Genomic DNA, 137358 nt, shown 5'->3' on the forward strand with positions numbered 1-137358 from the left:
CCCTTTTGAAAGCTTGGATGAGCATGGCTGGCAGTGGCTTGCAGCAAGGAAGCCTACAATAGTAGATGGTAAACCTATATTTTCAACATCCAAAACCAATCAGGTGGCAGAAAAGATATTCGATCTTTCTGAGCGTCAGAGGAAAGGAGAGCTCGTACCAAATAGGGATAAAGATGTGCTCAATTTGACCCTTGGGATGAAAGAGCATGGATGCGTCAGAGGGGTTTCCTCAAAGTTGACCATTAAGGATGGGTTCGAGAGGGATAGGGCTAGCTACAAGAGCCACTCCCATTACAAGGATGATCTAAGAGAGACGGCAGAGAAAGCACTAGAATCTAGTTTTAAGGACTTTTTGCTGGCAACACTTGCAGAGTAGTAATGAAGTGGTGAGGCCAATATACAGATGCCCATGGTCATGATGTCACATCCGCTATTGGGCCAAGCGAATACACCAATTTATGCTCCGAGTAGCATTGGCTCTACGATAGCACAACCATATCTGATAGATTCTATATGCATCAGTACTCCTTGCTCGTTGCACGTCCCGATTGGTAGAGCTGGCAAGACAAAGGAGGTTGCCAAAGGCCTTGCGATTCCAATTGGCGGTTTGTTTGAGGGAAAACCTATCCTACACCATTATGCATACGTAACAATGCTTGAAATTAATTCAAACTATGATGATCACAAGATAGACATTCCCACTGTGGAAGGTATCCATTGCCTTGGACAAAGTATCGGCAATACCATACTGTGGCATAAACGAGATATCATACTATCTTCAGTTCCTTCTGAGCATGCACTTGTGGACTCGACACTGCCGAGTCCAGCACCACCGGCTGCAGCATCAGAAGAACAACGGGTGGCCACACCACCGGATGCAGCATCAGAAGAACAACAGGTGGCCACACCACCGGCATCCCCGGCTGCAGCATCAGAGCCGGTGGATTGGCCGGAAGACCATCCACCACCTGCTCAAGCATCACCACAACAAAAACAGGTGGACCTACCAGAGGAGCCACAACAACAACAGGTGGACCCGCCAGAGGAGCCACAACAACAATAGGTGGACCCGCAATTAGTGCCTTGAGTCGTACGGCCTTACGAGAAGGAAGGATCAGACATTGCAGCAAGATAGCACGCGAGCAACAAAGCAGCCAAGATGACAAATAAGACGGCAGCCAAGATGGCAGACAAGACGCAAGACATCCAACAACCGAGATATTCCAAGCCCCGCACTGACACAACATACAATTTGGTTGTTGGAGTCGATGACATACCAGATTTATCGGATTGTCCTCAAAAATTTCAGTATGGAAAACCGTTACCAATCGCCGGGATTCCAGGTGAAATGCAAAGGATGCACAATTGGTACACGAGGGCATGTAGACTTGGGCTCAGAACCATATGGGTGCGGTACTCACTGGATGTGTTCGGACCTCCATTTAATGAAGATTTCAGCAAAATCTTCTTCGATTTTTGAGACATCCATGATATGTTCCACCTCTCAGAGCTAGAGTTACAGCTCGTCAGATTGTGGTGCATGTAAGTGCTTCATTGATGCTAATATCTTGTATATATGCTAAGGCCTACACATGTACTATGCATAACTAATTAATTGATGCAAAAAATGACGTGCATGTTGTAAAGGAGAAGGCTAGATATCTTGATCCTTATGCTATTTGCGAAGTTAGGCACAACTTCCCGAGCCAGTGTGGAGAGAGACAACCATGACAAGCTAGCTAAGTACAGGACAAAGAAGGACAAAAGGGTGAAACGAGTACGACAACATAAAAAAGCTATGAGGAGGGTTTCAACCTACATAGCATATATGATGCTTAAGTGGCAAGATAGGCCTTACATATGGGCGCCCTACAACTTCCAGTGAATCTAAATTTCTACCATTTGTTATAATATATACACTTGCTCCTTCATACCTGAAAAAACCTTATATAATATTTTTGCAGGGGTCACTGGATTGCTTTTATGATACAACTAAAGAATGGAGTTGTGATCATATTTGACTCATTGGATTATGACCAGAGTACTTACAAAGAATATTCATCCTACAAAAGTTAGTGAATTTCTTGTTGTGTACACTTACATTGTGCAAATTGCCCCCCCCCCAAAGATTACATATAAACTAACTTCTCATTTTTTTCAAAACAGGACTTACCAGCACTACATTACCAATGGAGGGATTCATAACCCTGAGACACCAAAAGAAACGGTTGTACGCAAAAACTTTCCATGCCACAAGCAACCATCTAGTTCTATACATTGCAGGTATTATGTGTGCGAACCCATCAGGCTGATCCCGAACGTGTAAGGGGCTACCTTTCATATATAGGGATGTGTATATATTCCCTCCGTATAAAAAAAGGAAGTCGTTTTGGACAGCGACACGGTCTCCAAAGCATTACTTTGACTCCTTATTTTTATAAAAATATTTATCCAAAAGTGATATATGTATATTTTTATGAAAGTATTTTTCAAGACAAATCTATTTATATGGTTTTCACATTTCCAAACTCAACAACTTAAAAGTTATTCATGATTTATATTCCCAATGTTTGATCCAAACCTTGTCCAAAACGACTTCCTTTTCCTATACGGAGGGAGTATGTACATTGCATTCTTTACCTATCTAACACTTGCTTAATTTTTCCATGGATTTTAATTGCAGATTAGGCCTCAACTACATGGTTCGCGTATGAGCAACAACTTCTAAATATAGGCGTTGATTTATGTCGTTTCATTTTGCGTGAAGCGGTAAACCCGATGAGTACCTATTATCACCCAGAACACGAATTAGCACAAAAAGATAAATACATTAGCCTCCATGAGTGGGAGAATCAAGAGTACCGCCAAAGCTAGCCTTCGTGAGTGGCAAAAAAATATGTAATTATGCACTCTAATGATGGATATATATGCTTCTAATTTCTTGCCTTCGTGAGTGGCAGAAAAACATATAATTGTGCACTCTAATGATGGATATATATATATATATATATATATATATATATGCTTCTAATTCCTTAATTTTGTATGCTTAAATTGAATTTATGTAACATATATTCTACGTCGATAACTATAGCTTCTTCAATTCGGCCGCACACTAGACTGTTAAAGTGAAATTAGCAGGAACTAAAAGTTTTAAAAACTGGTGGGAAACAGTTTCAGCAAATTCAAATTTCAATCGCTGAATTTTGGTGGGAACGACATTTCCAGAGGCGGGTGATGGCGTCATCCGCCCCTGAAGACACCATTACCAGGGGCGGGTGATGGCGTCAGCCGCCCCTGGAAACGGATCTATAGGGGGTGGGTCTTTTACCCACTCCTGCAAACAGCTATTTGTAGTTGCGAAAGCTAAGAGTGGGTGGTGCACATATTGTAGATGGTGGGGGTGTGAACTGCTCCCTCTATTCCAAATTGTAAGGTATTTTCTTTTTAGGTATATAATTTTTGCTATGCACCAAGACATATATTATATCTATATACATAGTAAAATTAATATATCTAGAAATGTCAAAACAGGGGTTATTATATAGAACCATTATAACGTACGGTACGCGGCCCAAATTCGAATTATGTGTTTTAAGGGCCACCTCGGCACTTTGCTGGTTCACGTGATTTGTTGGGAGCCCTCCTATACAACATGAGACCCGCGCTCTAGCCTGTCACACAATGCTCATGATGTATCTAAGGAATGTACTATATTCCTAGTATACAATAATAAAGAAGAAAAAATATGCTTAACTATCTGCTTGTCAACCCTCGTTATATTTGTATGGCATTAAATGCTTGCCAAAATATCACTTTTATTGCTGATTTACCCGTCACGATATATTCGTTTAGGCTCCTACCACTCGCTTCTATATAAGCAAGATCCTCCCCCTCCATTCTCCTCATCACCAAAGCAATCATTTCACTTCCATTCGTAGAATTCCATAGACTTGAAGCTAAGTTTGCTCGCTAGCAGGCTCTTGCTTCTTAAGCTAGCACGCTAAGCCAATGGCACGCAAGAAGGTGAACCTCCAGTGGATCTCCAACAACTCCACCCGGCGTGTGACGCACAAGAAACGCTGCCAGAGCTTGATGAAGAAGACGAGCGAGCTCACCACGCTCTGCGGTGTCAAGGCGTGCGTGGTGGCGTACGGGGAGGGCCAGGCCCAGCCGGAGGTGTGGCCCTCTCCATCGGAGGCCAGGCGTGTCCTGAAGAAGTTCAAGGCCATGCCGGAGATCGGCAGGTTCAAAAAGATGCAGAGCCAGGAGGATTTCCTCCAGGGCCGCATCTCCAAGCTCCGTGACCAGGTATGCAAGCTGGATCTCGAGAACCAGGAGCACGAGACCTCACGGCTCCTCCATGAGAGCATGGATGGGCGCCGTCCTGGCCTCGCCGGCACCGACATCGAGGAGCTTACCAACCTCAGGCAGATGGTGGAGACGAAGATGGCCAGAGTCAAAGAACTACTCCAAGAACAGGTGGTTAGGCATGGAGATTTCCCAAAGCATCCAGGCTCATCGTCCTCATCCCACCAGCTACAAGCTTCCTACACCGAGATGATGCACCAGGGCTGGCCCATCAACCTGGCCCCAGCCCAAGGGGAGGAGCTTGGTGACGTGGTTTGCAATGCCTTCGCTAGTACCAGCAAAGATTGGGCTGGGCCCAGTGGCAACGGAGGTGACATGACCCAGCCTTACAATCCGGGTTGTTGCTCAGGTTTCCCATGGGGACAGGATATTTTTTCTCCCATGGAGTGAGAAGGATGCTTCAGGCTTGGACCCCAACTGTTCAAGCATATGGCCAGTTCTATATATGTCTAGGTCATGTTATGGTTTTTGTTTTGTCCGGGCTGTGGCTAGTAAGGGTCATGTATCGTTGTCGTGTCATGTCTTAGAATTGCTCTTGGTCTAGTGCTCCGTTAGAGCATAGTGGTTTAAGTTGTACTTCATAGTGTGTTGCATGCTTAGCAATTTTGTGTTCAACAATGTGGATGTCTTAGCATGCATCCTTATATCCCTTTTGGTTAATTAGATCAATATTATTGCTGGCCAGCTCGTTTGTGTGGTGTTGCTTCTCCCTTTTGGTTAATTAGATCAATATTATTGCTGGCCAGCTCTTTTGTGTGGTGTTGCTTCTTTGCAATAATAATATCTAGGATAGATCACGAGTTTATATTGGAAATGTGTGATGTCCTGAAGAACTTCCGATGATGAGCACAATCTTTTCTGGTGCTGGCAAATCTGGCCTTCTATGATGAAAACCTCCATGACGAGAAGATAAAATGTCGTAGATAATGAAACATAAGTGACAATTTTACGGGTACGTCACAACAGACTAGGCTAAAAATTGTTGGCAGTTGCTTTGGGGATGATTTTTAGCTTTTTTGTCACAAAATGCACAATAATATGACAATTATTGACGCTTGCCATAAAAGTTAGTCATTTATAAATGATGTTGCCAACAAGATTAGTTACAAAATCTTTTGATCGGCTTTCTAAATTTAAGCTGTTAAGAAAGTTTGAGTTCCTTTTGTGCTTGCCTAGTTGATGGCCCAACAAATTTTAAGTTCCATGATTATCATTTGCTTGATGATTAACCACAGTATGCTGCCTAAATTGGTTTTATCATTGAGTCTACAAATCGATAGTGCAGGCTTGAAGCTATAGACTTACAAATATATTAAACGTCTTCATTCTTCAATGAGATATAGTTATCTAGCTATATAAGGCGTCTTATTAGTTATCTAGCTGTATAAGGGTTCGTACTAGGACTGCATGGGAATGGTCGTTACCGGAAAATTCAACTCATATATGTAACTGGACAAGGGTCGTACCTATAGCATTTTACTATAATCAACTGGCGCTGCGACATATGGGCTGGTGAGGATTTGAGTATTACGATTGAGAAGTTACAGTGACACTAAACGCACCCTTAATCACTAACTACTCCCTCCCTCCCAAATTGTATATCATTTTAACTTTTCTAAGTGCATAGATATTTGACTAATCAGCGCGGGCCAGCAACTCTTCCAGCCATCGATTTTTGACCAACCCTCTCCTTACCCCAAACTTTCCATTTCCAGAAAATTCTGATCCCGCAAAATTTCATTTTTGGAATAGCATAACTTATACATATAACTTCTACGCATAATTTTATATTAATATCTTTTTGTAAGATAACATTTTAGCACAACTTTAATACATGAAGAATTTATACGTACAATTTTCAACTTTAAATTTTTATTTTTAGAAAGTTATAACGTATACACATGATTTATATGTAAAGTTGTAACGTATACACACAATTTATACGTATAACTTTTTTCTAACAACTTATGTGATAAAATTTGTAACACATGCAGTTTCATGATATACACAACTTATACGCATAACGTTAATCGTAACTTTTATGAAAATGTTATTAAACAACTTATGCATATAATTTATACGCATAACAATATTTACTCAGTACAAATTGCATTGAAAAATAATTGAAAGGGAAAAAACGGAAAAGAGAAAAAAAACCGGACACTGGATACACACGGGGCGGCGGCAGCAGCTCGGTGGACCCTCGGCCGCTGGCTCACGAGTCAACTCAACATTACGACAAACATATATGAATATAAAAAATCAAAACAACCTACAATCTAAAACGGAGGGAGTAGACGAACACTTAGGGTAACAAGATGTTAAAGTTTAACACCCGTCACATCGGATGTTTGGATGCTAATTATGAGTATTAAACATAAGCTAATTATAAAACTAATTGCACAAATAGAGTCTAATTCGCAAGACGAATCTATTAAGCCTAATTAGTCCATGATTTGACAATGTGGTGCTACAGTAACCATTTGTTAATGATGGATTAATTAGGCTTATAGATTCGTCTCGCGAATTAGCACAGGGTTCTGCAATTAGTTTTATAATTAGCTCATGTTTAGTTCTTCTAATTAGTATCCGAACATCCGATTCTAATTAGTATCCGAACATCCGATATGACATTTAACACCTTGTATCAAACACCCCCTTAATCTAATCAATCACGATTCGCTAGATGCGAAAGGAAGATAAAATAGTCTTTGTTCTCGTAACCGTGTTCTGTTTCAATCGGCAAAACGCGCCCCAGAATGATGTACTTTCACTAGTAGCATTCACTTTACATTTAAGCAGCTTATATTTCAGTATTTTCGCTCGGCCTTTAGCTGAACTGAAAGATGCAGAGAAGCCAGGCAACATTTTCCCAGCAGAGGGCCCCTCCAAACCCATCAACCATTCCTACCCATCAGTGTCAGTTTGCACGATCTGTTCGTCCTGGAACACGCATACCCTCTGTGCAAACAAATCCTCAGAAAATTGAAAAACTGAATCAAGATTGCCAAAAATTAGTCTTCCCAACATCATTCTATGTATTCCTATCTCCTTTTGCTCCTCATTTTACTCTTCCCTTCAAACTTCCTAGACCCTCCTCTAGCCTTCCCTTTCTGCTTGAGTTTCACTTTGCTACCCCTCTCCTTCCCCTTGTCCAAGTCACTTGCTTTCCCGTCAGAGGCTTCGCCATCAGAGTCTCCAAAACCAGTGAGCTTCTCATACTCGTCTTCATCAATGTCTCCGCGCTTCAGCTTCTTCAAGAGCCGGTACTCGTGCGCCAGCTCATCCAGGTCCTCCTTTGTTTGGACTGACTGCCGCTGCTTGCCTGTCTTCTTTCGCTTTGGTTTCTCAGGCTTCTCCCGAGCTCTTCTCTTCTCTGGCTTTGGGTTCTGAGCTTCCTCTTCTGCTTTCCTTTTCAATGCCTTCTTGCGTTGCTTTTCTCGAACTTTATCCCTGCAAGTGAAGCACGATAATCAGGGCAACCCCAATGTGAAGTAGAACCAAATGGTACCATCTTTCAACTATAGGAAACAAAATGCTGATTCTCTTAGGCTCAGTGTATCAATGGAAATAAAACAGCCTCAATATTTACACTTGAAATCACAAAACACTGGTGCTGGATATTTTGAGATTTTCATTTTGTCAGGTACGAGTCTTATTTCACAGATTATCATTCAGACGTGAACATTCCGCAGATTATCACTCAAAGTATAGACATTCCACAGATCCAAAATTAGCACAACCATTGACCACACCTTTGGCAAATTAGCTGTTACTTAAAAAACAGGGTAGCTGAGAAGAATGCAGATCATGTTATGTTCTTGGATAGAGTTCTTACTTGTACTTGATTTGTGTAACATCAACATCATCAACAGGAATAAATCCTTCCAGTGAAAGAGAATGGTGCTTCACTTCTGGCATAAATGGGATCTGGAGTAAACCATACTCCATAGCTAGCTTTCCAATCTCAAGATCTTTCCATCTGAAAATGTAAGAGCAGTGGTGCTCCTTGTATGCTCGAATGAATGAAACGAACGCTCTAAGTCCTTTCTCCATGACATTGCGATCTTCGAGTGCAGCACTTCTAATCTACAACCCAAAGTGGTATATTGGTTATTAATCAGTAATTGCCCTCCTAAGCAGGGTAACCTTTCTATATGATCCCAGCATGGTATGACTGACATTTCAAGTGGTATCTAGACTCACAAACCTAAGATGCCTAATTTGTACAAGAAAAAACCCACCTGTGGCACAACATCTTCAGTGTTTGAGGGACACTCCCTTTCTGTAAGAGGAACACCTCGAAGCTTCAAGAACTCAACATAAGTATCCTCCTGCAGTGCGAAGTAGCCTTAAGTTCTTTTTACTCTAAATTAAGAATTCTACAGACAAGTGCATAGAAAAATAAATGCACCTACTGACTTCCACTTACAGAGTGAACAATAAAGAAAAAGCTCAACGCACAACAAAATACCTTTGGTAAGAGAAATACAATAGCATCTCCTTCTTGATCATACCGTGCAGTTCGGCCAGCTCTATGTATGAAAACGTTGGGATCTTGAGGTGGATCATACTGGATGAACAAATATGCACGTTTACTATCAGATGATGCCCAAACATGAAGATTCAGAATCGAGAAGAAAGAGTAGAAATAACCTGCACAATCAGATCAACACTTGGTATGTCAAGGCCCCTTGCTGCAACATCAGTGCAGACTAGAATACCACTTGAAAGAGCAGAAAATGACGCCAAAGCTTTCTCTCGAGGTCCCTACAGATTAGAAAATAAATGATGGAGGCAATCAGTATGAAAAAACAACATTGGGAAGTAAGTCATTTGACAGCATCCATACCAATATTAAATAGTACAATAACGAAACTAAAATGCTTTCCATAACCTGTTTCATCTTCCCATGGTAAGGAATTATTGGAGAACCTTTTAGTGAGTTAAGCAGTGGAAGAACCACAGCCCAGTAATCTACACAAGCACATGTTGCAAAATATCTGTATTCAAGTGGGATAGAAGAGTTCAAAAGTTAGCACACTGCTACACACACTACAACGAAGACAAGTGAGCATACATTCAGGTTCAACATGTACTTACACCATTATTTTCTTTCCACTATTCTGAACAAGGAAATCCACAAGCTGAGATGACTTCTTTGATGCTTCACACATCATATACTGAAAAAACAAGCTTATGATTTTGTAGGCAACAGTTATGAATCAAGAAAGACAAGGCATGATCATAATAAAAAACAAAGTGTATTATGAATAGCCATATATACAGTGTTGATGAAAACCATCCAGCTTTTTTTAACAAAAGTATCTTGCAATACCTCCAATCGAAGCCCCAATGGTGTTTTGGATGGACCAAGCTCTTGCTGACCGGCATCTTCGCTTGTCAGCTTCGTCTCTGTCTTAACCTCAACCCTCATAGGATTCCTCAACCCTGCTTTGGAAAGATCCGCAACAGCTTTTGTCTGGGTAGCTGAGAACAGCCCAGTCCTCCTAAGCTTCGGCAACTTTGAAAGTATGAAATTAATATGTTTCTGGAATCCCATATCCAAGAGCCTATCAGCCTCATCCAGGATCAAAATCTGCTTCCCAAGCCACAAAAACGAATGGAAACGGCATCAGCATCCCACAAAATGTTTAACAAATCATCTTAAAAAGAATCAAGCAAAAGCTTCCATCGTCTCTGAAACCACCTCAACATTCTTATAATCTAGAGTGCCTTCGCGTTGCATAATATCGAACAGCTTCCCAGGAGTGCCCACCAATATGTTCGCGCCCTCTTCCTCCAATCTCTTGAGCTCTGCATTGATGTTCAGCCCACCAACCAGGAGCATGGACGACACGCCCTTCAGTGTCGCGAAGAAGGGCTGTGCCACATTGCATATCTGCGATGATAATTCTCTTGTGGGAGAGACGATGACAGCAAGAACCTGCAATAAAAAAATCAATTGGTTTATTCATTAGAACTTTAGAAGTGAGTGAATGATGCAATTTGGCCGTTTGTGATTAAATAGCACAAGAACAGAGCAATGAAGGAAGGAAGCAGGGAGTTCAGGAGCTGTGAGGCGACCTCGTGGGACTTGGGCGGGGAGGAGCGGCGGCGGAGGATCTCGACGACGGGGACGATGAAGGCAAGGGTCTTCCCGGAGCCGGTGGCGGCGTCGACTGCGACGTCCTTGTGCGACAGCAGGTGGGGGATGGTCGCCGCCTGCACGGGCGTGCAACGCCGGAAGCCGCCGCGGTGTAGTGCCTCCACCACCTCCGCGGATAGCGCGGGTGACATCTCCGAGAACTTCTGGTCCGTCAGCGCGCCCCGCGCGGCGGCCGCCGCCGCCGGCGTGGATGTCGCCATGGGGAGCGCTGTGCTTTTAGGGTTCGGGCCGGTGGGGTTTAGGCGTTTCCTGCTCGCGCAAAACGAAGGGTCATAAGCGGCTCGGACATTAATACGTATCCCTCCTCCGAAGGCGTATTCCTGTCAAACGTAAAGGCGTAAATCCGAGGCCCTAGGCTGATAGCCTGATATGCAAGTTGCAGCTGACTTGACTGCATATTTTCATTCATATTAAACCCAATCTGGGAGGAAGTACATATATGCACAGCTACACACAATCACACAAACTGTGTTTCTCTTCAACTTCTTTACTTGCAGCATAACACACCATTGCAGAAAAAATAAATGAGTGAAAATGTCGGCGGATCAAGAACTCAAGATAGCTATTGATCATTCTTCACTTTGTTCAGCGGATGCAACAGCAACAGCAATGCCCGGCTCATTCCCTTTCTGTTCTTCTGCAACAGCAATGCCTTGCTCATTCACTTTCCGTTCTTCTATGACACCACCCTGAAATAGCACATATTCACATTATATAAAAGATGAAACGGCGTTGCTATTGTACCAAAAATTGAGTGCTTTTGTAGGTCTACCTCGTCTTCTGGGACCAATACTTTCTTCACTTTTGCGACAACAACTGTAATGTCATCCATCTTACCACCTACAGTAACAAAATTTGGGCACCAATGAGCTTACTGATCGTGCTATGTAGAATATAGAGCATGGCATCTTGCGAAGAGCTTATGCATGCCTATTAGTTTGGCTCCAAGTAGCTTCTTCCACCAGGGAACATCGAAACCCTGCATGTAAGCATCTGGAGTGAAACATGTTCCATCATTGATGATGTAAAGAATGGCATGTGGAAAAGTGTTTGTATCTCACCCTACTCCGGGCCTCCATTGAGTAGGGCGAATCAAATGTGACATCAACTGAATGCTTTCTTGCAAGCTCCGCCAATGCTTTTGCTGTAAAAGTTTAGGCAAAAGTTCAACATGGTTTTAGAAGGGCTGGAACATATGGTCTTTTTTCTTTTTTGAGACCAGCTGGAACATGTGGTCTGATGACCCCTGTTGTAGAAGCAAGAAATTTACCAGCTTCATCTACTCCTGGCGACTCAGAAATTATGGAAATAATCTCTTGATCAAAGATATTGTCAAAAAGTCCATCTGAACCACTCACAATCATATCACCATCCATGAGATTTACACTGCAAACCTGACAGACCAACAAACTTTACAAATCAGAAAGAAGAAATCTATACACTTGGATCGTTTATTTATATTTAATATATCTACTACAGTAGGGGCTTCCCTTACTGTTTTCGCTAAAAAACACCTGGATCATGTATGCACGAAGTGACTGTTGTCAATAAATCTGACAGTAACTAAGAGGTGTTCACACATACCAATAAAACAATCTTTACACACATTTAACAATTTTTATCATACACATCTTGAACTACAGTCACTACGTGCATATACGATCCAATATTGGGCCTTCCTAACATTACGTGAGTTTCCTAATATATTGGGCCTTCCTAATAGGTTTCATATACCAACTTGCCAGCTTTAAGCTTAAACTTTTACAGTCACGTATTATATTGCTAGTGCTTAAACATAATAAAGAAAAAATAATTGTAATTTAAAAAGACGGTGCATACCAGTGCATCCTGATATGTTTGACCAGCTGACTCGGAGCTTATCTGGTATGGACAGTCAAAGTAATGTTCTTGAGGGGATATAGAAAACATTACTTGGCCTAGTATGTCATTGAAGAAGACAAGAAACAAGTTAGAATCGGTACAGAATAGGTTAATTATACATTATATTACTCAAGGTCACCTTTACGAATAACTTTCAAACCACAATCTCCCACACTTGCAATTTTCAGAGTCCCAGTCTTCTCTAGCATGGCGATGATTCTATTACCATTGAAATGAATTGCAGATTTTTAAGTGTCATCCAGAACAAAGAGTTCCTGTAAGACAGTAACATATAAGTACATAACAACTGTAGAAACAATGCTTACACTGTTGCAGATCCAATAGAAGAAGTTGCAGCATGAGCTTTCATGAGAAGAGTCTGAGGATCACGATTGACCTGCAACTTCCATGTGATGTAAATTTGTTACGGGCACGTAGAGTAAACGAAATGGTGTAGATTAGTAGAACTGATGTTTAGCAAGGGATACCTCCTCGTCGTTGAGAAAATTAGAGCTGTTTCTCATGAGCTCTCGTGAAAACAGAGCTGGATTGACATCCTTTTCTGCCCATCTGTCAGTAGATAAGAGAATGACTAGCAGGATAAAAACCATGTGTTAATGCATATTAATGAAAGCAACATAACTTTATTGTAGGTGCTACAGACACTCAGATGTAGATGGGGGAAAAGCATTGCTTCAGTTCACTGCAGCACTTCTTTTGGGGAAGGAACAGTTAATTGCAGCAAAGATGGCGTACCCTGAAACACCATCTGCAATGGCAAATACTCCGCCAGCATCGCTATTGGCAAAGAAAGCATCTTCTCCACCACTTGCAGCCTTGGAAATATGGAAAACAAAATGAAAGATTGGCAAGCTCAATTGTTTTTTTTAAAAAAAAAGGATCAAGAAAAAGCAGACAATTCTATGATCAGCGAGCAACTTGAGTTATGTTCTTAAAATAAACAACTAACCTTTCTTGGGTGTGGGATTAGATGAGTACCAATAGACAGCACAGCTTCCAACCTACAATCACAGGTTCATATGCCTGGATAGTTGCTGGTAGATAAAATACACTACGAATAACTTGAGTCTCATAATTAGCTGCAGCAACAATCGCCCCGTTAGTTAACTGGAGCTAGCAACTTAATTTTGCACCTTGATGGCGGCAAGATTTGAGTGACTAGAACTAGAGGTCATCAGAGCAAATGCACAAAGATAAACCATCACCGGCATACAATACATATGAAGAAAAGTTCTGCTAAACACGAACATAGCGGTAGGGCCTGCAGGAAAGGTGCCTAAACTAGACGGGAATAAAAAACTGAATTGCAATCTCATAGTGTCATTACCTCGATTCCTGATACAACCATACTCACTAGCAGACACATTAGCTAAGATCGAAATTTTACCCAAGTTTCCAAGAACCGGGCGAATTCAAACATCTTTGAATTATCATGGTCTCGTGCAACAAAGAGGCAAAGAAAGGGCGTACTTGGCTGCGCGAACAGGGGAGAAGCGCGAGCGGCGGATTGGAGGATGAGGAGACGCAGGAGGGGCGAGGAAGCGAGGGGTCGAGAGGCGGGAAGCTGTGGAGGCCGCCATTGCAATCTCCTCGCTATGGTTGCTCGCGGCAAATGCGACGCGGTGGCGATGGTGGAGAGGGGTGGAGGCGGACAGGCCACATCAGCGGGCTGGCTGCCTGGCTGGCTGAGGCCTCTTGCTAGGCGGACAAGCTAGTGGTGTTTGGTTTCGGATTTCGGTATAAACATTTTAGATATCTTTCTTCAGTTTGGACCCTGTTTTGCTTAGTTTGCTGCAACCAAGGGATGCAATTAACATTTAACTTGTTCTAAGTATTAGCCTATTAGGCCATAAGATTTCATAAAGTTTTTCATGAGGGAGTCACGTGCATATGCAAATCTATCACGTGATATCTGATTTAACTCTAACGCGTATGCAAAATCATCATTGGATGTTCGTCAAAAACCACGATAGGATATGCGTAGAAATTAAGGTTAAATATTTTTTAGGCACGAGAGACTTAACATGACTGGTAAAAGGATTGAAGTTGAACTTTTTTCTATAAAAGTAAAAAAAAAGTTGATTCAAAAAAGTAAGTGTTGTTCTGTATAATCACCATGGTATAGCATGTAATCATTTTATTTAAGGTAGCATATGTCCTTAGATACTACTTCCTCCGTTCTAAATTGTAGGTTATTTTGATTTTCTAAGTTCATAGATATTAACATACACTATATCTAAGTATACCTAGAAAAACCAAAACAACCTATAATTTGAAACAGAGGAAGTAATACTGAATTAAAGTGTCATATTGTAAAATAGCATGACTATTCTAAAGGACTCATATTTTGGATTATGGAAGTAATCCGTCTTTGTTTTTATATATTGGTAATTATCAACATTATAAAAGTGTAAGAATTCAACCAGTTAACACTATATATTTCTTTTTCAAAGAACGCTATATACTTCTTCCTTTTAATGAAACATCAGTGAGGCAGCAGGGTCAAAAAAGTGACATGGCTACGTGCGAATCGAGCTCATGTCCAGACCAAACGGCGTCTCTGGCGGCTCCACTCCCACCTGTGCAACTCGGAACCCGTGCTTGGCGGAGATCGAAGCTGCCAAGCCGAGCACCGACTCCTGTGGTTTGTGTGACGAGGCGAGCAGCGGCTCCAGCTTCCTGCGTGCCGTGAAGCTCCACCGGCGTTCCGCACGACAAGGCGAGAAGTGGCTGCCGCAGCCTGCGCGCGACGCGAGCAACGACTTCGTGGCCCGCGCGTGCGAGGCTCCTGCATCCGGTGCGGCGACTCAAGGAGCCCGCAGGTGCGACTAGCATCCTGCGCGCTTGAGATGGACAATGGCTTCGATGGCGGACATCAGCTCCGGTGGTTTTCCCGTGGTAACCCACCCCTCCACCTGGGATATGATCGCTGGGAAAAGATAAGCTTATTTTCCTATCCCAATTTTCCCAATTCTCGTGTATTTCCCATCCCACCTTCCAAACACCAAACATGAGCTCCTTATTTCATGTATTAGTCTCTATTTTCCACGAGCCAAATGTGCTGGGTTATGAAGGGTTGGATTAGGGTTAGGGATATGAGAATCCAAACCCAATCCATTGTTTGGCTGAAGCGAGTTTGGGTTTGGATTTAGGTGGATCCCACGAGTTAAAAAATAAAGCACACGGGACGGCTCATTAACTTGCGTTCGGCTCCTCCACACAAACGTGCGTACGCGGCAGCGGGATGCTTGCGAAGCAAGCGCGGCTCCTGCGGCCATGCGTGCAGGGTGAGCACGCCGACAGCTCGATGCGTGCGAGGCGAGGGCAGCTTCGGCGCGGCGCCGCTCGCGTTTCCAGGTAGCCGCGCGACAACTCTTCGCATTCTGATCCTCCATCCCGTCTCCTCCCTCCGCTACGCTGCTCGCCTGATCGTGACCCTACCAAGCCGATGGCCTCCACCCTGCAGCAAGGCAGCAATGGAGTAGGCTCCAGTTTGTTTGCATCGGCTTCCATGGTGTCTAAATCAAATTCCGTTCTACCTAGATTCACGTTTTCTCTACTCAAATCAATCTCCCCCTTTGAAATCCACAATCAGCACGAATCGGGCTTTCGATTCTGCGCCCCCGCGATGGCCTTCAGGTCTAGCGGTCGGACGGCGTCTCATGCGGCACAAATATGCAAGGCAAGCAACGACTCCGGCGGCACGGCGGCCTGCGGGCGGACGGCGGGCTCGCACCACGAGCGGCACAGATCTGACAGCCCGCGCATCGCGGCGACTCCGACGGTCTGTGCACGAGGCGAGCGACGACTCTAGCAGCTCGCGTGTGCAAAGTGACGGCAGCTCCAACGGCCTGCATGGCGAGACGAGCGGCTGCTGCTGCGGTACGGTCTTCGTCGTCCCGCCTCCGAGAGGTATGGCGTCCACCCGCTGCCGCTATTTCTATATCCCACCCCTCTCATTGGGATAAGATCTCTAGGAAAAGGGATCCTTATTTCCCTATCCCAATCCATATTCATTTCCCTATCCTACCACCCAAACATAGGATGCAATCTATCCCACCCTCGTTTCCCTGTCCCAGCCCCTATTTCCCACCTCCCAAAGGCCACGTAAAAGTGAATTTCGGAGACCAAAACAGAGCGGTCAACGAAGAGAGAGTAACTTTAAGATTCGCGCTAGCACGATCAGCGGCCGCCCACCCAAAGAGTCAGGCCACGCCGTCTCTTGTCCCGGAGGCGAATTCCTCGAGCGACGCGGCGACTCCGATCACCACCGCTGCCCGCCGTCCTCCTCCGCTGCCGCCGGCGCCGGGGCTAGCACGCCGGGGAGCCATGTCGCGGTCCTTGAGCATGAGGGGGAGCATGAGGTCGCGCCGCGACCTGCCTCCTCCCGAGAAGGTGAGGGATCCCTCTCCCCGTTCATCCCCTTCCTTCCCTCACCACGCGCGCCTGGTGAACTCGTGCGTGGGTGAGCGCGTACGCATTTGTGCGAGCCCCCCCGTGTTTTTCGGGTGTGTGCGCGATGGGCGCGTTGGATCTCGGGGTACCAACTCCGGCTCCTCAGGGGGGTCGCCTATCATGGCCAATTTGTTGGAACTAGGGTTCAAGTGCTGGTTCGTGCTGAAGGCGTCCAATGCACGAGCGGCGTGGGCAAATTCGATAACATTGTTGAGTTTTGCTCGGTTGAGCCTAGTTGTTTACACAAGGGATACTGCACACTTTTCTCATTTCAAATTAAAAATGGAAGCAAGGAGTAATCCTGCATAAGACTCCAACGATGATGCTTTTACCACCAGATTGCCGTATCATAGTGAACTAGCAACCAACATTGGTGTTTTCCCTTTGCCGAGCTTGGCGTGATTTGTTGGAACAAAACCAAGCACAATTTTTACCTTGAACCAAAACTCTTTTATATAATTTCCTATCTAAACTCTGAAAGTTTCTTGGACATTTTGGTAGCTATAGAAAGCAATTGTTATCCGTTAAGACAGTAGCAGCATTTTTTGAAAAGTAATTCAATGATGTGAATATTCATTAGTGCTTGCCTGGCTTGTGGCTTGTGTGCTGCGACTTTAGAGTCTACTGCCTAAGGTTGGAAAGGGATTGGATTGACAATAAAACCTTGTCCCATCTACTCTATAAAGTATTTCCCCCGCACCTTTTTAGCGCTAGCTGTTATGCCAGCTTGTGCTTCTTTGGCAGCATTAAGTTGTATTTTGTGCACAGGTCCTGTAGAATTTTTACTCAATTAATAATGGTGAATCATGTGTCTCAGACAATTGAAAAGCTTGAGGCTATGGTGGATGGAGGAAATTTCTATGAAGCTCAACAAATGTACAAATCAACCAGTGCAAGGTACTACGCATACAATTTAACTTATTTTAAGGAGTGATGGGCTCCCTTTGATCCTCTTTTGCACCATTTCAACAAACTTATGCTTCAGTCTTTATTTAAAAATTTCTTATTGCATGATTGAAGCCAACCTTCCGCATGATTACATTACTTCATTTTGACTCCCTAAGCAAGAGCTGGTTGGTTTGTGATTAGCTTGGCTCTTATAAGGCGCTAATGTCAGGATGTACACATAGCACATTTCGAGTAAAATAAAGAACAATGTTTTTGCATGCATTTCTTAAGCCAAAAGAATATTATTTGAGGCTTGTAAGTTGCTAACAATATTCAACTGGGTGGGAAACAATGTCGATTCAAGGATCAAAAAGTACCTGATAGTTAGAAAAATAAATAACTGAATATTATGCTTAAATTTTACCAGAATCCGGTAGGGGAGAATGTTGTATCAAGGACCAAAATATACCATAAAACCATCATAGCTTGTCTTGGCACATCTTATGTAGGTATATTGCTGCTCAGAAGTATTCAGAAGCCTTGGACATCCTTCAGTCAGGCGCTTTGGTTCAATTGAAGCACGGGCAGGTTACTTTCTCCTTGCAATGCACAAGTGCAAGTTAATATATATTGCTCGCAGCTAATTGCATATATCAATTTATACCAAGATAATTCATTAATCATGTGAGTTTTCCTAATTTTTATCTAGGAATTACCCAACAGCACATTTTTCTTCAACATTCTTTCCATTGAGGGGCTGCACAACCAAAATAGTGAAAAAACAGCTTAAGCTAGGTTATGCATGCAGTTTCTTCCTCTGCAGCAAGCTAATATCTCATGTTTATTTTTCCTTCTTTTTTGCACTTTGGGAATAATTTATAAAACGAACTTTACAAAATTGCAATCCATCTCACTCTTTAACTGGAAACAGATGTTATAGTAGCAGGTAGCCATGCTATTGTCGATTGAGGTGCTTTAGATTTTCTAGAAAAATGGTACACAAATTTCACTCTTATCTGTTGATGTACTCACGGCAATCTGAATTGGCATTTGACCCAATTCTTGGTAGAAGCAGCGCTGCAGTAGCATGTAGAACTTTGAAATCCTTCCATTTTTATACTTATTGGTAAACGATCTCAATGTGTTTATATTATTATTAACCACTTCAGGTTACTTGTGGTGGTGAACTTGCTGTCCTCTTTGTTGACACCCTTGTCGCAGGAGAGCTTCCATATAGTGAAGAAACTTTTGGTCAGTTTTTTTTCTTTTAAGGCAGTACAGGACATAAGTTACTTTAATTGATCATCAAAACATTTCCTAAAGTCTATCACATTGGCTTTCCTTTAATTACCTAGCTAATCCATGTGTACAATATGTCACTTTTAGCTGCTCCTAGCTAGTCTGTTGTGCAAAAAGATTGAAGAACCTAAAATGTTGGTGCAAGCAGTGACTTCTAGTGCTAAATGTGATTTAGCTACACCTTTTTTTCTTTACATACAGAAAATCTTTTTGGTCCTCTTATGATTCTGCTGATAAGCTCACCATTTTTAGCAAATGAAGGCATGATTTTGGCTAATGGATATCATATTTTGTGATAGTAACTATATTGTGTAACATTAGGTCGTATCAGAAAGATGTATGATGCATTCCCCAGGATATCTGTTCCACATTTTCTTGGAGATGACTATGATGACGAGGGGCATCAATTATCTGAAGCTATATCTGCCGCAAAAGTGCGTGCTGAGAGTTGTTCATCATTCCTGAAAGCTGCTATCAGGTAGGGTTACACGAATTTTTGTTAATTGCAAGTGAAATCAAGCAAATGTTTGCCATAAAAGCATCGAATTATTTGATCCAAACTGGTGCTATGTGCAGATAAGATCAGTGAGTTACTGAGATTATAGTGATAGGGTAATGCATTGTTCTGACTCATTTGCTCTCATCTCATATGAAAATTAAGGATTATACAATTGGTTAAATCAAAAGGTAAAGATATTTTTCCGTATTAGTGATCTCATTTATGCATTTTAGTGAGTACTTTCAGGAGTTGATCATAATGTTGTCATTTCTAGAGTTGGTCATGCTGTTATGTCAAGAAATCTGGCTTATGCTAAAATATATTGTGGTTTTGACACTGCAATGCAATAGCTATTTTCATGCTTAATCTATTAGTGGACATTGTGATGGTTCTCCCCATTATCAATGCTCTGTCTTCTTATGACGCTAATAATGTGTCATTTATCTATTAATAAGGTGGTCTGCTGAGTTTGGGACATCAAGAAATGGTTCTCCTGAGCTGCACGTTATGTTAGCAGAATACATATATTCTGAATCTCCAGAAACGGTAACTTGCCACAATTTATTGGCTCATAAGAATGTGGATGTCTTCTATGTGCTCCAAGGTTTAATGTTTAGTACCTTGATGGTAGGACATGACTAAAGTCTCAAGTCATTTTGTGCGCGGAAATGATCCAAAAAAGTTCGCTTCTATGCTGGTGAACTTTATGGGCAAGGTAGTGATTTTGTTCTTAACAAATAAGTTTTACACTTTTACGTAGTATGATACTCTAATCTTTTTGTTTTGCTGTGCAGTGTTACCCTGGTGAAGACGATACTGCAATTGCACGCGGGGTCTTAATGTAAGATATCCTTTCATAAATGTTAATAGGGAAAGGGACGATATCCTTTCCATGTATGAGTGGAGACCTTCAGTGTATTTGCAATGCAGGAAACGTCCGGTTTCTGTTATCTTTACAGTGTTAGGCAGGGGTTAGCTTCCTCCCAGGGTTTTAGTGCTCACCAACTTGAACTTGGGTGCCTATTTCTTATATTACAATGTCTAGTTCCTCCTAGATTGATCGAGTTAAATAATTGTGTACATGATTAACAACACTGCCTAGGATCGATCTTGATTAAATATAGACATTTAAATTTCCTGACATGTGATCGACTAATTCCCTTGGGGTTGTATTCGAATGCCAAGAGTAGAATACTCTAAAGTAGACTAGACTTTCATTGATGGAACAATATATTATTGTTGGGTAGAGATATTCAGTTTTCTGACATAATATTCATTCCTTAAGGTACCTATCTCAAGGGAACCTAAGAGATGCAAATTTACTTATGGATGAGATGAAGGAACAACTAAAATCTGCTAACTCAGAATTTCCAAAAACAGATTTGATTCAGTTCATCAAGTATCTGTTACCAACGTAAGTTTGTACTCTTCTTTATTCATCTTCTATCAGCATACAATGTCCTCTATTTCAGACAGGAAAAGTTATTGCAGGACAAATGTTGCAGTTTTGCATTAATAGCTTTGAAATGTCAAGTGCAAAATGAGTAGATTGCCTAATCTCATGTGATCTTCCCACCTAAGATTCATGTCTTGCTCTTGTTGAATTGATTTGAAACAATTAGTAACAACTTACTTAACTAATGCATTCATGTCCTGGTCCCTATAAGAAAAAACTTACCAAGGACCATGGATATACATATAAGTTGTTGTTGGTAGTTAAGGTCGAGGAAATTTTGTTTTATTTTGATGTAAGCAAGGCCTTAAATTAAGTGAATATGACAAATCCGACATGTGTAGCTTCACTCTTCTTTATCTCTTAGAAGTTTCACTTCACCCTTGACAACTTCATGGTGAGCTTTGTTTAATGTCTGTATTGCTTTAGTTCAAACTGTTAGGTTTGGTTAGTGTTTTCTTATCAGAATTTGTCATGGTATGCTTTCTGAAGCTAATAGGACCATAGAAGTTGTGTTTGTATGCCAGGGTCATAAATAGCTGATATCATGGTTTCATTTTTTTTTTACTCGCTTCTGTGGTAGTTGTCCCATATTAAGAGGTTTGCTAGGTAGCTTTATTTTCTTTATAAACAAACTGGTTTCAGGGTAGTTTCAAATTCTGTTACATGTATATATGTATATGTCATGGAAGATATTGCTTGTTTCCAGCGCTCTCAGGCATTTGTTACATGTGTCACTGTTTACAGGCTTGAAAGAGATGCTTACCCGCTTTTTAGGACTCTTCGACAGAAGTATAGGACAAGTACAGATCGTGACCCTGTGTTTCAGGAGGTATTGCTGTTTTTCTAATATGTTGTAGCTCATTAAGAACAGCTGATTAGCATCACATGGCCTCTTTTACGACTGTAACCATTAATTTGACAGGAAACAGGATATCAGCTTTTTTAAAAAAAGTGGAAACAAATATTAGTAATAACGTGCTTGCGTAAAAGATTATTCTGAATCCTGTAGGAATCGGTTAGAAGTTCTAGGAATATGCTTTCTTACTATTGGGTTTCAGTACTCCCTCCGTTTCTTTTTATATCGTATTAAGATTTAGAGAAGTCTTTGGAAGTGCGCTTTGGACATAAATTTCACTTACAATATATCACTAATGTTACAAATTAGCGTCGTACTAAAATATTTTGGAAATATAAATCTATTCATAGTCTGAGCATATATAATTTGACTACTAGTCAAAGTTTATGAAGCTTGGCTTCTTTTTCAAATCTTAATATCCCCTGTATTGCTGGGACTAACTTGCTATCATAGTATCATACTATCATGTCAAAACTTAAAAAAAATTACAAACATTTGCAACTCATGAGATGGCATGGTTGCATCTTGCAGTTACTGGATGAAATAGCTGCAAAATTTTACAATATACAGCGCCAGAACCCTCTAGAAGGACTTTTCGGCGAAATGTTCAAGGTAAGCCATATATTGTCTTACCATAATATGTCTGCTTGCTGTATAGAATCAATTTGTGAATATACTGTCAGGGACCAGTTGGTTTTAGCAATTTGTTTCTGTAAAACCTCAAATTCATGAGGAAGGCCTGCCTAATTTGAAGTCTCTATTCTGCAGATATAATTCATGACGAAGGCTTTTATGTTGATACCTTCACCTAAACTGTTGGCCGAAATAATACAATTGCTGCCGTGGCAGCTCTGGTTCACCGAAGGCGCTTCCTCGATCATCAATATCCAAGGCCATGCATTTAGCATCTTACTGCAAGAAGATATATATTCCTCTGCTCACCTGTAAAATCGTCGATTAGTCTCGATTGTTCCTGAATTATGTATAACTGAATTTTGTTTTCTATTACTTGTTTTTCTGTTTTTATTTTCCTTTTGTTGCCCTTGCCCTGTTCACTTTCGGAGATGTATCTTGTGTAGCCCACATTGGATCAAAATGATAGCTGATTTATGTTCATTGATTTTAGTTTATGGTGTTGTTAAGAAGCTTCCTTGAATCCTTAATCATTAGGGATACCTGCCTTGCTGTTGTCCAGCAGTTCAGGTGGCTCACGGCGGAGCTAGTGTCTTAATAAAGATATTTCGATTTAGCACTACTCCAACAAAATTAATAGTGATATTAATTCATTCTTTAATCTGAAGGCATCTCTTAATAAATAAAGTGATCTTGAACTTTAACAAAAAAAAAAAGAGACGATGGACTGCGAGCTGAGCACGAGTGCATGAAAGTTCTACGCAGTATTTTTTTTTAACTCGCTCCGACTTAAAGCGCATATCATTCGAATTATGCACACCTGTAGCACATACAAAGGGGTGTAATTTATTAGTGAGTGACAGCATTTATTTAAAAAGGGCGAGATAGGATCGCATGTATCTTAAAAAATTGAAAAGCTATAACAACATAGTAGTACTTCCTCCGTCCCAAATTACAAGAATCATAAATTTAACTATGTATATAGATATATCGCATACGCTATGTCTCGATATATAGCAAAAGTTATGAACCTTAAAAAGCTAAAAAAAAACTATAATTTAGAATGGAGGGAACCTTAGAAAGTTAAAAGGAACTATAATTTAGAAGGGAGGATGTATTTTGGAATAATCCAGACCAGGCGACCATATCACAACTGATGCATACATACGTTACGCAGTGGAAAAGCGACCAGCGGTCCAGTACCAGTAGCATCGGTTAGGTGATGCAGCTTTACAACTTTTATCAAATTATAAATAGTTATCGGTACAACAATAAGAGAGCCTAGTTAGGCAACTCGCTTACAATATGTTACTCATGAAGCCTGAGCAGCGTAAAAACCTGGCAGCCCCGAGATCGCGCGTATCACAGCAGACTGCTCAGTTTTCAACCGGGCAAGGCTGTAGATAGGCCAAGTGACAAGTAAGCTAAAATCTTGCCATTTGCTAAGGACTGGTCTAAATAACTTCAAACCGCAGGCAGCCACGGCCGACTTTGGCCATTAAAATGCTCCATGTCCCTATCCTGTTCACACTGGCCATGAACATTCCACTGGCAAACGTCTTGGTTCGGTATTAGAACACATTGCCTCCAACCAGCAGTGACTAGTGCCAGTGAGAAATATTGATGTGGCGATAAGAACTCCCAAACAAATACTTGCATCATTTAAAAACGACAGGGTCACAGGGAGCAGCATTTTTTATAACTCAGCCACCACTGTCACCAACTATACATAAAACCCTTTCTTTTAGCTCTTCAATTTTCTGCAAGGGTCACATTGCGGGAAAACAATGAGTGACATTGGGAACATCAGAAAATGCAGCACCTAATTGTGGTCTCTGTATAAAGTAGAAACTCACACGACAAGATCTTGAAGCCCATCTCTCAGCAGAAGCTGCAGCTTCTTTTAGGTGAGATTTTCTAGGAATTTCATGGGAAAGAGTGTAGGTAGAGCTCTCTGTTGCCTCAGCTACCCATATTTGCCTCATCTGGTCTTTCTGTCGCTTGACCAGATTACTAAAACCAACCTGTGCAACAAATTTAGAACTAAGCTAAAACTGCATTTGTTTTGAAAGGATTAAATCTGAACAAATGTAATAAACTGCGGCAAAGGACCATCAAATGTCTAAGTGACGATTTCCACAAAGTGGCGTTTAGTTTAGAGGTTTCAAAATAAGACACCACAATCAAAATATCACATACTGTGTTTCCAGAGAGGGTGTAACTAAATAATGCAGAGTCTTCGCCAGTGGTTGGGGAAGAAAAACTAACTGCTAGAAGACAATCTTGCTCTTCAGACATTTGTTCAGAGATAAATTTAGATCCATCTGTTAAAAATAGCCACTGCCTTTTCTGGTTGTCACATAAATAAATATTGCCAACATATAAAATAACACCTGCAACGTCAAATTCACTGAAACAAACAAGGATTATTCAACAGGTTCATCAATACAAGGGAGCAGATTCAGAAGGTTAAATTTGGAATTAGACTGACCTTGAAAGCGGCACCTCACCAAACTTCGACAGTTCGATTGCTTTACGAGGGGTGAAGAATGGTCTGGAACAAGAAACATGGTTAACTTTGAGTGATGCAATGTAATCAGAGTGCAGCCATGCCTCTTACCTAAAATCTGTAGTCTGAGCTGATGCTAAGGGCTTCCATGTTGTAGAAGATCCTCTACCGTGCAAGTAGAGGAGATTAGTACAAAAGTTTGAAGGCATCAATCCTGTAACAGAATAAATTTGTCCCTCCACAAGATCGGCTTTCTGTCAATAGCAACGATGAAGCTTCAGTGCTTTACACCAAAAAATCATCGCTTCCCTTTTCAACAGAGAATAAGATGTTTGCCACACTTAAACATTGCTGATGATTGTGCCTTACCTGCATCTCAGTAGGATTCCAAATTGTTATTAACCCTTCCTTGTTACTGAATGTTGAAGCAGAAAGTTTACTGACAAGGCCCATCACCCTCACTTTCAAAAATGGTGTAACATCTCTTGAACTAAGGCCAGAAACTTCAAGGGCCTTTTGAACCTTCTTAGCTACTTCGTTTTGCATAACCACCTGCAGCATATTGGTATAGCATGTGCAACTTTCCATATAAATATGAACTAACAGAAGCCGCATTTATTTACCTTCTGTTTTTCTTTATAAGATGAGAAATGCATCAACTGCTCTGAGGTCATGCCTGCCATTATAACTTCAGGTTCAGCTGCACGCTCTAGCATTTTGCAAATTTTAGCCCCTTCGTCATTATCGTCTGTACTGTCACAGTTTTCTTGCTGTTCAAACAGAATATCTTCCGTGATCTTAGATACTCTACAAGAAACGATAAATGTTACTGCAGTGGCATTAAAAGGGGGTGATATTAAAAAAGAGAGAACCATAAATTAAAACCAACTGTGATCCAAGAACTTCAGGGCTCTGCTCTGAATGAACTTTAACTAATTCCATGCAACAATCTAGATTCAATAACGCGAATTTCATTACACCAGGGAATGTTGCCTGAAAATTCAATGGTGCCAACAGGCAACCTGCAGCAGCCTATCACCATTCACATGTGCATGTGTACATTTATATGGTGCCACTTGTTGGAAGCAAATATGTTTGCAAGTGTATTTTGCAACATGGTTTCTCCAAACAACCTGCCTACTGGTTATCAGGGAAAACCTCTGTGCAGAACTGCAGATACAAATCCAGTAGTGCTCATGAATATTAGTAGTGCACACTTAAACGAATCTAACAGACAATTAATTATATATTTAAGAGGACAACTGCTATCTTAATTGCTCAAAAAAGCAATGGCGGGAGAGAATCATGTCCCGAGCTACCAGGATGAGGAGCAGAGGTAATTGATAAGCACAAATACATTTCGATAATATAACTTTGTAGTCCTCATATGCCAAAACAAGTTGAGAATGTTCCAAACAGAACAAAAAGGGTCATGCCAGACTTATTCCTTCACGTGCTGCACATATATCAGTGATTGTAAGGGTACTTCGATAGCTTAATAGTTAATCTACTTCAATTTGAGGAGTTGTGGTGATCAGTGCATTCAATTATATTTGCTTACTAGTCACATAATTAAGTACCTCTGGTGGTACAGTTGCAGCGCCTTTCTTTCCATCCTTTCAGATCTCACAATAGAACGACCATCAGGCAACCTGAAGTACACAATTGAGAGTTAGAAAGTTCACCTAGCACCTAGCATGTGGGTATCTGATCCTAGTTCCTTTTCTGACAATTGTGATGTGTTTAGTTTGCATCCAGTCGTATACCTTTCCCGGTAGAGAACAGGATATATCCTTGTGATTCCAACCAGTGTCCTAGGAACTCTACCACCAGAAGCTTTTATGCACTTGAATGCCAGTGGGAGCCCAACATGATTGCCTGATACGTATGAATGGTTATCAAAGAGAATACAACAGTTTGACAAGGCATAAGCATAATGCGGGCGGAGTGCAAATATTCAGTTACAAGTACTCAAAATGATATCTTTAAAAGAAATTAAGTACAACAAGCACATACAGAATCCCAAGATCTCATTCCATCTCGCACGATAGGTGCCATTTATGTGGATCATTAATTTGACAGTATCAGATGCCTGAAAATATGATGTTGTCAACAAAGACATTTGATTACATGTTAGTCCTTATTTGCGGCTAATTAATGGATCAGGGGATCAGGCAAACCTCATGAAATGACACAGGTCCAGACCAACCACATAAAGAAGCTCCCCATATCTGCCAAGATGGAACGCATATTAGGTCAAACACATTTGAAGGTGGAAATTAACTATAGCCATGTCCCCATGAGAAGTGAAAATAGCATAGTACCCGAAGCTTCTGTCCTAAGAAAAGCTTTCTTTTCGCTAGTTGTTCTGAAAGTGCCATATCTAACGATGCATCGAGTGAATACCTGTGAAGAGGCAGACACTGGAAATTGTTGGTGTCTTTCAGTTTCAATTCAATGCAATAAGTGAATGCAACCACATACCATCCATCAGTTAACTCAATTTTTGCAGGCATGTTTCTATTAGCTGCTGACAAGCTTTTATTCTCATTGCTGTCTTCATTGTTATCTACCTTGTCAACCTCCAACTTATTGTTACTTTGGTCAGGACTAGAGTAAATAGCTGAAATGCACAGGACCATCATCAAAGATGGTGAAGCATTCCCTTCTAAAATTCTTTTTACTGCTGACCGATGACCATGGCTCACTTCTCTGTCATACCTAAAATCCATGAAATTTCATGAATAAAATGAAATGCATCCATACAACTGAAATGGAAAATAGAAGGCATGCATATCATCTCACCGGTACTTAAGCTCCTCCAAAACATTGTCAACCGTCAAGAATTTACCAGCAGCTCTAGTTGGGTAGCATCTCTCGAGTGAAGCAAGTTTCCACACAATCCATTTATAGTGGTTACTGACCCATCTAAAACAAGAAAACCAAAGTGACTTGATATCCAGGATGTCTAAACATTCTCATAATTTTATTGGCATCCAGCATGCAGAACATCTAAGTCAATATACATTAACCCTAGCATGATGGAAATGAAGCAAAAAAAAAAGACTTAAATGAACAGGTCCACAAAAGTTCATAAGCTGGAAAGGTAATGACATTTTCTATCACTGGCTGAGCAACAGCACCATTATCAAGTTAGTTAACCTAACACAGCGTTTGTTTTAATTTACAGTTTTTTCTTTTCTAGTGGATTGTTGAGTAGAACCCTTCATTCTTTTCTATTAAGGGTTAGCCTTATATCGCCCCATATCCCTATCCAAATACCACATCTCTATCCCACAATTCAAATGCCCTGTAAAGATCAATCTTGTATCATCAGCATGAAATATTTGAACATAACATCCAAGAACGATCTTTACTCTTTAGTTGCATATGATAAAGAAGCACCACATTTGAGCAGCATCTTCTGAAAGTCTTCTGCCCCAGCACCCATATGCGTAAACTTAAACTTCTCAGCTCTTTTTGCATCCATGAGCTTCACGTCATCAGTTACATGTTCAGTCTGGTCACAAAAAAGGTTTGTAGTTAAAAGACTGAGGAAACAACACACCTTCAAAATGAAATGTAAGGATGCAAAACTGTATGTACCAAATATTTGAAGCAAGGAGGACCACCAAAATATTCTTTGCAACTTTTCCTTTGATGTTGGAAAGGATAACATGCAGACAGCTTTGTCCTACAGGGACTGATCTGAGCTGACGCTGCTTTGGATTCTCCTGTGAACAATAGTCCAGCCAATCAAGTAGGAATGAATCTGGAGAATGTGCATAACTACACATCACCATCAGCTTACCAGCAGAGGACAGTTTGTTGGTTTTTATTGGCGTGACGAACCTAGCCAGTTTTATTAAGGATGTATCAAAAGCATGACATCGAGGAGTTTACAACTTGCTAGACAGAGGATGCAAATCGACGGACCTGGAAGAACGGGGCCGTTTGAATGGAGATATGGAGTTTCTTCCTCCGATTATTCTCTTTCCATTAGCAAAGTTGTCCGTATTTCCGGAACATGTAGCCATGTAGTTAGTGATGTCAACCAATGGTCCGGCTGGCATATGATGCCTCTGGGTCTTGTCCTTGGTGTCAATTGCATTGTCAACTTCAGATAAACATCTGGAGGGAGCCTTCGGGACCTTTGGAATTTCGTTGATTGGAAGATATTCCCTCCCCAACTTATTGGCAGTTCCTTTAATTACAGGGGTATGAGGTACAGCATATCCAATTGCTTTAGTTCTATGCAATACGTTAGATTCATCTCCTTTTGGAGAAATAACTGAGTCTGGTAGCTTCTCTTTAGCTGATGCCAGAGAACGACATACTTCATTTGGTAAAACCTCTAAATCTGAATCACCCAAAAGGCTTTTTGCACGTTGTAGTGCAGCAGTAGAAATAGCCATTGATCGGCCACCAGCAGTGCTGAACCTGATAGAACGCTCACCAGCATTAGAGGTAGTTTTAGAAAATCCGAACTGCTGATGTCTATCTACAAGTATGGGGCTTTCTGTTGGACAAAAATCCTTATGAGGGCCACCAGAAATTGCATGTGCAGATACAACATCAAGCCTTTGTTCTGGATTTTCCCGATTAACAGTTATCTTTGTACCTAACTTATCACCCACATGTCCAAAAAACTGCGTTGAAAGGGTATTTTCCTCCAAGCCCAATAAGGTAGCAGCTCGAGAAACACCAGTTGAAGATACATTTACTGTTCTTGTACAGATTGTCTTGAGAGGTGAAGCAAAGACAGGAAACTTTTTGTCCATTTTATCAAACTTGCAGTTCTCTGGCGAAGAACAAATCAGATCAGCAATAAATAAAGGGAAAATACATACAGGTTTAAAAGTGCAAGCATGCTCATTTACGTCCTTTCGAAACAAGTTTATCTATTAATTAATGCATCATCGTCATGCCATATATCAGCACTTGATTTAACTGCCCGCTGATCATATGTCATGCTCTTGAAATTTTATCATTTGTCATACATTTCAATTTGGACCCGTGCCATAAGGCTGATGCAACTGTCTGAACAGTGAAGTGCACCCCTCTAAATGAGCATGGCAGAATGAATGGTTTACATACCGAAGAAATAGATTATGACAAAGATGCAACATTTTTTCTTTCTTCTGTTTATAGCAACTAGAAAAACTGGTGATTCGTTACTAGCAGTTTTGTAAACTGTATCTGGTAGCTTAATTTTCACAACTAAAAAGGAACAATAGGACCTTAGATTTAATTAACCAAGACGATATCTTATCATAATGGTGGTGTGCCTTTTGTCGATATACTCCGTCTGTTCTTTTTTTAATTGATATTTTAGAATGTGTGCATTTAAACTGTAACTACATAGTAATTTATCAAAATTGCCATTATAATATTATAATTTTGCTAAATTGTAATCCCTCCATTCAAAATACAAAACATATTTTGTTTGGGAAAAGTCAAACTTTGGATGCTTTCAACGATAATTAGTAAAACTACAAGGATGTTTAGTGTAAAAGAATTATACAACTAAATTCATATTTCAAAATGCTTTCACAATATATGGGTTTTATAGGTATAACCGTATAAGTATATATTTTGTGAGAAAACCTTGGTCAAAATCTAATTTTGAACACTGGACCATAAGAAGCATGCCTTGTATTTTTTAATACAGAGAGTACTAATATTTATACAGAAGAAACAGTCTATAAAGTTGCTGCACAGAAAAATAACCTGTAAAGTTTGATATGCATGCAAAATAGTAAATACCTTTGTTTGCATCACCTTCTTCCTCCAAAACCGCCCTTGCCTTCTGCACTGAGCTTTCACTGACCAAGACAGACTTTCCAGATCCAGTTTGAAACATTGGAAATGAACTTCCACTGTCTTCATATCCTTTCAAAAATAATGTTGCATATAATATTTTACAGATCAACAAAGGAATAGAATGTGTATCATGTGTGGTTTGTTTTGTGAATCTACCTAAAAATTAGCTGTGTACAAAGCACTACAGTGTAACCTAGTATTTCAAGAGATACCTTTTGTTGCAAATTTTCCTTGCTCCAAGAGGATGGCCCTATGTCTTGAACTTACATTCTCAGGTGAAAACTGTTGTATTCCAGCCTGGAACATTGGGTTTTCAGCAAAGCCATCTCCAACGTCACTATTTACTGGTTTGCACAAGACAGGTCAGTATTTATAAGGCTACACAAAAGCCATCTGTAGGAACTTTGAATCCAAGTGAAAGAACTTTCAATTTAGAACATAAATGTACCTCTTTTTACAGCCTCTTTAGTCCCCGTGACAACTTGTGCATTTTCTCTTGGGTTCTCGCTTAAGATAGACCTTCTAAGTCCAGTTTTAATTATTGAGGTGGCACAAACATCATTTAGCTGAGCTTCATCTGAGGTAATCGCAGTAGAAAACATGTTAGTCAGGAAAAAACATACATGTGGACGACAATTACAAAATGGTGCTATGTAATGTTTTGAGCATGATGTACCTTCCAATTCCTTTGCAATGTTCCTTGGCTCCAGAATTGCACTTGCCCTTTTAATTGAGCTCTTACTTACTGTAACTGACCTCCCTGACCCAGTCTGAAACAAGGGCAAGTGGCCATCATCCTTGTAACATTTTTCTGCAGGAAAACAGATTATCAAGTGAGAAACATGTAAGATGTAATTAATAATGCTATTTTTGTGCTGTTAATATATTGAATAAATGGCACACACAATGGCACAAAAGAGACAAGTTTTCACAATGAACTCGGGAAAGGTATATATACCTTGCACTGAAGTATTTTCCTTTGGTGTAACAGTTCTGTCGTTCATAATCAAACTGCTACTCACTAATACAGACGTTGGGGTTTCAAATTGGAAAGATGTAGCGCAAACATTGGTATCTCCATTTCCTGAATCTCACAAAGGGAGGTAAAACTAATGAATCCTGTGCATTGATAGTAAAGAAAGAAATTAAGCTTGTATAAGTGTTTTTACCACTTCTTTTAACATCTCCATCCTCCAAAACTGCCCTTGCCTTTTTAATTGAGCTCTGTTTAACAGCAACAGACCTTCCTAGTCCTGTTTGGAAAATTGGTAGCTGGCAGCCAGTATCCCATCGTCCTTCACACAAAGTAAACACTTATTATCACAACTGAATTTAGAAAAGTGCAAAGACATATAGTCCAATTTTAGTATCTTACCAATATTTTCAGCACCTTCATCCATCAGCGCAGCCCTAGATCTCTCGATGGATCTTTCACTGATCAAGACTGGTCTTCCGGAACCAGTTTGAAATATCAGAGATTGATCAGGCCTACCAGGACCCTCCACATTTCCTAACAATTGAGGAATTGCATCATGACACTAAGAAGGCACCCATTCTGAAGTAATTAGGCAAAAAGTTTATAGTAAATGTAAATAGTACAATAATCAATTTTACCTGTATTTATATTATTTTCATCTAGCACAGCCTTAGCTTTCTGTACAGATGCCATACTGATTGATACAGCTCTACCTGAACCAGTTTGGAACATTGGAAACTGTTCCATGCCATCCGGGCCTCCTACATCTCCTGAAATAGTGCTCGTTAATCACAAAATAAGGCATGTCTTGAATCATTCAGCGAAATATTCAACACTTCTTAATATAGAATTCTTATTAGGATGAAACTAACCTTCATTTGCGACCGCTTGACCCTCTAAAACAGTTCTCGCCTTATCAATGGAGCTCTTGCTGACTAGGACCGATCTACCGGTACCGGTATGGAACATTGGTTGTCTGGCACCAGCAGCACTCTCGACATTTTCTAAAAAGAAGAGAAAGGTATCTCATTACTAATGACATGTTTTCCTAGTACACAATATGAAACAAACATAAACCCCAGAGAGACAACTAAATGTCATCGCATGCGAAATAAGAAAGCACTTCCTACCTTCTAAAACAGCTCTTGCCTTCTGAATCGAGTCCTTGCTGAGTGAGACTACTTTGCCTGATCCAGTTTGGAACATCGGCAACAAGTTATCTTTATGTGCACCACCTGAATTTCACATTATACTATATCAATATGGACTCACAGAATTTCATAAAAATTATAAAAACTTGCACCCCTTGTTTCTAGTTGCAAGATCCAATCTAATCTCCAGAACAGACAAGGTGAAAGAAGTCTAACCTGCCAACAGAACATCAAAGCTTGTCTGTTCACCCTCTAGACTAGCATCATCACCAAATGGTTGCTCTGCAATAGAAAATCCATCAACCCAATGTTGAAGGCACAGAGAAACGAACATAAACAGTGCCAATTCCAAGTGACCAAATATCTAACAATACACAACAATTCAACCAAATCAAACCGCAGTCAGGCGCAAAAGCTCTTACTTCTCTTCCTGTTATTGTTAGTAGCCTCCTCCACCTCATCACCGATCAACACCCTGGCCCTCCTTACGGCCCTCCCGCTGATAGCCACCGACCTCCCCGACCCAGTGGAGAACAGTCCACCCGTACTGACACCCTCAGTCAGTGCATCCATTCCATTGCCTTCAATCAGCTTGTCCAGCGCTGCGGATCCCATCAAGGAAAGCAGGCGGCCGCCGCCCAGTTAGACACCGCACCACTTACGAAAATGCCGGAAGCGGCAGACACTGACACACACAAAGACACAGAATAACGCGCGTGCGCGCGTGTGTGGAGAGGAGGCGGGTACCTTGGAAGAATAGGTCGGTCATGCAGGGGAGGCGGCGTCCGTCGGCGCCGTCCGGGCCTAGGGTTTCTGACGGCGGAGGAGAGGGGATCGGATCAGTTGTTAGCAAGCCATCATCATTCCATCAATGATTAAGGTCGACGCGAATGCAGGGGCGTATAGGGAGATGGGGATCGAACCTTCGATTGGCGCGCCGTCGGGCGGCAGCGGATGAGGAGGGGCAGGATCAGGCGGACCCGCCGCCGCGTCCACCGCCGGCGCCGACGGGTGTAGCGGGGTCGGGGTGGGAGGCGCGTCGGGCGCGGGGACCCAGACGAGGCTGCCGTCGGGCTGGCCCCAGACCTGCCACTTGCTCGGCATGGTTCCTGAGCCGCGGCGAGGAGGCGTAGCGGCGGCGACGGAGACGGGGGAGAGACGGAGAAAGGGAAATAATTCGAAAATCGAAATGGGGCGCGCGGAGGAGTGGGAGGGAAATGACCGAGCGGCGCGGGAGCGGCTGTGGATTCCTTCTGCGGCGTGACGCTTTTTCTCCGTTTTCGGTGGGCCACTGGGCCCAATGAAGTGGAGCCGACGTTGTTGCGTGCGATGCGTGTACGGGCCTCACGGCCCAGCAGCAGCCGGCCCGCCGCGGCAGGAATGACGACGACGTCAGTCAGACGCGGGACGTGCCTGTGCCGCCCTACCAAACTTCTCTCTCAGCGGCGCCGTGCTACCCCACCCGGGATCAGCCGCCTGCTGTTGTCCTCCCACCTGTCCCGTGTGACGGCGTGACTCCTCCTCCCCACCTGTCTGTACAGGGCCGCCTAGCCGGCCGGGATTACCGGCACGGCGCCGAAACGGCGGTGACGATCTGGGTGAAGGCCCGACGCAAGCGCACAAAACCGATGGTTTTCAATCCGTGGAAGCAAAAAATCACAGAGGTACCCTCGCAGATTTTGATCAACCAGTCCTTCTTTTCGCTCCTGGCAGCACGTTTGGTTGCTGCCTCTAGTCAAACCGTCGCACGATCAAAATTTAGCGTACTACATCCCAAATCAAAGATTGGCAAGAGCGGGACAGTAATAATTCACTACCTCCTGAATCTCGATTGCAATCCAAACGCAGTGCTTCTACATAACTATCAACCGTTACTGGACTGATTGCCTAGTTGTTGTGCCTACATGACTCTCATCCAAACACGTCCATCTCTCTTCTAGTTGTTGTGCCTTCTAAGAACTACCACCCAACATATACCGTGAAATATAAGTTTAGTTGGTAAATCTACCGCTTCGGGACCTGCCCTTGTACATTGGAAGTTGTGCAAGAGCTATATCTACATAGAAACTGAAAGAAACAATCACTTAACAACACAACGCGAGGCTTGAAGTTAGGAGAATCAAAGCGCAAAGGAGGAATGAAAATATTAATAACGTATTTTTCATCATTTTTGAGAAAGAAAACGTTATTCATTACTCGAATAACTTGAGCTGATGGGGCTCTGGTACGAGGAAAAAGGTATGAAAAGTTCAACTCATCTTCTATTTATTATACAGTCATCCTCTCTGAGTATGTCATTTGTCATTGTTATTGAGTTGCGACAAAATAAAAATACGTTTATGCATCTGCCCATATTTTGCTCGGGTGCTCCAATCTATTAATGTCAGCAGCATGCACATCTAGAGTATATGAGGATATATCTGATACTCAAAATCTTATTAGTGTTTTCATATTCGCTACCATCATGTCAGTTCCCTACTTCTTATTGATAGAGCAAATATGGTACATACATTCCTTTAAACCTTCGTTGACTTGTATAACAACTTTTAAAAGATACAACTTTAAATCAACATGAAAAGGTCATTGATCATCGAAGCCATCTTCCATTGGTCATTGAAGTCATGACAAAACAAAATGTGTCCATGCACGTTGTTCCCGTGTTTTAGTCAGGTGCTCCTACCTTATGACGCCACATCTAGACTTCACGAGGGTCGTATGTCTTATCCGGTACTCCAAGATCTTATTAATGTTTGTCAGTTTCTACTTCTCGTTGATGTCAACAACAGGCAAATCTAATCTTCACGAGCGTATATCTCATTTGGTCTCCAAAAATTTGTTGGTATTTTTTTTTATAAGTCGATGTGTATATAAAATATATACATTCTTTCAACTTCCAAAAATTTTTAGAAATCAGTTTTTGAAAAAATAGTATCTTGCCACTGCTATACGATGCAATTACAAATCACGTCCCTTCAACACAAAATTTACACACGGCTAGAACGATCATTAACTGTGGTAACAAGCAACCCAAACCAAAACCATCCACGAAATAACCATCAGCATACCCATGGGCGATGACACCGTCAGCCGCCGCATCCATCGTCAAGAGCCAAGGCCAGCCAAAGTTTCTTTCTTCCAAGGAATGGAATCCCCCGTCCAAAGTTCGTTGCACGGACACGACATCCGAAAATCGAACAGAGATACCGCTAGACTGACACGAGAATGCGTAGGCTCGCAGGGCGGCGGGCGGGCGGATGCGTGACGCTGGTGGGTGGAATTGGAAACGCTTGTGTTGACCACGCCCCCGCCCCCCCGCCCACCGCCAGCCGCCAGGTTAGCCGCACCGCGAGCTGGCGTCCACGTCAAAACCGAAGCGGCGGCAGCGTCAGAGGAAGGCCTGCCGCTGCGCTTGCGGGTGCGGGACACCGACACCTGCCGCGTTACGAGGCGGGGGGCGTGTGAGGTGGAGAGGTGGAGGGGAGGTGGGAGAGATCCAGGGGGACGCTCCGGCCGTAGAAGATCTGGCTGGTGCCCATAGAAGAAACAACGAGGATACCACCGCCAGCGGGAGGGAGGGACTAGGGAGGCAGGCAGGGGTGGGAGGGAGCGAGCAGCCGGAGGAAATCTAGGGAGGAGGAGGAGGAGGAGGGTGGGAGGGGGAGATCTCCCTTCTCTCTCTTCCATGGACCTGGGACACGGCGCCCAGGGAGGGGAAGGGGACTCCTCCGGCTCCGGGGGGCAACTCAGGTGAGTACCGCAGCCTCCTTCTCTCTCTCCACCCCCGCGTTCTTCTTCCTCTCGCGCGCTGAGTTAGTCGCCGAGCATTGCTGGGGCACTGGGGGCGGTGCTGTCGCGGCTGGCCGCGGAGCAGCGGGGCGCTGACTGAATTTGACGGCTGTTCCGGCGGCGCTCGTGCTTGGTAGCTGCTGGTGTTGCCGAGTGCTCGTGCTGACCTGGAGCTTGTCCATCTCGCTGTGTCTCTTGCGGCGGTGGATTTGTGGGGCCAAATCGGTCTGGTCTTCCCTGCGCTCCTGCAACTATTTTTTGCAAAGTATGTTCTCTTCTAGTATCTGTTTCCAAACAGAGTAGGTGATGTTTCTTCGTCAAACTGCTTGGTGGGGAATTAGAGTTCAAAAAGATCTGCGGGGGCAGTGTCTGACTCTGAAATTGAGTGAGGTGATACTGTCCTTTGGTGGTGGATGTGAAAATCTTCCGTGTTCTTGGTGGTGCACGCTGACTGCTATCTGGAATGCTGCTATGGTGGAAGGGCTGATTTGTGCACATACACAGGGGAAAAAGCTGCCTCTTTTATACAGTTTCCATATGTGTCTTCTTTGGTTGGCTTTGATTACTGCTGGCCTTTGGAGAAATGAAAGAGGAGTACTCCTTTAGTTTCGCTTGAAGCTTATTAGATAGATCATAGATGACTTGTATATCCAATGATTTTTATTTGAATGTTTTGGCTTTGGGGCTTATGAAATGGTTTGCCTTGTTGGGTCAGGAAGAAGAGGATGAGGAGGAAAAGCACTGGCCCTGACTCCATTGCTGAGACAATCAAGTGGTGGAAGGAGCAGAACCAGAAGCTCCAGGATGAGAGTGGCTCCAGGAAAGCGCCCGCCAAGGGTTCCAAGAAAGGGTGCATGGCGGGTAAAGGAGGTCCTGAGAATGGGAATTGTCCGTACCGCGGCGTGAGGCAACGGACTTGGGGCAAATGGGTGGCCGAGATCCGCGAGCCCAACCGTGGCAAGCGGCTGTGGCTAGGCTCATTCCCTACTGCTGTGGAGGCTGCTCATGCATACGACGAGGCGGCAAAGGCGATGTATGGTCCCAAGGCACGTGTCAACTTTCCCGAGAACTCTGCTGATGCCAACTCTGGTTGCACGTCAGCACTTTCTTTGCTGGCGTCTAGTGTACCAGCTGCTGCATTGCACGGGTTTAATGAGAAGGATGAGGTGGAATCTGTGGAGACTGAGGTGCATGAGGTGAAGGCAGAAGCGAACGATGACTTGGGAAGTATCCACGTGGAGTGCAAGTCCGTGGAGGTACTTCAGTCTGAGGAGATTGTTTTACAGAAAGAAGGGAACGTAAGTTATGACTACTTCAACGTCGAAGAAGTTGTTGAGATGATAATTATAGAATTGAATGCAGATAAAAAAATTGAAGTACATGAAGAATGTCTTGGTGGAGATGATGGATTTAGTCTTTTTGCATATTAGAAGTGTGGTCATGCGGAGCAGTAGGAATAACTTTGTTCTAGCTGTTAGGAAACGCTTCGGCCTGAAGCCTTGTAGTCATTTGTGGTTTTCATCTTACTGAGACATAGCTATACTATGAGCCAACCAGTACAAGAAGTTGTCCTGTGTGTTGAGTTCCTGTACCATAGTAGGAAATGAGTCCATGTTTAATGAGCTCTCTTGGTTGTTAATATTGCACATTTGCTCGGGAGGACTCAAGTTAGCTTGAGAAAAGGAGTTGTGAGGAGACCGTATAAGACTTTAGGATTGCATTAAATTGCTCAAACGGTCATATGAGGAAGTTATTTCTCTGTAACGGCACATTCAGTTACAATAGAGTAATCTTACCTTTTGTGCCTGATACATGGATGGATTTTTCAGTACTTAAGATCCCATGCAGCTATACAATTATTCCAAGTAAGATTACTTTTTTGCGCCTGATACACGCATGGATTTTTCAATACTTAGATCCCACACAGCTATACAGATTATTGAAAGTACAAGTGATTTATGATAAATTTGTAAGGGGAAGTTGCAGGCATTCTCTAAATTCGAGCCACCTTGTCTCGCTGTGAAAAGTCCTTTGTTTGTTAGGCCAGTAGGTTAGCCAAATCCAGCCTCGGATCTCCCAATTCATCGTCTTTCCTAATGTTGCACCACAGATCTTCCACCAGACACTGTCTCCATACTCATCACGTGCAAAAATGACGCCACCCTGCTTTGTGAATGGGCGGTATGCATTTGAGTACCTGTCACGGAACCAGGCCCGTGGCTGAAGGAGCGAAAGCTTTGAAGGCTTTGAAGAATAAACCTCCCTTCCATTTACACCATCATGAAGAAACCAGTTCAAGGTTGCAGTGTTGCCATGCACAGACTGTTCAAATTTCCAGGGCCTTATGGCCAGTGTAAGGCTTTCAGTGACTGATGCCTTAAGACCAAATGAATTTGGGGGATCAAACGAACCCTCAAAACCCTTCTCAATACCAAACTCATGTGTGGGGTTATCGTTGGACTTGCCGACTGAAACAGACAGTACATCAGATTGTTGCATAGGTGTGATTTGCAGCATGACACGTGATGGGAAGTGCTTCTCCTCAGAGCCATATCCGCGTTCTGCCATGAGGGTCTCAGAGACTAAAGAATCCACATCACATCTGTGATGAAAGCCAAAAGTAAGTGTTGTTCTTTACTTTGTTTCCCTTTTCTTAGATAGTTCATGACTTCATGTATGTGGACAAATAGTGCTTTTTTTATTTGTATTTTTCTGTAAAAGGATGCTTTCCACGGTTAATCATAATCAGTGAAACAATCCAGCTTTTAGATTACAGTATGCTAATCAATTTCTAGATAGTTCTGATTTAGACTAGTCAAACAGGACTTTTACTAAGATCTGCATTGTTCATAGGTGAGAACATGTTACAAAATATATACATGATTGCTTTCACCAGGTCAATTTTACCTTACTCTAGGATCAACCAAATTTTGACTTATCTCCGTTAATATTATTTTTTTTACCTTTGAACTGAAAAATCAAGTTGTTCTTGCTACTCCAGGAAAAGAATGGAAAATTGAACCCTAATTAATAGTGATTTAATGATTAATGTGAGAAAAAATAGTCAAATCCTTATATGTTAAAATCACTGACCTTATGTTATCCACCTTCACCTCAACATCTATCCAGTTGTCCCTTCTGACTGTTCTGTAAGCTAGCTGAATCACACTTTCGACTTGCTGATAAACTAGTGAGAAGAGAAGGCGCTCATCCTGTGTTGCTTCTGCAGGTTCTTCCATGCCCATGGCTATGACTGGACAGTAGAGCTGGACCTTCCAGAGCCCGTTTGCTGAGAGCGCATGTGAGAACAGTGGTGATGGCACCCCAAATGAGTGGTTTGAGGATCTCAGCTCAATGATCCAGTTAGTTACTGCAAGATTCATTGTCTGCATCCACTGGTCCTCAAGATTTGCCCCAAGCATTTTAACAAGGTTCTTTGCAGCATCTCTGCACTTTGAACCAGTAAGCTGGGCTCTCAATGAATCCAAGCATCCAGGACGGAGATCACGAGGAGCCTCATAGATGCAAACCAGGAAGGCCAGGGACAAGAAAACTATGTTGAACACATCCTTGAAGTTGCCATGAGGCTGTGCCCCAGGGAACCGAAAGGATGATTTCTTGTCTGGACCATACCTCAGCACTGAGTTGACAACGTCGACGAACACCTGTATCGTATCTTGTTCGTCTAGAGTTTGCTGTGTCTTTGTTTTCAGGTGGACTGGTTTTGACGTCCACAGTGAAATCGGGACACTGTAGTTTGCAAAGATGGAGAAGGTAACATAGGATGGCTGGGGGATGGGAAGGTTTTTCACAACTGAGAGGTTCATTGTTGGCTGTGATGATGCTGATGGTGTGGTGCAAATACAAAGGGACATGGCGTTGGTGCGCCACTGGGAGAACTGGGGCAGGCTGGTGATCCAAGCCCATGCATCAGGAGCAAAGTTGGAGGCCATTGCTTTAGTGTTGGAAACTTAAGCTGGTGGTGGTTTGATCGATGGAGGGAATAGGTTGGTTTTATAGAGGAAGAAGGCAATGTTTTATGGATGAAATTTTGGGCGCCAATGATTGAGTCCAGTAAGGCCCGGCAAAGTTTGGGGCAAAGCAGATTCTCTGTTTGATAACTAGTGTCTGGTTTTAAGAATTCCTGTTGTCAATTGGACCTTGAGGAATCTCCCTTTATACTTCCGTGCAGAGCACAAGGTAAATTGCTGCAACGAACTTCAAACTCAAGTTGGTGATTTATGCTTTCTGTAACGAAGAGAATATAGTGTTGTTTGAAAGAAGAAAGCTGGGAAAAGGGCGATACTAAGCAGATATGTTATTGCAGATCCTGGATAATTGGGTGCAGCGACTGGTTGGTGACTTGGTGTGTCTCCTGATCGAGTCCAGGGTTAGTGTTGCACTGCAAAATTATGGGTGAAACCGTGATGACAGATTCTGCCTTTCTGGTCGAGGGATGGATGCAGGATGCTAGTCTTGTACGGGAAACTTGTGCTGTCGATTGGCAATCGGAGCCGGAAGAATCTCGATTTTCTGCTCTCGTGTGGTTTTAGGATTTATCGGCTCCAGTCGCGCATCATTTGCCCTCCTCTAACTTGAGGATTAATCCAAAGGTTTTTTATTCTCTCCCGCGCATTCTGTCGTAGCTAACACTTGTCGCTAAGAAATCCTATTTGTGCAACACCCATGAGTACGAAACCAAGGATACTGATATCTTGGCAGTCAAACAAGCATCATCAGACGCAAAAATATGCCCAGAAATGCGCAACCAGGGCTCGCGTTCGACAGCTCTACTGATGGCATCCCTGAACGGATCACGGTTTAAGTTGCCTTCTGAAATCTCACACAAGCAACATGTTCGCAGTCCCGTCGCATATATGCTCCTAGGATAGGCAGTTTGGCAAGCCAAATGACCGAACGTTAGGACCATATTCCTTGCTTAGCAGCGTAGCACTTCATTTCAACAAACAAAACTGTACTGCCCCTCAGGAGTCATGAGTCCAAGATTCCACCAACCGCTCCGACTAAAATGTCACGATGGAGAAAATAGTAATGCTATCGGTTTACCGGCACAAACTGGAAAGCGATCCCAACGATTCCCTTGCAACAATCATATCCACAATTGCATAGCAACAAAACGATGCTCCAAAACTCACTTCTCCTAACATCAGAATTCAAATAGCTCCCGCACCATCTACGTCTCATCGCCTACCATGTATAGATTCTCAAAATCGCCACAACATCAGCAAACTGCCTGAACACGTAGCAGAACATGCTACGGGTGGCCTTAGCCATTTGGTGGTGCTATACTACGGGAATGGCTTTGTCTGTATATCAGTTGACGGGGGGAAGGAGGGGGCAAAATTTCTCAACCCAGTGACTATTGGGGAGAAGCCGAGAAGATACTCTGACCTAGGTATCGCAATGTACAGAACAGGCAAAGGGCTGATCGACAACTCTGGAGAAGACTGGCACGATGAGACCCGCAGTCCTGTCAAACGGCAATAGCACAGGCAAAGCCCCTCCCCCCTACCGATTGGCAACCCGAGACTGACCAGCCTTGCCTCTCATTGTAAACTTCCACCTGCGAAACAACAATAGAAGGGGTTAAGGGTCCTTTACCAAGTCCGAGAAAGATGAACAATGGAATAATATCGCTGGATCGATTTATTTACCAAGTTCGGGAAAGGTGAACAATGGAATAATAATGGCAGGCAGACTTACAGTATCGATGGTTTCTCCAGCATCGTTGATGCCACCAATGTAGAACAAATTATCATCCATTGTAATCGCACACCCATATCCTCTCGCGATGCTGAATGGGCTGCCCATCCTCCATGAATTGGCACGTGAGTCAAAAATCTCTACGGTAGAGATCCTATTGCTTCCATCATACCCTCCCACAGCGTATCTGCAATGAGTCGAGCATGTAAGTTTTATGTTACAGCAGTGAGGTCACATCACGTATGATAAAAGGGATTGCATCCAGCGAAGAGAGAGTCTTACAGTGCTTCCCCCAAGACAGCTACTGAGTGGGAACCTCTTCTTACACTCATACTTGGAAGCAGAGCCCAGAAACCTTCCCTTGGATCATACCTTTCTGCTGATCTGTGTATTACAATTTTGTTCAATGGGAGAGTACAAAAATGATATCCAAACCATAATTATAACATGGAGACATTGGTGAGGGATCATACTGTAAGTACATATTGCCATCATAACCACCAGTTACATAGAGAGAGCCGTTAAATACAGCTGCAGCAGGAGCAAATCGCTGGAACAACATAGCATACAAAAGCATGAATGTTAATTCCAAAATCAAACAATTGATGGTAAACTAGAAAAAGGAATCAGTTGATGTTCACTGAACGTTATCCTTATCCTACAGAGCGCAAAATCCCGTGAAAATCAGTAAATCACATGATCTGGCATCCAATTCTCTCCAGAAAATATGCTGACATGCATTGCAGTTTACCATCGTAGTTTGATACATTCTAGATTTGAAAATATCTAGGACCTACGCTAGTTCTAAAAAAATACATGAAATTAGATGTGTCCAAATAATACAGGCGCCCTAGAATACACCACTCACCGTTCTAATGCTAAAGCAGCTATCTGTATTCTAATGCGTTAGATTGTTATAAATCTTACTGTACTAAGTAACAATCTTACATATTTGTGATGAGTAAACTATAATATGGCAATATGATAATCGCAAAAGCATCGTACTGTTCTACTGGTAAACGATGATGAATTCATAAGATAGTTCAAACACCTACATTATGCAAAATTTCATTTTCATTTCTGCTGTCTTATGGATCCCGAACCTTATTAAATATCACACCGAGAAGACAGAGTAGACAGGTAGTAAAGCCCCGTAATAATACGACAAATGCAATAGGGAGTGACTGTGATACCATACATTTTGCCGCATAGACAGACTGTCTATCCATCTCCCAAGTGCTGGATCAAACATCTCCACTTCTGAAAAAACCACAGATCCATCTCCCCCACCAATTGCAAATATTTTATCATTCAGCGTAGTTCCAGCAAGGCTTCCTTTCTTGTGTTTCAAGCGTGGGCATGTCATCCATTGGTTCTCTCCCCTGCTGTAGTATTCCACTTCAATAACAGAAATGCAGATTGTTAACAGCTTGGAACTTATATAAAACACTTAGACACTCGATCATATTAGAATGCTACCTGAGTGATACCATGTACTGCCATCCCCACCGCCAAAAATATAGATATTATTGTTCAGTGCAGCAGCAGCTGCATATGCACGGGCTGAGCTCATTGGACATAATGGCACTAGTCTGTCTGTTCTGGGGCAAAAGGCATCCAGTGATGATAAGCAAGTACTCCCCCTGTAGCCACCCAGTATAAATATTGATGGTCCTTCCACATTATCATATGGTCCACCAACGAGTGGCGCTAAAGAGTTATAGTTTAATTGTAGTTTTTCAAACTTGTATTCCAGTTGCTGAACTTTTCTTTCTGCGTCCTTTACTGATTCCCTCAGAAACAGTTTTTCTTTATCCGACTCAACCTGGTACATAGAAGAACCGCAATTAGGAGGGAGATTGCGCATAAATCGTGCATTAATACCATAATTAACTCAACATCAAGCACATCAACAGGTACACATATCATGTATAGTTCCATAATTCTGTTGAACATTTGAGCTAGATTCAAAACCCGCAACCATAACAATGGACATGCCAATGCAAAGCTGAAGTGAATGAGGAAAGTAACTTCATATATACACACTTTCTTCTCTATCAGATAATGATGCTATTGAATTTTACACATAAACAGTACCAGCTTTTTCTCCATTGCTCGGGTTCTCTTGGATAATTCATTGATGATGTGGAGCAGCTACAGACAATGAGACATGTCAGCTAGCAGGACATAATCGACAAACAAACATTACAAATCATACAGGACAAAATATGAAAATAGTTGCAGTCAAAGAGTAAGGAATAGCATTAGCTTAAAGCACCTCAGCATTTCCATGATATTTCCCCAATGATGTCAGGTCTTCAATAGATGCATCAGCCTTTGAGGTGGAATCAGGTGGGTCTGTTGGGAGAGCAGCACCATACTGTGCTTCTTGAGGCATTGATTTATCTGAAGCAGAATCAACAGTGCCATTGGAGGATTGGGCCTCCTGCTGTCGCAAAACAAACAGTTCTTGTAACTTCTGCCTAACAGCCACTGTGTCATGCTGTTCTTCACGTGGTGGATTGGTATGTTGATGGTCGTCGTTGACAGATTCTGTTCCTTCCTTGGTCGCAGCATCATCCAAGTCATCCCATTTAGAAGACTCATTGTCAAGGTGGATTGTTGATGTTCTACAAGCACTAGCATATTCACCTTCTGGATCAGCCAACTTATAAGGGGCAACACAGTGCGATTCAGATGAAACACCAAATGGATCAAGATCCTTTGTATAGAACTCAGACTTTGTTGGGCCAGGATTAAGATATGCTTTGGTTGTTGGAGATTGCAGAGATTTTGAAGGATCCCATTTGTTTGCAACATCATGAACAGGGGCAGGTTTAAACAAAGATATCAAAGCACTTGTTTGTGCATGGTCTAGCTCAAAGTAAAAGTGCCGAGGTCTATGGTAATTGTCACTGATCACACTTTTGAAGTGAGACTCTGGAACTGGATAGCACTGAGTCTTCATAGAGACAAGGACCTTAAGAATACATAAGTCACTCACAAGTCAGTTAACTTATGACCAGATTAACCATAAACAGATGTGTGAATTTGCGGTGCCGTATATATGGAGGGCTGTTATTTGATGATACCTGTGCAGGAAATTGTGTCTTTATTCTACCACCATCACTCCAAGCAAATTGATCAATGTTAAGCTTGCCAGCACATGCAGCCTCAAAAATTCCATGCATTTTTCGGTCACTATAATTGAACAGAAATAGAGGCATGCCAGGTTTAACATTCTTCACATATGAGATATGGCCTGAAGGCAAACCTATTGCACAAAAGACAGCAAGCCAATCCATTCCAATCAGGCAAGAGGTAGAATGAAATGCCGATGATGCACAAGTCGATGTTCCAGAAAACAAGAACTGACTGATGCGATGATGGCAGTTCATAGTTTTATGGGATGATGATTTATTTGCAGTAATGACACTACATTATAAGGTGGAAAGGAATTGTTAGTTCAGAAAAATAAGGGGGAAACGAATTTACTAACCAAACAACTGTTTAGTGAGGCATTCATTCATCGTGTTGTGTTTGCAACCGAAGATCACTCCTCCTAGCTCATCTTCTCGGAGATTACGAGCAGCAACAGAATAGGTCCCATACCATGCATTGGTTCGTGCCGGTGTACTTGGTGTTCCAGCATAAAAAGTCTCAGTCTTCCTTCCAGCACCCATTCTTTAAAAAAATATAAAAAGCATGCAAAATGCAAACATTAATAATATGCATACATGCTGGTGCGCTGGAGCAACAACTTGGTACTGAGATAACTTATCACAGGTAGCAACACAGAGTAATATTAGACAGCTAAACACAGATTTGGAATCAGTAACACAACTAGAGCCACCACGGAGATACAAAATATAGATAAAAAAGGGAAGTGATATACAGAACATCATCTACTAACAGGAAAAGGAGAAAAAAAATCTACAAGTTAGAAACTTCAGTTACAAGTTCTTGTATCGATCTTGCTTCAAACACCCATTCTTTGATAATTGAAAGTTCAAAAAGGCACAAATATTATACATGCAGGGGTAAGCTAGAAGGAAAAAATTCAATACCCCATATAGACCAATTTAAACAACCAAAGTAATTCAAATTTTATATGTGATGTGCAGGTTCAATTGGATCAGCACCTGGAATAACAAAACCCCCCAAAAGAAACAATCCTAACACAAATATCAGCACCAACGTTCATATCATGCTGATCTCATAAGTCACTGCCGCTCAACATCAGGTAAGCTGTATGCAATCCACCATGTTTACTTTAGTGCCCACGCAGAACAATTACAAAGGGATCATAGCAACAAGATCTCCAGTAAAAGAAAGGGTCAAAGGCTACTCAAGTCCTCCACATCATTTGCTACAGGAATGCCGCACAGAAAATTGGAGTAATTTCCGAGATTCAGTGAATCACGCTCCCGTGCTTGGCTATATGCAAATTTAAATCAAATTCAACAGTTAAAATATGGCCTCCACAAACCCCGACCTCAGAAAATACCAAAATCCCAGCACTTCAGGGTGGCCAAGCTTTGAAAATCATCCGACTTACACGCGATTAACTGTCACAGTAAATTCAGGTCTGAAAAAAAACGCAAAAAAAATCCACAAATTCGAATCAGCGGCAACGTCCCCCTCGCCAAATGCGCAAAACACAAAAGAAAATACACGCAAAACCAACTAGCACCTCGTGGGATTGTAATCGCAGTTCCGCAGCTATAAAGCTCGCAAACTCCACCCCCAAAAATCACCACCTCAATCAATCAGTTGCAACCCATGTTTGCGCATTCCGCCCCACCTCCACAAACCCTAGCCCCCCAAACTACTCCAAACGGCGCCGGATCGCCCGCCGCGCCACCCGCACACAAGCGAGCGCCGATCCGTGCCCACATCGTCCCCGACCACAAAACCCTCCTAAAACCCCACCGAAACGGGGGGAAACCAGCATGGGTCGGGCCCAGATCGAGGCGCGGAGGGGAGGGGAGGGATCGCTTACTTGCCCGGGCGCTGGGACGCGGTTGACAGAACGTGGCATATGACTATCCTTGGCTGGTAGCTTATTTGATTGATAAATACTGGTTGACATAATGCTTGACTATTTTGTTAGTTTTCCATTTGCTCTTGCCTCTATTGAATGTGGACTGCTACCTTGTGTTAGAGCAACTTTAAAAGTTTCTCAAAAAAATTTTCCCCAAAATGAGATATTAGAAGTTATGCTAAAATTTTTTTCCCCAAAAACATATCAGCCCACAGCAGAACGCTAAAAACTACCCTAATAATAAAAAAAAAATCACATTATCATAATTAGACCTATTTACTTGGCTTGCCCACCTCCCGCCCGTAACACAAGAGAAGAGGATAATGGAAGAAGAAGTTGGATCTTGGATGGGTAACTCTACCCACGGGGGCGTCGATGAGGATGATGTCCCAGGAGACGTCGTAGAGCTGGTTGGAGAGGTCGTTGATGGCGAGGTGGCAGCCGGAGAAGAGGAGGTTCTGGACGGGGTGGCACTCAGCGGCGCGGGCGGCATCGAGGAGGTCGGGGAACTCACGGACGGTGGTCACGTCCGGTTCCTCCGCGTCGAGTGCTCCCACGGCGACTAGGCGGGCATCGTCACCCGAGTGTGCGGAAAAAAAAACGCATGCGGGAGGGGGATTGGCGAAGAATGGGCGTCATATTTATGCGGCGTGGAGTGTTTTTTTCGCGTCGCTAATCTCTTTTGGGGAGTTTTAGATAGACGGTTGGAGTTTTTATTTCTTTTTTTCTCTAAAGAAGGTATTGGAGTAAGATTAGCAGTTTTTTGAAGTTGCTCTTATTTATGCATAGCCTGATTTTAGTAGCTTGCACTATGCTTCTGCCTACTGATATGTAAGGTCTTTACGCGTAGCCCTTGCACTATGCTTATGCCTGCTGATATGTAAGGTCAAAAAAAACTAGACCTGCGGGGGGTATAACGGCCCCCGGGCTTTGGCTTAAGAAGAATGACCTTCTCACACATGCCTAGAAAACCCCCGAACCCCTACCCCACCCTTACATGGCGGCACCTGCGCCCGCGTGAGCCTAGGTCGGACCTTGCAGCATGCTTTGGTGTGGGATAGACGAGGAGGTTTTTTTAACCCCAACTTGAAATTCGCTCCCACGGGAAGTCGAACCTAGGACCTGAGGAGTGCCACTCGGTTCCACTAACCAACTCGGCTAGGGACCTTAGGCCTGCTGATATGTAAGGTCATGTAGATGTATGCTAATTGTCCTCTTCTTTGGCATATTGTCTTACTCTTGTTTTGCCTCTTTGTTCACTCTTATACCCCTGCTATGTCCTGCACTTACCAATGGAAGAAACAGCGATGGTCAGTTAACGTCTGTGCAAAGAAATTACAGGTTCAAGACTCTGGAGCAACAACTTCTACATGTGCTGTTCCGGTAAGAGCATAGGTTTGCTGCCTCCCTGCCGACTGAAAAGATACAGAAGAGCGGTAGCTTTACGGATTTTTCCTATTTCCCTTGTGACTTTCATGGCTCTTAATTTATCTGCAGGCAATAAGGTAGTATACGAGGTTAGCAACGATGGGACTTAACGCTTGTGCAAATGTTCATACTAGCAACGATGTGATTTAATGTTTGTGCAAATGTTCATACTACTAGCTTGTTGCCGTATGACGGTATGAAACCGGCTCATTTGCCCCACCAAGATTTTCTCAAGACAGAATTGATGTGATTACATAAACCCAAGTGAAGGAAGAGATAGTCCGATGATACTCACTCTGCTGCGAGGATCGATTTTTTCCGGATTGATTCATGAGAGGCGCCACTGCGCCCAAAACATAGGGGAGAACTGGGATCCGGCCCGTTGCGGCCAGTTAGGCCTTCGCTCATTTCGGGCCACCCGCAGGCCCAACACCGAGGACCAAGAGCCCGGAAGCCAGATTCGGTCGGGCGGTGGGATCCGCGATCTCTCCGTGCTCAGAAAAGAAATCAAAGGGGAATCTCCCGCAGGAATCCGCCGCCACTGCGGACCGCCGCCGTTGCTCCTGGCTCCCGCGTGCTCTCTCCAAGATTCCAGGTCCAGGTGTGCCTCCTCCATCCCTTCTCCCTAATCCCCATCTTCGAATCGTCCCGTTCCTCTTCTCACGTTCATTTACTTTCTTGCTAGGGTTTTACTCCGGCAACGGCTCGATTCCTACGGCGGCGGACTCCCCTGCCACCTCCGCCTCGCCATCAGCCATCAGGTGATTCACTTGGTTATTGCTTGTTACAAATTGGAACACTTTGGCTAGTTGTAACATGAGTAGTGGGATTCACCCCGTAGTAACTGTTCCTTTTCCGTTTACATACCTCAGTAGATGTTGCAACCATGAAATTTTGAAGCCAAATCATCATTGGAAACACAGATTTCCCTGCTGTAGTTGCATATTGGAAGCCAATACAGTTTGTTTCCCAAGTTGTTTTGTAGTCAGGTGTAGTCGGCAGGGAGGCAGCAAACTTATGCTCTTACCGGAACAGCACATGTAGAAGTAGTTGCTCCAGAGTCTTGAACCTGTAATTTCTTTGCACAGGCGTTAACTGACCATTGCTGTTTCTTCCATTGGTAACAGGGCATAGCAGGGGTATAAGAGTGAACAAAGAGGCAAAACAAGAGTAAGACAATATGCCAAAGAAGGGGACCAAATCCAAGAATCAGGTGGGCGATGTGCCGGATCAGCAAGAAAATAAGCTCCCAGATCACCTTGAGCTCCAGCGCACCCGTGTCGTGTGCAATGCAGATGCCCCTATCCATGTATACATTTATATACTACCCTCCTTTCATGTCTTTGCATTTATTTATTATGATCACCCGTATGTCTGCTTGATAGATTCACTGTTTTTTTCCGCATGAATCAAGTGTTCTGATAGGATTATCTTGCATAGGAACCTAATTTCAGATAGATGCACAGATGTTTTAATTTTAAGCGTCTAATTGGCTACTTCACAGTATATAAAAAAGACGTGGTTTTCTTTTTCACCATCAAGTTTGTGTGCTATCTTGCTTCCGATAGAGGATTGAATATATTAGCTAATCTTTTTTGCTTATCTATTTATACTTGTTTAAAAAATGCTATTTAATTGGCTGAAATGTTAACCTGTCATGTTATTAATGAAAATAATCCATTTAGTTTGTAGTGATTATTACATTCGAGACTGTCCAATTGTTGCAATTTGCTGCTCTGGATACATGTTATATTTTTTTTTCACTCATCTTTGTTTTGTTTTTTCATTTTATTTCATGCCAAAAAGGTCTATTTATTCAATTGCATTCGATTCTATCATCTGCCTCATACATTATATTCTTATGTTTTCTCTTAAATAGACTCAAGGTTTCCAATACTCGGGTACTTATGCTGCGACGGGAGTTGATAATAGTGTGTCAGTGGAGAAATTTTGCAAGAACTTCAAAATTGATATAAAACGTCTAACTGAAGATGATATGGAGTTTGATATGATTGGTGTTGATGCATCAATTGCTAATGCTTTCCGGAGAATCCTCATCTCAGAGGTATTTGCATGTTTTCATGTGTACCATGAGATAACCAAAAAATGTTTTCTCTGTTTTAGTACTTCATATATCACAGTTTTGGAACAATTAAATACTTATAACTTCATCTGGATTAATAGGTTCCGACTATGGCAATTGAGAAAATCTTCATGGCTGACAACACCTCAGTTATAGCAGATGAGGTTCTTTCACATAGATTAGGACTTATTCCACTTGATGCAGATCCAAGGCTTTTTGATTATATCTCAGGTAGGTATCTTCAATTGCTTGGGCTTCACCTTCATACAGTTACCGTAAAAGCCATCTTCTCATTCCTTTCTCTTTTCACAGAAAATGATGTCCCAAATGAAAGGAACACTATTGTTTATAAACTGCATGTTTCATGTCCAAAAAAGGGTTCTCAGCGAATTACAGGTATGCCTTATTTTCCTACAGTTTTATGTTATCTTTCAAAATGAAATGCCCACTGTACCTTATTGGAAGAATACCTCATTGTTAAAATTGCAAAGCTTTTGCAGTTAAGCCTGTGTGTATTTATGTGACATCTAACCGGATATGTTTTTGTAAATGTACTGTAATGACAAGTTAAGCTTGTTACCTTGTTAATGTGTTTTCCTGACCTCAAGTTGTCATTCTTATGCACTTAGTCATCAAAGAAATTATTGCGATAAGTATAAAAAAAATATATCTGTGGTAATTGAAACATTTGATCTTTTCTTGTGTTTCTCTAATCTTGTCAGCATAAACCAGATTTCCTGTGGAAAGATGTTTGAGATTTTCTGGTTTTGTGCGTTAAATGTTTGGTTGTTTGTGCAGTCAAATCTGGTGAACTAGAGTGGTTGCCGGAAGGTAGCCAATTAAGCATGGCTTCTCCTGGGCAGTCTGGGGACAAACAGAAGACTTTCACTTCCTTCAGTCAAAGCCAAAAGGATATATTACAAAAGCCTCTTGGTGTGAAGTTTAAAGATATAACTATTGCCAGGCTTGGGGCAGGACAGGTCTGTGTAATTTGTTTCCCTGGTACCATTATGATATGAATAGCTGCTACGTCTTCTGCCCTTCTTGATTCAGTGTTTGGATTAATATACTTTGTTTAGTGATTGAGTCCACATCGTAAAACAGAACTTTAATCCAGTGGAAATTACAGAGTAAAATGTATGTAGCCAGTATCTTTTCCTTAATATCATAGGATAAACTGTGTTGATGATTTGAAATTCATGGAGTGTGCGCATATAAGCTTTAAACTTTTGTCTTAAAGTGTTGTGCTCATTTCCATTGCGGTCATTGTACTTTATGATTTTATCTGTTCTTTTATAGGCTATTGAGCTCGAGGCACATGCTGTTAAGGGAGTTGGGAAAGTTCATGCCAAGTGGTCTCCAGTTGCTACGGCTTGGTACAGAATGCTCCCTGAGGTAAAATTGTTTCACTATGCCATTTCCAACAAGAAGACGGTGAATGAATGTATCGTTCTTGTCTCCTAATGCTATATTATATTATCAAATAGGTTGAAATTCTTAAACAAATTGAAGGTGTCGATGCTGAGGAGCTAGTGAAGAAGTGCCCAGTTAATGTTTTCGACATTGAAGACCTGGGTGATGGTAATTTCTCTTTCCCTTTCTGTTTTATAAGATGCCGAACTTGAGGTAGCATTGCATCTTACATTTATCCAAGCTGTTTTGTGATCGATCTGCTGTTTACATTAACCCCTTAAATTTTGTGTACACAGGTAGAAAGAGGGCAATTGTTGCAAAGCCAAGGGCTTGCACGCTCTGTAGGCAATGTGTTATGGGACCATCTGGAGATAAAATCCAACTAAGGCGTGTTAGAGACCATTTCATATGTAAGTAGTCAAGAACTTGATCATCTTACGCCAAGTATAAATGTGTTGATTATTGCACCTTCATAGTTGGATAATTGTATCACTGAAGTTCTTTCCGGTAAGATAGCCCCTGTACTTCCACTGCAATGTTCTAATTCACTGTGTTGGCTGTTCTTTTTTCCTTTCTAGTTACCATTGAGTCCACTGGAGCTCTGCCCCCGGAGGTGCTATTCACAGAAGCCGTGAAGATTTTGGAAGGGAAGTGCGAGAAGGTCATATCTGAGCTATCCTGAGAGGCTGACACTTGCAACGGTGGAGTAAACCAGCATAGTCCGCCATATCTGATATTTTGCAGGAGACGAGTGGACGATCAAACATTTTTGTGGTGGTTGTTTGGTTGAAGAAATGGGACGTGAATAGTACTATCTGTGCTACGGAATAGCCAGTAAGGCTGTAACACACTAGCATAACGTTAAGGCTAAACTGTGGCCGGTGAATCAACTGGCGGCAGGCACTTGTGGACATCGGCTGAAATGGCCGGTTGCATCTCAGGCATTCCCGTCCAAACAAGGTATCCAATTCGGAGTTTCACACCACACTTCTTAATCGGATCTCCAAAACAGACCTGTGTGCAAAAAGAAAACAGTAGAAGATAATTGGGCCATAAGATTAGGCTAAAAGGTTAGCAAACGATTTTTTTATTTTAGTATTTTGCAAAAATATATGGCCAAGCAAAAAAAATTGCAAATCTATACCTACAAGCTACCACCATTTGAAATGGTGGAAGGTGTATGCTAGCGCTAGTCAAATGGTGGAAGGTGTATGCTAGCGCTAGTTGAACCGCCGGTAAAGGTACACTTTCAAAAGAACATAACTAATTCATATGGACTTGGATGGAGATAAACTTTATATGAAAATTGTAAAGCTCGACGAGATCGAGTTGAAACTTGTTTCATTTGGTATCATCTTGGTACTCAAATAATCGACACAAGTTTTAGATCTAAAATTTAATTTTAGATCCGAAACTTGTCTCGATTATTTGAGTACAAAGATGACACCAAATGAAAACAGTTTGAACTACAAAGTTGTAAATCTCATCAAGAACTACAATTTTTATATAAAATTTATCTCTATCCGAGTTCATATGAATTAGTTATGATTTTTTGAATGTGTGCTCCCCAGTTTCAGATCTAAAATTTGAATTTTAGATCTGAAACTTGTGTCGATTATTTGAGCACTAAGATAACACTAAATGTAAAAAGTTTGAACTACAAAATTGTAGATCTTGTCGAGATCTACAATTTTTATATAAATTTTATCTCCATCCGAGTTCATATGAATTAGTTATATTTTTTTGAAAGTGTACTACCTAGAGGGAAAAGTTACCGCCGGTTGAGTTGGTGGTAGCTTGTAGGTATAGATTTGCAATTTTTTTATTTGACCACATATTTTTGCAAAATTTAAAATAAAAAGAAAAAAATCGCTTTGCTAACCTTTTTAGCTACTGTTTTCTTTCTGCACACAGGTCTGTTTTGGAATTTTTGCACATATCCTATCTTCTACGGCGGTGTAGGTATAGATTTGCATTTTACGGTGGTGTAGGTATAGATTTGCAATTTTTTTGTTTGACCATATATTTTGCAAAATATTAAAATAAAAAGTAGAAAAATAAAAAAATTCTTAGCAAAGCCAACAAATGGAAAATGGCAGCCCTAGTGAAAGACGCGAGAGGCTATACGTCGCATCAAAACCTTTAGAAAAACCTATCTAACTTCCAGAAGCCAAATAATTTGCACATGATGTTTTAAGATGCGTGTGAGGACTAGAGGCCGTTATCCCACCGCCTTTGCCTTCTCCTTTTCTCTGCGCTCGTCCCGCTGCTACCTCCCGTGCTGCCGTTGTGTCCTGTGCCACCGTATGGGTTTCTACGGAGGAGCGGGCGGGTGGTGGTGGGAGCGGTTGGCGGTGACGCCGATGGCTGGCTGAGGTGGTGGTCAAGGTCAGCAGGGTTAGGGTTTTGGGTTTCGAGGGTTCCATGACCACCGACCTTAGAGAAGAAGGTTAGGGGTGGCGGAAAGGTCCGGCAGCAGTGGCGGTTCGACCAGCGGTGGAGGTGAGGCGACGCGGGAGTGCCCCCAGCTGGGCGGGGCTGGATCTCTGGTGGGTGGCGGCTGGCGGTAGGGGCGACAAGCATCACGGGATTCGAAAGGGTGGGGTGAAAGGGACGGGGTAGACAATGGGTGGGCGCGCGCGGATGCCGCCGGCCAGGGGAACGAAGGAGGGGGGGTTGGGTGGAAGAAGAAGAAGATGGTGGGTTCCTTGTGGGCCGAAAGCTAGGAAGCTTGTCTAGCTTCCGTGTGCCACAAAGGAGCGCCTAAACCTTTTGTCGCCTAATACATCCCGCGTGGGCCTATGGAATAAATTTGGCCCAATGTTGCATGCTCATCTTTCAATCTTTCGTTCTCGCAGCCCAACGTAGGTGTCAGCTGAGCACAAGCATGGGCCACCAGCATTAAACAGGCCCAGGGCTTGGAGTTGGTCACGAGTCAGCCCAACCAGCTTCCTCCTCGCTCGATGGTCGCCCAGAACGGATCACATACAACGCTATGAGGTGGTTCTTTTTTCTTCTCTTTTGAATTTCTTTTCTTTTTTTATTGTTTTTCTTCTTATTTTTCTTTTCGTTTTTCCTTCCGTTTTTTTCTTTCTTCTTGACATCCTCCACTTCATTTTCTTCCGCGTCTATTTTTTCTTCTGTTTTGTTTTCCGACGGTGTCTTTTCTTTGCAATTTCCTCATTTATTTTTTATTCTTTTTTCTATTCTTTTTATATTTTATTTCAATTGATATGTTATGATTCATTTTTTTTATTTTTTAGTTTATTTATTCATTCGTCTTCCATAATTTCTTATTTTTATAAATTATAATATTTACTATGTCTATTTAATTTTAAAAAATTAATCACATGTTGTATTTTTTAATAAATCTTTGTTCCGCGAATTTGTATAATTTGTTATATGTGTATTCATCTTTGTTCTGAGTTTGTATAATCTGTTAAATTTGTATGGTTGTTTTGTTTCGTGACTTCATATAATTTGTTGCGATTATACAAATTTTTGCTCTTTGAGTTCGTATAACTTATTTAGATGTTTTGCAACTCCATATAATTTTTTCCTGATATACTAATATTTGTTTGTGAGTTCATATAATTTGTTCTACGTGTAGAAATATATTGTTGCGTGAGTTTGTATAAAATATGTTTCAGTTATACATATCTTTGTTCTATGAGTCATATGATTTGATCATATAATTATTTTATTTCATGAGTATAATTTATTTTCTGGTGTACATATATTTGTACTTTGTGTTCGTATAATTTGTTTTGGGATATCCATCTTTATTCTGTTAGTTTGTGTAATTTGTTCGGTGCATGTAGTTCTTTTGCTTTATGAGTTTATATAATTTGTTCTATTTGTACATATATTTATTTTGTTAGTTCATATAATTTGTTCTTATGGTATATATATATCTTTATTCTATCAATTCGTATAATTTGTTTGATATGTACAATTACTTTATTCTTGAGGTCATATAATTTGTTTTTAGGTGTACATATTTTTAAAAATCTTTCAACTTGATAAAAATGCTACTAGAAAAATTCATCAAAACAATATCAAGTATGGTCTTGTTTGTTGTTGTAAAGAAAACCAGTGGTGGAATCCAAATTTAATTTATAGGCTCAATTTAAGATTTATTAGTTTTTTATTTCAAACTTCTTGCATGTCAGATGATGTCATCAATTTATCTTTCTTGCTCTAACGCACCAGTTCTCCTTTTTGTTTTCCTGAGTGCATGCAGAAACTGTCCATAACTAGCTACCTATTCCTAGGCTAAAGTTTACGCAACCTATCATAACAATACACATGGCCGAATTCTTAGTAAATTATTTTTTATTTGTATTGCGTGGATCCATGAAATTTATTTGCAATTTAAAGGTTAAATTTCCCCTCTCTAGAATTCTTAGTAAATTAAATTGTGCATTAAAATATTTAATCATGAGCTTGCAGTTTTAAGTTGGATTTTCATTTGATTTTATGGATTTTTTTTGTGTAGTTTGATTCGAACCCAAACAACAAAACCTAGAGAAAAAACTAGGACCGGAATCCACATAGCAGGCCTAATCTATCGCTACCATCTTTTGCGATGCATGAAGTAGGCCTAGCAGCTAGCCTGGGAACGGAATCTTTTCTTAAAAATCAGCCAGTTCGGCCTTGCACACATCTGGGCTGACCGGCCTGCGCCAACCTAGCTTGGCCTGTACGCTGCCCTACGTCGTAGCCTCGCACAAACCTAGGCTGAAGCGATGCGCGGCCCATTTAGGCATTAGCAGCCTGTATTACTGGCGCGAATAGAAGGTGATATCGGGGAGAAATCCCATCTATCTTCTGAAAGAAAATATTCACAGATTCCATCTAGGGAGAGGATTCCTCGAATCACTGATCCGGTGCAATGCCCACACCTTGCTCTAGCGATGGCACGGATTTAGCCTCAAGGCACACTGTGTTCCCAAGGAACCTGCACGGGACGCTCACCAGCTTGCCTTTGTGAGCCACGATGACTAGGCCTTGCGCGGCACACTCCATGGAAGAACCCTCATGAGCTAGAAGAGATCCCTTTCATGAACCAAAACCAAAATTGGGTCGGAAACGGGTTATCTAATAACCTAGTTCTCTATTCTGGACTGCCAAGTCTGAGTGGTTTATGCTCCTGAGTATTCTCAGGAACCTACTTTATTTTTTAATTATGACAGCTCATGGCTTATTACGTTAAAGCGGATACTCCCCGAATACAGGCCAGTTAGGCCCAGCAACGTGGTGGCCCAATAAGGCCTAGATCTCTTTGCCCGGTTGAAACCCTAAACGGCCGCCACGTGGAACCGGATACGAGGGGTCATCTTGCAATTTATCACGATATCTCGCACCAGCCGCGTTATCGCCAGCTCAGCTCGCCAATGTGGCAGAGGCGACAGGATAGGTGGGCCACGCCCCCCTTTTTTCGTCCCATGCCGTCAGGTGGTGGCGGTGGAGGTAGTATTACTTAAAATGATTCCTAATTGTGTATCTATTCTTTATTGTTCTTTATTTTATCCCTTTTTAATTCAACTAACATTAAATATTCTTCAATTCTTGATTATATGCAATAGCATAGAAAAAGACTTCTCTAAGTGGTTTAGAGATGTCTTTGTTCCATCGAGGGACAGAGCAGCTAGTAGCCACACAACAACACCAGTCTCCAGTTGCTTTTCATTTCACACAGTTGGTAAACTTATATAATTTGGTGTATTTGATTGAAGCCGTTTGTATTCATTATCTAAGTTGTCTCACAGCTCACAAGAAAAATAAAAGTATAGAAGTTTTGTGCTTCCAGCCTTGCATTTTGCATGTAAAGGTTGATGGCTAGATTTAGTGACAAGAAATTAACAGCATCATAGTTTTTGTGGCAAATGTACATCCTTGGACTGTGGTTCTGTGCTAGTGTTTTGAGACAAGTCATGAGACATGATTATGTCATATCCGAGTGTGTCCTTGTGTACATCATATTATTATGAGGAATTTGGTAATATACTATTATGAAAATAATACCCAAATTAGTGAAGAGGTCTTAAACTGGATGGTGGGGATGTGAAAATTGTACATCCACACATACCACCGAGCAAGGTTCAGTCAATGGTACCGGAAGGAATTAATAAAGTTATCTGCTTCTTTGTATTGATAGAAAATTTCTGGTGTCCCAAACATAGAGAAAAATTGCAACCCTACTACTTGGATGATGGACATAACATCGGCATCCATGGAGTTTCAACTCAATATAGACTTTGCAAGTGCCTACCAAGAATCACCATTGCATAGGTACATCACATTGCCACCTATTTCGCATTTGATGATCAACTGGGAATAAATATATGCCTAAACTAAGCTAGATACCAAAAAAAATATGTCAACAAAATATCTTCATTGAACTTACAAAGAGAATATTTTTTTTCCTACAGGGACATGCAAGAGCTTGTTGAGAAACTAAGTAATCCATTACCAAATTCAGAAAACCTATGTTTCTCCTATTGTTTCCCACAGAGTCGATGGGGGTTTAAAGCTTGCTTATGGAAATAGAATATAACTTACTGGAGAAGCCCTCAATATAATCTGAATCGCATGGTGATGACAATAATGATAGCCTTGATCTTCGGAGTATTGTACTGGAGGCATGCAAAGATATTGTAAGTCCACACCCCACTTCTTTTTCCTTTTTTTTCAGGACATGGGATACCATTGCAGTCCTTTGCTGTTGAGCAGTTTGAATATGAGTTAGATCATAAACTATTACAAAGGTAAGTCACATATTCAATAGGCTAACGTTTTCTTGTTCCTTTAAAGAAACAATGAGCAGGATCTATTTAGGATCTATTTAATGTTCTTGGTGCAATGTATATGGGGGCTATACAACTCGGTGTTTACAATGATCAGTCAATTATATCATTCAGTACAACAGAGTGCATTGTAATGTATCGTGAGAAAGTTGCAGGAATGTACTCTTCATGGGCATATTCATTTGCACAGGTCAGATGCTGACCACAAGTTTGTAAGCATATAAAAAATCTATAATAGAATAACTAATTAAATTTCTTCACCTTCTATAGGCTGCAACAGAGATCCCATATGTATTTATCCAAGTGTTACTCTATACGTTCATCGTTTACCCGACAATTGGCTATTATTAGACAACATACAAACTCTTATAGTTCTTCTACACCACATTTTGCTCAGTTCTTTGTTATGTTTACGTTGGATTGTTGCTTGTTTCAGTAACTCCAAATAGTGCTATTGAAGCAATTTGGCCTTATTTAAAGAAATAAATCATGTAACAGGGTATATATATAAAGTATATATTAAACTTCAATTATTTTTTTGACTGGGCTGAGCTAGATAGGTTCAAGCATAAAAGAATGAAAGCCAAGCTAGTATACCACTAACAAATCTACATGAGTGGAAGTGTGATCTTTACGAGGGAGGAAATTAGTAAATCTAAACTTTGCAGTGTTGAGTATCTAAATGACTAAACCAAACATTTTAGAAGCCTATCTTTGCATATAATGATGCCACATTGGCATATGAGAAGATGATCCTATGTGGAACAGTGTTGTTTCCCCATGGTGCTTGTCCATGATTATCCACTAGTGGCTTCAATTTGGGTCTGAGCTAGTTGTCAAAGGCAAAGAATCCATGCAATCGACTGTGTACAAGAAAAAATATTTCTGCATTATTTGAAGTATTAGGCCATGTGCCCATGTTATTATATTAAAATGTTGCATTCACAGTTCAAAATCTTTTTTAACTTGTTACAGGTGCAAATGATTAAAAGCTGAAGTAAATTTGAAATGCCAGATCAATATTAATTGGGTAAATGCAGTATATATGCTTGCCTAGAATAATCATCACTTTAGAGCCAAAGAAGATCCAAGATCATGCATTTCTATGATGACAAGGCAAATTGGCACTCATAGTAAAAAGAAAGAAAAAAAAGCATTTCCACTTGCGAACAACAAACCCTCTCTATTAGTTTTTGCAGCTTCCTGACAAGATCATGCACGATGTTAGGACGGTGTTGGTGGAGCCAGATGTCCTTTTCTCTATAAATGATCTTTGGACATTACAGAGACTAGAAAATATTCCTACAAAGTCTAACCGGAAATTCTGCATCATTTTGTAGGCCCGTGCTCCAAGGATAACTGAATTCATGCATCACATGGTAAACTAAAATCACCATATTCCTTGTTCTGAGTAGTACAAAATAGTATTGTCAAAATAGTTCACCAGCCATCTTGGGCTGCGATAATGCAGCAGTCGTATCCACCGTGCTCCAAGTTTCCTCCACAACTATATGGCTATATTCCTCTAAATCAAAAAGCAAAACACTGCATTCATTGTATAGATACTGCTATTCCCTTGACTATGTACTGCAAAAACATGACCTATTGTACTGTACGTGGATGAAAATAGGAAAAACCAAATCCTAGATGCATAAGCAGAGTGATTATTTCTTCAAATATATATGCGGATATGCCATGCCCCTGCTAATGAAATTTACAGCTTGCTTGCGGGTACGAGATACGGAATGGTCTTGCCATGCCCCTGCTAATGAAATTTACAGCTTGCTTGCGAGTACGAGATACGGAATGGTCTGAGCACACCGGCCAATGGATTGGAACCGTGTGAATCCTTAACCAAAATGGCATCAGAGCACAATAGAGAAGCCCGATTTGGGATAGATGTATGCCTTCCTCACGTAGGAATCAACAGTGGAACAAAAGAGATCGAGCAAAGGATGCGGGGAATTTACTTGCCAGTTCCCTAGCATTGGTGGTGTCGCCGCGATCCTCCACCCTCCACCAACCCTTCTCTCATTTCCTCAGGGAAATGCGCCGCCACCAAACCGGATGATCAACAATTAGAGCCGACGCTCGGAACCACAAAGCCTTTTTTCCCTAGGCGAAGTTCTTGTGCTCGGGGATGGAGTTTGGCAGATCCCGTGGTCGTGCGACACCTTCAACAAAATAAAAAATACGAAGATTTTATTGCATTTTTATATTCGAGTATAATGCACCACGTCTGGTTCTTGTGGTGTGGCGGATACACCTCGGATTACCTTGATTAAAGCACGGTTAAGTCACCTGACACTCGACACTCATGCCTTAGTCAAGTTAACTCGAAGTGCCGTCGGATTTCCTCCGATTTAACCACTTAACAGGATCGAGTTTAGCAAACTCACACGAAGGCGAGCGGTTTCAGAGAATACAACAGATCCACTGAGTTAAACAAGTTTGACCATTTAGTTCACATCAAAACAAAAATCAGAGTTTTACACGATTCAAAAGCAGCGGAAAGGTAGATTAGCGGAAGCTAGCACCGGGGTCGGATGTCCCTGATGAGGCCGATCAAGATATCAGTGATCCCTCTCCTCGCCGTCCGAGGAAGGATCCCACTCAACTGTCCAACCCAGAGGGAGCTGGGGCGACCAAGTGCCAACGAGAGCGAACTCAGGAGCTGCGACTGCACCTGAAAAGAAAGCCACAAACAAGGCTGAGCTGCTATGCTCAACAAGTCTTAACCGACCGGTGGTAAAACTACTCCACCAGTCTAGACATGCAAGGCTCTTTGGCTGAGGGGTTTATTTGCCAAAAGCGACTGGGTTAGATCCCTGCTTTCAAGTTTTAGCTCAGTTTCTAAGTTCATTAACCAGTCTACGTTGGCATCTTACTCTAAGCAAACATAGATCCAACTTTATGTATATAAGCTCATCATCAAGACCATGTCATCATCAGACTCCTTCATTACTCAGTGTAGCATAGCGATCAAGCAGTCTCAAACTGTGAGAGGCAGACGAATCGATTCGAGTTTCTTAACCATGCATGGCGAACCTAATCTCACGACATCCGCGCACCACAAGGGTCGCTTCCTATGTCGGCCGTCCCCATCAATTCCTAGGCGCGTGTCAGGTCCAAACTTCCCTTGGCATGCAATGCTCCTCAGTCCCGGCCTCTACCGTACTGTGACCGCACTTGCACCCACATGATGCACCATGGGAACCTCATTCCAGGGACAGCAGGGGCATAAGCCACGCCCTAGTTCAGTCAGGTACTAGGCTTCCCCATCCCATACTAGGTATGAGATTAGTACTTTCAAACACTTGATCACGAACACCACCACTGTCGGGCCTTAACAGATTCCATAGACAGACGGGGCGATCAACCGACCACCAAAGAGTTAACCAAAACCCTGCCCCATCCATCGTCCTTATAATAGTAACAGAAAGAAGAACAACCAACTCCTATAACTCGCGAGTGACAGGAAATCACTCGGCTTTTACCGATACCTATTTAAGCAGTGCGACTACTCGACCCAACAACTAGTGTTCAAAACAAAGGAACTATGTCATGCATCTAAGGTTGCAAACAACTCCTATACGTAATGCACAAATATGAGAAAGAAGGCATGCGCAAGTTTGGGAAACTTTGGGGTTTATGCTCCGGGGCTTGCCTTCGAGCGGAGGGGAGGGAAGCTGGACTTCAGCTGGTGTGACTTCGGCTTCTGGAACTGGTAGCTCAGCTACAGCTCCATCTTCTGGCACCGGGTGTAGTTCGTAGACGCCGTCAGCAAGACGAAACTCTACACGAATGCAATGCAGGAGTTAGTGTTTAGACGGTTATTTCAACAGCAACACTCGCAAGTCTTAGCCTAGAAACTTGCAGCAAAGCTACGTAAAAGAGTGTGGGGGTTCAAGCTTCAGTGGATAGAGCACAAGACTAAGAGTCAGATTGGAAGAAACTTAAGACCTGACCCTTAAGCCTTAAGGAATAACTGTGTTTGGGGTCCTCAGATCTACTACAGAGAAGTCCCCGAAATCTTACACAGATACCCTCGGGTCAAGGAAAAAGATACGGCCGAGTCCTCGGGCTAAGCAGATAGGGGTCGGCTAACAGACAGAGTCGGGCGAGACGGAAAGAGGGGTCGGGCGAACAGGTAGGGTCGGGCGAACAGGTAAGGGGTCGGCAGCTTACCTTCGGTTTATAGGTGAAGCCTTTTGGGGTCGGGAAGGAGTAGACTTGGGCGGAAGGTCTTAAGCACTAAGGCTTTGGTGGCGGCGATGTCCGGCAGTGCTCCGGCGGCGGCGGAGCTTCTTGTGAGTAACAAGGAAGCTCTAGCACAGCGCGGAGGAGCAGGCGGCTGGGTGGATTGGGAGGGGCGGGTGTTGAGCGGAGAGGTGAGTTCCTCAAGAACTTAGGTGGCGGCGCTCGAGCACAAAACAGAGGAACAAGGCGGCGAGGCAACGATGGCGAAGGGAACTCCAGTAGGGCTCTGGCATTCCTTTTTATAGCTGCGCGGAAGAGAGAGAGAGAGAGAGAGTTGGAGTAGCATGAAGACCGGAAGAAAAGGATGGAGTGCGCTGCCATGGCGGCGACTGGGCGGCGGAACAGGACTTCGGAGATAGCATCCTCAGCTATTGGGCACGGGAGACAAGGCGGCGTAGGCGCGGTTTTGCCGGTGGTTGAGGTTTAGCGGAGGCGGGCGTCGTCGTGCGGCGGATCTGATGGGTGTGACAGGGAGAACGGCGCTACACGCGAGGTTGCAACCGGTGAAAAGACAGGCGGCTGCGGCTGCGCGGGCGAGCGCGACTATGTAGAGGCGGCGGAAAAGCCGGAAGGCCTCGGGCCTTGCAGCCGGGGATCCGGTGAGATGATGATGGCGCGAGTTGCGAGGCAGTTTGGATGCAGCAGGCAGCAAAGCTCTGCCACAGCAGCGTCGGAGCACCAAGGCGCGGCCGGCGAGGGCGCGAGCGAGACGAGGCGCTGCAGAAAGGGGTGCAGAGGGGCTTGCGCTGCGATTGGGGAGGAGGGCGCGAGAATCCATCCTGTCGCGACCGCTGATTGGGCGGGGCGGCGGGCGTAGGAGAAGTTAAGCCACGCGGCGGAGGGCTCTGAAGCGGTGCAGGCCGCTCGAGTGCGTCTGCCTCGGGAGATACGGGGAAAAGATTGCGGGTCCATCCGTCAGTCTCGGGCTCTCTTCTGCTCCAGATTGAAAGGAACACAGTGGTTGAGACTTAGAAGGAACTGGCGGGGTGAGTTGGAGTCTTCAGGGGTCGGGATCGGGAACTGGAGTGGAGCACTCCTGCTCGAGAAGAGCTGAGACAGAGGAATTTGAGGACTCGGATTAAGGTTAGCTTGAATGATTTAACCGGGGTCGTTACAATGGGCTGTGGGCTTTACCTCTTCAATTAACTCAAAGTTCGTTCTTCGACTTAGGCTAGGAATTTCACGAAGAGTTTTATGGGTATAAAATTTCATGCTACATATTTTTTTTACTTGACAAAATCTTTATGAGGAGAGAGAAGGGAGAGTTTCATCGTATGTGAGAGGAATTTCATCTCCATAACACTCAACATGCACGGTTACCTAGTTCCCAGACTTGGTAACAGTGCAATGAAAATGTGCACTGAGATTAGTCTTATTGTACATGCATCTATCCACACGGATAATCAGCGCGATGTGCCTTGCATTAATTAATTTAATTTTAGAACTTATATTTAAGAGAAATTTTAGAATGGTTGGAAAAATGAGAAAATAGATTAAGGAAGGAGAAAAAACTTCTTGCCCCTTGATCATGCCACTCCATAAGAAATAAGTACAAAACACAAGGATCTTAGAATTTAAGGATAGATAAGTTGAAAAATAGAAAAGAACTTCATGACCATAAGGCAAGACTTAGGGCTAGCTTTTGATGGGCGCCAATTTGAAGTCATCGGGTTTTGATCGGTGCACCAAAAGATAAGATGTATCAAACGCATGGATGTTGGGTTTGGAGGTTACTTAATTAGAAATACTTATATTTGTGAACGAAGGGAGTACATTTTAAAATCACATAAAAATCATATGAATAAACATTCAGATGAGGTATTGCGAATTGTGATAGGCTTTATGAGCCAATGCAATGAGATGTAATAAAGGAGAAAAAAGAAATAACTGATTTGATCCTGCATTCATGACCAAAAGGGCGTCGAGTGGTTTTTCATTTCCCTTGAAATTTATATAGATAGATTCAAATGAAAACAACGGCTATCGCACGAAGCGGTGTAAATCCGTTCCTACATCCCAAAGTGGTAGCAAAGGATCAAACTCATCAAAGCATATATGAATGCTTCGTTCAAAAACTCCTACGGTTCAAATACCAGTTTGAAAATTATTCACGTCTTGGGTTCAAAACGAACCTATCATAAGATTGTTGTAGTCTTGATAATCTTTGGCTTCGAGTTGATGGACAATACTTTGACCGGGCGACATGCCGACTGACACGGGGCCCACGATTAAGTCCAACCAAAGTAGACCATTTCCGCTGATCCTTTCAAGCGTGTATGTATCCACATGCATCGCACCAGACATCACCGCACAATCCACGTCCCCTTGGACCGTCCCCTGAGTTCTTCCAAGCTGCTTCCATAGTCCTCCGGTCCCTCTTTGTTAAAAAGCGAACCCCCAACTCCACAAAGCACCTGCACTTGTGCCTCTCCTCCTCACTCATCAGAAAGCCAAGAATCGGCAACGGCAAGTGCCCAAGTGATCATCGATCATATTGGGGCCTTCTACTTGCTCCGATCCCCAAGTCCGCCGCGGCGCCGTCGCGGCAAGCCCTCGCCTTGTTGGCCGGTGGCAACGACGGGATGGTCCCGAGAGGCTACGTCCCCATGGTGCTCGTCGGCGACGACGAGGGGGGTAGCGAGGAGCGGCGGATCATGGTGCGCGTTGAGATGCTCAAGGAGCCATGCATGGCGGCCGTTCTGGAGATGGCCGCGCAGCAGTTCGGGTACGGCCAGCGAGGCGTGCTCCGGATCCCCTGCGGCGCCGACCGGTTCCAGCAGATGGTCGGGGCGGAGTGCGCCGCTACATAGATGAATTGCACGCATTTGTGCTGCTGAATTTGTTCATTCTTTGGTTTGAATTTCTTCCCGTCCTCGGTGTACAGATGGGAAGAATTTGCATTATATGTAGGTCAGATTTCATCGATTCAATTCCATCTCTGAAGCTTGGGTGTAAATGTTGGCATGCACTACTCACAGATTCCAGATGGGATTTGCGAAACGAAATCGTGAGCCGGGATTATCCCCATCCCATTGATAGATTACAGCAGAGAGAATGAACTCAAGAAACATACAGCAAAAGGAGAAAGAATGCTACAAAAGGGTTTTCAGTGTGAATGTGTTTCTATCATTTCCATAGCTCCTCATTGGGATCCCACGTTCGTCGCGACGTCTTTGAACTGCCTCATCATCTGCGTCGCCTTGATGGTAGCTCTTGCGTTGTTCAGGGGGTTCTTGCTCCGCAGCTGCTTCCCAAGAGCATTTTCAACCCCAGCCATCTCCAGCACGACCCTCACAGCTCCACCAGCAATGGCACCAGATCCAGGGCAAGCAGGCCTCAGCATAACTCTGGCTGCTCCAAAGTCCGCATCAGCTCTGTTCATGTTACAGGAAGAGGCAAGAGATGACAAATGTTCAGAATTGCAGTTATATAAACCCAGCTATCATAGAAAGGAATGTGAGAGATGTTGATGCTATATTGTTTCCGCATACATATGCATGAAATGTCCACATAGCAGATAATTGCATTAGCCGAGCTGATGATTACCAGTGTGCAATATGGCAAACAATCTGGGGGGCACAAGAACAGTACCACTAAGGCACTAATGTACCAGAAGAAAAGGGAAACCTATTACTCTATTAATATGCACAAGAGAAATGAGCAGCAAAGCAGTACTTCCAGACTTGACGTTCTACTGTTTACAAATGGTTCATGCCACTACCCCTAACCAGAATACTATCTTCGAGAGGGTCAGAGGGGAGCCTATAAATTGCAGAGTTGCAGATACCAACTCTTTTCTTCCAGATGGAATCGCAAAAACCAACTGGCTTATGCACAAGACTCTGGTTGACCAGATGTGTGTTTGGGTCCTGCTTCTTTCTAAACAAAAGTCACACACATTGAACAAAGGAAGTCATTTGCCATTATTTGATTTGCCAAATAGGTTTCACTACGGGAAACAGTAGGTTTGCCGAGTGCCCCAGGCACTTGGTGAAGCCCTAAAAACACTCGGCAAAGGCTTTACCGAGTGTAACACTTGGCGACTAGGACTCGACGAATTTTCCGTCGGCAAACAATAGCTTTGCCGAGTGTCAAACATCGGGCACTCAGCAAAGCTTTTGTCAAGTGTTAAAAAACACTCGGCAAAGTTAAACACTCGGTAAAAAGATGTTGACGGACAATCACGATAACGGCGTTGTTGCCGAGTGTCAGACGGAAGAACACTCGGCAAAGTTTTATATTTTGCCGAGTGCTGTCCGCTTGACACTCGGCAAAGTTTAATATTTTGCCGAGTGCTGTCGCCTTGACACTCGGTAAAGTTTACATACTTCGCCGAGTGTCGTGGTCGTGACACTCGGCAAAATTTGGCCTCTTTGCCGAGGACACTCGGAAAAGAAGCGCCAACCACCAGCATTTTATAGCACCTTTGCCGAGTGTTATAACTAAAACACTCGGCAAAGTAGTCCCAGGATAACAGAATTTGGCTTCTTTGCCCCTGTTTTACAAATTTGTTACGTATAAAGGACCCCTCTCAAATAACAATTACAGAAGCATCACAGGCATATAAATTGCATCACAAGCATCACAGGCACACAAATAACATTCACAAGTATAGGTTCTAGTTTAAACAAGTAATCCACAAGTATAAACAAGTAATCCATAAGTATAGGTTCTAGTAGATGCTTAACACACTAGCCGTTCAAACAAGTCACTGAGGAGGAAACGATGGCCACTGCAACCAAGATGATGGTTCCGAGAAAGTATTGGATCCCGTCGATTGATTCTGCATGAAGTTAAAGAGATTGCATAAGTCACTTTTCTATTGTAAGTTTCTAGTGCCGGTAGTTTCTAGTTTAATACTAGATTGATTGTAAGGTTGACAAGTGACTCACAGGAGTAGCTGCAGGAGGTGGAGGTGGAGGGAATAGGTTCGGTGGCATAGGTGGTGGAGTTTGACCTAAACTCTGAAAAACACTCTGCATGTACTGGAACATCGACTCCATCCTCTGCCTTTCTATCTGCCGATCTGCCTCGATCCTTGCCTCTAGGTCCTCCTGTCACTTCCGTTCTACTTTCACCTGGGCCTACAATATTTCATCCCAATGTCTTATTGCAAAGCAAAAGGTACATAAAAATCAACGAACGATGAAACAAACAGAAATAACCTGCAGAGCCTCCATCTGTAACTGTGCAGTGGTCGGCCGTGCCCGTATCGCGAGGCTTGAGTCCGTGCTCCTTGCTCAGATCTGGGAGAGAGTGGGAGTAATGACAGTGTCGATTACACTATTGCCAATCCAATACCGACCATGCTTCTTGCCTCCTCCCACCCTCATCACGATTTCTGCATCAATATCCTAGGAGCTCGGATCGAACTCTGGCCCATGAACCTCCCTTGCCATTGCTGTGTACTCGGTGACGCAGCTATGGATGCTGGGATGGATGTACGCCTCGGGCGGGTCCTCCGGGTTGAAGTCGATGTCGGCCGTCGCCTTGCCCTTTTAGGACTTAACCCATGCCTTGAACCGGAAGCAATCCTGGCCATCATGTGATGACGTCTGCAGCAAAAATGCAAAATGATTAGAAATTACGCAGAATTGAAGAATTGAGCGTTAGAATAAAGAAATGAATTCGCGTACCCATTTCACAGTTGTCGAGTGTCATGGGAAAACACTTGGCAAAATAGTAATTTGCGGAGTGTCGAGGCAAAACAGTCGGCAACCTATTAGTTTGCCGAGTGTCGATAATGGACACTTGGCAAAGTTCTAACGGCCGGCACGCTACCCACGGACGGCGCACGTGCCAGCCACGTACTAGAGAGTTACCGAGTGTCAAATCTTTGCCGAGTGTCGTCTGGATGTTTGCCGAGTGTTTTTTCTGTGACACTCGGCAAATAGGATGTTTGCCGAGTGTATTATGTTTGCCGAGTGTATAGGCGGAGACACTCGGCAAACGGTGCCGAGTGCCCGACAAAAAGCACTCGACATATCTACTGTTTCCGGTAGTGTTTAGATTATTCGCAAATATTGTTGCACAACCGCTTTGAGAAATAAGGCCAGGCAGCAGCAACAGATTTATTCTAAATCAACATCAAAATGCCTTAATTCCAACAGAAAATGAAATGGAACTTCCGTCACTTTCCAAAATGGGACACCTCAAACATATCCGGCACCGTTGTAGCTTTACTGTTTTCAGCCATTGTTTACAAAAATTTCACATCTCATTAAACTTCTTCGTAGAATCGAAAAAAAAATAACTCACCCAAATTAATATTACCAGCACAGAAGATCAAAATAGTTAACTAATTTGCTGAAAAAACAAAGACATAGGCACCTATCTTGGCAAGGAAGTTAAAGGTTAACAATATTTTACAAACAATCTGTAGCTTAAATTTTTCATAAGTTTAAGCTACAGATAAACAACATCAAAATGGTTGCCTTTTAAAGGCTGGATTGAATTTTTTTTTCGAGCCATATTTTCCATGACCACCTACAAAAGCTATCAATATAAAATTAACCAAGTAACCTTCATGACACCTCAAATATGACAGAGCATGATAATCCAAAGTAAGTGATTAAAGAGACTTTCTATATGGCTTATCCACGAAGAAGAACATTCAGACCACAGAAATGGAGACACAACTACAGTATGAGTTAACACGGAGTTTTTGGCAACTAATTAAATACAAATACGTGGAGGGATTTACAGGTGGATTTACCATCCAAATCGATGAAACAACAGATACATCACAATGACAACTTGTTGCATCTATTAAATAAAAAAAAATGAACTAGGCCGATCTTCGTAATTATTACAGACTCCAAATAACCGCATTGGTTCACGAATAGCATTACTTGAGTTAGGAGCAAGCTATTGCCTCCTGTTCTTGTGCAGCTTAGAGCATGTTTCTATAGGCCTTAATCAGGGTAAGACAGTTGAATAATAAATTAAATGCGAGTGTAACCAGCTTCATTCTATAAATTGGTAGGCACAATTATCATCGAGTATACGATGTTCAATATAGTGCACTATGTTGAAACTATCAGTGTCCGGAACTAGGAGTTGGAGAACCACCTTGAGCAATTCAGGACACACTGAAGCTTAACTGCTTAAATATAATGCTGGACGGCTAGCAATACCACTGACCTGTGAGGCAATGTTGAGTACTTGGTGAGCGGCACTGTGACGAGATTGCGGTGGCCGTTCATGGCAGCCTTGGTGATGGCCTCGCTGACCTCCTTGGCCTTGCCCACGCCGACCCCGACATTGTTGATCATAATCCGTTGATCGAGTCAAGTTCTTGTACATAGCTCTGTTAGCGTGTCATAGTTAGCTAGCGTGCCTGACGCATGCTGTGTTCATGCGGGGTGCGTTCACCGTTCTTCTCGCGTCGTAGAAGCTGTGCGCGGCCGTGCGTAAATCGTGGGATGGCATGATCGTTAGTGGCGTGCGTGCCGCGCATGTAGGCAGGATAGTTGCCGGTTTTTAGCTTGGTTGTTTTATATATATTGCAATGAAGTAAACAGAAAAGCTGCTAAGTTGTTTTCGCAGCACCAAACACTTGTTCCAGCGTGTTCTTGAGTGCTTGTCTCTGAGCTCGCCGGCAAACGGATTCCCGGCGAACTCCAACATTTGGCATCAGAGCGGTTAGCATCCCGAGCCATGTCTGCGCCGGTGCAAGGCGAGCGTTCGCCATCGCCGTCGCGACGACGTCGCGTCTCGCACTCGCCTGCGCCGCGCCGAGGGCGCCGCAGTGGCGAAGTCGTCGTCGAGCGTATCGTCAAGGGAAGCAAGCGGTACCGTGCAGTATCCCATACTCACACGCACCAACCACCAAGAATGGTCGTTGATGATGCGCGTAAACATGCAGGCGCAAGGCCTCTGGCAGGCCGTCGAGCCGGAGGAGGGCGAAGTCGTCGAGTACCGCGAGGATCGTCTCGCGCTCGCTGCCATCCTTCGCGTCGTTCCACCCGAGATGCTCGGGTCATTGGCGCGTAAGCGCACGGCACGCTCCGCCTGGGAGGTGGTAAAGACCGTGCGGGTCGGCGTTCAGCGCGTGAGGGAGTCGAACGCCGCCCAGCTGAAGGACTTCGGCGAGATCGCCTTCAAGGAAGGAGAGTCCATCGACGACTTCACGCTTCGCATCGTCGGCCTCGCCAACAGCATCCGCATCCTCGGCACCGACGTCACAGACATAGAGATCGTGAAAAAGATGCTGCAGGTGGTTCCTGACCACATATCACAGATCGCCATCGCCATCGAGACCTTCCTCGACATGGAGACCATCGCTGTGGAGGAGGTGGTGGGTGGCCTGCGTCAGGTGGAGGAGCGGTACAAGAAGAAGATGGCGCCCGCTTCGTCCTCGGAGCCGATCCGCGACAAGCAGGGTCGTCTCCTGACGTGCGAGGAGGAGTGGCTCGCGCGGCTGAAGCTACGCGCCAACAACGACTCCGGCAGCAGCTCCGGCTCCGTCAGCAAGAAACACGGCAGGCCGCAGCAGCACCTCCTCTTCGCAGCAGCCCCTTGGTTTCCGATTCTGTGATGTCGTAGTCGTAGGCTCGTAGCGACTGCACAGGAACCAATCCGTTGCTCACAGACTCGCCATTGGAGAGGTCCTCGAGTTACCAATCGAGTGCCTTTTGCTCCTCGGCGAAAGAGCGTCGTCCTCCCCGGCTCCTCACTCGGTGCCTCGTCGCGGGAGGTCGGGGGAGGGGCAACGGTGAACGGCAAAACGGCGGTAGGCGGCTGCCCAAGTTTGATTCTGTGGGCGGCGCCGCCGTCAGATCGCCATCTGTCCTCGTTCAGGTAAGGAAATAGGGTATTGTGTTTCGGTGAATCGATTCAGTTCGATTTGTTGGATTCTTGTTACTGAACAAGTGAGCACATCTGCAGTTTGGTGGTGACCGATCTGGGACAGAGTAGATTAACTTGCGCCCACGGATGGACCCCTCCGGCTCCAAGAAGAGGGCCAGCGCCACCACCGCTGCGGCTGACCTCACCGACGACCTCATCGTCGAGATCCTGTCGCGGCTGCCGGTCAATTCGATCTGCCGGTTCAAGTGCGTCTCCCGCCACTGGCATGGCCTCATCTCCCACCCCGAGCACCGCAAGAAGCTCCCCCAGACACTCTCCGGCTTCTTCTACCCTAGCTATCTGCTCGACCACGAGGACGAGATAACAGCAATTCCCGATTTCGTTGGCATCTCGGGGGCCGAAGAAGTGCCATTTCCTGACCCGTCGTTGCCCTTCTTGCCCGGCTACAGGTGGATCCGTCCCAATTAAGGACGGCTGTGGTGGCCTTCTCCTCTGCGGCTGCTGGAAGGTGAACCCCAGAGATGAATTCGATTACGTGGTGTGCAACCGTGCCGCTGATAAATGGGTAGTCCTGCCTGAGGCCCCTGACGATGGTAGCTCGGTGTCCACAATCCGTTTGTGTTTTGACCCAGCCACATTTCCTCTCACTTCTATGTGTTCCAGCTTCTAGAGGAAGATCAATACGGATAAATCACTGGCCTGGATATTTACTCGTCGGAAACTGGTGCATGGAGTCACAAGGGAAATGGTTGGGGCGATGAGGTTGTGCCGGTCGAAACAAGTGGTGTCTTTATGAATGGAATGCTGCATTTGCTCTCCCACGAATCCACAATACTGACAGTGGACACGGAAGGGAAGACATGGAGTACCATTCCTTTGCTGGAAAGTATGGGTTTTGAAAATGTTTGCCATGGTCCCGTCGCTTTTCTTGGTCAACCACAAGGGCGCTTGTGCTATATGAATACTAGGAAACTTATCACTAATAAGAATATCAGTCTGGATTCTTGAAGACTACAGTGCTGGTCAATGGATTTTTAAGTACAACATCAGCACTTCCCAGCTTTTCGGAGAGGTAGATCTCATGATGGAGCGGGATTATTCTTTGATCGCAATTCATCCAGAAGCCAATGTAGTTTTCTTTGTTTCGAATTCTGAGGATATTTTAATGTCATATGACATGGATCAGGGTAAAGTTCGTGTTATATGTTGCTCACAGAGCCTATGTATAACACGTACATTCCTTCCATATCTTCCATATGTTCCTTTTTTTCATGGACTGGCTGATCAAGACTAGAAGCATCATGCCCAAGGTGAAGGTCAAGAATTGGTACCCTAAAATGATATGGATGCTTTCACATGTGCTGGGCCTTCAGTTGTTACCAAATTAAATAATGGAGAGGCAGCTTATCTACGTCATTTTCTTGTCATAGTTTGTACTGTTTATTGTTTGATATATTCCTAAAGTTTGTTTTCGAGGAAATTCCATCAATCCTAAAGGTCCTTTCACTTGGCAGTGGAGAGATTACTTAATAAGTAAGTCTGATTCATTTTCACTTATGATATTGTTTGTCATTTGTTATCTGCATTGCCATAGTTTGCCTAAGGCATCAATTTCCCTGTCATAGCTATGGTCTATGTGATGCATATTTGGAAGCCTGCATATGCTTTCATAAAAATGCTTGAGTATACCCTTGCTAGAAATCTATGAAAAGCATTTGTTAAGAACTGGATTATTGCTTATTCAGTTAGAGAAGGGAACTAGTTGCGAAGAGGACCTTGAAGTATAATTTCAAAGAAGTGCTGTCTGACCATGATGGTCCTGTAGCATAACTATTATATAGAAATGAGTTGTAAAGTTAACTCGGCTTGCTTTTAACTATCTGTATTTGTTCGCACCTGGATAGCTATCTGCATTGGCATATCGTGTATAGTATAGGCATGCATTTTGAGGACCATAGCACAACTTTTACATCCAAGATCCCAGGTCTTGAAAAAGTAGAGGTGGTGATGAACAGAATCGGTTCAAAAATGTCAAAACCATTTCCTAACCCACCTCATCCGACTGCAGCTCATATTTTTAGTTAAACCACTCGATGGCAATTTTGTTCTTCTGTTTACTGAGACGAAGTACGGAATGAATTGGAACAGCTTGTGCCTACCATACTTCTGTTCTGTTCGTTAACCTAGCGGAGTTTTAAAGCTGTGTCTGTGAGGGTGCATGTCTCATCATCTACAGTTTGAAGAAATCCGAACTGCATAAATGCGTTTCAGCTTTCTTCAATGTCAGAGCGCTGCTCTTTGAAAAGATACAGAAGAGCGGCAGGTATACGGATTTTTCCAATTTTCCCGGTCACTTTCACGGCTATTTAATTATCTGCAGCCTATAAGGTAGTACATGAGGTTAGCAGCGATGGGATCTGCTTGTGCAAATGTTCATACTGCTATCTTGTTGCCGTATGATGTTATGAGACCGGCTCATTTGCCCCACAAAGATTTCCTCAAGAGAGGATTGATGTGATTACATAAACCCAAGTGAAGGAGGAGATAGTCCGATGGTACTCTCTGGTGCGAGGATCGATTTTTTTTCCCCCGGCTTGACGCGTGAGAGGCGCCACTGGGCCGAAAACCGTAGAACACACAAAGGGGCGGGCAGGCAGAAGTGGGATCCGGTCCGTTGCGGCCAGTTTGGTCTTCGCCCATTTCGGGCTACCAGCAGGCCCAACACCGCGGAACAAGAGCCGGAAGCTGGCCGATTCGGCGGTGGATCGTGGATGGATACACGCGATCTCCGTGCTCAGAAGAGGGGAATCTGCCTTTCGGCTCGTGGTCCGGCACCTCGCGGTCGCAGGCAGGTGAGGTGGCAGGGACCCGCGGCGGGGCGGGCAGCGAGCTAGCTAGAAGAGGCGAGCCAGTCCGGCAATCCGTCCGCCCTGCCTTGCCCACCCGCCACGTCGTCGGACGTGCCCATCAGCTCGGGTTGGGGATATTTTGGGCGCGATCCAAACGAGACGCGGCGGGGCCCGGCGCCAGCCCGCTCCATCCGTATCCACTTTGCTGCGTCACCCCCCGAGCGCTGCTGGGTCTGCTCACCTCTCGGTCAAGGGGGATGGCCGTGACAGGGATCAAATTACCACGCCAGATCGTGCCGCAGCCGCTCCATCGCCCTATTCGGAGTCTGATTGGTTCTCTACTAGAATTTTGGCATGCTAAAATTTTGGTAAAAACTTACCAACATTTTAGTAGTAAAAATGTGGGAGGTCATTAAATTTTGGTAACAAATCAAATAGTAGTCAAAGATTGTTTTGGCAAAATTCTGACGTGCCGAAATTTTGGCAGCCAACCAAACAGATCCTTAAGCTTTTCCAATAACTCTACTTGGAAAAGATCCACTTGCTTCTGTAGGAAGATACTTTTCAGAGAAGCTGATACTTTTTAGAGAAGCTAACCATGCCTGTTTAGATTATCTAAATGCTCTTGTGGGTGTCGACCGTCATTGAGGGAGCTCAAGGTGGCATCTGCCCACGTGGGAGGGAGCTTCAGGTGTGCGGCCATCGGGGAGGAGCTCGAGTGGCGCAGCCATGGGAGAAGGGGGGAGGGAGCTCCAAGCGGTGCAGCCATCTGGCCATCGAGGGGGAGCTCCGGTAGACACGGCCATCGGGGGAGGTAGCTCCGGGCAACACGATCATCGAGGGAAGGAGCTTAGAGCTGTGCTGGATATGGAGGGTGGCGGGGGATGAGAGGAGGCGCAGGATGAGGGCGGCGTCCCATCTGCTCCAAGGATGGCGCGGGATAAGGGCGGCGTCCCATCTTCTCCAAAGACGGCGTGGGATGAGGGCGGCGGCCCGTCTTCTACTGAGGTGCGAGGGATGAGGGTGGCGATGCTCTGAGGGTGGTACAAGGATAGAGATGGCTTGGTGCGACATCGAGACGAGGTCAAAGCTCGGGAAGCTAGTCACGATCAACTTCTCTATTTGTAGTGTAAATAGAGTTTTTGAGACTTTTCGATTATGGGAAAAGGGGTCATGTTTGGAGGAGCCGTGGCCTTTTGGAGCTTCCAATTTAGTGAAACCTCTCGAAATAGGGCCTTCGCTACACTGCCCGTGGCGTCTTCTCCATGCTTCTAGTGACGCCTCGCGGTACCTTCACCCGCCGGTATCCGGACGCTCGCTCCCTCCATGATTTAAGAGAGGCCCATCGGCTCATCTCTCTTGTACCCGGACGCTGGTGGTGCGGTGCTCTTCCTCTCGTTAGCATAGCAGTGCAGTAAGCCAGTGGCCAGTAGTAACCTTTGTTGGAGGAAGGCGAAGATGCTGGAGAAGCTGTGGGACGACGTGGTGGCCGGGCCTCACCCGGAGACGGGGCTCGAGAAGCTCCGCAAGGCCGCCACCCCCCGCCCGATCGTCATCGACAAAGGTAGCGCGGTTTTCTACCACTAGTTGTTATGGTAGCAGTTTGGAACAAAACTTAATCAAGATATATGAAGCACCAATGCAAACTGATCTGATGTCTAACGACGGACTCTCTCAACTACTACAGATCTGCTTAAAAGAAGGCTCATGAAATCATGATCTGCTTAATTTGTTAATACTTTCTCGAGGACCAAAAATGGTTTAAAAGAAAAACTAATTAACGGAGCATCCTAGACATGTTAAGCTGTACACGTATGATGATGATCTTGCGTTAAGAACTAACCCCTAAAAAAAACTTTGTTCTCAAGATGCCGTTGCTGCTGCCGGGAGCTACAAGCGGACGCAGTCGATGCCGTCGACCCCGACGACGCCGGGGACGCCGTCGTCGTCGACGACGCCGCGCGGCGGCAACAACGTGTGGCGCAGCGTGTTCCACCCCGGGAGCAACCTGGCCACCAAGAGCATGGGCGCCAACCTCTTCGACCGCCCGCAGCCCAACTCCCCCACCGTCTACGACTGGTAAGCGCCGTCCATGGTCTCAATGCCCCGGCATCTCTCTGCCGTCCTCGCCGTCCTTTGGTTTATACTTCGTATTAGTACTTAGCAGTAGGATGATCTCTACTTAGTAGTACTATATGGTTTGATTGCTTACTATAGTAGTACTATGCTGATCTGCCAAGGCTCAGATCGAGCAGAGCATCAAAGCAGGTGCCCTCTGAGACTTAGCTGAATGAATGATTACTGTTTCTGTTTCAAACACCAGAATAAGCAGGTCAACTAGCTAGTGAGCCATGAGGTTAGCACTAAACTGAATGGTTACTGTTTCTGTTTCAAGACCGACCCCCCCCCCCCCCCCTAAGCAGATGAACTAGGTATTCAGTTAGCACTAAACAAAGGCAACTCAGGAGCCACTTATAGCGCACCATGATTTGCTCACGTGGCATGCTAATCCAGAAGCACGATCGACTAGTGCTACTGCTTGGTGTTTGCTGGAACGGATAGGCCACTCTGGTCTCCGTTTCTCCAATATAAAACTAACCTGCGAAAATGATCGGTCATGTCATTTGAGCTTCAGCGTTATCATCACGAGTCATGACCTGGGATTGTTCTTTTTATTTCAGGCTCTACAGCGACGAGACCAGGAGCAACCACCGTTAGATCTCGGATCGGGTTGGATGAGATCGACGGAGGAGCGGTGGCCGGTCCCTGTCAGGCCACATGTTTGCTGGTCCTTGTGGTTATCTAAAACGCATGTACCACGGCTGCGTTGCTGTCCGAGGCTAAAGACTTTGCCTTTTATTTAATTTTGTCCTATGTTATGGACTAGGGAGTAAAATGCTTACTACTACTGTCAGTTCCTCTGACTCGATCAGCTTGGCCGCTGAGTGGTAGCGACCGGCGGGCCCTGTGATGGGAACCCTTGTGCTTGGTGTGTAGTTGCTTCTCTGCATCTGTAAATATGCTCGCGTGTAATGGGATATGTCAATCGTATTGTTTCTTCCATGTTTAGTTTCCAAACCTTTGACGTGTAATCCTTCCGTCCCACGGAGACTCTGTTTAGTTTTCAAAATTTGTTCCACAAAATTTGTCCCATAAAAAGTGTTCATGTAATTTTCAAATAGTTCAACAAAGATCCTAGTAATACCAATCGATCATTTACTCCGACAAAGACCTTTATAATACCTTCTGATCTAATTAAATCATTTACTCCGACCATCGATGGACGAGTCAGACTTGCTAAATAAGCAAGGCTAATAGCTCCGACAATTACTGCAAACGTGCATGCATTATTAATTCTACTCGGTAATCCATTCGATTAATAGCTACTATCTTGTCTAACTGTAATCCATCCAATTAATTGCTACTATTTTGTTTAAAATTTTCTAACTAAATAGTCTTTGTGGGGGAACAGTTACCGGCGCTGAGACGACAGTTGGCCATGTTTATTACTCAAATGTTATATTGCTATAGATGTGAGCAGCGGCAATAAAATGCAAATAAATTCATTGATAACGAGAAATTATCGAGGCAAACATTGAAGGGTTAGAGAAAAGTTGTTTGCGTTTATTAGATGATATAATTAGAATTATTTTTCTTGATTATTGTGTTAAGGTGAAATATTTTATTAAAATAAAATGAAGGGAATACTTGGAGTTGTGAGCCGCTCGCCGTTACGGCACGTGTTCGAACGAGGTGAATCTTCCTTCGACGAATCAGAGAGCCGAGGAAGAGGTGAATGGAATTCTATGGATTAACCTATTCATCGCACGTCTACGTGCACCTTAAGTCAATCTCAATACAAAGTTTCATAGGAGTTACATTAGCAACTTCACTGACGTGGTATGGTATTATGAGAAGAGAGAAGGGGAAGTTTCATCAGATGAGAGAGGAGTTTCATCCTCACGACACTCAATAAGCATAGTATAAAGTTGTCAATTTTGGTAACTGTGCTATAAAATTATACACTAAGATAGGCTTTACTGGGTTTGGCCTATGGTAAAAGTTGTAACGTCAGCTCATCAACACACGAACTAATAATTTAAAAGGTTGCCATGTCGTCATGGGGCTGCCGTGTAGGGCTTGGTGACCGTAAGCATTTGGAGGCTGGGATGAAGAATTTCCTCGAGGAAAAAGCTAATGCGAGGACTTAAGACATGTGAGATTCTTCCCTCAGATCTAGTTCGCGTCGCAGCAGATTAGTACAGTACTACAGTACGAGCCACGCAAAGTACTGATGGATCCACAAAGTCCTGTGATCAGCGTGCCAGGTCGACCCTCATCTTCGATCTCAGACCCTGCTAGATAGCGCTAAACTGCTCCGCACGAGTACGTGTCAGCTTAGCGCGGTGGTGTTGCAGCGGAATCCCGTCATGTCGTAGCGAGACACGGGGCCAGGACTCTTTGCAATGCATTATACAACCATCTACAGAACGCAAACATACAACAGCAACAACATCATCTATGTTTTACAAAGGATCGTCTAGAGGTTTATAATGGAAGGAGAGGATCAATGATACTATAAGATGCATTACGTTAGAAACGATTTGTGCTGGCATCTTAATTTTTAAGTGCTGGCGGGCATGAATGCCACCCACCAGCACAAAAGACACAGTAGCCAGCATGTTAAAATCCGTCACCACAAATACAATTGTGTTGGCGGGTGACATAACCACCCGTCAGCGCAAATGGGTGCCTATCTATTATCAACCCGAGCTGGGTGGTGTTTGAGCATTCCCTGATTTGGTCGTCTATCATGTGCCCTCATTGGTGTTTGAGCATTCCCTGATTTGGTCGTCTATCATGTGCCCTCATTCCGATCAGCTCGACAGATCTCTGGATTGGCGGCAACTTGCCGTTCCTTTCTTTGAGTGGCAGGTTTCTTCAGATGAGTCATCCAGCGAGCTAGTGAGGTGCCGCTCTTTTCTCACCTTCATACGTTTCCCCCTGCTGTTGCTTGATTGCCTGTGTTGGTGGCGACGGTTTGTGATAATAATAGTTAGGTTGAGTTAAATTGTTCAAGAATATTCACTCTCAGCTTTGCAAGCCCTGAAATCAATGACAAAGCCACTCCAATAAATTGTCTAACAGTAAATACTATCTTCCATCTCTTTGAAATGTTTGCAACAAGATAATCCACAAAGCCTGTGATCTCCCTAGTTCGAGTATAGATGCTATGGCTATAGAAAAATTCAGTATCTATGCGTTCTGATTTCTCATAATGTGTGTTCTGAGTTCTGATAGTTTGTCAGTAAGTTTCCATATCATTTTATTTTCAGATGATTCTAGCCATTGTTCCTCATTGTAATCTCTGATGTTTTATGCCATTGGAGTCTGTGCGTCCAAATACTATTTGCTGGCTCTCGAAAAAAAATAGATGCATCGAAATTACAGAGCACCCATTTTTCATGACCATGAGATGATTTGGCCATCATTGTAGAATAGCAATTTACCACTTTTCATTATTACAATTGAGATGACCAGCTTTCAGAAAATAATATATGCATTTTGAGATTTTCTGCCATTGGAGTCTGTGCGTCCAAAGGAACTCCCAGATTTTGCAAATAAATGTTTTCTGGCTGGTTGAATATCTTTGTCTGCTCTGAACTAAAATGCCCATAACCCATGACAAATGTTTCTGAAACGAATTCATATTCAGCAAATAGAAATTTTGCTTGGTTGGCTCTATGTTTTTGCCACTTACAAAAGACACCATGCTATTCGTGATAAAGCATAGTTCCTATGCATCATTGTATATCATCTATATCTAGCTTGCACTTATTCATTGATTTTTTAAAAGTGAATCTCATGTTAGCAAAAGTTGCAGTCAACGAACATTTAATAGAAAAGGCTAATATGCATGATTAGCTATATGTTTGGATGGATTAGCCCGATGCACAATTGATCTAAAGGCTGCAGCTTTTAGTTAATATAGAGATTTAAGAGTTACATTGCTGAGGTCGTTATTGTTCAGTTCACGAATCTTTGTACGTTGTCTTCAGATTCTAAACTAGGCTATTCAGTTCATAAGCTGCAAAAAAAGGATTAAAACTGCTATTTTGGTTGTTTATTTGACTTCAAGAACGACGCAGATCAGCAGAACCATAGGACAAAACTTGACGTCAGGCGAGTGATCTGGATGTCTTTGCCCAGTGACAACGAACTAGCCCTAGCAGGTACCTCCGTGCGCACCATTCTCATCTGGATGGTGTGCTCTGGTTCTAAATTTAATCTATATAAATAGAGCCATTAGTACGTAAAATGTTAACCGAGAATGCCTGAAAATTCTGCTTGAATTTTGTAGTCCTGATTTCTTGTCTAGACGACCATTTAATTGTTTACTCATTCACTTATTTATATTTCTATGTTGTCACAGCAGAATAAGCTCTACAAAGATCCTGGGGAAGTAATAGGAAGTGTCAGAATGTTGAAACTGACATTAATCAATTGAATGGTTCATCTATATACAAGACTAAAGTGGAGGATCTAAGGATTGAAGAAGGATGGAACCAGAACAGAGCCAATCTGACGCACTCAAATAGCTAGCAATCTGAGCGATTATTTTCCATTCCAGCTTAGGTCTTTTTCAATATGAGCTAAGTGTGTGTTGATTTTTCTTTTTGTTTATTGTAGTTCCCCCAAATCAATGAAATAGCAGAGTGCACTAAGTTCTCATGGACAAAACTGTGTACTCTGTTTAGATATGATCATTCCAATAGCATAATGTACTCAGTTGTTGACACTGAAATTGAGTTCGATCAGTCAAAAAGTCAAAAAATCATTGTATTCGATTTAAGTTTTTGGTTCTCATATGGCAATTTTTGCAATCATGGTTTTTATGTAAAGATTAATTAATTTATAGTGCCGCCATGTACCGTCACAAAACTAATTTCGATCAATGTCTTCCAATTGCAAATTTATTTTGTTTTTGCCTGATTCTCTTTAGAAATTCTTCCCGCGCAAATATCAGTACTTTAGATTAAAAAACAAGTTCACCCCCTATCAAAAGCCTCTTCCACTCAAAACGTACTGACGCAATTTTGCCTTCAACAAAATCGGGTCTTATTGGATCGACACTCCGGATTCTAGTGTGCACGATATTTTTCTTCTTGAAATTCTCAATATCTTTTATTTGACCGGTGATCAAACCAATCTAGAATTGAACCTCCGTCGCTCTCTGTGTCGCAGGCAACCGCACACGAGGGGAAAAAAACCATGCGCTAGGTAGCTTGTTGTTATCACAGTTTAGTATCTGAAATGCCGAGGAAGAACAACTTGATGCGGACGTTTCGATTTTGCTGATGAATCTTTGTCATGCCAACTTAATTGCTACAGTACCAGTCTGATCTGTTTCCTCTGTAGAGTGCTATATGCTATCGATTTTCTCGATCTTCAGTGCTTGGCCGGTGCTGATGTTCCTCGCCGTCGCAATGCGCCCCTTGCAGGAGCTTCGTTCAGGTGGGCATGTCGGGCCAGGCCGGGGGCAGCGGCGGCGCCGGGGCCGGGCCACCGCCGGCGACGGCGTTCAAGAGCCTGTCCACGGACGGGAAGCGCCGGAGCACGCGGTTCAAGGACGAGGACGAGTACGTCGAGGTCACGCTCGACATCCGGGGCGACGGCTACGCGGTTGCCGTGCGGAGCGTCAAGGGCGTCCCGGGCGGCGGCGGCGGTGGCGGCGCCAGGACCCGGCGGGCTGTCGTCCAAGCTCAGGGCCCTGGATTCAGGAGCGGTCGCGGCGTTGGGCGGGCGCGAAGGCCGGGAGGGCGTCGGGCTGGGGCACAGCGACGAGGACGAGGGTCGAGGAGGGGCGCGCGGTGGAGCTCGCGGAAGCGGTGGCGGAAGGTAGGGGACGAGGCCACCGCGTGGCGCCACTCGCGGCGGGTGAGTGCGGCGCGGACGAGCGTCGCGAGGGTGGGGAGGCGGAGGAAGATCTCGAGCAGGAGGTCCTCGCCGAGGGAGTCGATGGTGGTGGTGTTGTCCGATTGCTGTGGAGATTTCGTCGGTGGCTCGGTTGGATCGCCGGGGACGCCCGGCGCGCGGAGGGGGGAAAAAAAAAGGACGCGCGGAGTGGCAGGCAGTCGAGCGCGCGGAGGGACTCGTACAAATAAGCTATTCCGTACTCAACGGAGGCGTATATATATATATCGTTTAAATTTAGTACTCTAGTAGTTTGTAAAAATCAGTTGGCCCCTAGTCTGACCGTGGAAATGCACTAGGCGGACGAAGCAATTGGGAGCTTATGTAGCCCGGCGAGCGATTGACACGCAGTGGAGAGAGAAGAGGAGGAAAAAGTAGATATAGACAAGTACTTCCTCCGTCTTAAATTGTACATCGTTTTGGTATTTTTAGATTCACATAATATGTACTATATATCTAGATATAAGTGTATATCTAGGCATATAACAAAATGTATAAATATAGAAATATCAAAATAATTTACAATTTGGAACGAAGGAAGCAGTACGGTAATTTTGATGTTTTGACGATCAAGGTACCGGCGGGACCAATGGAATAATTTTTTTTTCATAAATCAGCTTTTAACTAAGCCTGCAATCAAAAGATGAATACTCCTTTGAAGATTTTTTTACATATTCTTGCACACATCTTTCAAACAAAATAAATTCAAAATATTCATCTGCAGAAAAAAAAATTCGTTTTCAACATACATTTAGAACGCAAATATTGCTGGAAAAGTACATGTACCATATTTTTTCACAAATGTTGCAACGAGATTTTATAATAAATTTTCAAGCACTTGAAAATCATGTAAATACTTTATTGCGTTTGTATAGGACATTAGCAAGTATGAACTTACAACAATAAAATAAAATAAAAATTCAGATCCTTCAAAAAAATCGAAAGCAAAATTTTAGATCTTACATTCTTCTCAATCAATGTCTAGGCACACAACTTCTAATATCGCAAGAAACAATGAAAGGGTCTCTAGTCTAGTGGTTAGAGCATCTAAGTAGCACCTAGCCGGCCCAGGTTCGACTCCCCGTGGGAGCGAATTCAACGGATCTGGAATAAAAAATTATAAAAAAATTAGGTAGAGACTTTTCCTGCTGATTTCGGTAAAAAAATATCTCAAGAAACATTAAGCAATGCGTTGCTCGTCGGTGTGTTACTTGCCGGAGCTACTCCTTCACCTTTCTCTAGGATGCAGAGTCGTGCGCCACCATAGGAGGGGATGCAGAGTCGTGCGCCACCATAGGAAGGTAGGGGAAGCATCTATGGTGGGGGATTCAACCCTGAAGAAGTCATCTTCAACCAGAGATGGCGTTCAAGCTGATATGGAGAAGGTGGAGGCATCAGAAGAGACCAACATCAAGGAGCCCAGAGTCCGCCGGTCCAACAACAACAAATACTACAGCCCAGATCAGACCAAGTGACCAAGATCAATACGTTACCGCACCGCTGTCTATATGAAACTCATCTTCTTGCTTGATGAAGCAGGAAATCTGTAAATAGACTAGTTGGCGGGCTTACCGGATTTTAGTAACAATTTATCGTCGATGTACTGAACCTATTACCATAACCTCATTATCTATAGTCTGGTATCACATTTAGGCCTGGTTTGGTTACTCTTGCTTATTTTTAGCACCCGTCACATCAAATGTTTAGATACTAATTAGGAGTATTAAACGTAGACTATTTACAAAACCCATTACATAAGTGGAGGCTAAACGGTGAAATGAATCTATTAAGCCTAATTAGTCCATGATTTGACAATGTGTTGCTACAGTAAATATTTGCTAATGATGGATTAATTAGGCTTAATAGATTTATCTCGCCGTTTAGCCTCCATCTGTGTAATGGGTTTTGTAAATAGTCTACATTTAATACTCCTAATTAGTATCTAAACATTTGATGTGACACGTGCTAAAAATAAGTAACGCTCCTTAATTTTCTTTTCCCATCACCACAATCCGCTGCCGCAACAACCAATCGCCGCCATCACCAACTTCACAATCTGGAGGTTCCATACTACTTGAAGCGCCCGCAATACCTCACTCGCCTGATATCATGAAGTTCCTGTAACATCGCTGAACAAGAACAACGCGGCACTTGAAGGCCTCAACGGCTGGAAGGCGTCCGTTGCTGATTGAGAAAATCGTGCTACATCAATAAGCGCAAAATCGTGTCAAAAATGTGTTGGACATGGAGGAGCTAGACCTTTGGAAGCCGGCCACCGCCCATCTGGTGGCGACCTCGCAAGGCGCGGCTTACAAGAGTTATAAACAGTCAAATATCGAAATTTCGAACTTGAAAAGGTGAGGGTTATAAACAGTCAAATATCGAAATTTCTCAGCTCCCACTTTACCCGGTCAGAAAAAGTCAACGACCGGTCAGTTCCTCCTCCCGTCTCGCCTCCTGCGGCATGCCTCTCCTCCGCTCCGCGCCGCCGGCTCCCGCCGCCGCGGTAACCGTCCCGCGCCGCCACCTCCTTACTTCCCACAGCCGCCTCAAGGCCCCCTCCACCCGGCCGCCCCTCGCTAGCCTCCGCCTCCGCCCCGCCGCCCCGCTCCGCGGCATTCCGTCGAGGACCTGGTGCCGCGCGGAAGCCGCCGATGCCGATGCGGCGCCCTCCCAGGGTCCAGGGGACGACACCGGCGCGCGGAGCGCGCTGGTTCTCCTCGGGGAGGCGCTGTCGCTGGGGTTCCCGGTGTGGGTGGCGTCGGCCTGCGCGATCGCGCTGTGGCGGCCGCCGGCCTTCCTCTGGGTCGGACCCACCGCGCAGATGCTTGGCCTCTCCTTCACCATGCTCGGTCCGTGTCTAGTTCCCTTCGCTTCCCTTCCCCTGCTTCTACATTTCCTTTCCTCTCCTGTGCGGCTGTGCCCACCCTCACGAGTCACGAGTAACGGTGGTGACTTGTGTCACTTGTTGAAGTGGACTCAAACTCTAGTTCCCCCATGTGGGTTTGCTTGCTCTGTTGATGTTCTCCACTTGGTAGCACAGACTGCTGCTACTGATGAGAGTAGTTGGCGTTCTGCTACACTGGGTTCCACATTCTTCAGTGCTTAGGCGGTGTGATCACTGAAATAAATGCGTAACCTGATACAAGGAAAGTATAACACCGAAATTAAAAAGACAGACAACTGTAGAATCCGAGTACACTAGCACAATCAGGCATCTTGCAATTCGTATTCTCACTTTGGTACGAGCCTTGGCTTTCAGTAAGCTGATCTTTTAATCTGGCAATATTGTGGAGGCAGCAAGGCCTGAATGCTGGAATGCTCGTTCGTTACTTCAGTCCATGGGTTCAACCGAATTTCTGCAGCTATGATTAGCAGGACTTTCTCCTCGCATTTGTTGTCACTTGTACATGTAGAAACTGAAGGGTGTTAATTTTCTTGTGCCTGAACATGTTATTTACCACTGGTTTTATTTACTGGCCATGGTATTTATGGTTGGATAATTGATACATGATTTAATCTGTATCTACAGGAATGGGGATGACATTGACGCTGGATGACCTCAAAACCGCATTATTGATGCCTAGGGAGTTGGCTGCTGGATTTATACTGCAATACACGGTCAGTTCCCCCCAGCTTATTTAGTAGATTATTGTCATTTTAAGTGGATTAAAAGCCATAATAATAATAATAATAATAATAATAATAATAATAATAATAATCTTGTTTTCATCTACATTGTCTTTGAGTAGACTGTTATCTTTACAAGTTACAATGGCATTATAAATCTCCCCTTGTAAAAGCTGGTGCTCTTCTATTCATTAGTCCTTTTAATTGGGGATCATTAGGATTTTTTTTTCTGTATTCTATGTTTTGCCACTCCATGTGCAATAAAAATCCAGAGTAAGTGATCTATGTACAGGTGATGCCACTGTCAGGATTTTTTGTGAGCAAGTTGTTGAAATTGCCAGCTCATTATGCTGCTGGACTGATTTTAGTGTCATGTTGCCCTGGAGGTGCGTATGCACTTCCTGTTTTTTGTCTATAGATTTGATGCCAGCTCTTAAACTGATAAGGCAATTGTATCTGCAGGCACGGCAAGCAACATTGTGACCTATTTAGCAAGGTAATGAAAAAAATCATGTTGAGAATACATGCCATCATGAGCTTTTTACAAATTAAACCACTAGTCATCTGGTAGGCGGCAATCTATTCTGATTTCTGAGCTTCATTTAAATATGTTCAGATATATGAAATGTTGTAGAAGTTTTGTTCTCAACTGAGGATAGGAATAAACAAATTCACAGACAATAAAGAGATACATGGACATGGACTTGAGTAGAAGAAGAAAAAAACTTTGATGGTTACATCCAGTAACTGGAATCTGGAATCTTACTGACCCCTGATGGCAGGTTTAGTGTGTCCTTTTCCCATTTGGGCTCACATTCCAATACGTTTGTTACTCTGAATCCATTATATTTATCCCTCTTTCTAATATATTTCAGAATCAAGTCTCTTGAAAAATCTGTTACTAGTCCAAGGTTTCCGGTTAGCACTCTAACACTCTTTGTGATCTCCAGTTTTTGGAGCCAATCTTTCTGGAGATGCATGTTTGTCTTTTGAATTATTTGAACATGATTCGGGTTCTACTTTTTTAAATTCGTGAAGGCATCTCTAGAACCTAGTTAACCAGCTTACTCTGCCTGTCTGCCAGTAAGTGGCCAAATCAGCTAGACCTAGAACAAGTCAAATCACCTGCCAGTGCTTTGCCAAACTGAAAAGGATCTGGTCTTGATCACGGTATCATAGTTTAGCCATTAGAACATTATGCAACAGTTCTGACCAGTTAAAGAAAAAAAAACTATTCTGGCTGTTAGTTACCGACTGTTTTTCTTTACATAATGTCAAACTATGGCCAGATGTTGTATTGCTATGGTTGGGCAACAAGATTATCATTGATATGTTCAGATGACGTAAATAACAACTTTCAGATTGCTTGTGACCCATAGCAGCTGTGTTATGAAACAAATTGCGAGGTATATTTGAGTGGTCCATCCAGCGCCTTATGATATAGGGTAGGGTGGTCATAGCATCCGATATCTGATTGGAATTATATTTTAGGCGTACTGCCTAGTGATTCAGAAATGTTGGCGGAACAAATATTTTAAGTAAATATCTTGAATTATTCAGTGGATGAAAATTGATTTGATAAGTTAGTGCATTTACATCAAATTCAAATGCAGTGGAAGCAAATAGTCAAAATTTACGATCAGCATTTTCAGGGAATTGTATTTTAGTACCCAATGGAAAGTGAAACTTAGATAAATTAATTGCCATGTTGCAGGGCAAATGTTGCTCTTTCGGTGCTGATGACGGCAGTAAGCACATTTGCTGCAGCGGTAATGTGCCACTCTCACATCTGTAATCTTCAACTTAGCTGTTATCCTTTCCTTTTCCTTCACATCTTGCTTCCTGATGCAGTTCATGACTCCTCTCCTGACATCCAAACTTGCTGGACAATACGTTGCAGTGGATCCAATGGGACTTTTTGTGTCTACATCTCAGGTGCTTAAAGTTTCAAATTTATATGTTTTACATTAAATTCTTTGACCTCTGGCTGATGCTGATATATCTTATACAGGTCGTCCTCGCACCTGTCCTTTTGGGTGCTCTACTTAATCAGTACTGTAATGGTTTGGTTCAAATAGTGTCCCCCTTGATGCCCTTCGTTGCTGTAGCAACAGTAGCCGTTCTCTGTGGCAATGCTATTGCACAGAATGCTTCAGCTATCCTGTCATCTGGGGTCCAAGTAGTTTTATCTGTTGGTTGTCTGCATGGAAGTGGCTTTTTCTTCGGCTACGTTCTCTCCAGAATACTTGGCATTGATACCGCTTTGGCAAGAACAATCTCTATAGAGGTTGGCATGCAGGTAATTGATGTAGAAGTACCATACATTATATTATCTCGGATACAGATCATTTGAAAAGTTTCCATTTCATTCTATATAAGCAACTTTACATATCTTGCCTAGTCAACCAAGCGACTAGCCATGGATATATTATACATATGTCACCAATGTTATGCCGTTCTAATTTCCTACCTCGTCTTTGTATTTATTTATACCTCACTGAATTTCCTATCCATGCAGAACTCTGTGCTAGGTCTTGTCCTTGCAACGAAGCATTTCGGCAATCCCCTCACCGCAGTTCCATGTGCCGTTTCGAGCATCTGCCACTCGGTCTATGGCAGCATTTTAGCTGGGATCTGGAGGTCTATGCCCCCGACAGAAAAGCGGGAATGATGCGGACATGCGGTGACCATCAGCAGCAGGCCAGCAGCGCGTCGTCTATGATCAGCTGCATGACTGCATCGAGCGCAGCACAGTGGTGTTCACTGTAAATCACCAGGCTTGCATTAGACATGTGTTTCGTTTGTTTCTAGGAGGTGCCTTGAACCTCATCGTGTTTATTTAGTATTTTTCGTAAATGTCGATGAATAAGTATGCTCTCTCATTATACTCTGAAAATTTTAGTTGGCGTATACATGGTAGCTGCCTAGCTGGGGAGATTCACCATGGTAGTATGCTCATCAGTACACCTTAGACTTTAATAGCTAGTGTTACGGAGCACATCTTTTCAGTTTCTCAAGGACGTAGGACGTAATATTTTACAAAAGTTGGGGCGACCATGTATTCAGTCGATCACATTTGCAAAGGAGCAATAAATGTCCACTTCACACATCTGCCAAGTACAGAAACTAATACACAGTAATACTCTGGTAATAATCACTTCAAGTTTTTAAATACTCCTTCAAGTTTTTTAAATACTCCTACCATCTGCACAAAAGAATATTAACCCCACAAGTTGAAACAAATCAACTATGCAAGTGAACCTGACTCATCTGAAAACTACTGATTGACAACAACCTACAGACACTTATCTCACATCTCATAAGGTATACACCAACTGGCTCTCCCAAGTTTATTTTTGGGGGGCTCCTCAACCGTATACAAAAGCCCTGAGTCATCAAAAGGTTCAAGATCCAGATATCTACGAACAAAATACTTCCATTTGAACTAACTGGCCCACTTTATTCAATGTCTAGTTGGCGACTTTGATGGCATACACCAGCTCCTGAATCACAATGTTCAAAGAGTAAAACAATTAGCAAAACAAAAAAAAGGAAAAGCTCAAACATGATATATATATATGTGCATCAAGGTTAACGAGATAATCGTCCCCAACAAAAAGGAAAGGTTAATGAGATAATCGAGTGTCTGATCTCACCAGAACCCCATTGGGAAATGTGAATGAGGAACGCAAGTCTGAAAGGCGTTCCTCCCCTACAAGCCTTGCCTTATCGAAACCAGATGTGTTAGTGCTGACAAGGTCGCTGTAAGAAGGCTTCAACGCATATATCTCAACTTCTTCATCTTTGTGAGATGTCTGAGTGGCGACAAACTACATGCAAGCATAGACAGAACCATCTGTAAGCTCTAGAACAGTCTGACAGTGGATCACTGACAAAATGCTCCTATAAGGACTCACCTGACACAGCTGTTTGATGGAGAGAGTTGGGCCACAACACAGATATGGCTTCTCCAGATTTGGTGTAGTTTGTCCATCCAGTGGAAGCAGACAAAGATGTATGTCACGCTATCAAATAAAATCAGCAACCAATGAGGCACTCAAATGAATAAGAAAACATATCAAGTGCACTGTTTTATGTTCACCTCACTATCATTGTCATCAGAATTTCGCAAACATTCGACCAACTTGATCATGCGCCCACCCTTGAGCACCCTGCCATTTGAACCAATAAAGCTTCTGTAGCGAGTCTGGCTGCGAGTACCATTCTTTCCCCATGCTCGCAGTGGAGATGTGCTAAAATTTTCTCGGAGATTCCTACATCATCCTTATCATCAGAAGCAACCTCTTCATTGCATGCTGCTCGGGCAGGTGAAGAACGTGGTGTTGGCCATTTCGGTGGTCGTTTTTGCTTTTTCTCTTGGGAACTCTCCTCAGCAGATGACTCCTCTTTGCCACCGTTTTCACCGTTTCCATCCTCTTCATCATCAGAACAGGCCAGTGCAGCAGCATCAGAACTAGCTCTTCCTCTGCCACGAAAATAGGTACTATGCCCATGGGCCCAAATGTTGCGGCGTGATCTTCTTACAAATGCAGCAGCAGTAGCTTTGGCAGTAGATTTCCGCCCAATAACTTCTGATTGTTTCCTAAAAGCCTCAGCAATGGATGCTTGAATCTTCATAATCAGAAAAACAATGGTTAGTTGATGTTAAAGAAAGGGGGAAACAAACTGTAAGCAAATATGTCATCCGTTTGTTCAGATCTGTATAGGTGTCAGACTTTAATACATGATACAGTATCACTTGACATCATTCGTACAATGCACACATATCAAAATTAGGGGTTGTGCTAAACTTTAGCTTCTGTCACATCGGATGTTTGGACACTAATTAGGAGTATTAAACATAGGCTAATTACAAAACTAATTGCACAACCCCTAGGCTAAATCGCGAGACGAATCTATTAAACCTAATTAATTCATGATTTGACAATGTGGTGCTACAGTAACTATTCGCTAATAATGGATTAATTAGGCTTAATAGATTCATCTCGCGATTTAGCCTAGGGGTTCTACTATTAGTTTTGTAATTAGCTCATGTTTAGTCCTCCTAATTAGTATCTGAACATCCGATGTGACAGGACTAAAGTTTAGCCCCTGGTATCCAAACGCTCGGTTCGGTTCTTGAAGAAAAAAGCTTCTTAAATACTTTTATATGCACTTTGTGGACACAACAGTACACAATTGGTAATTTCATTACTCCACTACTGATGGGTTAAAAGTTTCAGAATAACATAATGAAGTTGGAAAGTTGTTCCATCGCTAGCTTATTATCCTTAGCATTGAATTTGACGGAGTTTTTCTACCACCTACCACCTATGTTTCACCGATACGTGATACCGGTACGCCGATACGGCAAATCCCCAAAAACCATGATACACCGATACGTCTAGTATATATAACTAAATCATTTTTTTCATATTTCATCAAAACAAAAATAACAAAATATGCAAAATAGTGATACGTAGAAAACACAATTTGTCAAGCAATGCATAAGTAGCAAGATAAATAATATACACTCATATACAGCAAGCAGTTCAAAGATTAAGAGGCAAATTAAGGAAACATTGCATTACATAACTTAGGGATAAAAGGCAGCAGCTTGGTTTATAGGCCCAGTATAGAACCAAGCGAACCAAGCTTAAATGAAATGTTACTGTCAAAAGTATCGGATAGACGTATCGCTGAGTATCAGACAAGTTTTGAGAATTAAATTATTTATTTTTAAATCAAATTAATCTAATATGGGAGTATCGAGACGTATCGGGGCGTATCCAATACCAATATGGCAGCCTCCCAGCCGTATCAGTGATACATAGCCTACCAGAAAATGCTAATATAGAAGGTGATCACGGAACGCTGGCTAGAACCGCCCGCCAGTTCGATCGCCTCGTCAGGATGTCTTTGGTGGGGCTTTTCAACCTGTTTTTATTTTTGCAAAAGCTAAAAACCAACCAAAGAACCTAAAAGCCATATGTGCTTTTGCCCAAAAGCTGCTTTTGCTCTAGTACAAAACCAAAAGCACCTTCCCCCTACTTTTAAGTGCTTTTGAGGGAAAAAATTACCCACTTGCCACTGGTTATGAACATACCTGTTCGTTTTTCTCCCCTGTTCTATTTCTCCCGCACGCGCTGGCATGGCCGGTGCCGTGGCCAAGGGGAGGAACTGGCGTAGGCGCGCAGCCACTGCGCGTGGTGGATGGGGGCGCCACGGCTTCTGGAGATGATGACGGACTGCCGGCGTTCCCCGCGGCCGCAGATGCTCTCCGCGGGGCGCTACAGCCAGGCCACCGCCGTCCAACACGAGGCGAGGTGGCACAGGACGCTGACGCCATCCGGCACAGGCGCAGAGTGCGGAAAAGCCGTGGGCTTTGGCGAGGGAGGAGGCGGAGCGCCGCCGAGTTGCAGACCTCGACGCCATGGGGGCTATGGGCGAAGATGTTCCGGTGGTGGTGGAGAAAGTTGAGTCGGACAAGAAAAAAGGATGGGGATGAAAGGATGCCCGAGCTCAAGTCCACCGCAACCACCTCACCGTCGCCGGTCCGATTCACAGCCAAGGGTTGGCATCCGACCCGATTCCTCGTGACCACGGCTTCCTCAAGACCTCCCGCATCCATTTTTTCGCTCACCGGCCACTCTCCCTTGCCGTGCAGTGCTCCCGGCGTCGCTCCCCATCGGCTCTCGTCCGCCCCTGTCCGCTGCCCATCGCCACCCCTGGACCTGCACTGCACCGCCTCTTCCTCGTCGCCGGCCCCTTGCTAGTGAGCTCCACGGCCTTTGGTCGCTGCGTGCCCGCCTTCCCTATCGCCGGCCAGGGCCACGGCCGGCCATGTGCCGTGCGCTGTGCCGCCCGTGCCTGTGCGCGCACGTGGAGGTGCTGTGAGAGAAGAAAGAGAAGGAGAGGGGGTACGGGGAAGTTTCAGGAACCTTTGTGCAAGAGTTAAATAGATCTGAGGGTTGAAATGCAAGATGACCGCGGTTCACAGCTACAGCTTCATAGCTGCTCTAACCAAACGGCCTTCTGCTTTTCTCACAGCTGTTTTCTCACAGCTACTTTTATACAGCTTATAGCTAGCTTTTTCAAAAATCACAGCCCAACCAAACACACCTAAATGCGGCAGCGGCGAGAGTCAGCGACCATGGGCCGCTTGTGGAGTTGTGGAGGTGTGTGCCTGTATGGTGTGCTCGTGTGGTGTGGGCGAGTGGGTAAAGCAATTGTGTGCGCGCAGCACGTGACAGGGTCCACGGGCCCAGGGGTGGTTTGAGGCGAGCGGGGGACTGGCAGTGGGCCCGTTCCGCGAATTAGGGACAGGTACTTCGCTTTGGTGGGACCTCACCCGCAAATGAGGGACTCGTACAACGAGCCGGCTGCCCGGCTTGGATAGTGCTAGCTCAGCTCACCCGCAAACGAGGGAAAGGGGGACTAGTACAACGAGCCGGCTGCCCGGCTCGGTTAGTGCTGGCTCGTTAGCTAGCTCGGCTCAATATGCCCGCAAGGTGAAAGTGTAGTAGAGTTCGGTTTGTGAAAAGCATGGGAGCTTGTTTTGGGTAAATGCATTGAACAACAAAAGTTTTGCCATACATGAAGAAATTGAGATAGATATTAGTTGTCCATTTTGTAGATCAGTTAACAAGTCCCTCAATGAGACACCAGGTATTATTAAAAAAACGGAGCACACTTACAATGGCACTTAGTATGACTAGGTTCTCTTCGAAAACAATAGTATGACTAAGTTCGTCTTGCCTGGCCGGCAATCTACCTACGTCTCATTTGCCTCTTTGTTGCTAAGTATGCTAACAATGGACGTCTCACGATAACCTGAATAGACTAGTAACATAAATGTTGGAATATATAGGGCTAGGGTACCCGCTAAAGGAGAGATAGGCCGATCGAGTCTTCATAGAGAAAGATGGGCGATCACAAGTGGAGACCCGGCCCACTACGTTTTTTTAAGGGAAAAACTCATCAGCGTCGCAAATGACCAGCCAAAATTAGCAAAATAGAAGCCGCATACGCTAAGTCATTTGTGCCTTAGGACGTGCTTGGTTGCCTGAGCTAGTTGTAGCAAGCGCTAAAATAAGGATAGTTCAACAAATAAAATGGTCCACCTATGACACCCCCCTGCGCTCGATGATCACACTCCCAATCTGCTAGAAGCATGAAACGAAAAGGTGCCCGGTTTCACATCTTTATTTTTTGAGGGCAGGGCCTTCAGTACACATATCTGGCGAGATACAATTTAATTAAATACTAAAAATGACCATAGTCGCTTGGTTGTACTGTGCTACACTAGTATACTATGCTTTTAAAGAAAAAATCAGTACATAATTAATGCTACAGATAGGAGCTACATCTAGCATTAAAAATGTGCAATGTCAAATAAATATAAATCCATGCTAGATTTCAGATTTGATTAATTATTTGTTCCCGCAACTAACCATATATAAGTACATGCTTAAATTGTGTCCCGTGCAAGAATGTGCAGTCTAGTCTATGATGTGCAGACCTGATCCTTAATTTCGGTTAGCCTGATGATGACCACAACTTCGCCGACCATCAGGTGAGTCGTGAGTCCCCAGCGTACGGATCCCAGGCCATTTTTTTTCGTGAATACGCAGGAGATCTGCGTATCTTTCGATTTAGAAGAATAATAACAAAGTTGTTACAACGCGGACTTTCCGAGCACACGCACACGGTTTCGAGAGTCAGGGGCGTTTACATCGGAAAGCAGCAACCGAAAGAAATAAATAAAACAAAGCGCCAGACGCTGATCAGTTAGGCTGCTGCACACCCGCAGGTAGCGGCCATCCTAAACTGGCTAGGTGCCTTGCTCCGGCCTGTGACCATAACGCTGCTTCATCAAGAACGTCTTGCAGCAGTGCCACCGGCGTCTTTGGGGCTCTTCTGTCGAAGATGCGATCATTACACCCATATCTTTCACGTGATAAGCATGAAGCTGGAATCCATCCCTTTTCGTTGTAGATCGCTTAGTCCTTGGCGCTTTTGAATCCACCAATCAATCGGCTTCATGTCCTGAGATGGCGCCTGATTCAGGAGGTGCCGGAGCGAGCTGACAGAGTGCCAAATTTGCTGTGAGAATGGACAATGGGCAAAGAGGCGGCAGCTGTTTCTGGTTCTTGGTCGCAAAATGTGCAGGTTGTGTTAGATTGCAATCCTCGCCTGTGGCACCTAACAGCTGTCCAGAGCCTATCTTTGGTGGCGAGCCACATGAAAAAACGCACTTTCAGAGGCACCCATGCCTTCCATATGAGTTTGCCTGTGGCCGAGCTAGCTGCTCCGAGGAAGAATGCTCTGTACGCGGATTTGGATGTAAAGGTGCCAGATGGTTCCCACCTCCAGGTGACCAAATCCTCAACTCCCGTTGTTAACTGAACCTGCTGCATTCGATGCCAAAGCTGGACGTATTGGTGAATGGCCGGCACTGTTAACGGTCCGACAATAGCATTTATCCAGCGCTTCTGCTGTAACCCGTCAGCCACTGTTTGCCTGTTCCTTATCCGCGTTCTAACGAGCTTGCACAGATTCGGGGCGACGATGCCTGGGGATGAATCGTCGTTCCATCTGTCAATCCAGAAGAGGGCCATATTACCATCACCAATTTGCACCTGTATTGAGGACTGAAACATTTGCTGCAGCATTGACTCGTTTCCTAACTGAAACTGCAGTTTTCTCCAGGGTCTGTTGGCGTCAGTTTTCTTGAGCCAAAGCCATCTCATTCGTAGTGCATAAGATGCAATTCTGAGATCCATGATGCCTAGTCCTCCCAAGTCTGTGGGTTTGCAAGAAGTAGTCCATGCTACGAGACATTTGCCCCCAGTAGTTGTCTACTTTCCTGCCCACAGGAAGCCTCGCCGAAGCTTGTCGATTTCTTGGAAGACCCAGTCAGGCACCTTCAGAGAGATGAGTGTGTGGGTGCAGATGGATGTCATAACAGCTTTAACCATAGTCAACTTCCCTGCTTTGTTCATGAGGCCTGCTTTCCATGTTGGGATGGTGCTGGCAACTCGATCAACCAAAGGTTGAAGGTGAACCTTCTTTAGACGTCCTACTGTCAGGGGGAGGCCAAATACTGAATGGGGAAGTCAGTCACTTTGGCCGGCAGGATATTACTGATCAGTTGCAATTGCTCATCTGTGCATGCAATTGGCACTATAATGCTTTTGTGCAAGTTGGTATGTAGGTCTGAGGCATTTCCAAAGAAGATTAGGATCTCCTTTACAGTTACCAAATCCTAAATGGCAGGTGTAACGAAAAGCATCACATCGTCGGTGTAGAGCGAGCATTGGTGCTGAATTGCTGCATCTGGTGGAGTGCTGATCACTCCGGCCTGGGCAGCCTTCTTGAAAAGCTTGTGCAGCACCTCCATGGTGATTATAAACATCATTGGCGAGAGTGGGTCGCCCTGCCGTAGCCCCCTCGCGTTGTGTATGAGCCTGATAGGATCACCATTCAGAAGAACTCGTGTGGTGGCCGAGGAAAGCAGGGATGAGATCCAGTCACGCCACTTGGTCCCAAACCCCATTGCAGCGAGAACTTGTAACATGAACGGCCAGTTAACCGTGTCAAAAGCCTTGGAGATGTCTAGCTTGATGAGCAGGGTAGCCTTCTTCAAGCAGGGTGGCCTTCTTCTTACGGTGTAACGTCCTTGCAGCTTGCTCGACGAATTTAAAATTATCGTGGATGGACCGGTTGTGGATGAAGGCACTTTGGTTAATGTCGATGAGGCGCTGCAATTCAGGCGCTAGGTGATGAGCATATACTCACATCACAGGGCACGTAGCCTGCCCCCGCCGCCGACGTGCTCGCGTGCACGGTGCACCGGTCGGTACCTGACCCTCACCCCCGGACCCCATACGTCAATGCTGGTTTTGCCCTTCTTGTTGCTACCAATGGGCGCGCGGCTCACGATAACCTGGCCACTATAGCCTATAGGTGCCAAGAGTGGTGGTGATGGCCGGTTGATGCTGATACATGTCAGGTATACGCAAAAACGACAACAGAGTGGGCAGATGGATCGAGTGTTCTAGCTAGATGCATGCATGATCATGCATCCATGTGTGAAAACGCGTCGCATATGACTGTAAGATCAGAGTAGCCCCAGAAATGGCAAAAATCCGAGCCGTGCAAGCCAACTGATTTGGTGCCTTCGTGGAATGAAAGAATCTGACGAACTCGATCGGTCCGTGATCGATCGAAGATGGCGTCGCCCATGCCTAGAGCTAGAGGCTCCAGCGAGTCGATCAGGCGGTGAACAACGCAAAACGTCACGCGGGTACACGTGCGCCCGCCGATCAAACGAACTCCGAAGCACGAACGGGACAGGCGTGTTCAATCGGTGCGTATGAACGATGGGAACATGCTGGGTAGTACGGTGATCGGTGAATAACACACTTTGAATACTGAAGATGCAAGCGAGTTGCCCAACCCATCTCATGTTTGGTACCCATCGGTTGATGAGTATGCGTCCAACCTAGCTTTTTTTTTTGTTGGAAGGGTTAGTACGAAGCTTTGGAGAATCTCAAAACTGACAAAGCAACACTGTGAACATACGAACTGTATCTATGCAATTGATGAAACAGTGCACATATACGAACCGTATCTAAATGCATATGATTGTGGAAGAATGATAAACATGGAGCGGTTTAATTACAAACAATTAATCAATTATGAATGCATATGAATACATGCTAGGTTTGTCTGTTCACGCAGATCCGATGATCACGCCTTCCTCAACTGCGTCGAATGCAACTACGTATGCAAGTGTACGGTACTAGTTGTGATCTGGTACTTTCTGCTATCTAGGCAGCTACTCCAGTTAATAGCAGGAGATGACCTTGTCCAACACCATCAGGTGCGTCCCCAGCGTCGCGGTCGTCGCCGGCGCCGGCGCCATCAGCATCTTCACCGGGCACGTCGCCTCCAGCCTCCTGCTCCGGCCGAGGTGCACCGGTCGGTACCTGACCACCCCGGAGAGCTTCAGCTCGAGCTCGAACACGCCCGAGGCGCGCTCCTTCGCGAACTCCGCCGCCGCGGCGCCGCCGCTCCCGAGCGCCACGCCGCGCGGCGACGACACCGCCAGCACGCGGAACTCCTCAGACTTCCGCGGCGGGATCCTCCTACCGGCCTCGGCAAGGCGGTCGCCGTCGAAGCGCCGCCCCGCGAAACGGAGCTCGGCGTCGAGCGGGGCTGCGAGCTCGGCGCGCATCGCCCAGTTCGGGTTCCGGAGCACGACGGTGAGGGAGAGGTTGTACGCGAGGGAAGCGGCGGTGGCGCCGCCGTTGCGGGTGCCGCCGCCGGTGATGAGGTCGAGGCGGGCCAGGGAGGCGTCGGTGACGGTGGCGCGGACGGGGAGCGCGAAGGCGAAGGCCGCGACGAGGACGGCGGCGAGCGCCAACGCGGCGAGGAAGGTGTACAGGTTGCAGGTGGCCTTGGCGCCGCAGATGCAGCAGAGGAAGCAGCACATGGCGCAGCAGCGGAGGTTGTCGTCCTCCATGGCCGATCACGCTGGTGCCGAACTGCCGATCACTCTCGAGCTACCTACTACCTAGCTCGCGAGGTTCTTCACTCTTGTGCTACGTTCGTGTGGCTAGTGGCTACCCACCAGGCTTCCTCCCAGTCATAGCCGACTTCTCTCGAATGCACGCCGCCGCCTGTGTAAATACCCGGCGAGGGAGCAAGCAAAGGGCAAAAGGCTAAGGCACAGCCCCCTGACGCATCAAGCGGCCGAAAGGGACGAGATGAGCAACCGCGCGCTCCGGGAATGGGTCGTTACCCTCGTGAAGACGCATCGCACGCGAGCAGCCAAGAACGGCAAGGTGAGTCATGGAAGCCAACTAGCTGCCGCCTATAGGCGATCTGGTGAAACGAAGCGGTGGGCAGGCACAGGCAGGCGGCGGAGCGTCGCCGTGTCGGGACCCGGGAGCATGGGCACGGCGATCGGTAGTGAGACTGTGAGCGAGGGTGTCGGGCACTCGGGCCGCGCGTCTTGACTCTCTTTGAGCGGCGCGGACTGCATGATGCATGATGCAATGCAAGAAGAGATCTCCACCATTTTGGGCTGCTTTGGGTCTCCATAAAGATGGCCCAACTGAAAAGCCCGGTGCAGTTGGGTACAGGCCCAGGTGACCGCAGGCCAGGCTCTAAAATCACGCGCCAGGTAGCGCAGAATTTTTCTTGGAATGGTTTGACTCGTAGTGCAAGAATTCTTCAGACACGTCACACGTGGACACAGCGGCAATCGCTTCTCGCTCCCTGGCTAAGCCTGACTTCTCCATCAAGCTTGGAGAGATTCTAATCGCATTCTGTACGAGCAAGAGAAGCATAAAGTTTATCTCGTCCCAAAGCCAGTGGCTTGGCCAGATATTCGGCTGGCGTTCCCTGCTCATGCTACTCCTGCTGGCGCTGATGGTGTTGCATTAGTTCCAGAAGATTCCAGATCCCAGGATGCACCGTCTGCCTCGCGGGCCCAGTGTGGATGAACTTGAACGAAGCGATATTATAAGTGCACAACTTGTAAGTTGGACGTGCGTCTGGAACATGCACTTCGGAATACACATGTGAATAGTAGCGTACACGCCAAGGACTGATGCATGCAGGAACAAATACCTGGCCATGCACTTGGACCATGCATATATATGAGTGTGTTTGTACAGGCTATAGCCTATATAGCTACACTAAGCCATGGGCCAAATCTCTGAATTAATAATACAGTAATAAGTAAGCAAACATTTGGTCAGGAGCCATATCGTGCGCGTGCCACACAACGTGCTCAATGACAAGTGGATCTTGCGTGGCACCATTTTTAACGTGCCAAATTAAAAATATCATGTTATACAGTAAGAAATCCCGGATAGCAACTTGATCCTCAATCAGGACAATTTGTATCATTTTGATACGCAATCATGAGTGCTTAGCTTCGTCCTGGACTTTCTAAGACCGTTTCCTGATGGGGATTCACCATCTCCAAACAATGGCGATTGCGAACCCAACACCAAATCCCAGTCCAGCAAAGAGAAACAGTACAATGTCTCCGTATTTCTTCTTGGAATGGTTTGACGCCACGTTTGGTGTTGTTGCGTCTTTGATGCACTCCTTGGACCAGGGAGGGCCGCACAAACCATCATTTCCAAGAAATGAACTGTTGGAGAATGTTGAGAGATGAGGTGATTCTGGTATGCTCCCCGTCAGCTTGTTGTTGGAGGTTCAGTGTTTTAAGTGAGTCCAACGATGCTAGCTCCAGTGGGATCGCCCCAGAAAGCTCATTAGAGGACTACAGGTCCAAAGCCTCCAAGTGTGCCAAATGACTGAGCTCATTAGATGGAATTGGCCCTGTGAATGACATGTTGAGCACTTCCAACAAAACAGGTTCCCCGATAGCTTCAGGGATGCTTCCCTGGAAAGCATTATGTGAGACATCAAGGAATCCAAGGGTCCTCAATATCTTATCAAATGTGAGCTCCGACCCTTTGTATGTGAGTTCAGTGGTAACCTGGTATACTTGATTTTGATGTCGTTCTTGTTCCAGCATCGCCGATGTCTGATTATTAACTATTACCATCATGCCCATTAATGTCAAAAGCCATTCTTTGTTCAGTGTGCCTGATAAGTTGTTTGAGGATAGATCCAAAATCCGTGCACTCGGGAATCCGCAAGTGACTCTGCTTGTGTGGCTAGATGGTGCCAGCGGTCCAAAAAACTTCTTGTGTTTTAGGATGAGAACTTGAAGTCTAGAGAGTGTACTCATCCAGCATGGAAAAGAATCACTAATCTCATTATTTGCGATATCAAGGACCTCCAAGCTTTTGCAAGTTACGCGACTAGAGATCTAGGCAGCTGCCCTTCGATCCTATTGCCACTTATATCTAGCAACTGAAGAGTGCATCAAGTTGATTTTCTTTCAGATTTAAAACTGTCAATGAATTGGCATCCTCCATTAGGCAAGACGGGATTGAACCACTAAAGATATTATGAGAGAGGTCGAGAAATTCTAGATTCACACAAAAAGATATTGGAATATTCCCTGAAAGATTATTCCTAGAGGCCTTGAAAATGTAAGTATCTTCAAGTTGAGTAGAAAAATTATGTGGCATGGGTGAGAACATGTTGCCAGAGTAATCAAGCACTACTGCAGAATATTGGGGTAGGGGTATTGACCCCTCAAACATGTTAAAACTGAGATCCAGAATTACTGAATAAAAAGGAAGAAAGGTGTCATATCCAACACTAGTAAATTTAGAGCTCCTTTACGGTGGACAATACTACTCTATACTACTGTTCGAAAAGGACTCGTATGGAAGGGTCCAACGGTTGAGATTAATTGTATACTACTAAAACCTTAAGCTGTAGTACAGGTAGTATGCATGGGTAGTATGGGTAGTATAAGGGTATTATTGGAAAGATGTAAAGTGGCAATGTTGTAATAGATCAAATGAAATCTTTGTTAATTATAATGTTATTTCTTTTTATTCCTGCTCATTTCCAATCAGTCGGAGGTTGCGACTGGGCCTCCTCATTTCCAATCCGTCGCAACCTCATCTAGGGTTGCAACAGGGCGGTGGCGCCGACTCCCCGGCGGCGGTAGGCGGAGAATCCGGCGGTCGGCGGAGACTCCGGCGGGCGGCGGCGAGCGGCAGCGACTACGCGGCCGGCGGCGGCGACTCCGCGGTTCAAGAGATGCGCGCCGCGCTGCTGCTCCACGGTACCTAGGGTTGAATTGGGGCGGCGGCGGCGACTCCGCGGCGGCGGGCGGCGGAGACTCCAAGGGTCGGCGGCGACTACGGGCGGGCGGCGGGCAGCGGCGCGGCTTAGGATATGCGCGCCGCCTCTGGCTCTTCCCGCACGCACGCCGCCTCCGGCTTTTCCACGCCGCCTCCCGCCGCAAGGTTCGCCTCCGGATCTTCCAGGCCGCAGGCCTCCTCCTATCGCTCGGCCGCCGCCGCCTCCCGCCCGCCGCCCGCCGTCTGGACGCCTCCCGTCGCTCTCGCTTGGGCCACCGCCGCCGCCAGCTCTTTCATGTCCGCCGTCGCCTCGTCCTAGTCCTCATCCTCCTCCCTCCTTTCCAGTTCGCTGCCACCACCGTCGCCGCCGCTAGCCCTTTCCAGTCCGCCACCTCCTCCTCCTCCTCCCTCCTTTCCAGTTTGTGCCGAGCGGACTCTGCACCGCGGTGAGCTGTGCCGGATCCTCGCGGAGCTCTTCCCAAAGTACCCGATTTAGACGAGGTATGGTTATTGTGCTTCTTACTGATTCTAGGAAAGGAACTGGTGCTGCTCTGAATCACTGCAAGCTTGATTAAATGAAGATGCTTTAGTAATCTGAAGAAATGAAAGAATTCACTAGCATGATTTAGGCAGGCACCTCTGTGATGTAGAAACTAACAGTAGCTCTGGTGATTGTTTATCCAATTATGATTTTTCAGAATTAGCTAAATGAGGTAATAGGTGTAATTCTTTAACGCCTGTGATGGTTCTTTTTCTTTTGAAAAAAATAGCGTAGATGGTGAGGACCGGGAGGAAATAGGTGCTGTTCTAGACCTGTAGGGCAGTTGGTGTGTCCTGACAAAAGTTAAACTACCTTGAGGTACATGATATGTTCCTATTAACATCTAAACTAGGGATCTGCACATAGAAATGAAAATAACTTGATTGGTTTGGAATACTCGATCATCATAGATAATGAAGTGAAACACGGAAATAATGGAATGTAATCTATTTTTCATTGTCTTGCTTCGTGTATGTCTCCTCGGCATCGGTAGCTTTGTATCCTGGACTTCCCTTCACTTTGTTCCAGGCATAGTTAATCAATGTGACAGCTAGCTTGAGCCTAAAATTAGTCATATCCTTCTGCACATAACAAATACAAATGCCTGTTAGCCTTAATGTAAGATGGGCATAGATTGGGTTGCTGAATTTGTGTTGTTCAACTTACCTGTGTGAATAAGGAAGATAATTTGTTTCCGGTCCAAAGCTCCATGAAGTTAACCGTGAATAGTCCACACGATGCACTGCGAGTTTATTTGTATTTACACAAGTTAGGAAGTACTAATTATGGGACCCGAGTATATTGACAGGTGTTGATGTGCTTGTACTTGTCAGTCTGGATTATCTTTTTGATGCATTCAATGACTGGCCATTCTTTGACTTGGGTGTCCTTCCACCTATGTTCTTTGATCAATTGCAGGTCTGCAAGGCGAGTCATACGGTTCTGCAACCCTTGCAACTGAGTTCAATAGAATCATCAGTGGTTGAGGTAATCATGTATAATTTGTTATTAAGTAGTCGGTATCAGATTATTAGTGTATCACCAGTTGATGTAGTTGTGGCCGGTGAGTGGCAGTCCCCTTGGAGTCAAGTACCTGAACGACACCCTTACGACCATTGATGACCACCAAATACCAATGACAATCTTTAATGTTGATTGGAAAGAAGACCTAAAAAACTTATTTCATTAGATGTTTGCCTGCGTCAAATCAACTATTTATAGATGTAACAGGATGCAAGCTGTACCATGTCATTGTTGAGATAAGTTAATGTCCGATATAAACGGAAGTTGCCTTCTTCTTTATTTCGTAATGAAGTGATGGTATCCCCACATATCATGTTGGCATTGTAAGTTGTCTCTAGATAGGCATATCCATCTTCCCTTTCGTTGATACTAGGTTGTGCTTTTAGTATTTGGATGTAAGCATTCATAACCTTTATTTGCAAGTTAAACTTCTTTAGATTATATTGTTGAAATAGGAATATTTTTATGTAGAGATATACTAACCGAATCGTTCAGGAACATTTCATTGTTGAGAAGGCACTCTAGATCCTTCTTTGTTGCTGTGTAAAAACCAATATCAACCAAAACTTTATCCTGTGATGTTGAATTGATGTACTGGACAGTGGACAACTCATCTGCATTGATCAAATACTCTGCGGATAATAGTTAGATGACTAATATTATCTATGTATTGGTAAAGAAATTCGCACGGAGTAGTACCATTTGACGTGCTATCAGTTGATAGTGGTTCATCAGGCATCGCAACATCTGGGATCTCTTCTTTTTCCTTGTTCTTGTTGGGTCGATGACGTTTTGTGCCAATACTGTACTCATACTGGATGTTGTTTGTTGGATGGGTTTTTTTTGACGTTTCGATGGATTCCTCGCTGTAGTTTTGTGCTTTGGTTGTTCCTTATCCTCCTTTATGTTGATTTCAGGCTTGCCTATATGTGTCTCCATCGCCTCAAGCACGACATTTGTAGGTTCTACCACTGCCCTTGATTCCTGCAAGTTAGCAACGGCTGCAAATTATGGTAGTCGAGCTCGGAACTGAATGAAGGTATGCCAAATAATATGGTAACAGACTTACACGTTGTTCTTGTATTACATCATCGAACCGCTTGTTAAGTGCATTGAACCTATCATCAATTTGATTTGATAGTAACCTGTACTGATTGGTAATGAACTCTTGAAGTTCCTGCATAATTTTGTGATTGCTATCAGCTTGTCCCTGGTCCGATTGTTCTGATGTTGTGTGGCATTGGGGGATTGAGCATGAGTTGTTATGTTTATGTCTTGTAATGTCATGGACAATCTGACATAGAATAGAAATAAGGATTTTGTTAGTAGCTGCTGGGGTTTGTATAAAGTAATGAGATGGTTACTGATGTCCGATATTCCTTTACCTTCCCTTCCCCAAAATGATGGTTGCGTGCTAGTTTGCATCGTTCTTTGGCTCTCTTTTCGTCCCAATATTGCATAAGTGGTTTGTCCCCTCCAGGCTGTTCCAATGTAGGGTAAATATGAGACATAGACACCTTCTCCCAGTACCAGACCTGTAGTTAAAAAAATTATAGTTGTTTTTGCTGTGAATATAAACATAGTGTCATGAAGCTTTGTTCAATATATGCAATGTACATACCTGCAAAAGAACTAGATTTCCTTTAAGATTAGCTGCTTTTACCGACCTGTATTCCCGTATGCTTCTGATCAAGAAATTAAGAACTCCAGTTCAGGTTCTTGATATTATCAATTTCTTCAACGAGCCCAAGATAATCTGATTTGACATATGGCTGTAGTGTTGGGCACAAGTAGAAACCAATGGTGTACAGCACAAATATGCGAATAAAGTCATCACCATAGGTTTTGTTCTTGCTTAAATATTCCCTCAACTCCGATGAATGAATTTTAGTAGAATCATTCCATGTGTACTTGTCAAACAGACCAGGTACATGTTTCTTTGAAGGCTCCTTTATTTCATCGCCTTGGGATGGAAGGCCTAGTATATGCTCAACACCTTTGATGGATATTTTCACCTAGTTTTCTTGAATGTTGAATTCTTCTTTGTCTAAGTCGAAACTGTCCGCAATCTCCTTGCATAGCTCGCGTCGAATCTCTATGTCCTTAAGCTTAAGTAAAGAACCAAATCCTGCTTTCTCAACAGCATCCTTTTGTTCTTGGTTCAACACGCTTATAATCTCTACTAGTAATTTCTTCGAGCATTTACATGTACCCTGAAGGAAAATAATAATTAGGGATGTTTTTCTGTAGCTTATGTGAAGTTCAGGTATGTTTCTTGTAATTGGTGTTAATCTTTTTTTTCCAATAAACGTATTAATAGTTTGCTATTTCCTTTGTAGGTGTTGATTTAATATTAATGTGTAGATGGTTTTGATCATCACTGCCGGGTAACATACTCCTTTAAAATTATATTCTGATTTCCCCCACTTAGCATATAATAACTCCCCTGTTTTCCTCAATCTGATTAATTGGCTCAACAAATGTATTGGAAAAAGAAAGTATAGGAGGTTTTTTGTTCTAATGTCTACTGCCCTTGTCTTGGTAAGCTCATGTTCGCTTACAGTTGTACAATGCCTGATAGATTGTCTGCTATAGATGCTTACATAATTCTTTACCTTGTCATTCTTGTTAAGCATGTTCCCAGCATCAAGTGCATTCTACAAATAGTCACTCCCATGCATTGAATTTGGTCATCATAATTGCAGAGAGCATTTTAGTCATTGTCCTTTTCATCCTAGTTGACCATTGACATGTCTGCATGATTTGTGCAATTTCGGCCAGCTTATCCTACAGTCCGCAATTGGAGTACTGGTGCTAGTGCTATGCTTTGTTGAGCGAAAGGAGTTATAGTGGCACGAACACAGTATATTCACCCAACCTAGTGCTTTTCAGTATGGTCGCATATATTCACCCAACCTAGTGCCAATGAGCTTATCAGGATGGGATGGATCGAAATATTTCTAGAGCTTCGTCGTCTGGTTACCAGTGTCTTTTATATATTGACTGCCGGTTCGGTATGCCACTGTCTCTGTGCCAACTTTTGTGCAATCAGAATGACACTATGCACCTACATGTATGATCTCTTTGCTCTTGTTTAATCATTACCCTCGCATAGCACTAGTTCCTTCTAAGTTGTTTTTCATAGCAGGCAAGAAGACTTACACAGCTTGTAGAGCTTGGTTGCTTCTTGATTTGCCTTGGTGGCTCAAAATTGGTTGAACGAATCTGGTTCTGTTCAGTTTTTTTACATGTCATGTCATATTGATAAAACTGATCATAAACTTTATCGTTGCAGATGAGATTGAACTTACTGGATTGAATGGGAGAGATGTAATTGGAACAATTAGCGCAGGTGGTGCATGCTCCTTCTGTTGCGCAGGTGGTGTATGGTCCTGCTCTTGTGTGTCAGGATTGATGGGTGGCACAGAAGAAGTAGCTCCGTCCACATCCATGGTGGCTGAGTTGTCTGATGTGAAGCAAGATGGTAAACTGCAGCTGCCTGCTGCCTTCCTGCCGCTGCAGCTGCCTTCTACTCTTCCTGGCTGCTGCAAGATTGACTAGCTAGAGAAGGTTAGAGATGTCCGTGTGAACCAAGATTGTTGTCTGTGTGAGTCCGTGTGAACCAAGATTGTTGTCCGTGTGAGTCCATGGGAACCAAGATTGTTTTTATTATCTCACGTCAAGTGTTAGTTTAAATTAGGTGCTACGATATTCAAACATGAAGAGTTAGTTTAAATTAGGTGATGTGATATCCTCACGTGAAGAGTTAGTTTAAATATCCTCACGTGAAGAGTTAGTTTACATTACGTGCTGTCGCTGATCGGCCCGTATCATATCATTAATTAGTTTACATTGTGAGCTATCAACGGATGAAGGCCAGGCCCTTTCGTAATTAAAATATAGCGTGTAATTAGCGTGAACCAGCCGGTGGATGAGCTATCAACGGATGAAGGCCAGGCCCTTTCGTAATTAAAATATAGCGTGTAATTAGCGTGAACCAGCCGGTGGATGAGCTATCAACGGATGAAGGTCAGGCCCTTTCGTAATTAAAATATAGCGTGAACCAGTCAGTGAAGGGTACAAATAAATTTATTAATGCACATGTAATTAATGTACTCTAGTATTCCAGTGGATTAGGCAGTGGGTTTTGGCTTAAAAGGGCATGGGTTCGATCTCCTTGACGAATTTTTTCAAGTCGCCATTTTTTTTAACTTTTTTTATTTTGCAATATTTATCGTTACTTTAGTATATAAACACTCAATAATTTTGCATAGAAAAAATCATTAGAAATTTTTTTGAATGTTACCATTTTTTTGTAAATTAATGTAATTTAAAAATTATGAGCTTAAGTTTCTATATAGGTTTTCCAAGGTGTCATGTACCACATTTGATCCCGAGAGGTACTTGACAGGTCACTATGTCAGTCAAAACTGTTTGGCACCTTTGGCCTGTCATTCATTTGCCTATGTCCCATGTTCCTCTACATGGCATTGTAGGTAGTACGCAATACCACCACCAAAAGTGAGATTAGATCAGTAGCCTCTTGTTAGCCCATTTGACTTGCCATGCAATTGTCTATGTACCATGTTCCCCTACATGGCCATACATGTACTCTTGAAGACCACAAGTCACAAAGCACGCGCCTTCATCTAACACAAACATAATGACACAAACTACATGGATTATGAAACTATATTATTGTTTTTTAAATTATGACACAAACTATAAGGTCATCAATAAAGTTTTCATGTAAGTTTAAAAATTGAAACAAAGTATATCATTATTCTTGAATTATGAAACTTAAATTGTCACAAACTATTTTTCTTTTTATATTATCATAAATTATAAACTTTATAGATGGTGTTACATGCAATAATATAGTTGTCAGTGCATTTCGCCCTAGGCCGAATTTGAGAAACGGCCCGGCCCAACAACACCTAATGCCTCTACGAACCCTAGATCCCTTCCGCCCGACTCATTCCGCCCTCACCCCCTCATTCGCGCCGGCCCCGTTCCATTCTGGATCGCGCCGCCCCCCCTCACCCCGCATCGCGCCGCCCCCGTCACCCCGCGTCACGCTCGCACCGTGCCGCCCCCGTCGCCCCGCAGCGCGCCGCCCCCGTCGCCCCGCAGCGCGCCGCCCCCTCGCACCGCCCCCTCGCACCGCACCCGCGCACGCCAGGGAAGGGCTCGCGTCGGTCTCCCTCGACTCGCTCGCCTAGGAACCCGACCCCAAGCAGCAGCAGTAGCTCTGCCGCCGGCGCCGACCAGGCAGACGACCTCAGGCGGCTCCGCGCCAGCGTCCAGGACTCCACGGGCAAGGCCAAGTACGCACCCCTCCCCTCCCCGCTCCCGACGCATTGCTAAATCTGTGTGTTTTGTGACCCTCCTGCACGTCCCCCCAACCCTAGGGACAAGGTCAGGATGCTTAATGTGTGTTTCGTGAATTCTTTGTTTGCAGACTTGTTTGCGATAATGAGCATGTAACACACTGAATAGCAGTACACTTAAATTGTAGGAACTAAAACTGAAGATAACTTTTTAAATTGTAAGAGTCGAACTAGATCTCAGGGGATCCCTTCATAGTCTACTCCTCATTGAAGACCGAGTTCACCAGTATAGCTGCAAGCTTAGATCTGAACTCATCAATAAGGTTCTGTGTGAAGCCTTTTTGTAGTCTGTAACCATTCCAGTGCTCCATGTACTTGAGCATGAATAGGCCGGATGATGTCCTGTCCTCCTGTTGCGGTAATCCACCCAGCATGTTGATGTCCCAGGTCTTGACATTAAAATCCTTCCACCGATGGTAGTCCTCCTTCTCGTCGTTTTGAATGATCTCCAAATAACAGTGCAAGCCTTCAACCTATTTCATATAATGTTATTTCATAATGTGCAATCAAAATGGAACAGTACAGAGCATACTTAAACCTCACCATATTCCTGACTTGTTGCACTATTTTTGCAACGAATTATTTGTCTGAGTTCAATACTTGTACAGTTCGCAAATAAGCGTTCACTACCACCAAGAACCAGTGTGTCTGCACACGCATTGGGAGAAATACCTACAAATGTTGTAGTCAGTAGTGAACACATGATAGTATTGACTAGCAGTTAAGTAAATATGTCGTACCATTTCATGACTGACGTATTTAAATGCAACTGCGCGCCTGTGCATTGTTTCTTCTTCACATAGCTCAGCCTCATGTCTCTGTGTGTACTGGAACCTTGCAGGCATGTGCGTGTTCTCCAGGTAAACATTGGTGAACATCCGTTTGTCATCTGGGATCTTCCCCCGCATGTCATGTATGCGTGCATCTACTATCTGCATGATACAATAATTATCTGTATGAGCTTGCCTATGTAATTACTAATTAAAGTTTTGATGCATCGTTATTTTATTGCAGCTGGAGGTGGCAACTGACATAGAGCAATATAATACAGAAGCAACGGAACCATTAATTGATCAGGATAGTAAGAACAAGGTACTTAAATAGCACTCCACTTCACATCTTAATGTTGGTATCTTAAACAAGTAAATGAACAATGTTTAAGGACAGACCTTGTCATCTAAACATTTGTTGAAAGAGTCGTAGTCATAGTTTATAGTCAAAGTGTGAATCTCCTTTCTTGTTAATACAATACCCTTTATTTTGATAATGATATCATCATCGTTGCCTCTGTTTATATTCATAACTTGAAGAAATTCATCCATGAAACAGCTGAACTCTGCAATCACATCATCACATAGTATCAGCTACCGATATAAATTAATGTCATACTTTATAGATTGGAAACACTTCATATTACCTTTCTTTACATTAGGTTTATCCGACTCACCTCGCCTCCTTTTTGTGCTATCATAGGGACCTGGTTTAGTATCATGATCATAGAACTTACTTACTTTTTCATCAATTGGCCTAGGTGCCTCCCCGGTTGTGCTTGAAATCAGTCGCCCTTGTGGTACATTCTGTTGTGTCAATCCTAATTCGTTGATCTGCTCTTCAGGCTACAAGGTTGTGAGTAGGCAAGTCAAACTCACATGTAGGATTCAAAATTCATCAGAACCTACCTGGTTGTAGCACTTAATGTCAATCAGTGAACGTTGAATTGTGTGAAAGGCGCTAGTAATTTCTTTCACTTGCTGACAGATTGAATCCTGTGCAGTTTTTAGGTAGTTGTAGTCCTTGTATTCCCGGGTATCCATGATGTGTAATTTGGCCATTATGTCACCATAGGCCTTTGACACCTAAAAATTGTGATTAATTAAATCATAACGGTTTAAAATATGATGATGGCAACAAAAAGATCAGAAAAAAATTTTACTGGCTTCCTTCCTATCTTGGGTGGATAGGTGAATGGGTCCTCAGTAAAGGTAACGATAGGGTCTTCATAATCTGATTCGTCATCAGTGTTATCCTCCAAGTTACCATTATAGATGGCCTGTACCCCATTGTTTCCCTGGGATGAATGGATCTGATTAAAAAATTAGGACAAATATAATTTTTTTCCATGTCATGTTGTATTGATAAACTGATCATAAACTGTTGTTGCAGGCAAGATTGAACTTACTGGATAGGATGGCGCAGGTGTAATTGGATCAAGTCGCGCAGGTGGGGCATGCTCCTTGTGTTGTGCGTCAGGTGTATGGTTCTGCTCCATGTTGAGGAGATGGAGGCGTCAGGAGATGGAGGCGTGAGGAGATGGAGATAGAGACGTGATGAGATGGAGATGGAGGCGTGAGACAAATTCCCAGATGGGGGGTATTTATTTATATAGGAATTTGTCCTGTATGGTTATCCGGATATCTCCTACTAATTTGAATCTGTTATCTTTACGTGTCAATTATGTCTTTGGAGATGATGGATAGAGTTAGTTTTCAAATTGAATATTTTATTGCACGCATGAATTCTATATCTGTTAAGGTGTATTGTCAGCGCACAGCAGTTGGACATCCTGTTACCTCCCATGCTTATTGTACTGCCAACCTGGCTGCTACAAATCGCACACATGGGTCTTTTCCAGTTTTATTTCCTCGCTACACACGCATGCATGGTAGGAATTAGTACTAGCTAGTTTAGCATTGCCGAAGGCAAACGTGGTGCTCTACGAAACTAGCATTGCCGAAGGCAAACGTAGAACTGCTCTGTCTGACTGCCGGTTCTGAATTTCTGGGACGGCAGAATTGTTCAGGATCTAGAGCAAAACGTGTGCCAGGCTACCAGCAGCGTTCACCGTTTAACACCTCGCCCCCCGGTTTGCAGTAGGCGAATCGCGCTTCTGGTAGGCGGAAGAGTCGCACGCGGCTCTGAATTTTGCTGTTCTGCCTGCACATGGTTTGGCACTTTGGCTCATGGAGCCCAAACACAGTCGCCAGCAGAACATGCAACTCCAGTCCCGGTGCTATGACAAGGCTGCTTGATTGACTGGAAAAACCGCGTGATAAGTCTCGCGTTTTTAAGATTACGCAAATGCAAATTTGGAAGGAGTATGATCTCACAGAACAGAACTTGTAACAGAACGAAACAGATAACAAACCGAATGTGGAGAAATGATGAATAAGAAAAGAGAACAAAATCTGTACATCACGTATGCATCAGTGTACTTGAGGTGCATCTCTCAAGGTTACATTCAAAGTGGTTTACATTGGTTGCCACCCAAGTCCAACTTTGTTGCCTTGCATCATGGCTACGAATTCGGCGTAGTCACTTTGACCCTCCTGAAAAGCAAATATGAGCACATGCATTAGTTTTCAGTAAAATAAAACTCCTGAGAGGCACCATTGGACTCGGTAATCAAAAGAACTGTGGCCTGGTTTTCTCCCTATATTGGTTCAGCAATGTACTGCCTACTTTTCAGGTCAAAGCTAAAAATAGCCAACCTTCCTCGCAGCTAAATTCAAAACTAATGTCGAGTGGCCTTGTTAGGAGATTGACAATGGCTGTGCTGTCACCAAATGTATTTATTTATTTTCCTATCCTTAAAGGTTACTGAAATTGACAGTGTGCGTTAGGTGTGACTATGTGGTTGATGCCCAGCCACCAAAGGTGTTTATTCTAGTAGTAAAATGTCATTCAGGATAAGGAACCAGTGCAATGTTTTACATTGCAACCCCACATGATTACATGACTCAAAGGTCTAGAACGAGGTTGACATATTTAGGTACCCAAAGTGTTCTGCACTTGTGCTGAAAATCCTTAAGCATTAGTATTGTGGTTCAAGTAAAAGACAATCAACTTACATTGTTTTGGTCAACTTCTAAAATTATCTCTTCCAGGAAAGAGTCCTCCATGTTATTTTCTCCACAAGCTCGTTGAAGCTTGTCAACTGTGATATAACCACTTCCATCTTTGTCGAAGTAAGTAAAAGCTGCCATCAAGTGCTCTTCACGCTCTATTTTGTTAAGAGGCACAGTTGCAGCAATAAATTCTTCATAATTGATGGTCATCTTTATCAGCCTGCCAAAAAACTCAGGAACTTCAGCCAAAGCACTTCAGTGAAGCAGATATTATCTAAAAACAGATGCATATGCCAAACAAGAATAGAGGAGAATTTGCTACTATCCCAGGGAGTGGAGTAAGGATATCTCAGAACAAGATGACTTCTACATTTAGAATACAGTCATCGGCTCCCCATATGAGAAGCTATGATTCTGATTGTAAACATGCAGAAGTTGAACTCTTGGTTAACTATTGGGTCACTTGTACAAGGATGGGCCAATGTCCGACACATACCAGTAGAAGTTGAACTAACCTTGTTTTCTTTCTCACACTGTATCTTTTAAAACTTGATCTCCAGGTTCAGCACAATCACCTGACAGATGGAAAGCATCCCATTGGCACCAAATAAATTACAAATGAATTTGATGAAGACCTGTCCATAGGCAAAAACGCAGCTGTTGTATCCAGCCATTCAACATTTAACCATAGTGCAACAACAATGCCTGGATCACAAGTCAAATTGGAATCAAGCTAACCTGACACAGGTAACAAATAATGCAATGCACATTTCGGCTGATGTAAGCTAACAGCCCACCTGAGAGGAACTTGAGAGCTCTTCGATTTCATCTTCCTCCACCTGTAACAGAAATGAAAAGGCCAAAGGTCCTCAATCTCGCCAATAGGCATTTACAAGACCAAACAATGAGCAATATTTGAATCAAGACCCCTGCTAAACTCATTCATATTAGGCCTTTCATCTCATCTACCAAGGATAACCAAACATTGAACTTCTAGAAGACAGTACCTTTTGTGTTTGCTTTCTTCGAGTTCCACTAGCTGCAATCAGCGAAGCACAAGGGTCAATGTCCTCTATATCAATGAAGCTGTAAGCTTATCTCCAGAAGATAAATCTGTGTACCTATACAAAGAGCAAGGAGCCAATGAGGAATCTGTTAATTATTTCATGGGGGCAATGGGTGTATTCAGGTTTGAAGCTGTTAGCAGCAGATAAAAATAATGAGGTGGCTCTTAGTCATTAAGCAAACTAGAATTAGCAAAGTAAATATACATTCAAGAAACCAGCAAAGTAGAGTTACCATGAACTTAATCACAATCTGCTGCTACGCCATCCTATCAGTATTAAACAAAGAAGCATATGATATGCTACACAAGGATAACAGGAAACCAAAGAAGCAAATGGGGTTGCAAATAGCACAAACATTTAGGATAAGGTAGCACAAACAATCTGCCCAGAGACAACATCAGAATGAATTAGCTGCTGTGCACATCTTTCTGTTGCAGGTAGAACATGAACCATCCTAACTCTGGAAACAAAAACCAAACACCTGCGTGCCCGATGGCATAAATAAAAAATTTAACTATCTAACCTGCACATTTTCAAAAAGTTCCCCAGAATTCATGGCTTGCCTTCCACCTCTTGTTGGATCGCGGAGCACCTTTCGAAACAATCTTCACCGGATCAAGTACTTTGGTGCCACCAGGCTGGTTGGCTGCTGAGAAATGAGCCGGCAATGGCCCAAATGTTGTTTCCTCTTCCATCCCTTGCTCCTGCGTGTCTTCTTTCAAAATATCATCAAGTAACTTCATTACCCTATCCGTCTCATCTTGGCTCCTAGAAACTTTGAATAAAGCACGATTGCCCTTTGAGCGAAGGGAATGGTAACGATCCATTTGTTCAGTCCAAACATGCGTATTGGTACGCATCTCCGTTGGGAAAGCACTCTTCGCATTCATAGTCCACCTCACGTAAACACAACAAGGAGGGATGCTCTCTATACGAGAATACTTCATGACACAGAAAGTATGCGCACATGGAATTCCTTCCCGCTCCAGCTTCCGGCAATGGCATCTAGCATCAACCAACGATGACCCAAAGGTACAAGTCACGTGAAACCAATGCTTGTTGTTGCCTTGCAATGAAACCTCATACCTCAAACACCCATTCTGCAATGTCACTTCTGTCACCGACCAATTACTTGATTTTTTTATCTGGAAGCTCACTTTCTGGAATATAGTTGGTGTGAAGATCTGCGCAGCACTTTTCTCAAGAACATCAGCAGAAATCTTAGTGAATGGGATAGAACATAGAGCCCTCGCATCAAGCTCAATCTCATTCCGACGAATGCGTGATAGGCAAAACTCGTAATGCTCCATTAAATCAACCAAGGACATCTTTCGGTCTAAATGGTTGTGAAGCCTTGAGTTCAGACTCTCGCTCCTCTGATTGCTTTGCATGCCCAAGAAATGTCTCCCTCTTGTGAACGTGGCAGCCCACTTCCTTCTAAGTTCGTACATCCTATTTACCCATAGGTTATCTTCATTGATATTATGGGTACCTCTAAACTCTCTCCAAAGCCTATCAAATTCACCCTCCTCCATTGCATGGTATATGAACTTCCTGAAATCCTTGAGCTTCGAACCACGGAACCGTTTCAGTATGTTCTGCTCTATGTGCCAACTGCACAATCTGTGATCTGCATCAGGCATGACAATCTCAATAGCTCTCATCATCGCTGCGTCCCCATCAGTGATTAAGGATTTTGGATGCTTCTAGTGCATCGCCTCCAGTAAAGCCTCAAGGAGCCACACATATGACAAGATAGTTTCATCCGATAAAATACCGCAGCCAAAGACAACTGTGCTTCGATGATGGTTAACTCCTATAAAAGGGACAAATGGAAGATTGTACCGGTTCACTCGGTAAGTGCTGTCGAATACAACGACGTCTCCAAAAACACCATAGTCTATCTGCGACTGTGCATCCGACCAAAATAGGTTCTTCAACCTGCCTTGTGCATCCACACTAAATGTGAAAAAGAACTCCGGATCTTTCTCTTGCATCTGACGCATATGATTCAACACAAATTCTACATCGCTTCCTTCAACCTTTCCCTTCTTGTACCTTGAAAAGAAATTGTACAAGTCCTGCGAAAGAAATCCAGTCTCCCCTGGACCACCGTGGCTGGCCTCCATTACGTCCATGATCTGAAATGGACGCAACCCACCTAGTCCCAGTTCTACTGCCTCCGCTTTCTGAGGATCATTAAGCCTTCGATGAGACCACAAAACAAAAACATGCTCTGGTTTTGCAAGGGCATGTGTATGGACATCCACAAAATCCTTCACATACCAAATGCCAATACTTTCACTCCACTCCACATCAAGCCTAGCCGTGCATCCACAACGGGTGAGGGCACGCGGCTGTCTTTTTTGATCCATCCTTTCAAAGTACTTAACAGATCTATATCCTTCACAGGAGCACATGAGTCTTCTCCATATCACCTCTTTGGTGCCTGTCTTGTACCTAACTCTGCCCTTTCTGATACTGAACCCTTTATGGTATGCATAATCATTGTAAAACTCATAGAAATCTTCCTCCCTCGTAAAAGTCTGATCTACAATACACCTATATTCTTTAGTTTCCTCCAGGCTAACGTACCCTTCTGCCTCCATTACGGTAACCTGCAACAAAAAAAATTACAGGTATTTCAACCATTTCAAATAATACCTTCGTATCAACATAGGACGGAACTGAAGTCCTTCATCCTAACCTAACTAACAAAGCTTACCACATCTGCAATTGCAGGTTAATATTAAAATAATCAGCAGCAATTAGCTAAGCAATACACCGTCTGACGTAACCAATGCTGGAAATGATGGCCTTTGTGGTGGTAACCCTCAACTGAAATTGCCACCCTGCTCTAACCACTCAAGGAATAAGCCATTGCAAAAACTTGCCATAATAGTTGCCATATGCAGTGGTTGTGTTTTTGTTGCATTTTAGAATTTGCACTGTCTTCATTATACAGAGAGAATAAAAAAATAAAAGCAAACCAACAGAGCTCAGTCATTGATGAACAACACATGAGGGAATCTTATGCTGAATTGGCCCACGCAACTAATGGTTTTTCATCTGATAACCTCATTGGGACTGGTAGCTTTAGTCCAGTTGTGGTTCCATTTGCTACAGCTCTATAATCTCTTCTAATAAAAGTTTGCAGTGCTAGGTTTTATGTAAGTTAAAGCTTTGTTGCTATTTCTCTCGCTTAAATAAGTACAAGTTCAATGAAACTCAGTTTTCTAGAGTAGGCCAGGAAATAGCTGAAACTTGTAAATTCCTATTAAGGGAACAATAAATAAGCTATTTCACACCTATTCGTAAATAAATATAACAAAGAATTTCATAGTTGCATAAATGAATACTGTAAGAAAAATGTTATTACATATCCAAATTCTTGTAAAGGTCGCTTTCTTACAAAATAATACCTCCTGGAATTGTTACTGGAGATGTGGGACGTGGGGGAGTGGAGGCGTGTGGGGCGGTGCCGGCGAGGCGGCGGTGGCGGTGGCCGAGCGGTGGCGGCGTCTGGGCGGGGTCGGGGGGGTCGGGGCGGCGTGCCGGCGGTGCCCGCGACGGGAGACGGCGGCGCGGCGTGCGGGCGGGGGCGGAGCGGCGTGCGGGCAACGGGAGACCGGCGGTGCGTGAAGAATGGATCGCAGGGGACTGGCGTGCGGGAAAATGACCGGCGGAACAAAGTATTCTCCGAATAATATATACTGTGCTAATTACAATTTTATCCATACTAAAAAAGGACTTATACTCTATACTACCAACCGGTAGTATTGTCCACAGTAAAAGAGCTCTAAATTTATTGTGTGACAGATTCAGATAGAAATGGCCAAAGTCTGGGCCTGTCGACCATTTTTCCCATGCCCACCGGGGTATGGCCCCATGCATTTGGTTATTTGAAAGGTCAAGCCCATTCCAATCATTTAGACGCTTTAAAATGCTAGGGAACTTAGTGATGCTACATGATGCCAGGTTTAAATAGATCATGTTAGGGAAGGATACCATTGAAGAATTGTCCTGTCCCTCTAGTACAACTATCTTGTTGTTTGACAGGTCTAAGTGGAATAGGTTTGGTAGTCTCCATAACGAGTTAAGTTCCACCGTCCCAGTGAAATTGTTTAAAGGAAGGACTAATTCTTCTAATTGTGTCATATTATATATATGTGGATGTATCCCCCCTGAACCGTTGCATTGCATGACTGCAAATGATTTCAGCTATATCAAATGATCTATGGAAGAAGGTATTGGTCCATGTAAGCCACATTCAGAAAATTGAAGAACCTCTAAGGAAGTTAAGTTTGTGATCCATGATGGTATAGGTCCTACTAGATTTAAACCAGATACCTTCAATGTGTTCAATGATTTGAGCTCGCCAATTGACGAAGGCAGATTTCAAAAAAATACGGGTGCGTCAAGGCCTAGACTCTTCGAAGATTTGACCTTGCCAATGGAACTTGGTATTGTACCAGAGAAGCCGGTGTCACCAACAAGCAAATTCTGTAGACAACTATGACCTGAGAAATTTGGCAGGCTACCTGAGATTTCATAAGTGGAGTGAAGATCAATAGTCACTAATCTATAATGTTCAAAGATTTTGGGAGAAACCCATCCTTCGAGGTCATTGTGGCTAAGCTGGAGGACACTGAGGAAGGAAAAGTTGGCAACGAAATTTGGGAATGGGCTCATCATACGATTGAATTGCAGGTCAATCACAGATAGTGAAAGCAGAGCAGAGAGTGCTCTACATATTGGCCCGGGGACATCACAAAATGGCAGCCTAAGGACACGGAGATTTGGAGTGTACATGGATAGAGATCACACCACTCTGCCGATTGGGACAGGTCGACACCACCAAGATGGAGCTCCCTTAAACTACCAAGGTTTGCAAGCAAGGACGTGAAGTTTGGCACTGCTAGCTGACCAACTATATCACCCAGCTTTGCATAAACCTGATAACCAACGTCGGGTATCTCCATATTTTAATAAGAAACGGAGAGGTCCAGAGAGACCAAATTTGTGAGACGGCCTATGTTGTAAGGAACTTGGCCAGAAAAGTTGGTGTTGGAGAGGTTGAGACTGGTGAGCTTAGCCAATCGCTCAAACCCGATGGACGGGAGTTCAAACAAATTGAAGTTGTTCCAGCCAAGATTGAGATACCTGAGGGACGATGTTAGATCGAATAGCGCAGGGTCGAGACCTGCTGCGCTCTCCAGACCCCAATTCCCCAGGTCGAGGGAAGTCACACAGCCGTCGGCGTCGCAGCAGTCCGTGCCGACCTTCCACGACCGGAACGCCACGATGGAGTCGTCGGAGGTGGAGGTAAACGAGCGCTTGAGCCTGAGCAGCACCGTCTCCTGGTCGTGAAGGCACGGGACCCGAGCCACAGCAACAGTGTGGTTGCTGGTGAACGCACCGGCCGGCTGATGACGAAGGGAGAAGCGAGCACGCCATGGCGGTTGCGAGGAGGGTTTGCAGAAGCAGATGTAGCGCTACTGCCTGTGGTCTGTGATGATTGGCCATGGCGGTGGAGGACATATCGATCGGCAGCTGGCTTTGCGTCTGGTTTTGTTGTGAGGAAGAGATTCTTACCGTGCCTTGGTTTGTATACACAGTGACATTTTGGTTCGATTATGGTAGTAAACTCGCCGAGTAACGATCGGGGACGACTTTATCATGGACCATCATGCAAGTCGGCCAACTGATTCCAATCTATGCTCTCGCATGTAAGCTACGCTCAGTCCCATTCAGTGCTCGACTAATGGTTTCGTGTACCTAATCGTGGCTATTGCTGAGGTAGTCCCGTTCAGTGCTTGACTATGTAGTATGACTTTGGTTCGATACCACAAGTCAGTCCACCCGGGCGTTTTCATGCTTGGAGCTCCTTTGTTTGTCTTAATACCACTGTTACTGTTTTTCTAGATGCTAGACTCGGTCGATCATCATTATTCGATCAGGGGTTTGGATGATAGTCTGGACGACCGACCATGGTGTCTAGACGTTTTGTACTACAGCAGCAAAAATATGCAAACAAATATTTCCTATACTTGCGTACACTAATTTTTACGACAAAATTTGAGCAACCTTCCAGAGATTGTCTTCCAGAGTAACCATCACCCATCACTGGTCAGTCAACTCCACGTAAATACAGGAGACAAAGAAAAACTCCACCTATCGCGGTCGTGTTACTTCGTACGAGTCCCTTGCTCCAAAAGATCGTGTAGGCCTTCTGCATTACCCCGTACCACTGGTAGGGAGGTAGATGAGGGAGAGAGCACTAGCGAAAGGCAGAACGAGAAGACGCTAGCTAGAAAACTCATGATTGATCGATTTCCCTCGTGAAGACGCATCGCTTGCGATTGCGAGCAGCCAAGAACGGCAAGGCGAGCCATGGAACTGGAAGCCATCTGACGAAACGAGCCGGAGCCGCGGAAAGCGGCGAGGGGGCGTCGCCGGCGAACCGGTTGGGGAGAGCGTGGGGCTCGCGTCTTGTACCGACGCCGGACTGCGCAGCAGGAGATATCGATCGTCTTGGGCCGCATTGGATCCCCGTCGTCGTCGTCGGCCGCACTCGCACCGTGGGACATGGGGGTCCTCTGGATCATGATTCGTGACGGGGAACTTGGGAACGTGTTCGGTGTACCGGCCCGTCGAATCGATGGACGGGTGACAGCGCCCCGCGTGGACGGGGGGCCACGTGTCGTCATGGGCGGCCGCGACGGATCGGATCGGCCGACGGGGCATCTCGCCATCTCCTTTGATCACTGTTTCCATGGAAGCTCCCACGTGCGGCCACCACGTGCAAATGTACCCATGTACGGTAAGAGTAATCAGTAGGCAGCAGCGAGTTCACTTGACACACGCCAACCTTGCAGCCTGTTATACTACAGTCCTGTTTAGTTTCTTTTGCTTATTTTTAGCACCCGTCATATCGAATATTTAGATATTAATTAGGAGTATTAAACGTAGACTATTTACAAAACTCATTACATAAGTGGAGGCTAAACGACAAGACGAATCTATTAAACCTAATTAGTTCATGATTTGACAATGTGTTGCTACAGTAAATATTTGCTAATGATGGATTAATTAGGTTTAATAGATTCGTCTCTCCGTTTAGCCTCCATCTGTGTAATAAGTTTTGTAAATAGTCTACATTTAATACTCGTATCTAAACATTTGATGTGACATGTGCTAAAAATAAGCAAAGGGAACCAACTGGATACTTGGATCTGGCGAAGAATAAACTCAGCTAAAACTTGCCTCGAATTGAGCCCAAGCAAGTCTTGAACAACTGAACACCTCTCCGTCAGTTGCTTAACATTTACGGGCATTCAGCAGCTCAAGCCCTACAAGTGTCGATCGGCATAATTAATTTGTCTGGTAACGCAATCTAGCAGGTCCACGGTGGCACGCCACAATGAGCAGGCATCGAAGCCCCCAGCCGGGGTTGACCAGAGAGCAAGCAACCTGGAGTAGCTAGCTAGCTTAACCCAACCAACCTGCACAATAATTTCCGTCCAGCTTGGCTCGACATGTATTAAAGCGAGCGAGCGAGCGAGAGAGAGAGAGACTAATCACACGATTAGTTCCAGCACAATTATTCAGCTTCGGAGCTCCCTAGCTACTCAATGATCCAACAGAAGTAGTCGCCGGCCTTGACCCCAACCCCATTCACCCTCTCCTCACTATCATTTTTATAATCATTATTTTTTAAAACGATCACCCTCTCCGGCTCTCCTTCCTGAAAAAGACGTTGCACGGCCGGGTTCGTTTTGGAGCATATGTACGTACGTACTAGCCCCTACCAAACATCAATCAGAACTAGTCCATAATTCGACTCCAAAAAAATAATTCTACTTAAACAATTTAAAAGCTCCTAAAAATAATTCAGACCTAGCAAGCTCCCACATCCAATCGTGCATTCACACTTGTATCCCTCTCGTTCCATCGCAGCGCTACTACTACTCATGCAAATCCAACCACATCATCAGCGAGGGAGGGAGGGAGGATACAGCACAACCAAGCTCCAGCAGGGCAGCATGGCTGTGCGCATGAGTGTGCCGTGTGCGAATCATTGGCGCATCCGCTAGCTCCAAAAGAGAAAGAAATTAAAATCATCATCAGAACATGGGCGCGCTAATTAATCTATAATAATTAATTAATTATGTCCCTGCAAGGAAAAGAAAATCGATGTGCAGTTTCGAACAACCCTCTCCTGTTCAGGCAGGCTTCAGAATCTAGATAAGACGGGTGGTGAGTTCCCATCTCCATCCCCTGTCCTCTCACCAAACTGTTAATCCCAATCACCTTCGTTAATTAATTGTTTCCTGGTCATTTCTTTGTCCTCCACTATATATACGTGCTGGCCACATCATCGTCACAGTGAAGAGACAGAGATAGAGAGAGTAGAGAGAGGTGGAGGAGAGAGAGAGAGGAACGAGCTACGAAGCGGGCGCGGGCGCGGCGGGGCACGGCTAGCATGGGCAACAGCCTGCGGTGCTGCCTGGCGTGCGTGCTTCCCTGCGGCGCGCTGGACCTGGTGCGAATCGTGCACCTCAGCGGCCGCGTCGACGAGTACGGCCGCGCGGTGTCGGCGGGGGAGGTGCTGGCGGCGCACCCCAACCACGTGCTCAGCAGGCCGTGCTCGTCGCCGCAGGGGGTGGTGCGGAGGATCCTCATCGTGTCGCCGGACTCAGAGCTCGAGCGCGGGGAGATCTACTTCCTCATCCCGGCGGCGTCCGTGCCCGACGCCAAGAAGGGCGGCGGGGGAGGCGGCGGCGCCGGCACGCCGGGCCGGCATGTTCGTAGCAAGTCGGAGGGCAGCGTCGTCGTCAGTGACCGGCAGCTGGGGCTCGCCGGCGCCGGCGGCGCGTCGCCGGAGTTGAAGGCGCCGGCGAAGAAGAGGACGGCCGCGCAGCAGCACCGGAGGCGCATGAGCACCGGTAGCCACGCCGCGCCGTGGCAGCCGCACCTCGCCTGCATCGCCGAGGACCTCTGATCGAGCAGGTGCTCGCCCGTATGGTGTGATCAGTCGATGCTGCAGTTCCCATTTCTTTCCCATGTAAAAATTTCGTCAGTGTCTTCTTTTTGTTGCTTGTGTTTGTCGTTCAAAGTGTAAATTCAAGTGCCACGAGTTGATCTTCTTGAATCGATTTTTGAACTTTGTAATTTTTTTTTCCGTTTCGGGTTGAAGAGTGAAGAGTGTTCCTGCATTTTTCTCTTGAGGAACTAGTAGAAACAGTGACAAAAGGAGGCCAAATCAAACTTGTGCCAATTCAAAACCAGAACTTGTATATAAAAAAGCTTTATGTTCCACCAATGTGTCATTTTCATCAGCAACTTTTGTTTTGTAAGCAAAAAGAGGATCCACATCCATCAATCTCGATCATACCACCGCACTGCAGGTGCGGGGAATAATGTTAGTTCGATCGCCTCTTTGAGATTCCGCGCAATGATTTGGGTGCTAATAGCGAAGACACGCATCATTAGCGCAAGCACAAACGGGTTGTTGCTTTCTTAAATCTTAACGTTCGTTAACAATCTTGACCAAATTCGAGAGCAATCAACATTTTTTTTAAAAAAAAGAATGAATTGGAACAAGTTGGTTGATCTGTCCGGAAAAGGAAGAGTTAACACTGCCGCACAAAAGCCCAGCTTAGCCCGTATATTACTTCAGCTAGGGGCCTGGCGGCTTTAATTGGGCCGGGCTGGGGTACCGTCTCCGGACATGGTGGTCCAGTTCTTCTTCGCTTGGACTCGGCCCGCTCTGAACTTGCAATTCCAATCACGAACGCACATGGCGATCGTAGTAAATGGACGTTTTTTTTAAAAAAAAGTAAATGTTTTTTTGGAAAAATAAAAAATAAAAAGGGTAGTAAATGTTGTAGACTGGAAGTGTTGGTATTTGGTAGCGGACTGGTCGGCCACAGTCTGAGAGTTCACAATCGCATGGGAGTCGATCGGAATAGGCAAAAGCAGGCAGCGCGAGGAGGACGATGGGTTGTCAGCCGCGCACCGTTTCTCGCAAAGCCTCGGACGAGGCGCAGGCCGGCAGGCGTGCACTTTGTTCGCTTGCCGAAACCGTTCTCGCGGGACCAGTTCATCGACGAGACACGTCACTTGCCCTACTGGACTGGACATATCCACTACTCCTACTTTCCTGCATCTCTCTTTTTGACAGAAGAAGCAACTGCACTACAGCACGAGCACCCCGACTTTAACCATCCACCTCACTCTCAGCTCAGCTCAGTCAATCGTAGTACAAAATGTAGTGGAACTAGTACTAAGCTGAGCTCATTAGTGGAGCTTCCAGCTGACTAAATCAGAAGTTGGAGGAGGAATTAACGAACTACTAGTAATTTGCATCTATTGAAACCCTCAACCCTCAGATTGCAGGAGGAATCCTCACCCTGTTGCAAAATACAGGAGCAAATCCTGACCCATCACAAGGAAATCCGCGACAGGCGCTGGCCGAGGCTCTGCTGCTGCTGCTGCCGGCGCCTCGTCGGCTTGCCGATGCGGCGTCGGACCCTGGACATCGCCTTCGCAACCGCCCGGGCGCGCTGAGAGCGGGACAGCACCGGCGGCGGCGGCGGCGGCGGCTCGCGGGTCGCGGCAAAGAGGCCGCCGAAGCCGGCGGGGAGCCACTGGTGCGGCCGCATCCAGGCGAGCGCCCGGCGCTTCGGCAGCTGGGCCGTGTTGTCGACCTGGCCGTGCGGCGCCGAAGAGCCCCCGTCGGCGCCGGAGCTGGAGGCGGCGCGCTTCCTCTTGGCGCCCGGGGAGCGGCCCGAGCTGGCCCTGCTGCTGCCCCCTTCTTCTTCCTGGCGGTCGGACGCGCCGCCGTCGACCTCCATCCCGGTGGCGCGGGCGGGGCGGTCGAGGCGGAGCACCTTGACGAACATGTCGAGGTCCCCGCCGGGCCCCGCGAGTCGCTCGAGCTCCTCGACGGCGTCGGTGAGGCGGTCCACCTCGGCGCTGCGGGCGAGCAGCGCCCTGATGCCGGCGAGGAAGTGCCTGGCGGAGCCCGCGACGGCGGCGGCGTCGCAGCCGGGGGCCTCGAGGACCTCCTGCCCGCGCAGCGCCTCGGCGCGGAGCACGTGGAGCCAGGCCGAGAGGGAACCGTCGCGGACGGCGGCTGCCCCGCGGCCGCGGGACTCGGCGGCGTCAGCGACGGCGCGGACCATGGCCACCAGCTGGCGCAGGCGGCGGCGGCGTTGGTCGACGCGGGAGCGCGCGGACCACCGGGCCTTGAGGAAGGCAATGAACTCCCACAGGAGCTGCGACTCCATGATGTTCACCCCCGCGCTCGCGATCAGCATTGCGGCGGTGGGATTGTGCTCAAAGAATCAAGCCCTTTTTTTCGCTGGAGGAAATGGGGAGGAGGAGCTGAGAAAGCAAGCTCGGCTCGAGGAGAGGGGCTTTTGGGTAACTGCGTTGTCTCCGCCTTGGTGACTGAGCTGAGCGCAGAGCCGTAGCAGAGAGTAGTAAAAGCACAGTCAGCCACTCGCCATACGCCCATACCGATGCGACATTGGCAATGGCAGGGTCCACATGTCGGTGACTTGTGACACAACAGTGCTGGAGACTAGCAGGTCACTGCGTCGGACCGTAGCCGAGTAGCCGTACAAGGGACCGTGGCACTGGCAGTGTCTGGCACTACGTTGCACAATGCACAGTACGTTGGCTCGCTTACACGAGAAGGCCGGCGACGCCTACATTAGTGCATCAGTCCGTCGAATTTAGTTGCTAAAGTTTGGAGGTGACAAATTACTGTTACAGCACTGTAGCATACTGTAGCGTTTCGTTTGTATTTGTGAATTATTGTCCAAATATTGACTAATTAGGCTCAAAAGATTCGTCTCGCAAAGTATAACAAAACTGTACAATTAGTTTTTAATTTCGTCTACATTTAGTACTCCATGTATGTACCGCATGTTTGATGTGACGAGGAATCTTCTTTTTGCATAGTGTCAAAGTTGGGAGTTGGAGGTGAAGTAAACAAGAGCTTGAACGCGCTGATCCGTAGCTTTGTTTGATTCACTTTAAATGTATGAGTCGTGGGCCGCAGCTCTAAAACTCGTGTGCGGTTGCAGGCCAGTTCTTGTATAACGCGAACCACACACTGGGAGCCTGGGAACCCCTAGCGTACCCAACTCAACGCACTTCTGTGGGATCACATGATCACATCTTATCGCGTCGCAAGGGGATCAAACATGTGCAGTGCAACTCTACGCGTGGGGAGAAGAGGAAGGCGACGACGAGGAAGAGGACGGCATTGCAGGTGCTGCAGCACCTGCGTCGCATGAGCACCGGCAAGGCAAGGTGTCAGGCACGCACCCTTTTCTGTTTTCCTCGCAAAGCCTTTCCGTACTAGCTTTTCCATGCATGTGCAGCCGCTTAGACTCCAGTCAAAGCTACGGATAAGCCACACACTGCAACTGATACACTCTACTGTATATTCCCATACTCCGTACTCCCCCTCCATTTTTTTTGCTGACAAGTGATTAAACAAAGAACACTGTTCAACGAAAATGGCAGTGAAGGGATCGTTATATATCTGCAGTAAACGTACGTCTTGATAGGAGTTCGAGTCTGCTTGTTATCTACAAATGTACTTTATGTGCGTGTGATTGCAGATTGCTGACCGTATAAAGATACGGGATCTCCCGAGGGTTAGATGCGATTCAATCAATCTTTTATACTGTGTAGCACCGTGAAGACTGAAGGGTCGGTAAAGTTGCCAAGCTGACAAGTCGAGTACACAGCATCAGCAGCTCGGTCAGAGGCGGCTGAACGCGTGAACTGAACCGAGCCAGTTCAAAAGCGGCAGGTCAAGGATCTTCATCGACTATCGTCTCTACTCTCTAGGATCAGCATCGGCTGGGCTCTCTCCTCCCTCGTCCCTCCACTAGCTCCCGAGTCCCGACCAGCGAGGCAGCAACCTTAGGGGAAGTTAGGGTGCGTTTTGTTACCATGGACTAAAATTTAGTCCACTTTTAGTCCCTGTAATGCTAAACAGGTGGACTAAAGGGTTTAGTCCTCTAATCTAAGAGTGGTGGACTAAAATGAACTAAAAGGCATTGGAGACACCCTTACCCCTTATTTATTGCCTGCCTCCCACCTAGCTCCCGCCGCCCCCGCCACCGACGTACCTACTGCGGCGCCAGCGATCGCCACCAGGCAGCGTGTCACGCAGGGGCAGCGGGAGGCCCGATCGAGGATGAGGATGCGGGGGAGGATCTTCCTGTGGACCGAGCCCGGGAGGAGGAGGACGAGGTTGAGGTAGACATCCTGGATGGTGAAGCCGCGGGCGTTGTCGATGGAGAGGCGCACTGTGGCGGAGGCAGCGGTGTCGCCAAGGGGCAGGAAGACGGCCGGGCCAGGCGGTGCGGGCCCGACTCGACTGGCGGTAGGAGCGGTGGGCTGGGGTAGAAGAAGTAGTCGAGGAGCAGCAGCAGGCTAGTGCGGCACGGAGGAAGTCGGACGGGGAGAGGAGTTGGAGGATTGTGCGGAGGATGTCCTCCGTGAGGATGGTGGTCGTCACTGCCTGTGGCTCTACCGGCGGAAGCTCCATCAGTGATGGCGGAGGGGGAGAACGAGGTGGCGGCGGAAAGTGGAGGAGGTCGAGGCTAGGAGGAAGGAGGTGGAGGAGGGTAATATCATGCATTAATGGACTTTAGTTCATGGATCCAAATAAAAGTATGCACTGAAGGAATCAAAGAGGGGCTTAGTTAGGAGGGACGCGAGATGGAGTCATCTCTCAAAGGGAATATTCCCTCTGTACGCGGGATGACCCTATCTGACAAAAATTAGCGGACAAGCGAGGCCGAGCGGCGAGGGCCAGCGGGGGTGAAGCGCTGCGGCACCTCCGCGCGTGGCGCGAGCTGACCGGGCAGCGCGGCGGCGGGGTGAGCTTCACGGGCGGCGCGGGCGGGGCTAGCGATGCAGCGGGGCGAGCTCCTCCGGTGGCGCAGCGGCGAGCTGCCTAGGACCGGCGTGACGAGCTTGCCCCAACGGACTGAAGGGAGGAGGAAGAAGATGCTCGTTATAATGATAGGTGGGCCCCACAAACGGTGGCTAACACAAGGAGAAAACAGTGTTCGTCCAATCTATCGCAGTCTCTCCAACTAAACAAATGATGAATTCATCCTTTTCAACCAAATACGAGATGGAATGATCCCATTCCAAAGAATTGGGATGGAACCATTCCATCCCATGTCGCCTCCAAACCATACACACTTACAGAAAGGGAAAAAAAATCAGAGTTGATGCTAGAAACGTAAAGGCTTGTTGACTGGAGGAAGGAGCCGAGGGCTCTCGGCTGTCCTCTTCCTCTCCCGGGGAACAGGGATTACCTTCGCCTGCTACAGGGTGAAGAGAGAGAGGACAGTGCAGGGGCCAATCTGTGATAGTAGAGTGCAGCACTCGAGCAAAGTGTTGCTTGTCGTGCTCGTGGAGTGCTGCCTAGTGCCTGCCAGTACTACCTAGCCAGCCCGAGCCTGCGTGCTAGCAGTGCCGTGCAGTGCAGCAGCCGAACGCTCGAACCGGACCGAGCCTGACACAAAAACCCCCCGTACAACGGACGCGGTGCAGGCCTGCAGGGTATCTTAGGTGTGGAATTTCTTGTTTGAGTAGCAGGGTAGGAATTATTTCCAGAAAAATAGAGTAGCAGAGTAGGAATTATTTTTTAAAAAGGAGTAGCAGAGTAGGAACGAGGCGAGAATAACGGGATCTCGAAGGATTGTTACCGTTAAAAACCACTCCCTCGAGGTCGTCGAGTAGCGTTTGCTTTAGTTGGGGGCCCAACTCAGAGATGGCTACAGGCCCAACATTAGGCCGACCTATCCCCCAGTCCCGTGTTATTTGTGCAAGAAGCCCAAGTGTCGGCCGATAAACATTTCAGGCCCACGTTTTACCATTGAGCCACGAATATCTCAGTCCGCTAAGAGAAGTACATGCCTACACATTAGCGGTCTCGTAGATCGTCTCATGCAGTGCCACGTAGAATTTTTGATGATGGGTCTGTTCGCTTCAGCTTATAAGCCGGCTGAAAAGCTGAAACGGCTGATTTGTTGTGAGAGGAAAACACTGTTTGTGTTACAAACGGCGTATGGAATATGAAGTAAAGAATCAAACCACAAAAGGAGACACACGATTTACGTGGAAAACCCCTTCAATGTGAAGGGGAAAAACCACGGGCACCAGCCGGCAACAATCTCACTATCTCAAGAGTTTAGGGTTACACGCCTATGGCGGCTTACAAGAGAATCTGATAATCTCTCTCTCTTCTGTCTTGCAAAACCCTAGCAAGGGTGTATGTATATATAGTACCGAAACTCTAGACAGGGGTATCGAGCTGTACGGACTCTTGGTCCCGTGCAAGGATGGAACTCCTCCTCGTCTGACCTTGAGTCATTTGTCCTTGAGTCGTATGCGCCTGGGACTCCGCCTCGCCCGACCTCAAGCCTGGGGTCGGATGCGCCTGACCCCTTGAGGGTCGATCTCTGACTCGCCCGATCCCAAAGTCCAGGGGTCGGGAGACGCTCCGCCTCGCCCGACCCCGAGTGTTAGGGTCGGGAAGGTCTCCGCCTCGCCCGACCCCGAGTGTTAGGGTCAGGAAGGTCGGCCTTTATCCTGGAGTGAATTTGGAACAACTCCAACAAACTCCACCTTGAGACAAATTCATCTTGTATCATCAACCCTTCATCCTGAACAGAATAAAGACAGGAAAAACCACTGGTGCCAACAATAGTCTCTTGGACTATCCAATTAAACCAACTAAGCCTGAGCACAGCTCAAACTTAGTAACAGGAACAGGCTTTGTCATCATATCAGCAGGATTATCATGAGTACTGATCTTGCATACCTTCAGCTTACCTTCTTCAATCACATCACGCACAAAATGATACTTGATATCAATGTGCTTAGTTCTTTCATGGAACATTTGATCTTTAGTGAGGTAAATTGCACTTTGACTGTCACAGTGCAAACTTATGCAAGATTCAACTCCACAAAGCTCGACGTACAAACCTTTCAGCCAAATCAATTCTTTGCACGCTTCACAAATCGCCATATATTCTGCTTCAGTAGTAGACAAAGCAACAACCGACTGTAAAGTAGCCTTCCAACTCACAGCACAACTGCCAACAGTAAACACATAGCCTGTGAGTGATCTTCGCCTGTCCAGATCAGCAGCATAATCTGAGTCCACATAGCCAACAAGACCCTCATCAGTTCTTCCAAACTTTAAACAGGAACTTGCTGTGCCTTTGAGGTATCTGAAAATCCACTGAACTGCCCTCCAATGTTCTTGGCCGGGATTAGACATATATCTACTAACAAGACTCATAGCATATGACAAATCTGGGCGAGAGCAAACCATGGCATACATCAAAGACCCAACAGCACTAGAATAAGGAATCTTTGACATGTCTTTGACCTCTGCATCTGTACTAGGACACTGAGCAGCTGACAACTTGAAGTGAGGTGCAATTGGAGTACTTACAACCTTAGCATCTTGCATGTTGAAACGTTGAAGAACTTTCTTGATATAATTCTGTTGACTAAGGAATAGCAAACCAGATTTTCGGTCTCTACTAATTTCCATACCAAGAATTTTCTTAGCACTACCAAGATCTTTCATATCAAAACCGCTACTCAATAGCTTCTTTAACTTATTTATTTCAGTCTTACTCTTGGCAGCAATCAGCATATCATCAACGTATATCAGCAAGTATATAGGTGATCCATTAACATGCTTGATATAAACACAGCTATCATACTTAGATCTTTTAAAACTGTGTGATAACATAAATGAATCAAACCTCTTGTTCCACTGTCGAGGGGACTGTTTCAAACCATACAAGGATCTCTTCAACTTGCACACATATTTCTCCTTGTCAGGCACTATGAAACCTTCTGGTTGGTCCATGTATATGTCCTCCTCGAGTTCTCCATGCAAAAACGCAGTCTTCACATCTAACTGCTCAAGCTCAAGATCATGTGAAGCAACAACACTAAGGAAAGTGCGAATTGAACTGTGTTTTACCACTGGAGAGAAAACATCATTGTAGTCAACACCCGGAATTTGGCTGTAGCCTTTAGCAACTAACCTTGCCTTATACTTTGGAGGCTCACTTGGAGATAAACCCTCCTTTCTTTTGAAGATCCATTTGCAGCGGATGGCCTTCTTATTCTTAGGCAAAGGTACAAGTTCCCATGTACTGTTCTTCTCAAGAGATTGCATCTCCTCATGCATAGCCGAAATCCAATTTTCAGTATCGCCACAATGAATGGCTTCGTTATAGGTTGCTGGCTCATGAACATTCTCCACCTGTTCAGCACAACTCAAAGCATGGTAAGACAAATTACACTCTTCAATGAGTCGGTTAGGAGGAGCAACTGTCCTTTTGGACTTGCGTTGAGCAATGGGTAGATCCTCCTCTGGAGTTTGCTGGACATCATCATGAGCATCAGCCGACCCCGAGACCAAAGAGTCTGGCGCATCAGCAACAGCCGACCCCGGAGCCAAGGGGTCTGGCACAGCAACATTCGACCCCGGAGCCAAGGGGTCTGGCGCTTGAGCATCAGCCGACCCTGGAGCCAAGGGGTCTGGCGTATCCGACCCCGAGACCAAGGGGTCGGGGTTATCAGCATCATCACGAGCGTTCTCCACCTGCATGCGCATACGCTGCAGTTCTTTGTCTGGAACTTGATCTGAGGACAAGCTGTCAGTAAACATCACAGATTCATTGAAAAAAACACTTCTGCTCATAAAGGTCTTTCCTGTTTCCGGGTTCCACAATTTATAGCCTTTGACACCCGAGCCATAACAATTTATAGCCTTTAGACAGCATGCAACGAGCCTTGGATATGATGGATCTGTTCATGCGTTCGGCCACACCATTCTGTTGTGGAGTATGGGGTATGGTGTGATGCCTTACAATGCCTTCTGATCTGCAATAATCATTAAATTCACGTGAACAAAATTCTCCACCATTATCAGTGCGAAGCAATTTCACCTTCCTTTCAGTTTGCCTTTCAATCATGACCTTCCAGTCCTTAAATTCAGCAAAGGTATCATCTTTCCGTTTCAGAAAATAGGGCCAAACCCTTCTAGAGTAATCATCAATAATTGTGAGCATGTAACGAGCACCACCAAGCGAGGACTTACGGGAAGGACCCCATAAATCAGCATGAATATAATCAAGAGTACCTTTAGTGGTGTGAACAGAAGTGTTGAAACGTACCCTTTTATGCTTCCCGAAAATACAGTGCTCACAAAACTTCATTTTACTTGAAGTGCAGCCATCCAGTAGGTTTCTCCTTATCAATTCTGCCATACCATGGTGACTCATATGTCCCAGACGCATATGCCAAAGGTTAGTTTTACTAGGTTCCTCATTAGTAACAGCAGCAACAGCGGAATCAGAACCAGGTAACGTACACCCTCTAAGGACATATAACTTAGCAGAATTGAGATCACCTTTCAAGCAGACAAGATTACCTCTTGATACCTTCAGAACACCATCCGAACCAGAATATTTGTAACCTTTTGCATCAAGTGTGCTCAATGAAATAAGATTTCTGGACATCCCTGGTATGTACCTGACGTTTTTCAGAGTGCGTGTTATGCCATCATGAGTCTTGATCTGAACTGATCCAATCCCCACAATATCACATGGGCTATTATCTCCCATCCGCACAACATCCCCTTTTTGCACAGGCTTATACGAGCTAAACCAATTTCTGTTAATGCAAATATGAAATGAACATGCGGAATCAAGGATCCATTCATCATGACCAGCAACACAACCGGCAAATACCACCAAACTATCTCCAGAATCTTCATCAGACACGGCAGCAGCAACAGAGACCTTACCAGCCGACTTATTTTTCTTCTTCTCCTTATTCTGTACTTTTCTGCAATCCTCAACATTGTGATTTGTTAGCTTGCAATAAACACAGAATTTTTTGTTACCATGCGGCTTGGACTTTGAACGGCCTCTCCTTTCATAGTTTTTCCTTCCATCATCATTGGAGGATCTGTTATCAGTTCTGCCTCTCACAAGCAAAGCATCGCCTCTGGAGGACGACGTCCTATCATGCTGCACCATACCTCTCATCTTCTCCCTTGACTGGAGAGCCTCATAAACTTCCTTTAAGGTTAGTTCATCACGGCTCAAGAGTATGGTGTCACGAAAATTTGCATACGAAGCTGGCAAAGAACATAACAGTAAAAGACTTAAGTCCTCATCATCATACTTCACCTCCATTGATACTAGATCGGCGACGATCTTCTTGAACTCAGCGATGTGGCTCATCACTGAATCTTCCTCCTTCATCTTCAAGGTGAACAGCTTCATCTTCATCTGCATCTTACTGGTTAGATCCTTGGACATACAGATTGATTCCAGTTTCAGCCATAGTTCTGCAGCAGTTTTTTCTTTCAGACACTCCTGCAAAATATCATTATGAAGATGCAACTGTATTAAGGCGAGAGCCTTCTGATCCTTGCGGATCTCTTCTGGAGTCCACTCGGCCTTTGTCTTCTTCCCGAAGCTATCCAGCGCTTCATCATAATCATGAGTTTGCGCCAGAATCCCCCTCATCTTGACTTGCCATAGCGAGAACCGCGTGTCGTAGTTCAGCAGCGGTAGATCAAACATCATCGACGTCGACATGAAATCCAAACAGCAACCAACGCTCTGATACCACTTGTTACGAACGGCGTATGGAATATGAAGTAAAGAATCAAACCACAAAAGGAGACACACGATTTACGTGGAAAACCCCTTCAATGTGAAGGGGAAAAACCACGGGCACCAGCCGGCAACAATCTCACTATCTCAAGAGTTTAGGGTTACACGCCTATGGCGGCTTACAAGAGAATCTGATAATCTCTCTCTCTTCTGTCTTGCAAAACCCTAGCAAGGGTGTATGTATATATAGTACCGAAACCCTAGACAGGGGTATCGAGCTGTACGGACTCTTGGTCCCGTGCAAGGATGGAACTCCTCCTCGTCTGACCTTGAGTCATTTGTCCTTGAGTCGTATGCGCCTGGGACTCCGCCTCGCCCGACCTCAAGCCTGGGGTCGGATGCGCCTGACCCCTTGAGGGTCGATCTCTGACTCGCCCGATCCCAAAGTCCAGGGGTCGGGAGACGCTCCGCCTCGCCCGACCCCGAGTGTTAGGGTCGGGAAGGTCTCCGCCTCGCCCGACCCCGAGTGTTAGGGTCGGGAAGGTCGGCCTTTATCCTGGAGTGAATTTGGAACAACTCCAACAGTTTGGTGGCTGATAAGCCGGCTGGATAAGCTGAAGCGAACAGGCCGAATGTGAAGGAGAGGGAAAGAGGTCGTTGTTTCACGAAACAACCGCCTCATAAGCTAAATTGTAGGACTATGAGATAACTCAACAATCATTATACGAAGGACTATGAGATAACTCAACAATCATTATACGAGTTATTGTTGCCATGCAACTTATAATATTTCTTTTTTCATACGCACAAATTAAAAAATTATATAGCTCTACCGGACAACTTATAACTGTTGAGTCATCTCGAGTCATCTCAAGATTACGTATCAATGCATGAGATTACCTATTAGACGATACCGATGTACTTGCGCAGAAGTCATGTCCCACGCTGACAATGTGAAACCGCAATTTTTTTTCTTTTGAACAAGCACGCTGCACGCACTCCATATGCAGTTTTCTTTAATTAGATGGCACGCTGCATAAGTGGAAGAATCTTTCAAGAACGAAACCTGGCAGAATATCTCAATCTGGATTGGGCCACGTCTCATGTATTTCACGACCATCGGATAAGTCCCTGCCTGATCTCAGCTGTCGGCTGTGTAATCCTCTTCTAGCGAGCCTCCAGAACCGTCGCTGCAGCCGTCCAAGTCCATCCCCATGAGTTAATACAAAATGATTGCATCCCCTATATAGTTAGATGTGCTGTGTAGGTGGGATGGTAAGAAAGCTACGCACAAGGTTTGAGGTCGTGGGTTTCAATCCTACGCACCGCGCACACACATATTTCGCGTGAAAAATCGCGTAACTTGTGCCTTGCGACGCGCGCGCGTGTGTGTGGGGGGGAGGTCGGGGCGTCCCGGGGATTTCTTTTTTCTCAAAATCATTTAGTCCTGGCTGGTTTTACCAATCGGGACTAAAGGGTGTCTTTAGTCCCGGTTGAGCAACCCGGGACTAAAGATTCCCCTTTCGTCTCGATTACTTTATCCCGGATGAATTTTTGGGAGATTTGCCTCCTACCAACTGGGACTAAAGGCGAGTTTTTTACCAGTGGGTCATATAATTCGATGTTTGCTTTTACATCATTTGGTGCTAAAATTGATACTGATATAAACAAGGGATTTGGGCCAGATGTATTTAAAATTAATGGCCAGGTTCATCATTGAATTGGTTCTTTGGTGCCAGATGAGGCTATATATGCACAACTCTATATTTTTGGCACTGAAAATGAAGTTCAGAATCGAATATTGATTTTTGATAGGGACAGGGATTGTGATAATGATAATGGAGTTGATAAAAGAATTGTTGAGGGCTTGGTAAGAATGTTTGACGAATCAAATGAGCTGGTAAAATCATTTAGGGCGGCTAGGGACCTATTGGGACAGAGCCAGTGCCAGCCTTTGCGCCTTAGGCTGTTGCACGATAGATCCAAGGATGCACCTCAACACAGTGCACCAACAGGATCCAAGATAGCTGCTTTAATAGTAGGGGGTTTCTCAGAGGAGAAGAAGAGTCCTGACATAATCATTCAAGATAGAGATGGTGGGCTTAGAAGAATTAGACCATGTTTGTTTCCACCCTTCCAAAATTTTAGCTCCTAAAAAGTGACTAAAATGTGACTAAAGAGCCAAACACTCCTTCTAAAAAGTGACTAAAAAGGTTCGGGAGGCTCAAAACTTTTAGTCCTCCCACCCCCTCCTAAAACTCCTAAAACCAGTGCTGGACTCCCACCACCCCTCCTTTATTGCCTCTGCCCCCGCACCATCCTCCCAACCGCACCATCCCCAACCCCGCCGCTGCTCCCTCCCTCCTCCACGCCGGCGCCCGCGGTCTCTCACCGATGGCCGTGCCATCCCCCGCCAGATCCGCCACCCCTGCTCCCTCGCGCCGCCACACGGGTTGGCTGTGGCGCCCCCGCTCTTCCTCGGCACCGGGGAGAGGAGCGTGAGGCAGGGCCGGAGGCCGAGGTGCTAGTGGCGGGCACCCGCAGCGGCCGCCGTCCGCGTCCTCCCCACGCCGGTCGCGGCTCGCTCCCCTCCTTGATGCCGCCTGATGGCCACCGGTACCGCCCATCTTCACCTTCGGCGCCATCGCCAAGCCGCTCCCCTCCTCCTGCTCTGTGACTCGTCGGATGGCTTGGGGAGAGGCACCGGCCGCGAACGGCGTGGAGCTGGGCCACCGTTGCTGGAGCTGAGGAGGTTGAAGTGAGGTTGGGCCCCGCCGGCTTCCCTTCCCTCCCAAACGTCGTGAGGCAGCCGCGTCCGGGGATCCGTCCGCGAGGGCCGAAGGGGAAGGCACCGCCAAACATGAGTTCGAGGTCGGGGATGCGGAGCATGGCGCGCGTGACCCCGCCTGCGGCACGCCATGGGCGGAGGTCCTCGTGGATGAAGTGGAAGTAGGATGGGCACGAGCGGTTGGAGGGATGGGAGGCGGCGGGGCCGGGTGGTGGTGGAGGGCTGGGGGAGGAGGGGCAGATGGAGGGAGAGGACACCGCCAAACAGAGAAAGAGCAGGGGCATGTGGGAAGGGCATCATGGTCATTTTACCGCAGCATTAATTGCCTTTAGTCAGTTTTAGGAGGTGGAACCAAACAGACTTTTAAGAGGTGACTAAAGACTTCCTAAAAACTTTTAGGAGCTAAAATTTTAGGAGGGTAGAAACAAACAGGACCTTAGCAACCTTC

At 44.7% G+C, this 137358-nt stretch overlaps 15 protein-coding genes and 2 pseudogenes across 20 annotated transcripts; 9 read left to right on the forward strand and 8 right to left on the reverse strand.

Annotated features, from left to right (window-relative positions):
* Positions 1-3482: 3482 nt before the first annotated feature.
* Positions 3483-5176, forward strand: LOC117856202 (agamous-like MADS-box protein AGL80). The gene has a single exon (XM_034738618.2). The coding sequence runs from the start codon at positions 4012-4014 to the stop codon at positions 4759-4761; it is 750 nt and encodes a 249-aa protein (XP_034594509.1). The 5' UTR covers positions 3483-4011; the 3' UTR covers positions 4762-5176.
* Positions 5177-7066: 1890 nt separating this feature from the next.
* LOC117857413 (DEAD-box ATP-dependent RNA helicase 18) lies at positions 7067-10808 on the reverse strand. Its single transcript, XM_034740060.2, has 10 exons — positions 10459-10808; positions 10082-10318; positions 9710-9970; positions 9475-9554; positions 9269-9374; positions 9028-9141; positions 8846-8944; positions 8616-8705; positions 8210-8460; positions 7067-7824 (listed from the first exon to the last, which is right to left on the reverse strand). The coding sequence occupies exons 1-10, from the start codon at positions 10738-10740 to the stop codon at positions 7416-7418; spliced, it is 1929 nt and encodes a 642-aa protein (XP_034595951.1). The 5' UTR covers positions 10741-10808; the 3' UTR covers positions 7067-7415.
* Positions 10809-10910: 102 nt separating this feature from the next.
* On the reverse strand, positions 10911-14144 carry LOC117857415 (probable protein phosphatase 2C 1). Of its 4 annotated transcripts, none has more exons than XM_034740061.2 (12): positions 13913-14144; positions 13392-13443; positions 13178-13257; positions 12910-12991; positions 12748-12824; positions 12561-12640; positions 12380-12477; positions 11811-11934; positions 11602-11684; positions 11471-11519; positions 11313-11380; positions 10911-11229 (listed from the first exon to the last, which is right to left on the reverse strand). In XM_034740061.2, the coding sequence occupies exons 1-12, from the start codon at positions 14020-14022 to the stop codon at positions 11110-11112; spliced, it is 1023 nt and encodes a 340-aa protein (XP_034595952.1). In that variant the 5' UTR covers positions 14023-14144; the 3' UTR covers positions 10911-11109. The 4 variants fall into 4 exon arrangements, with proteins under 4 accessions (XP_034595952.1, XP_034595953.1, XP_034595954.1 ...); XM_034740062.2 differs by having other exon boundaries at positions 12748-12818; positions 13913-14143; XM_034740063.2 differs by having other exon boundaries at positions 12910-13013; positions 13392-13521; positions 13913-14051.
* A 1723-nt stretch (positions 14145-15867) lies between these two features.
* LOC117856738 (protein GET4) lies at positions 15868-23020 on the forward strand. 2 transcript variants are annotated; one of them, XM_072293655.1, is made up of 12 exons: positions 15868-16354; positions 17715-17794; positions 18295-18373; positions 18955-19036; positions 19406-19562; positions 20039-20129; positions 20215-20298; positions 20378-20424; positions 20869-20997; positions 21784-21868; positions 22427-22507; positions 22664-23020. In XM_072293655.1, exons 1-12 carry the CDS (start codon positions 16298-16300, stop codon positions 22667-22669), a joined length of 978 nt encoding a protein of 325 aa, XP_072149756.1. In that variant the 5' UTR covers positions 15868-16297; the 3' UTR covers positions 22670-23020. The 2 variants fall into 2 exon arrangements, with proteins under 2 accessions (XP_072149756.1, XP_034595003.1); XM_034739112.2 differs by lacking the exon at positions 15868-16354 and adding an exon at positions 16628-16837.
* A 653-nt stretch (positions 23021-23673) lies between these two features.
* LOC117856737 (protein BREAST CANCER SUSCEPTIBILITY 2 homolog B) lies at positions 23674-34202 on the reverse strand. The gene is made up of 32 exons (XM_034739111.2): positions 33911-34202; positions 33735-33800; positions 33410-33589; positions 33204-33269; positions 32967-33071; positions 32709-32840; positions 32475-32606; positions 32236-32370; positions 32030-32155; positions 31819-31944; positions 31537-31671; positions 31309-31437; positions 31073-31204; positions 30804-30929; positions 28974-29838; positions 28849-28889; positions 28644-28771; positions 28415-28557; positions 27843-27965; positions 27522-27758; positions 27362-27443; positions 27218-27268; positions 27054-27129; positions 26804-26915; positions 26618-26689; positions 25661-25844; positions 25407-25589; positions 25149-25291; positions 25020-25082; positions 24728-24938; positions 24385-24552; positions 23674-24288 (listed from the first exon to the last, which is right to left on the reverse strand). The coding sequence occupies exons 1-32, from the start codon at positions 34089-34091 to the stop codon at positions 24232-24234; spliced, it is 4710 nt and encodes a 1569-aa protein (XP_034595002.1). The 5' UTR covers positions 34092-34202; the 3' UTR covers positions 23674-24231.
* Positions 34203-36582: 2380 nt separating this feature from the next.
* On the forward strand, positions 36583-38584 carry LOC117858324 (dehydration-responsive element-binding protein 2A). Its single transcript, XM_034741372.2, has 2 exons — positions 36583-36734; positions 37489-38584. The coding sequence occupies exons 1-2, from the start codon at positions 36670-36672 to the stop codon at positions 38201-38203; spliced, it is 780 nt and encodes a 259-aa protein (XP_034597263.1). The 5' UTR covers positions 36583-36669; the 3' UTR covers positions 38204-38584.
* LOC117858322 (uncharacterized) lies at positions 38474-41690 on the reverse strand. Its single transcript, XM_034741370.2, has 2 exons — positions 39867-41690; positions 38474-39375 (listed from the first exon to the last, which is right to left on the reverse strand). Exons 1-2 carry the CDS (start codon positions 40724-40726, stop codon positions 38730-38732), a joined length of 1506 nt encoding a protein of 501 aa, XP_034597261.1. The 5' UTR covers positions 40727-41690; the 3' UTR covers positions 38474-38729.
* A 145-nt stretch (positions 41691-41835) lies between these two features.
* On the reverse strand, positions 41836-47628 carry LOC117858321 (uncharacterized). 2 transcript variants are annotated; one of them, XM_034741368.2, is made up of 11 exons: positions 47500-47628; positions 45997-46181; positions 45590-45771; positions 44776-45477; positions 44595-44651; positions 43977-44322; positions 43696-43895; positions 42971-43047; positions 42780-42881; positions 42498-42684; positions 41836-42357 (listed from the first exon to the last, which is right to left on the reverse strand). In XM_034741368.2, the coding sequence occupies exons 2-11, from the start codon at positions 46178-46180 to the stop codon at positions 42268-42270; spliced, it is 2127 nt and encodes a 708-aa protein (XP_034597259.1). In that variant the 5' UTR covers position 46181; positions 47500-47628; the 3' UTR covers positions 41836-42267. The 2 variants fall into 2 exon arrangements, with proteins under 2 accessions (XP_034597259.1, XP_034597260.1); XM_034741369.2 differs by lacking the exon at positions 47500-47628 and adding an exon at positions 47191-47493.
* A 1768-nt stretch (positions 47629-49396) lies between these two features.
* LOC117858323 (uncharacterized) lies at positions 49397-53445 on the forward strand. Its single transcript, XM_034741371.2, has 11 exons — positions 49397-49570; positions 49655-49730; positions 50097-50278; positions 50849-51034; positions 51154-51283; positions 51365-51448; positions 51851-52032; positions 52352-52447; positions 52540-52633; positions 52762-52875; positions 53044-53445. Exons 3-11 carry the CDS (start codon positions 50150-50152, stop codon positions 53145-53147), a joined length of 1119 nt encoding a protein of 372 aa, XP_034597262.1. The 5' UTR covers positions 49397-49570; positions 49655-49730; positions 50097-50149; the 3' UTR covers positions 53148-53445.
* Positions 53446-66450: 13005 nt separating this feature from the next.
* On the reverse strand, positions 66451-70780 carry LOC117856204 (small ribosomal subunit protein uS5c-like). Its single transcript, XM_072294151.1, has 2 exons — positions 70678-70780; positions 66451-66908 (listed from the first exon to the last, which is right to left on the reverse strand). Exons 1-2 carry the CDS (start codon positions 70737-70739, stop codon positions 66677-66679), a joined length of 294 nt encoding a protein of 97 aa, XP_072150252.1. The 5' UTR covers positions 70740-70780; the 3' UTR covers positions 66451-66676.
* Positions 70781-72434: 1654 nt separating this feature from the next.
* Positions 72435-73997, forward strand: LOC117858785 (F-box protein At5g07610-like; annotated as a pseudogene).
* Positions 73998-76544: 2547 nt separating this feature from the next.
* LOC117859199 (dormancy-associated protein 1) lies at positions 76545-78257 on the forward strand. Its single transcript, XM_034742397.2, has 3 exons — positions 76545-76758; positions 77063-77273; positions 77876-78257. The coding sequence occupies exons 1-3, from the start codon at positions 76653-76655 to the stop codon at positions 77910-77912; spliced, it is 354 nt and encodes a 117-aa protein (XP_034598288.1). The 5' UTR covers positions 76545-76652; the 3' UTR covers positions 77913-78257.
* Positions 78258-85553: 7296 nt separating this feature from the next.
* Positions 85554-89710, forward strand: LOC117859279 (probable sodium/metabolite cotransporter BASS1, chloroplastic). Its single transcript, XM_034742491.2, has 8 exons — positions 85554-86020; positions 86701-86789; positions 87091-87184; positions 87261-87294; positions 88513-88567; positions 88650-88733; positions 88810-89097; positions 89317-89710. Exons 1-8 carry the CDS (start codon positions 85633-85635, stop codon positions 89467-89469), a joined length of 1185 nt encoding a protein of 394 aa, XP_034598382.1. The 5' UTR covers positions 85554-85632; the 3' UTR covers positions 89470-89710.
* Positions 89711-90168: 458 nt separating this feature from the next.
* On the reverse strand, positions 90169-91431 carry LOC117856205 (putative E3 ubiquitin-protein ligase RING1a). Its single transcript, XM_072294189.1, has 4 exons — positions 90901-91431; positions 90716-90823; positions 90455-90628; positions 90169-90301 (listed from the first exon to the last, which is right to left on the reverse strand). The coding sequence occupies exons 1-4, from the start codon at positions 90949-90951 to the stop codon at positions 90269-90271; spliced, it is 366 nt and encodes a 121-aa protein (XP_072150290.1). The 5' UTR covers positions 90952-91431; the 3' UTR covers positions 90169-90268.
* A 31242-nt stretch (positions 91432-122673) lies between these two features.
* On the forward strand, positions 122674-123737 carry LOC117855280 (uncharacterized). Its single transcript, XM_034737587.1, has one exon. The coding sequence runs from the start codon at positions 122902-122904 to the stop codon at positions 123418-123420; it is 519 nt and encodes a 172-aa protein (XP_034593478.1). The 5' UTR covers positions 122674-122901; the 3' UTR covers positions 123421-123737.
* Positions 123738-124637: 900 nt separating this feature from the next.
* On the reverse strand, positions 124638-125893 carry LOC117855279 (uncharacterized). The gene has a single exon (XM_034737586.2). The coding sequence runs from the start codon at positions 125738-125740 to the stop codon at positions 124865-124867; it is 876 nt and encodes a 291-aa protein (XP_034593477.1). The 5' UTR covers positions 125741-125893; the 3' UTR covers positions 124638-124864.
* Positions 125894-127740: 1847 nt separating this feature from the next.
* The window catches only part of LOC140222774 (uncharacterized), a 10419-nt pseudogene continuing 801 nt past the window's right edge, over positions 127741-137358 (forward strand).

This window comes from Setaria viridis, chromosome 5 (genome assembly GCF_005286985.2).
Source record: "Setaria viridis chromosome 5, Setaria_viridis_v4.0, whole genome shotgun sequence".
Lineage (NCBI taxonomy): Eukaryota > Viridiplantae > Streptophyta > Magnoliopsida > Poales > Poaceae > Setaria > Setaria viridis.

What these genes read in the sequence shown, in the direction of transcription:
- LOC117856202 (XM_034738618.2), top strand. Translation starts at nt 4,012, where the DNA reads ATGGCACGCAAGAAGGTGAACCTCCAGTGGATCTCCAACAACTCCACC.
- LOC117857413 (XM_034740060.2), bottom strand. Translation starts at nt 10,740, where the DNA reads ATGGCGACATCCACGCCGGCGGCGGCGGCCGCCGCGCGGGGCGCGCTG. An exon ending in CATTGGGGCTTCGATTGGAG is followed by an intron (nt 9,555 to 9,709) that starts GTATTGCAAGAT and finishes TTGTTTTTTCAG; the next exon opens with TATATGATGTGTGAAGCATC. An exon ending in GTGTTGATCTGATTGTGCAG is followed by an intron (nt 8,945 to 9,027) that starts GTTATTTCTACT and finishes TTGTTCATCCAG; the next exon opens with TATGATCCACCTCAAGATCC.
- LOC117857415 (XM_034740061.2), bottom strand. Translation starts at nt 14,022, where the DNA reads ATGGCGGCCTCCACAGCTTCCCGCCTCTCGACCCCTCGCTTCCTCGCC. An exon ending in GCCAGGAGTAGATGAAGCTG is followed by an intron (nt 11,685 to 11,810) that starts GTAAATTTCTTG and finishes AAACTTTTACAG; the next exon opens with CAAAAGCATTGGCGGAGCTT. An exon ending in CAATGGAGGCCCGGAGTAGG is followed by an intron (nt 11,520 to 11,601) that starts GTGAGATACAAA and finishes GCTTACATGCAG; the next exon opens with GGTTTCGATGTTCCCTGGTG.
- LOC117856738 (XM_034739112.2), top strand. Translation starts at nt 16,772, where the DNA reads ATGTCGCGGTCCTTGAGCATGAGGGGGAGCATGAGGTCGCGCCGCGAC. An exon ending in TTCAATTGAAGCACGGGCAG is followed by an intron (nt 18,374 to 18,954) that starts GTTACTTTCTCC and finishes TAACCACTTCAG; the next exon opens with GTTACTTGTGGTGGTGAACT. An exon ending in TTCCTGAAAGCTGCTATCAG is followed by an intron (nt 19,563 to 20,038) that starts GTAGGGTTACAC and finishes TCTATTAATAAG; the next exon opens with GTGGTCTGCTGAGTTTGGGA.
- LOC117856737 (XM_034739111.2), bottom strand. Translation starts at nt 34,091, where the DNA reads ATGCCGAGCAAGTGGCAGGTCTGGGGCCAGCCCGACGGCAGCCTCGTC. An exon ending in CTTTGATGTTCTGTTGGCAG is followed by an intron (nt 33,072 to 33,203) that starts GTTAGACTTCTT and finishes TGTGAAATTCAG; the next exon opens with GTGGTGCACATAAAGATAAC. An exon ending in TCAAGCGGTCGCAAATGAAG is followed by an intron (nt 32,607 to 32,708) that starts GTTAGTTTCATC and finishes GCACTATTTCAG; the next exon opens with GAGATGTAGGAGGCCCGGAT.
- LOC117858324 (XM_034741372.2), top strand. Translation starts at nt 36,670, where the DNA reads ATGGACCTGGGACACGGCGCCCAGGGAGGGGAAGGGGACTCCTCCGGC. An exon ending in GGCTCCGGGGGGCAACTCAG is followed by an intron (nt 36,735 to 37,488) that starts GTGAGTACCGCA and finishes TTGTTGGGTCAG; the next exon opens with GAAGAAGAGGATGAGGAGGA.
- LOC117858322 (XM_034741370.2), bottom strand. Translation starts at nt 40,726, where the DNA reads ATGGCCTCCAACTTTGCTCCTGATGCATGGGCTTGGATCACCAGCCTG. An exon ending in GTGAAGGTGGATAACATAAG is followed by an intron (nt 39,376 to 39,866) that starts GTCAGTGATTTT and finishes CTTTCATCACAG; the next exon opens with ATGTGATGTGGATTCTTTAG.
- LOC117858321 (XM_034741368.2), bottom strand. Translation starts at nt 46,180, where the DNA reads ATGGGTGCTGGAAGGAAGACTGAGACTTTTTATGCTGGAACACCAAGT. An exon ending in AGACACAATTTCCTGCACAG is followed by an intron (nt 45,478 to 45,589) that starts GTATCATCAAAT and finishes TGTATTCTTAAG; the next exon opens with GTCCTTGTCTCTATGAAGAC. An exon ending in CTGGAGAAACCATCGATACT is followed by an intron (nt 42,358 to 42,497) that starts GTAAGTCTGCCT and finishes GTTGTTTCGCAG; the next exon opens with GTGGAAGTTTACAATGAGAG.
- LOC117858323 (XM_034741371.2), top strand. Translation starts at nt 50,150, where the DNA reads ATGCCAAAGAAGGGGACCAAATCCAAGAATCAGGTGGGCGATGTGCCG. An exon ending in GGTACAGAATGCTCCCTGAG is followed by an intron (nt 52,448 to 52,539) that starts GTAAAATTGTTT and finishes ATTATCAAATAG; the next exon opens with GTTGAAATTCTTAAACAAAT. An exon ending in TGTTAGAGACCATTTCATAT is followed by an intron (nt 52,876 to 53,043) that starts GTAAGTAGTCAA and finishes TTTCCTTTCTAG; the next exon opens with TTACCATTGAGTCCACTGGA.
- LOC117856204 (XM_072294151.1), bottom strand. Translation starts at nt 70,739, where the DNA reads ATGAACGGCCACCGCAATCTCGTCACAGTGCCGCTCACCAAGTACTCA. An exon ending in TACTCAACATTGCCTCACAG is followed by an intron (nt 66,909 to 70,677) that starts GTCAGTGGTATT and finishes TAACATGAACAG; the next exon opens with AGCTGATGCGGACTTTGGAG.
- LOC117859199 (XM_034742397.2), top strand. Translation starts at nt 76,653, where the DNA reads ATGCTGGAGAAGCTGTGGGACGACGTGGTGGCCGGGCCTCACCCGGAG. An exon ending in CCCGATCGTCATCGACAAAG is followed by an intron (nt 76,759 to 77,062) that starts GTAGCGCGGTTT and finishes TTTGTTCTCAAG; the next exon opens with ATGCCGTTGCTGCTGCCGGG. An exon ending in TCCCCCACCGTCTACGACTG is followed by an intron (nt 77,274 to 77,875) that starts GTAAGCGCCGTC and finishes TTTTTATTTCAG; the next exon opens with GCTCTACAGCGACGAGACCA.
- LOC117859279 (XM_034742491.2), top strand. Translation starts at nt 85,633, where the DNA reads ATGCCTCTCCTCCGCTCCGCGCCGCCGGCTCCCGCCGCCGCGGTAACC. An exon ending in TAAGCACATTTGCTGCAGCG is followed by an intron (nt 88,568 to 88,649) that starts GTAATGTGCCAC and finishes TTCCTGATGCAG; the next exon opens with TTCATGACTCCTCTCCTGAC. An exon ending in TTTTTGTGTCTACATCTCAG is followed by an intron (nt 88,734 to 88,809) that starts GTGCTTAAAGTT and finishes TATCTTATACAG; the next exon opens with GTCGTCCTCGCACCTGTCCT.
- LOC117856205 (XM_072294189.1), bottom strand. Translation starts at nt 90,951, where the DNA reads ATGATCAAGTTGGTCGAATGTTTGCGAAATTCTGATGACAATGATAGT. An exon ending in CTGATGACAATGATAGTGAG is followed by an intron (nt 90,824 to 90,900) that starts GTGAACATAAAA and finishes TTTATTTGATAG; the next exon opens with CGTGACATACATCTTTGTCT. An exon ending in CATTTCCCAATGGGGTTCTG is followed by an intron (nt 90,302 to 90,454) that starts GTGAGATCAGAC and finishes ATTGTGATTCAG; the next exon opens with GAGCTGGTGTATGCCATCAA.
- LOC117855280 (XM_034737587.1), top strand. Translation starts at nt 122,902, where the DNA reads ATGGGCAACAGCCTGCGGTGCTGCCTGGCGTGCGTGCTTCCCTGCGGC.
- LOC117855279 (XM_034737586.2), bottom strand. Translation starts at nt 125,740, where the DNA reads ATGCTGATCGCGAGCGCGGGGGTGAACATCATGGAGTCGCAGCTCCTG.